Here is a 103,328-nt window from a genome sequence, read left to right as displayed (position 1 = left end):
TCATATAATAAGAAAATTCATATATTATCATCCACACTTTTTATTGTGCGTGAATTTTTTCATATATATATATATATATGTATTTTACGTATCTATGTATGTTTAGATACTTACATATTGATACATTCGTATAGAAATTTATGTACCAATACATTCGTATCAAAATTTATGTGCAGATACATTAGTGCCGATACTTATGTACCGATACATTTGTGCCAATACTTATGTACCAATATATTCGTACCAAAACTTACGTATCTAAGAGTTTTTTTTTTTAATATAAATTGTTTTTATTTTGCTGTTGACTTTGAATTTTGAATAAATTTCAGATGATAAGTTTATAAATAATAAATGTGCTATAATTACTTAAATATGGTAAGTTTTAAAAATAGAAACTTAAATTAGATTTAGAAAACCATTTAGGGTAAAGTCTAAAAGGAATTTTATTTATGCCCTAAAATATAAAAGCCTCGTAAAATATAAAATGATAAAGTGCATAAAAAATACGTATGTGTTATTTGTAATTTTGGAGTTGTTTGATAATCATTTCGTTTTCATTTTTTATTTTTTAACTAAAAACTCGTTTGATACTACTTTCAAATTCTAGTTTTCATATTGAAAGCGAAATTTTGAAAACTCAAAAAAGTAGTTTTCACTTCTAGTAACCAAATAAGGGTTTCCAATTTTCAAAAAAAGTGAAAACTAATAGTAAAATGGTTATCAAGGCGCCTCTAGCATGAAACATATGTTTAAAAATTAGGTCATTATTTAAAATTTTAATATTGATTTATCTAAAATATTTACATATATGTGAACTTTATTTTTTTATAGGTTAAACTCTGTTTACTAGTTAGGAATTTGGGGTGAGGAATTCAACCTTCGATGAGGTGGTTATTCACTTGGCTATCGTGCCATTGCATAAGCCCCCAACCTCAATTTTATATGAATTATTTAAAAATGTGTAAGAAATATGTACAATATACGTGTATTGTAGAGACGGATCTATTAAGGGACCAAGTTGGTCCTAGGACCATCCATAAGTCCGAATAGTTGGATGTGAAGACCACTGAGGACCACCTAAATCTGAGCATTTGGTGGTAGCGGCTGCAGGGAAAGAAAACCAGAAAGTGCAGCCTGAGGAGGAAGAAGAAGAAAAACAACTTTTTTCAACTTTTAACGCTTGACAGTATGGCGTCGTTTCATCCCGTCATTTAATAAGTATGTGCTTTGTGGCCGTTTGTTCTTGGGCCAAGGTGTTTTCTAGCTATTAGAAAATTAAGCCACCTCACTTTATTTTACGTCTTTACTTCTTCTTTTTTTGGTTGAAATTATATCCTTTTGTTCTCTACCGCTTCCTCATTCTTCCTTTCTTTTATTGATCTATTTTGTAATTGCTATCAATTTCATCTTGTTTGTGTGTATGTTCTTCCCCTTGTTTTCTTCATTTTTTATTATTTTCATTTGTTTGCATGGTTTTCTAATTACAGAAGACAATTTTAATGCTTATTTTACAATAAAAGAAGAAAGAGAGTTTGAATCCGAGACGCAATGGTTGAATAGGAAAACTCTAATCACCAGGATAATGCATCACTTGCATTGTTTGCTTCGTTTTAAACCAGTCATAAAAACTGAAAATAAAAACATTTAGGTATAAAATGCTGAAACTGAAACCTTGTGGCTCATTTTGGAAATGATCACAAGCTGTAGTATGTAGCGTGTAAATGAAAAGTTAGGAGTTCATCATTTAATTTTTCAAGGTTTTTCGTCTAATTTTTTTTAGAGCTTCTAAATTGGGACCATCAGATATTAAAATCCTGAATCCGTCACTAAAAAATATGTATGTGAAATACGCAAATTTAACTTACAACGCCAATTTGTAATAACATATATTGAAGTCATTGGATGAACGACGTGACACTTGAAAAGCTTGCACGCAACACATACAGTGGAAATGGCAGTTACAGAAAAATGCTGGAGGCAAAGGAAGGTTAAAGTGTTGCGATGTGACTGTACTGGTGCTTGCCCTGCTTCCTGGTTTTAGCTTCATCAGCTGATGGGTAAGTAGACAGATCAGTAGAGAAGAAAACTTCCTCAACAATCATTTCGACTGGTTATGCCTAGAAAAATCAAAGGCAACATGACTGATATCTACAATGTATGTCAAACAGCATTGAAACGTACAAATCCATAACTTGAACAGTTCAATTTATAATCTTAAGAGCATCTTCAAATGAAATGTCAAAATGTATACATCAGCTATAATAGTAAAAAAAAAAAAAAAACCACACTAATATTCTTTAACCGAAGTACAAAATCCTATGTGGCGATGACATGAATTGGCAGCAAAAGAGGTTGCTGTCAAATTTGACAGTAGCTTCAAATGTTTTTTTATTAATTATTAAATGTATTTATTAATTTTTAATTAGTTTAATCATTTATTATAATTAATGTTGAGTTGACCGTTGTAATTATCCTACTTTTTTCTTCTTTTCAAGGAAGGTGAACAAATTACTGATTAAATTTTAAATGTTATTTATTAAATTTTAATTAGTTTAATAATTTATTTTATAACATAATAAAATAATAATTTAATTTGATATATCTTGGTTGGAGAATAAAACTTTAAAAGATCTCAAAGTGTCACATAAGCTGTCAAAATTTAAATTTTATGTTCAAAATTTGACATTTCTTTTGAAGATGATCTAAATTAGTCATATACCACATGTTTTACGTTTAGTTTAAACTTATTTCATAAATCAAATAAATATGACTGTTGATAGTTAAATTTTATTTTTAAATACTAATTAATTGGAGTGATTTACAAAATACACATGTGAAAGCAAGGTGCGTTTTGATGATATCTAATCTTTGCCTAATTAAGTTCTAGCCGAAAAAAGGGGTTTTAGCTGATTATTTAAGAGAGTTACTAGATCCATCCATAATTTTATTTTCACACCCGCTTATATTATCACCCCTCAACAAAGTTAAAAAAATAAAAATACTCTTTCTCCACCCTCCAATATTCCTAAAATGTCCTTCATATATTTTACTATTTCCCGGAAATTGAAAGAAATAAACTGAAAAAATACTCAAAAAAACTACCACCCAACCCCGTACGAACGCAACTCAACGGCAACCCCTTTCACCGTCCGTCGTGAACCCGCCCTCGAGCATCTTCTGCTTGATGTGGGCCTGACACCACGTCTGCGTGTGGCACACCTTTGCGAAGGCCTGCATCCCAGCAGTCGTCGGAGCCGTCGCCATTGTCGGCAACAACCTCAATCTCCGGCATGGCTCTTGAATTTTTCAGACTACGATATTTTTTCCCATTTCTTCCTCCTCACATTCGCTGTTGATACTTTCTCGTCGCGTACGCTGCTGATTCTAGTAAAGCATCATATCATTAGACAGCACGATGAAATTGAAAGACAAAATACAGGAACCTTGCATCATGATTAAGGGGCCACAATAGTACACATCAGATCAAACAGACCATTAAACACCACCCAGCCTACCATAAACACCATCCTCTGTTACAACAACCAGTAAAAACCTAAATCCAAAATTAACATATGGGGTGACCAACAAGCATGAAAAATTTTAAAGAAAAAACAAATCACATGGGGAAAAAAGAAAGGGAGGACACATTGCGAGGGAGAAGAGGATGGAAAGGAACCGAGAGAGCAAAGTAAGAACAAATCAAAGGTTGCAATTTGATAACTTCTAGGTCCTTATGCGTCATTTTGTCAAGAGGTAAATTTGTAAATAAATTTTTTGTTAAGACGTGGGTGAAAAAATAAGATACAAGTGGGGATATCAGCACTCTTATTTAATCTTAATGATCCATGGCCGTTAGACCAATTCCTAGAGTTTGCTTTCTAAAAGTGCTTGCTGAACATTTAAGCACGCACGATTAATCTCACGCGAAACCTCTTTATGTTTGTGGAGTAGGGTTCATAGTTGTCTGCACGATTAAATGCAATATTGGTCTCAGCTGCCATTTGTTTGTCGATAGTTAGCAAGTGAAACAGGCAAAGAGATTAGTAATTGATCACAGAGAAAATTACTGAATCATAACTCGATGCGCTGAATGGGAGTGATTTGAATTTTGTTGGGTACTGAGCTCTTTTATTTGTCCATTAAGAAGTCTATCCATCTGTGCAAATCAAGAACACATATTTATTAGAGGGAAATTAACCACTGCACATTGTAATTTCTGATTGGGTAATGCTAGGTAGATCAAATTTGGAACTAAATTTGCAAACTAAATTATGTGTCATCAATAAGAATAAGTAAGTTTATCAACGTGTAAGTAATAAACCAATTATCAACTTCTATGTTCTTTAGTTTTTAAAATTTTATCCACAAATTAAGTTTCTTTAGCATTATTATTTCTGATTTAACAAGAGATGTTATGAATATTATATATACAGAGGAAGGAGGGTTCTCTTCCCTCCTAATTTCTCTCTCATTTCTTTTTCTTCCATTTGAACGGTTACGGTTTAGCCACGTTAATATTTTATATTGATTTTTTTATAAAGACAATAAGAGAAAAAATAATATGTGAGAGGAAAGAAGAAAATGAAATGAGAATAGAAGAGAAGAAAATGATCCTCGGAGACTATATGTTATATTGGTTGACCTTGTACCTGCACTCTACACCTATGCGGCTATGCCTGTACTCGTTGATGAAGGGTTACATATGTCCGAAGCTAAAAAAAAAGAAATAAAAGTCCCATCAGAAAAATGATTGATATGCGACTTGGTTCGCTTCATTAAATATATGAAAGTGTGGGCATATGCCCAGTACATAAGTATATAATTAACTTATACAATGAAAGTAGCTAGCGTTTCCTCTCTGGAAACGTCTCACAAAAATATGGACATGGTTGATAACTATCTATTTAAATTATATTTTATAGGTATAATGTGGTTGGTGATGGTAGAAAAAGAATCTAACTATCAATTTATAAATTATGTATTTTATAAAATATAATCTAAAAACATAATCTTCTAACATTTTCTTTCGCTATTTGATAAGTATGTGCATATGTATATAGTTTTCAAAAGCCAGACACAGACAGATATACATTATATTGCAGCAAAGTTTCACAGGGTATTGGGGGAAGATGATCAAAGCATGCAGCAAGCATATCTATGTGTTATTGTGTGGACTATATCGTGGCCAACTCCCCATGCACATACACGGAGAGAGCGAGAGAGAGAGAGAGAGAGAGAGAGAGGTGTTAAGATTTTAGTCTAATTAGTGTCGGTTGGATTCCGACATGCAAAGCTCACTCCCAACTCATCAATTTTCTTCAAATAACATAATCCTTCTGTACCTCAAAAGCCCTAACAAAGCTTTGTGCTGGAACCCCGGGACGGTTGAAACTAACTTTGAAACGGTCGGGGAATTCTGCTGATTAAAACAAAGAAAATGTGTAATCCATACTTTGGTTCATATCTATGTTTCAAAAATCAAAATGTTTTCGAGTGAAAGTTGTAACACGTCGTGACGGTGAGACAGTCGTACAAAAAAAATTCATAAATACGAAATTTCTAATTAATTAATAATATTTCAGAGAATAGTTATATGATCAAGTTATATATGCCCCATTTTAACATACGTAATTTTAAAAGAAACATATCTTATGTTCTCTAAAGAAGCGGGGACCAGTACTAGTTTTTGATTTGGGACATGAGAAAACACATTGTTACGTAGTGGTATAAGGAAAACTTTGGCGTTTTGAGGTAAGGTGGTTTGTTAGAACAAATATTAGATACATTCAATTTTCGACCGGTTTATATTTTTTCGTTTTGTAATTATTTTTCAAGCTGATAAAAGTATTTAGATAAATCTTGGAGGTATTTAGATAATTATTGGAGGCTATACTTGAACTTGTCATATTATTATATCGAATAGACTTGTAGAGTTCTCATTAAGAATTCCGACATTACGTGTAAGACTGTGACATTGGATGGTTCTTTATCTTGTTACTTTTGTTGCATAGTTTTCGTCTTAATATATACATTCCAGTTAAATATACCAACAAGCTGAAAGGGATTAGGTATGAACCATGCGTGGGTGGATTTTAAGGGTGGAGGGTACATAAAGGTGAATTTCTGAAAGGGACCACACTTTAGTTTGTGATTAAAGGTTCAATTTTCACCCAACAAATAATTAGACCTATCATGGCGCTAGGATATTGCATATATATGCTAATCATCGGACCTGGAAGGGATTCCTATTTTTTGAAAAAAAGGAAAAGAGGATTAGTTGTGGGATTCACTCCACATCGAACTTCAATACTCCGACCCATCTATTTTGTAAGTCTCAATTCATACATCATCCATACAAAAATTCAATTCAATCCAATACTATTTGGCCATTTAATTGAAGCGATGAAATTTCATTGTTTCTTAGAATATAGTGTTCGTCAATTTCTTTGAACTCAATTAGATGCCTCAAATATTTCTGATTTGGTTAATATTTTGCAATGATAATTAGGGGGTGCAACTTGAAAAATAGATGATTATGATCGTTGAAGTTCGATGTGGTGCGAGTCCCATAATTAATCCTTTATTTTTTTAACTCAAGTACGATATTCATTGAATGAAGGGGAATACGTACAAATGGAGGATAAGGTGCTTATAGTGAGTCTTAATAAAAACCTTGCCGGGACTTTCAACCAAACAACATAACTAGTAATACTATCCTTAAACAAAAGATTTAAAAAAATACACCAAGAGGTTCCGCAAATAATGAAACTTGGTGTTCTAAAGTCAAGCTAAACCTTGCAAGACGATGTGTGACCTTGTTAGTCCCCATTTTTTAGAAAAGAGAAGATCCCTTCTCTTGCTATGTGCTAATCATAATACTTCACCGCTAATGCCTAAACCCTAATGTACATTGATAGGAGAATGTTCAAGATTCAAGTAACTTTCTTAAAAAACATATAAAATTGGATGCAAAAAACCATTAAATTAAAGGGAACTTTAACGAAAAGCTCTGGTACTGTTCACTTTAATGAAAAACCACATTTTTGCACTAAAAAGTCAATCCAGGTACTATTCACTTTACCCTTTATTTTTTCCTTATTGTTAAAACTCAAAGTTTTCAAGCCATTTTCATTAGTTTTCCTTAAATTGAAACCATTGACTGGCCAAAATTTAAAAATAAATGTCACATCCCGGCTCGGGCCCCCACCACATTCCAGAGCTAGAGCAATCCCAGGATGGGTGACCCACTGGGAAGTTCTCGTGTGAGTTCCCAAAAATAAAACTGTGAGGGCATGGTCAGGGCCCAAAGCGGACAATATCGTGTTATGGTGGTGGAGCGGGCCTGGGATGTGGTAGACCCCGGGCCGGGATGTGACACAATCCACCCTCCTTAGGGGCCCGACATCCTTGTCGGCACACTTCCGGCCAGGGATCAGCTCTGATACCAAATTGTCACATCCCAGCATGGGCCCTCACCACATCCCGGGCTCAACTCCAGTATAGCACGATATTGTCCGTTTGGGGCCCCGACCACGCCCTCACAGTTTTGTTTCTGGAACTCACACGAGAATTTCCCAGTGGGTCACCCATCCTGAGAATGCTCTCGCCCGAACTCGCTTAACTTCGGAGTTCCGATGGAATCCGAAGCCAGTGAGTTCCCAAAAGGCCTCATGCTAGGTAGAGACGAGAATATACATATAAGGCTTACAAGATTCACTCCCCTGGACGATGTGGGATGTCACAATAAAAATAGGTACAACTTGATCCATCCATGCCCAAGCCCATAACGTACGTATTTTGAGATAGAGTTTATAGATCTTGACCCAAAAAATGAGATAGGGTTTGTTGGTTGATCAAAACGGGACCACGCCCTCTAAGAGTGTGAGTGATTGTGACTGCATGCATATAAGTGTGTTTTGGGGAGACAGACAGAAAATGTATGCAGAAACTAGGAAAGAAGAAGGCATCACATATTTATAGCAACTGAAGTCGACGTGTGTGGTACTACCAGTTGAAACTTCATTAATACTAGTATGTAGAATGTAGCTTTTCGGCACTTTGGATTCCATACACTCATATATATATATATATATATATATATAGATATTTCACTCTCTGAAAGTCTGATGCAACCGTGAGAGGTCTGCAATCGTTAATTATTACGGTGAATCCTTCTCCTCTCTGCTTACCAATGCAATACCCCATCCCCTCGCTTTAACTTCAACTTGTGCTCTCCTCTCTGTGCGTACGTCTGTCTGTTGTATTTGTTGATTCAATTCCTATATTTGTGTCTGTTTCCCTTTTCAATCAGATTGCTTGTTTCTTCCCACCAATTTGTCTGGACCAAATTTGAAGCTATTGATCAACTAGATCGAGCTTAGCTATATCCCCTATATAGACAATTATCATCATGATGAATCCCTGATCAGCACTAGCCATAATTATCTGCATTCTCAAGTTTTTGGTTTAAAGAGTAATGTTTTCTACCACATTATTGATTGCCCATTGTGAGGCTTAGCTCACCCTCTTCCCCTTAGTGTAGATAATATCGTTTGTCAAAAAAAAGAAAAAAGAGTATTGTTCTCTTACCGGACTTATTTATTGTGAGACTATAAATTTAGGTCATATACACAATAAGCATGATGGGTTTAGATTCACAGTGTGAGATAAACACATCTTCCGTTGCCAAAGAAGTAAAGAACCCAGTAAAAAAACGATATTTCCCAGTTTAGTTTAAGTTGGTCAATTATCACTTATGCAACGTGACAAATTACATAGGAAAATCCAAAGCCATGAACCATCCACTAGAATCAGAAATCCAGTAGGAATTGAGAGAACCTCAGATTTATTGTCGGGATAAAATAACAAACCCTAGTACCACGAAATGATGCTTCTATAATGTATCTCAACACTAGACTTGCTAGGAAACCTAATAGTAAACAAAATTCGAAAAAGCAAAATACTTGAAATATTGTCAAATCTTAGAATTCTGTTTTGGGATAGTAAATGAAGGAATTCGGCTAAAAATGTCTATTATTTACATCATATGTCTTGATCACGATGTCATTCTTTTCAGAATGACGGATTATGGACTCAAATCGAACATGCAATGGTCGGACTATTTGCTACTAAATTTGCATTTGTCAAACTGTTTTTCGATTCATTCTGCCATCTTCTACAGACAATAAGACCATGTTAATTGTTTACCAATAACTCCGCCCTTCAGTTAGTCATTACCTTCAACCCCAACTGGAAGAAAGGCTCTGAGTAAGTTCGTCTAAATGTCGCACTTGCACATGATTACAATAAATGGGGTGTATTAGTCTAATATGCAACATGAAATGGGTATGTGTGTCTTAGCAAAAAATGCGCCAACAGCCTTTACTAAATGCTAACGTGCATGTAGTAAATACACAACATGATAAGCTTAAATGCTTCATCTTGGTGCACATGATTTTACCAATATATAAAGATCTATATACATGTGTACAATATTAAATCTGTTTCAAGTTTGAAGATTAAAACATGCTTAAAATATTTCTAATTGGCACGGAAAATTTGGAGTTGGAGAGTGAGAGATTGAAAATGTTTTTTTATTTCGAATGTTCCTGGAAAGTCTATTGGTATTAGACCTATTCTATAAGCAGGCACTAGATCTAAATACCTTCTTAAATATTCTGGGTTTTATTTCTCACCCAGATGATGCATTTTTCTTCTCAAGAGTTGGGATACTATACAAAATTAAACACAGTGATGTTCTATAATTCATACAACCGATCTCACTTGATGAAATAAAACTTAATTATTGTTGTAATTATGCACGTTTTGCAGCAGGACACTTGAGAGTTTTCTTGGAGTGTGTTTGATATGTCATTTTATTTATTTAACACTCTAATTTCTGATATAAACATTTCTATCTATATCCACTAAAATTCATCTTTCTTTCAAAGAAACGCGAGACACTCGGTGACCGACATAATCTTCTCACAAAAGATATAACATGATCTGATATCATATGAATTTGAAGCCAACTAGAAAAACTAAAAACCAGCTAGATAGGATTATCTATATGAAATCGGCTGAACATTTTCAATTTGAAGACCGATGAAGAGTCCAATTATTATTTTATAAATCAAGATGCATAATCTGCGAATCATGGATACATCCTCCTTGGGAATTGAGAAGCACCTGCCGAACTTGATTAGTTGCATGACCACTTATTAACTTTACACACACACACACACACAAAATTTTATAAATACCACCCAATTTTCTCTAAATTCTCCAAACATTTTTCCCTAAAAATTCTTACTTTGGCATCAGAGGTTCTTTGGCCAAAGCCCCCCCTTCATCGTGGGTGCTTGAAACTTTTGACTTTGACCTAAGATGTTAATTGTTTTTGCAAATGTATTTTCATCCAAAGACAAGAAGGAATAAATTTACATCCACAACATATGTATTACTTCATAGAAGAGGAAACATAATCCAAACTTGGGACGAGTCGTACTTTTTTATTGTAAAGAACTAATCTTTACGATTCCCACCACTTACACCAGTTTTATTTTCATAATAAATAAATAGGAACTATTATTGGTATTCTAAAAATTTCATTATATATTGTATTTTTGTTTTAAATATAGAAAATTTGAAGTGTATAATGATATTTTTCGAGTATAAATAAAAGTTTCCTAAACTATTGATCTTGAGAAAAGTTTAATATAAGATAATGCAAAAACAATCCTGCGTAATTAACAATTACATACACTAAAATTAAATATCGAAGTTCAGATTTTAAAATTTCCCAAAAAAAAATTACCATATCGATATTACTTATGGTTCCTTTACCAGTAAAATGAAATATTAAATTCTAACACCACTTTCTCACAAACAAACACAAACACGATTATAATGAAGGGAAGGTATATAAATTAATACCATTCTTGTATGAATGCTAGCTAAGAATGTCAATGCTGGTAAGTCGTATCTTAGTGGAAGAATCGGTGGCTTAATATTCATATATAGTTAGGGAATATACAGCTGCGGAAGACAAATGTTTTGGGATTACAAGCACTCTTATTATATATATCAAGTGATTGGAGAATATACGCACCCATGTGTCCCAAGGGGAGGCAAATAATGATCTTTAAAACGGTAATTGGGTTTTGCAATTTCTAATGTAAATTATATACTTATACATTAAGATTCTGAATCACGTACGTATGTGCATAAAATTCTCAATCACATACATATTTGACGTCATTATAATTTCGAATACCCTACTTACATGCGCGGTTGTCTTAGCATTTCCGTGTTTATTAACTCATTAACGATGAAATTACAGACACATGTTTTCTTATTTGTGTATTAACTACTCATGGTTAAAACTTAAAATAAGAAAATAAAATGAAAGAGAAAGTGAGAAACCAACAAGTCAGAAGCAAGCAAGTTAAGCAACGCCCTTTATGAAATATGATTGTTTAATTCTCGTTGACCATTGTTGCATTGATTTAAGTAAAAATTCTAAGTACTCTTCTTCCTTAAGCTAAGTGTGTTCAAATAAAAGGAGACCGACTTTATGGTTTCAGATTCATAATCTTTTTAACTTCGAAAATTTTATTTAGGGTCTAGGTTTAGTTGGAAACGAAATGTAATGATAGGAAGACTAAATTTCTAAATAAAATTGGGACGTGCTATCCACACACCTTATTTTACTTCTCACACACCTCTCGATAATTTATGTACGTTGATCTTCTTCAATTCATTTGATCTGACGGCCAAAAATTAAAAATGTGTGTGAGAAGTAAAATGGGATGTGTGGATATCACACCCCATAAAATTTTGTAAAATAAATAACATAGAAGTTGACGATTGAATTGTTGCTTAATCATTGATAAACGTACTCATTTCTTATTAGTGGCACATTATTTAGTTTGCAAATTTTATCTATAAATTTGTTCTTTCTAGCATTATCCTGGAAACTAATGACCATGTTTGTAACTTTGGTTTGAAGTTTGGTTTAGGATTAACCAAGCTAAAGCGGGCCAAGAAAGCCACCCTGCATTCCTTTGTACGCCAATCTCAGTCCAAGTACGGACATCCGGGATTCAGGGCCCGATGGTCCTGCACTGTTTCCAAACTAACGAATATATTCATTTAGAGATTTAATTTTTAATTTTGTTATTTTTAAAATTTTAAAATTAATTTTTGGATTCGAACTCCGTCGGTAACTAATTTAGCATCTAATTTAATAAAAATCTGTCGTTTGACAAGAAAATTTACTTTTGGATGTTAAACCCATAATTTTTAGGAAGTCTTAACAAAACACTCACGAGACTATTCACTTTTAACGTTAACGATATTTTTACTCTAAAAAGTCACTCCTGATATTATTCACTTACAGCACCTTTTTGTCCTTTTGGTTAAAACTCAAAATTTTCAAACATTTTTCCTTAGTTTTCCATAATTTTTAGAGTAAAAAACACATTAATGGTTTACAGCTATATATTTAAAATTTGAAATATGAAAATACCTTTTTTAAAACATAAATTTCAATTTTTTCAGATTATGTGATCAAATTTGATGGGATACTAGTTAAACCTAACAACCTACTATAAAGTTACAATGGAAGAGTTTATATACCCATTCCGATTGTCTTTTTTATGGTATGATAATATTACAACTATAGATAATGACCTCACATTCAAGTAAAACTCAATGTTAGACGCACCAGAACTTAATACAAAAGGGTGGGCGATTAATTGTTTTCACTCATTATAAGACTGTAAAAGTTCAATAGATAGCAAGGATAAATACCACCCGTTTATCACTGATTAATAAGTTATAAATATCACATGTTTATCGCTGATTAATAAGTTTTTAGGTTGATAAAACGAACGGCTATGATTAGCTAGATATATAAGGATTATGCGTAGGTAAGATTTTCAAACATAATTGACACACTCCGACCCGGAATATCTACTAGGACTCCGAATCGAGCTGTGCTCGCTGACCCCTGAAAGGTGATGAAGCCATAAAGTACAATGATGTGGACAATGTGAATAAATTTAAATCTAAAAGTGACTAAGGATCAAAGTGCATTGCGAGCGGGAACGAGCCCGTTTCACACGCAACGTCAGAGCATAAGTAAAGTACAGTAGTGTGGGTAAGGATCATACCCTCAGAGGTAGCAACCTATACTGAGATTCGCCACAAATCCTTGTCGATACGGACTTTCAGCATCTAAAACCTGGAGGGGCGCAAAAACAAGGGTGAGTGGGCCTGAAAATAAAGTTTTTTATAAAAACCTTTTTGAAAACATTATAACCCCTCGCCGTAAAACCCGTATAATATTTTAGAAAATAATAATACATACGTATATAGAAATCATGCTCAAGAGTAGTGAAAACCAAGTATATGCCATGTCAAGTATCTCAGCAATGAAATAAGTAAGTCAGGTGAAATAAATCAATGTAAAATGAAATGTCAGCCGGAGTCACCTAAGTGACTCGTACGGCCGAGCCTATAACTCATAACCAACTCCTGCACACGAGTCAGAACCACCTATTGTGGTCTGTACGACAAGCTGGGTGTAAATAGATACGCTCAAGTGCTACAATCACGTGAAGGTTGTGCGAAGTATCGCAAGTCACCTACGAGTCGGAACCACCTAATATGGTCTGTACGACAGGCTGACACCTGCCTTGGATCCAAGGTAAGTGTATGGTGCGGGAGGTGAACGATCATGTGAAGGCTGGCCCTGACCTCGGGCGGAGCACTAACATCAGGGTGCAGGATAATAAGTACCAAATGCGTTTAGGCATAACCATGTACATCACAACCATTAACATCATAATGTACTCACCTGTAGCTTACCTGGGCTCCACAGCATCATGCAACATTATACTAAGCTATACTAATGCATAAGCTAAAATGTAGAGTAACCATGACATGGCATTTTAAATGAAATTCCACTTAAAACCATTTTTGGGAAAAATGGGAAACATATATACGTATATATAGAAAACCGAAAAGCCCATTCACCTGGAGTCCACGCTACAACTCCTTAGCACAAATATCAAGACATCACGAACGATTGCCGCCTAGAACAATTATCAAATCATGTCTTAGAATTCTTTTCAATAGAACATATAACTTACATATCCTAATTGGGAAGATCCACACGTCGGATTCCTAATCCGTAAGTTTCCAATATCCTCAAACATTACGTATTGTAACGTATCAAAGTTTGGTGACGATCCAACGGTCGGATCGTCGATTGCTATAATAATCAAGTAATGCACCTTAATCAAAATAGATTCACAATACTCAAATCACATCACATGGATATCAAATCTGAGATCAGAATATCAATTTAGTGTAAAATAGCATCGGCAGCCCATTGGTCACGCGCCACCGCCGGTGGCGGTCAGTCGCCCCAACTCGCCGAAAGAATCAACTATTTCTAAAAATTCTCAAACTTCACAGATATGAAAATCTCAGTGAGTGGAGCAACTTTCATACCTGTGGCCAAGGCCAATTTGGCCGGAACACCTCAATTTCCCCTCGATCAGTCGGAAACCCTATAAAGGGTGAGCTTCGACTCGACTTTTTCGATACTTCGCCGTCCCCAAGGTTGGTTGGGCTTTGTTCCATGCCTCAAGGGAAGTCTAGAGATGGTGGTAATTGGAAGAAAATGTTTCAGAAATGGGAGGATCGTCTCAACAACCACCGCACCCACCGGTGCGATGTTTCTCGAATCCCATGCTAAAAATCTATGATTTCTGGGGTGTAATAAGAAGAGGGAATGATAGGGAATGTTTTCCCCGTGGTTAGGTGACTTGGTTCACCGGAGAAATCGACGAAATTTGCCTGAGAACACAAATGGAAGCCGGGTCGGGTCAGAAAAAAGGGGACGGGTCGAGGATCCCCCGCTTTCCCTTTCTCTCATTTCCCTCCTTCCTTTCTTTTCTGATTGGTCACCCTCTCATCTCTTATTTTCTGATTGGTCCGGTTCCTCCTTTCTCTCCTTTATAATTCATCACCACCGCCCATCTTTCTTTCTTTTAATCTAGGCCACACACGTGGCTCCATCAGATTTTGCTCCAAAAATCTGGAGTATCCCAGAAAATAACCAATTTAGTAAAATGCCCCCGGCTTTAAAGATTAATATCTCCTTCGTTATAATTCCAAATCACGATCCGTTTATGCCCACGCGTTCATGGTGACAAGTACTACGAGGATACGCCAAGAAAATGAACCTTACATGACATGACACAGCAATAAAAAAAAGTCAACACTTTGCCTCAAAGGGCATTTTCGTAAATTCACATTTAAAATTATAAAAATCATAATAATTGGGAACGGGTCGTTACATAATCCTATAGTAGATATGAAATTAAAGTGAACATAATTAAGTTATAATTAGTGGTGGATTTTTTTCACATAAAAACAAGGGGCTTTTAGATCTAGGTCCAAAAACATAGATGGTTTTTAGGAGTGAGTCCAATTATCTAATTACATGTTTTTATTTCTTTTATACTTATTTTATATTTTTTAAAAATATTAAAAATCAATTAAAAATCTTCTAATATTATGCATTTTTCAACTCCAAAAAATCTACTTAATATCTTACAACAACAAAAACTAATATACTAACATAAACTATCTACAAAACATTCTACCTTAACTCAAGTAACAAATCTATGAATATATATTATACCTGTAAGCGAGATATGAAACCTAACTAAAAGGTAGGAAAAAACATAATATACCTACAAGTAAGACACATTAATTTGTGACACGTTGATTATAAAAAAGAATTTGTCATATAGATACATAAAAATAATTAACCTGTGATATAGGTGGATTATAAAAATTAAAAATAAAATCTATAAATGGGGTTTAAAGAAGGAGGAAGAACAGGAAATAATAAAAAAATAAAAATAAAAGGAAATAATCAAAGAGATAATTAGGAAGAAATTTGATTTTTATAATAAATCTTATCATTGAATAGATAATTATTGATAATAAAATAATTAAATTTAAAGAATTGGACTTATTTTAATAAATTGGACTATTCCTACTATTGGCTAAAAAAATTGGATTTATATCAAGTTTCCTCTAAAAACAATTAGGGGAGATTTTTTGGTACATATAGATTTTGGCTTGAAAACATGTGAAAATCTTGCCCTAATTTTACCACTGCCTTATTGACTCATTCTTTTACTCCTCCAGCGTCTTTAGCTTTTCTCTTGTCTTGAACCGAAAAAAATAAAATAACATAAAGATAAACCTTATTGTATAACCTAGTAAAATATATAATAGAAGAATTCATATACCCATTTTCTTCAATATTGGTATGTATATCTGTTTGGGCCCAAAATATTATGATTGGGCCGAGCAGCAAGACGTGCTCGGCCCAAGGTAATGACATGCTATGGGCCAAATAATGAAACCCGGACCAGCTGGCAGGGTCGGCCATATCCTATCTTAAAAGTAGTCCAGATAAGTGAGGAAAGGTCGAGGAAATCCTGGTGCAACCAGGATTCTCGACCAGCAAGGGATAAAGCCTCAAAAGGAGGAGAATTCAGAATCCCAGTAGGACTAGGGTTGTTCGAGTTAAAGGTGAAATGGGATAAGGACTCCCAATCCAAATCAGAATGGGATTCAAGGAGCGAGGTGCTATAAATACAAGAAATTACGCAATGGAAAAGCCCCCTTGAATTCAGCATACAATTGCCCTGCGCAAATTCTCTCAAACACCTTGAGATTTTTCCTTTTCTTTTCCCGCCGACACACCTTCAGTTTGGATAAACAGCACTGTGGAAGCAACCGGTGAGCACCTTCAGTTTGGATAAACAGCACTGCTGCCGCAGAATCAGCCGACCGAGACACACCTTCAGTTTGGATAAACAGCACTGCGTCGAGGTCGATCGATTATCTATCTAAGTCTCGGCCGAGGAAGGTTTTCGAACCTTTGTTGGTAGAGGTCATCTTACTAAGCCGTTTCGGCATAGTTGGGTGTTACGAGTTGCCTTGCTCGGCGCATTGGAGGCCGAGTGAGTTTATGATTGGATACTCACAAGTAAGTTTCAGGGTTCGGCATTCCGACGGCCGAACTACGTTTACCATCAAGACATACATCACATTCGAGTACCTGTGCCCGTATAGTTTGGTCTCAATTCGGCGTGCTTATACTCTTACGAATATAATCACAGTGGCCGAATCAGGCTTCGACGAGTTGTGAACTCCGCAGAATTAGTAGCCTTGTCTTCAGGCTATAGAATCCAGAGACCGAGAGCGTTCCTTCCTCGGTCGCAATCGCAAGATACAGAAGTCAACAGCGCGCTCAACGCGACCGCATCAAATTGTACTCCTCGGCCGAGCTCGGCCGACGAGTTGGCACGCCCTGCATTCAACCGAAGGACAGTAGTTAGCTCATTAGTTATTCGGCCTGCGCGCCACGTAGGTTCTGTAATTTTTAGAGTCAACATTTTGGCACGCCCAGTGGGACCATTGTGCTAAACCTTCGGAGTTCATGACCGTAGAGACACGGTCTACCAAGAAGAAAACAAACATGGGAAAGTCAACAGCTGACTTACCAGTGCAAGGCCTTGGGCAGGATTCGCACCCAGCAAAAAATCCGGTCATTGCTTTGCCACCCGAGGCTACAAGTGTGACCCGCCGAGAGAATGAGATCTGTCTCGGTGGGCAACCTCACAACGCGGCGATCCCGAATCAAACGACGCCCATATTTGTGGAGGGGATAGTGGAAGACTGCGACGACGATGGTGAAGGCTCTGATCCACCAACTAGGTCGTTTCTTCGGAGACGACTTGATGAGCAGTATCGTCAGGTCGAGCAGTCGATTGGTCAAAAGATGAATGATTTGCTAGAAGCAATACGAAGTAACAACGATACACATACCAGAATGCTTGAAATATTAGTTAGTAAAGCCTTCGAAGATGGCCAGGTCGGCCAACCTCGGCAGCTCTCGACAAACGTGCCCATACCAGCCGATAGAGCGTCCGCTCGACCGCAACCAGTCACCTTAGAAAGAGGACCAGGAAATAGATCCGAGGGACCAAGCCAGGGAGAAGAAGCCGCCTCCGTGAACATGACCGAAGTCCAGAGAATGATTGATTCGGCCTTGAAGAAAGGGCCGAAGTTTCCAAAATTCATTCATCCATACCCGGCTTACGTAGAAAGGTTTGAATACCCACGGGGATTTAAGATACCTGATTTCAGCCTCTTCGCCGGGGAATCGTCTTTGTCCTCATTAGAACATGTGGCTCGGTTCACGGCGCAGTGTGGAGACGTTAATAGCGACTTCTACAAACTACGTCTGTTTAATTTTTCATTGACAGGCTCCGCTTTCGCTTGGTACATTAATCTTCCACCCAATTCTGTGCAGAGTTGGGAGGAGTTGGTCGAAAAGTTCCATGAACAATTCTATCGGCCAGGGATGGAGATGTCAGTATCATCCTTGGCCAGGATGGCTCAAGCATCTGACGAATCTCCAATGGAGTACTTGACAAGGTTCAAGTCGGCCAGGAATTGGTGCCGAGTACCACTCCCCGAAGTGGAATTCGTCAGGATTGCTCTCAACGGATTAGACGTGGAGTACAAAAAGAAGTTCCTGGGGGCAAACATTCGCGATATGTACGAACTTGCTCAACATGTCGAACAGTATGATTACCTGCTCCGAGAAGAGAAGGTCTCAAAATCACCATCCCGGGGAACGTTGTATAAAAACCCCACGGTCAGCTATGCATCGGCCGAAAGCGGGGACCCTCAGTACGTCAGTGTGGATGCGGCTGAGATAGTAATAGATAAACCATACGTCTGCAAGGCTCTGGCTCAAGTACACGGCAAAGACACCAAAGCCCATTCAGCCGCCGAGGACATAAGTAAATCTTCAAAAGTATACACTTTCGACATCACCAAGGCCGATGCAATTTTCGATCAATTATTGGCGGCAAAGATCATCAAGCTTCGGCCGGGACATATTATCCCTAAGGCCGATGAATTGAAAGGAAAGATATACTGCAAGTACCATAATTCTAATAAGCATGCAACAAATAATTGTGTCGTGTTCCGGGATACAATCCAAAGTTGGATCGAGAAAGGAAAATTGAAATTTCCGGAAAAGCAGATGGCGGTCGACGTCAATCCCTTCCCTTCAACAACAATTGGTATGGTGGATGCTCATCTTCCTAAAAACAAAGGGAAGGCCGAATACGTTCCGGTGCAGCATATCCGTAAACAGAATGGTCGAACAAGGCTAAAGCTTGATATATTTTTGAATGCACCACCCACGGAACAATCGAGGCCCCTCGCCGATAAGCCTATGGCGGGGTTGAGTTCAGACGAAACTCATGAATCAAAGGTTTTATGTGACCATTGTAAAACACCGGTTGAACCTGGGAAGAAGACATTTTCAACACCACCCACGGTCCCAACCATATCACCAAAGGAAGTTGGTCCGCGACGTCAAGTGTTCGATCGACTCGGCCCACAAAACCAGGCCTCAGTCAGGCGGCGTCTTGACTTCGACGCGCCTTTCTATAATGAGGATTACTACTCGCACAATACCAAGAGTCCCAGCTCGTCAGTCGATCGCAAAACTTTCAAACCACCTAGAGCATCGGATCAACGCTGGTACAGTTACAATTCCCCGACTGGTTTATATACAGCGCTGTCTAAGTCCCAAAAACGTCGCCGTCAACGGATTGATTGCATGGCTCGGCGACGAGAAGCGCAAGCCAGCACTGCCAACCAGTGGCAACCAAAGAAGGCCGCGGAAAGGATAAGTGAACGGCCAACCCCGACTATCATGACCGAATTGGCCGAAGGGAAGCAAGTAGCCGCTGCCGGTTTTGAAACCACCATTGAGGATGCCGAGAAACGTATCAAAATCCTTCTCCGGCCTGGGGAAACGAGAGCTCGTCTAGAACACTTCACACAAGAGGCCGAAAGGAAACTTTCCCCGTTACCACCACGCGAACCGTTTATCAAAGTACGGCGCAACCTACATCCCCCATTCCTCGGTGAATCCTTGGAATACATGCGAGAGTTTCATAGAAATACTCCGCCAATGACTTGTACGGACTACCCAAAGCGTGTCAGGAAGCCCTCGACCTCGCTCTCACTTGCCCTGATGCCGAGCAGATCATTCAGAAAACTTCTGATCCAGCAATTAAAGCAAGATTCCAACATATACGGGAGGCTCGGGTACTTGGTTTTGAAGTCGATCCCTATACAGATATCGACACCTCCGAATTACCTTTTTCGCTCGATGACCTTCAGCATTTGCGCTATCATTTCGAAGTTTTTTCGGCTGTATCACTCTTCGGCCTCACGGCCGACGAGGAAAAACGGATAGCACGTTTGGATGCATATCTGGACACGAGGAACGCCCGTATTGCCTATGAAGAACGAGCCCGTATAACGAAGGACCAACCTAAGTCTTCAACAGTCCACATGGTCGAGGAAAATAGCCCACCCACACTCGACTTGGTTAATACGTCTCGGATACCGGCTCTTACCGAGGAACTCAAAAGTCTGATCGAGGATGTTCCGCCGACCGATGTTATGGTTAATTCCGCAGAAGACGACGACCACGATCCAATGGGTCCCTCGATCCTCAAAGAAATGGAGATCAGTATGGTTCACGTCTTACCAGCCGAATTCCAACCAAGTGCCCCCCAGTCGAATTTCTTGGATGGGGATGTGGTCGCCGAGGAGTCAACACAAGTCGACTTCGTCGCAAACGACGACGACCGAGAAACCCGAAGCACGGACAACCTTAAGGCAGCTTTGGCCGAGCTATTTCCTCGCTCCCCTTCGGTTAATCTCCAACACCTGAAGCCGTTGTACGTCACGGCTCACATCGAAGGATTCCCTATTTCCAAAGTGTTTGTCGACTGTGGAGCTACAGTCAACATTATGCCAATATCTGTCATGAAGGCTTTACGGCGTTCTGATAATGAACTCATTCCTTCAGGGATCACTATGAGCAGCTTCGTTGGCGACAAGTCGCAGACCAAAGGAGTGCTACCATTGGAAGTTAGCATTGCCGGTCGGCAACACATGACGGCATTTTTCATAATTGATTCAAAGACCGACTATAATGCATTACTCGGCCGAGACTGGATACACCAAACCAGTTGCATTCCTTCATCACTATACCAAGTTCTCATCTTTTGGGACGGCAAATCGGTCACCGTCCATCCAGCCGATAATCAACCATTTGAGACCAACATGATTCAGGCTCGCTATTATGACGATCACGTCGGCTACATCACCCTCCAAGGCCTTAACGAGGATGGGCGGCCGACGCGAATTTCAGTGCAGAAAGTGATTGAGGTCGGCGCCGAGACTGTCCAACAGGATTCGACGAGACTTGGTTTGGCAGATTTAGTCACCAATGCCGATGATTGAGCACACCAAGCAAGAACAGCGTCAGGCCGCGGTTTCATCAACGATGGAACGTCTGCTGGCCCATTGGTATGCCATTACCAAGCAACCGCATTCTGGCATTAATTTAATTGAATTTTTGGCCGAAGCAGATGACGGCCCTGTTTTGTCTCTCGAGAAAGTTCGGGCTGCACCGGCCGAACTCGAGGACCATCGGCCTCAAGTCAAGGACCCATTAGAGGAAGTTAACGTAGGCACGGCCGATGATCCTCGCATATTGTTTATAAGCGCGTTACTCCCACCGGCCACGAAGGCCGAACTCCGTAAGTTACTCCAGGAATTTAGAGATTGCTTTGCGTGGAGTTACCATGAAATGCCAGACCTCGATCGAAACTTGGTCGAACATGAGCTACGCATCAGAGACGGTTGTAAGCCTTTTCGACAACCCCATCGCCGATTCTCGACCGAGTTACAACTCGGCATTAAGGAAGAATTGGTTCGGCTTCTCAAGGCCGGATTTATTAGGACCGCTCGGTACGTCGAATGGTTGGCCAATATCGTCCCAGTGTTGAAGAAAAACGGTGCCCTCCGCATTTGCACCGATTTCCGTAACCTGAATCTGGCGACTCCCAAGGACGAATATACAATGCCAATTTCAGATTTGCTCATTGATGCCGCAGCTAATCATGAACTACTATCTTTTATGGACGGTCATGCGGGATACAACCAGATTTTCATCGCCGAAGCCGACGTCCACAAAACGGCTTTCCGTTGCCCAGGGGCACTAGGCACGTACGAATGGGTAGTCATGCCATTCGGCCTCAAGAATGCCGGCGCCACATACCAACGAGCCATGAATACGATCTTCCACGACTTAATTGGGACCATCGTCGAAGTTTATATTGACGATGTGGTGGTAAAGTCGAAACGTCGCCAAACACACCTGGATGACCTACGACAAGCGTTCCTTCGCATGCGCAAGAATAGCCTCAAGATGAACCCAGCCAAGTGTGCTTTCGGTGTTTCGGCCGGCAATTTCCTAGGGTTTTTGGTGCACCATCGCAGCATCGAAGTCGACGCCAATAAAGCCCGCGCAATCATTAGCGCCCCACCTCCCACAACAAAGAAACAGTTGCAGTCGTTACTCGGGCAGATCAACTTCCTCCGCCGTTTCATCGCCAATTCGGCCGGTAAAATGAAGGCATTCTCTACTCTCCTCAAACTTAAGGATACCGATAAATTTGTTTGGCGCGAAGAACATCAGAGTGCATTCACGCAGATCAAGGTGGCCCTTTCGACCCCACCCGTGCTGGTTCCACCTTGTCGCACCAAACCCCTCAAATTATACATTTCGGCAGCCGCCGACTCCATTGGTTGTCTCCTCGCGCAAGACAATAACGTCGGTCGTGAGCAAGCTGTCTTTTATCTTAGCCGAAATCTGAATGCACCAGAGCTCAATTACTCACCGGTCGAAAAACTTTGCTTAGCTTTGTTTTTTGCCGCGTCCAAGCTTCGGCATTACATGCTCCCATCAGTTACGCAGGTCATCGCTCAGACAGACGTAATTCGTTACATGCTCACTCGGCCTATCGTTAAAGGCCGAATCGGGAAATGGACACTCGCCTTATCCGAATTTAGCCTGCAGTACGTTCCCCAAAAAGCGGTCAAGGGGCAGGCTCTCGCCGATTTCTTGGCCCAGCACCCTTCCCCATATGGTTTTGAAGGGGGCGATGTCGACATCGGTCTAGTCACCACACGCGATAACCATTGGACTATGCATTTTGATGGATCCAGTACTTCGACCTCGGCAGGTGTCGGCATCGCAATTCAGTCGCCCGACCACTGCCGATGGTACTTCTCTCTCAAGTTGGATTTCAGCTGCACAAACAATCAGGCCGAATATGAAGCCCTCATTATCGGTCTCCACGTTTTACACGATCTACGGGCCTCCCGTGTTCTTGTCCTCGGTGATTCCGAACTTGTGATTAACCAATTGAACGGCATTTTTCGTTGTATGAGTTGTACTTTGGCGCCATATCACATGGTCGCCACATACCTGGCCGAGTCCTTCGAACGGATCACGTTTGAACATATTTCACGAATCCACAACACCGATGCCGATGAACTCGCCCAGATCGCCTCCGGAGCACAACTCATGGGGGCAAACTTGGCCGCATCACAGTCACAGGCCTGCAATCGTACCCGGCCTTGATCGATCGGCAAACCCTCCAGCGCACACACGTAATACGAACAAGGGTAATGTCGCTCCCATCCCTACTAGAACGAGGAGACCCCGTAGAAATATGTGCCGTCGAGGTAGAACCAGATGATTGGAGAAAAACGATGTTACGGTACCTCGATAATCCCAACGGGAAACACGACCGGAGAACGAAGGTCCTCGCCACGAATTACGTGTCGTATCAAAATGAATTATATCGCAAGGACGAGGATGGGTTACTGCTATTGTGCCTCGGCCCAGACGAGGCTGCCCAAGCAATGGCCGAGGTACATGAAGGAATTTGCGGAGCACACCAGTCTGGACGAAAGATGCGGTGGTTGCTCCGACGACACGGTTACTTTTGGCCCAGTATATTAAAGGATTGCATCGAATACGCACGGAGATGCGTACCATGCCAAATTCATGGACACGTACAGAGAGCCCCGGCCGAATTGCTACATTCGGTCACCAAACCATGGCCGTTCAGAGGTTGGGCAATGGACGTGATTGGCAAAATCACGCCATCATCGGGGGCAGCGAAACACGCGTGGATAATGGTAGCAACTGACTATTTCACTAAGTGGGTCGAGGCCAGGTCATACGCCGAATTAACGGCCAAGGAGGTATGCAATTTCGTAGAGGAAAATATTGTGACCAGATTCGGCGTGCCGGAAACGATCATAACTGATAATGGCACTATATTCACGGCCGATAGGTTTAGGGAGTACGCGACAAGTTTGAACATCCGACTCGAACAATCTACGCCGTACTACCCACAGGCAAACGGGCAGGCCGAGGCAAGCAATAAAGTGTTGATCGGCATCCTTGAAAAAATGGTAAAAGAGAAACCTGGGTTGTGGCATTTGAAACTAAATGAAGCGTTATGGGCATACCGAACTTCACCCCGGTCGGCTACTGCAACCACTCCGTACGCGTTAACTTATGGACACGACGCCATGTTACCGGTCGAGTTGAGTATAAGCTCGTTGCGAGTAATCGAGCAGAGTGATTTGTGCAGTGTTGAATATAGTCAAGCGATGCGACAAGAGTTAGAAGATTTAGAAGAAAGTCGAATCGACGCGAGTAACTTATTGATAGCACAAAAGAAGATTGCCGAGCGAGCATACAACCAGCGTGTAAGACAAAAAACGTTCGGCGAAGGAGAGTTGGTCTGGCAAACTGTGTTGCCCGTTGGGATTAAAGACCCCAGATTTGGTAAGTGGTCGCCGAATTGGGAAGGGCCTTTCGTCGTTCACAAAGTCCTCGGCAATGGGGCATATCATTTAAAAGATCGGACGGGTTCAGTTCACAAATTGCCGATTAATGGAAAGTTTTTAAAGAAGTATTATCCAATTACATGGGAAATGCAAGAATAAGACCATTGTAGCAAGACGACCATCGGATTAATAGTAAAACGACCATTGTATTGATATCGAAAGAATCATTACAAGAAGAAAATACAATACAATGACAGATTTCTAAGGGGACGGGGGGAGATAAGTCTCAAGGGCAGCTTTTAGCTCCAGCCACTTCGCTTTGCCCAGAATGATCTCGGCCTGCCTGGTTTTCTTGTTACACTGCAACTGCTGGACGTGCCGTGCACCGGCAGCGAAGGCCGTCAGCCGAGCCTTGCTAGCCTCGAAGTCCTTCTTGAGCTCGGCAGCGGCAACTGACCTTTGTCGTTGAAGGTCAGAAATTTGACGTTGGAGTTCAAATATCTGGCGATCAAACTCAGTCAGCGTCGCCTTCTTAGCTTTGATTGCCTCCATCTCAGCTCGGCCGGCCTCTTGCGCGACCTTGGCAGCCTTCAAGTCATCCTCGGCTTGAAGGGCTCGCTCGAGGACGTAGAAGTGTTGCCGAGTCCGCTCCAAGAGGTCGGTAAGGAAAGAGATACCTTCCGGGCTCAGATAACCACCGCTGGCGAGGTCGTTGAGACACTCTCCAACAGAGTCGAGGCCTTTGCACCGGAGAGCTTGGGAGGCAGTCAGAGACAAGACTTCGTGCAGCTTCACAAAGACTTCGGCGGGCGTGGCTTCCGCCGATTCGGCCGGAGCAGCAAAAGAACCGGCTGCACCAGTCGTGCTCTGCAGAAGGGCATCGAGCTCCACTTCCCACGACGGCTGCACGTAAGAGAACTTTGTGAAGAAAAGTAAAACGTCGTCATATGGTGCATAAAGGAAAAAGGGGATTGTTTTAGACCTGCCGAGAGGAGACTTCGGCCATGCCCTCTGGGTCATTGCTCGAACCCAGGGAACTTAATGGCCGAGCCCAGTGCCTTAGACCGCTACGCAATTCACACGGCCGATGGAGGTTATCTACATTTGATGGCCACGACGGCGGCCAGGAAATATAGACAACACCCCTCGGCGCATAAAATTGCCGGTGAAATGAATGTTCGGGCACCTGACATTTAATGGTCTTTTTCAAATAAAACATGTGTCACGAAAAAATCAATACAAAAGAAGCGAGACTTACAAAGGCCGAAGAGACTTCCTGGGGAGGAATGGGAGGATCTTCGTCCTGCGGATGGATCGGCGTTTCGGCCGTGGCCTCAGGATCGGCCATGGGCCTCTTACCACGATCTGCCGCGGAAGGACGTGGTCTAGCGGCCGCCTCGACAACCGGAGAAGGATGGACGGGAGGAGAGTGAACTGGTCGACGGTGGCGTTCCAGCGGAACTTCGTTACTCTCGCTCTCGTTATCCTGAACATAAAGAGAACATTTAGCATTACGACCCGAAACCTAAGGAAACAAGTGGAAGTAGAATTTTACCTCCAAAACGACCGTGGGAGTCGAGGGTGCATCGACGGGCGCAGCCGGTTTGCCCATTGCAGGCGCCACGACCGGCTCCGAAGCTGGAGCTGGTGCGACGATTGGATCGGCCGTGGCGCCAGGAAGGGGAACGGCTGGAGGGATCGGGAGTGGAGATGCCGGGGTAGCCGGCACAGGAGAGCCGTCAGAAGCAGGCGTCCCAGTAGCATCACTGGGGACGACATGGATCTCCCGGTCGCCCTTCTTCGCCAATTTCTTGACGCGTTTAGAAGGGCGAAGGACATCAACCTCCGGCTCGGCCTCTCGGTGGGGGCGTTTGGAGGGGGCTGTCCGCTCAGTGGCGACGGTTTTCTTGGGTACCACCTTCTTCACTCTCGCCGCCGCGGCAACCACTTCAGCCTTCTTCGACCCGCGACCCCCTGAAATAGCAACGTAATTGTTAAACAAGGGCAAGTTTTGAAATGGCGAAGTAGTTTGTCAGTAATATACCTTGAGCCGACTCCTTAGGTTGGGTCGAGGGTGCTAGTCCCGGCCGGTCGCCAAAGACTTTGCTCACCACGTCTTCGATTGAGGCGCCGAAGAAGTCGCAGATGTACGCATCCCACCAATCCCCAAAGGTATCGGTGCCCAAGGATTCCGGAACGGTTGGGCGAAGACGGAACTTCTTGCACCGATCCTGGAATTCTTGCTCCATCGACCGGCATTCCCTCTCGGAAGAACCAGAAAGACGCCCCCGGCTCAAGAGGGAACGGGAGGCGAGCAGGGGAACGGGGCAACCTTGGAGGTAGCCGAGTTGCCGGGCGACAAAGTGAGGATGGTAGACCTCCCAGCTGGCTCGGCGGGCATCGCAACCAAGGGGAAGGTCGCGAGCCAGTACGATTGACCCCCAAGACTGACGGAGGCCCGCGTCCTCGATCTCGGCCCAGGCTGCCGTCGGGAGCCTGATCGAGGCAGGGTATTCCTGGTGCCGGCACACCAAGAACTCGTCATCCGAAAGGACGTCGAGGCCAAAAAAATGCCTGAGAACCTCGTCGGCCCGGTGAGGAGGGGCCGGTCGAGAGGCCAGTTGGGGGCCAAGGGCGGCCGAGCGCTGGAAGGCAGGGACTTCAGGCCGAAGAGTGGAGAAGTAGACCTGCAGCCAGAGTTGAAAGACCCAGAGGGGCCCATTCTGGTGCGGATCAATCTTGTTGATGGTCGTCTCGGCCAAGCAACGAAAAAGGTTGGCAAGAATAGCCGGGCTGAGCGCCAGAGGGTGACCACTAGCCAGAGCCTGGGCCACTGGCATATTCTCGACCAAACATTTGTTCGATCGGGTACAACAAATAAACTTGTTGTACCAGTAGAAGAGGAAGGCTTCATGTTCCCCCTTCCTGAGACTCTCCTCGCCCCGGCTGGCGAAATGGAGGATGAGAGTATTATAATTAAAGAAGTTTTTGTGGAGCTTGTGAACTTCTTCCCTCGAAGGCTCCCGGCCACCCCGACTGAGCGTTTCGACGGCCCGCTCGTCGAAAAGCGCCTTCAGGTCGAGGAGGGAGGGGCATCCTGAAAGAGCGGCATCGATTGGGAGGCCGGATGGAGAAGTCCCAAGGATTGCCGAAATATCGAGGACCGTTGGGCCGAGGGGGCCGAATGGAAGGATCATAGTGTTGGTGGCCGAACACCAAAGAGTCAAGGCCGCCATAAGCAGCTCCTTGTCCATGGTAATCTCCATGGTCGAGAGCAGGATGGCATCATAGATACCAAGGGCTTTCCACTCCTCGCCAAAGAATGACCTCATTCGGTCCACCCAGGCGGCCCAAGCAGTAGTGGTCGAGGGCCAAGCTCCTTGAGGCCGCGCCAGGGTCCACTTCGACCAATCGAACCCCTGCAGCAGGGGTGTTAGGCATTGCTCCTTGAGCAGGTCAGTGATAGGCGACGGCACTGCGTCTCTGAAGAGGGGACCCAGAATCTGGTGGGTGGTGGCCATGTCCTCTTCAAATCGCAGCGTCTTGATAGCGCTCCGATCGATGAAATCCTTGCACTTGTTGATCTCCTCGGAAAGTTTTGCGATGAAGGAAGCCATTAGTGTAATTTGGAAGAACTGGAAAATTGCAGAAAGGAAAGCTAGAGGGTTTGGTCTGAACAAGCAAGAATGATTAAAATGTGCGAGTTTGGGAATTTCTGAAAGCGTAAGATATGATTAGGTGAAGTGTGGGTATTTATAGGTTTTTCAGATGGAAGATCAAACGTCTGAATTTCAAAAGACACTGGAATTCAAAAGGCGTGGGTTCAAATTGGGGGGAAATGTAACCGGGAAAGTCTGCAATCATTTCGGATTTTTTTTGGGAACCTGCGAAAATGGAGTCGAGGAGTCGAAAATCCAGGACGCACGATTGCGTGCGGCGACAGGTTCAATGTATTAATAAAGATAGGGCGATTCAATTTGTGCAGGGTTTCGAGGCCCATGATTGAAGCTTTTAAGAACGGCGTAAAATTGACGCGTGGCCACGCGTTGGGGGCAACGAGGGAGGCGCAATCATGTCTCATAAATATGCAGGAATAATGGTCATTAATGAAGTAAGGTCCAAAAAGCAATAAATGTTTTCGCTTCTTCAAGGCCGAGAACCGACCAAGAGTGACAGTCGGCGACCTCAGAAGCGAGGGGGCAATGTTTGGGCCCAAAATATTATGATTGGGCCGAGCAGCAAGACGTGCTCGGCCCAAGGTAATGACATGCTATGGGCCAAATAATGAAACCCGGACCAGCTGGCAGGGTCGGCCAGATCCTATCTTAAAAGTAGTCCAGATAAGTGAGGAAAGGTCGAGGAAATCCTGGTGCAACCAGGATTCTCGACCAGCAAGGGATAAAGCCTCAAAAGGAGGAGAATTCAGAATCCCAGTAGGACTAGGGTTGTTCGAGTTAAAGGTGAAATGGGATAAGGACTCCCAATCCAAATCAGAATGGGATTCAAGGAGCGAGGTGCTATAAATACAAGAAATTACGCAATGGAAAAGCCCCCTTGAATTCAGCATACAATTGCCCTGCGCAAATTCTCTCAAACACCTTGAGATTTTTCCTTTTCTTTTCCCGCCGACACACCTTCAGTTTGGATAAACAGCACTGTGGAAGCAACCGGTGAGCACCTTCAGTTTGGATAAACAGCACTGCTGCCGCAGAATCAGCCGACCGAGACACACCTTCAGTTTGGATAAACAGCACTGCGTCGAGGTCGATCGATTATCTATCTAAGTCTCGGCCGAGGAAGGTTTTCGAACCTTTGTTGGTAGAGGTCATCTTACTAAGCCGTTTCGGCATAGTTGGGTGTTACGAGTTGCCTTGCTCGGCGCATTGGAGGCCGAGTGAGTTTATGATTGGATACTCACAAGTAAGTTTCAGGGTTCGGCATTCCGACGGCCGAACTACGTTTACCATCAAGACATACATCACATTCGAGTACCTGTGCCCGTATAGTTTGGTCTCAATTCGGCGTGCTTATACTCTTACGAATATAATCACAGTGGCCGAATCAGGCTTCGACGAGTTGTGAACTCCGCAGAATTAGTAGCCTTGTCTTCAGGCTATAGAATCCAGAGACCGAGAGCGTTCCTTCCTCGGTCGCAATCGCAAGATACAGAAGTCAACAGCGCGCTCAACGCGACCGCATCAAATTGTACTCCTCGGCCGAGCTCGGCCGACGAGTTGGCACGCCCTGCATTCAACCGAAGGACAGTAGTTAGCTCATTAGTTATTCGGCCTGCGCGCCACGTAGGTTCTGTAATTTTTAGAGTCAACAATATCATAACATTATGACTGTAGATTATAACCATCCATACAGATAAAATCATATGTTACACTGAACACTTACTCTAATACTAAAGAATAGGCGATTGATTGGTTCCGCTCTTTATCTGATGGGAAATCTCATTAAATTGCAAGGATGAATATCACCCGTTGATCGAAATTTTTTTTGGCCAACAACATAAATGGGTATGGTTAACTTGATAAGGAATGTGCGTAGGTGAGATTCGAGAAAATCTTATGATAGATACGTAATAGGATGTAAATAAATAAATTATAATAGCGGTAGATTTTTTTCGAAATAAAACAATAGGGGTAGATTTTTTGGTACATATAGTTTTTGGCTTCAAGTCTACATATAAAAAAATCCTAACCTAATTTCACCACTGCCTTCTTGATTCATTCTTTCACTACAACACCCTCTTCTCTGTCTTCTTCCTCCCCTATATACGGCTTTCACCCTGCTGGTCTTTCTCTCTCGTACGTGCTTCTTTTTTCTTTTCTTTTTCTTCTGTAACATATATATAGCAAAAATTTTACATACTTGAAGCCAATATCTGTGCAGGTTTATCATACAAGTATGTCAATGGGTAGCAGTAGTTCTTCAGGGGAACTAATTGCAGGCCGCCATGCATGTGCGGCGTGCCGGCACCAAAGAAAGAGGTGCGAAGACGATTGCGTTATGGCTCCTTACTTCACAAACAAGGATGAAGATTTTAAAGCAGTGCACAAAATTTTTGGCGTTAGCAACATGACAAAGTTGCTTAAGCAACTAGATGACCAAAATCATAGGGGCACAGCCGTACAATCTTTCATGTGGGAAGCCTATATGTGGAAGCAAGACCCTGTGAACGGACCCCTAGGGATGTACAGAAAATTGGAGATAGAGAATGAACTGCTTAGGAACGCATTGAATGAAGAACAAAAGGCTCTGAATTATGGTTATGCTAATCAAAGTTTAGCAATTGATGGGTCTTCTAATGGCACTTATACTAAATTATTACAAGGGCAAGAGGCCACTGAAATTTCACGGGAGCAACAAGTATTAGGGCAAGGGAGAGGCTTCCATCATGGAGCTGCTTTGGCCAAGCAACAAGCACGAGACCAACAAGGAGTCGTTGGCCTCGATTCTTCTGCAGGACAGTTTGGGATGGTCGGCTTGATGTCCACCCAAAGGTTTCAGTCCCAAAGGCCTATGCAATTTGAAGGACGCCCAAATATAGGACCTCATATGTATGGGCTAGGAAGAGGTCAACTGATTTTTGACCCTTCTGTTGGGCAAGGACAGCAAAGAGCATTAGGCTCAGCCGGGGCAGCTCAAATTGGCCCACATTATGGTGATTTTTCTTTACTGGGCCACACGAGATCAGCTATTACTCAAAGCCTTTATTCACCTTATCACCACCAACAACCGCATCATCCTGTGCACGCGCAGAGACAGCTGATGAACCAAGGGCAAAATCACCCTAACTTTCAACAGTACAGATCGTTGAACAATTGCCACAATTACGACAACGTTCAAGGTACATATCATACAATAATTGCATTCTCTTTCCATTTTCTTGTTCAAAGATTGATTTTGTATGATAATTATGAGCATGTGTACATAGCAAATTAAGTTGTATCATGGTCAAGCAAGTAATTAACAGAACTACTTGGTGTCTGTTTGATGTGAACATGTATCATATCATTGTATTTCTACATTGTGTTTTTCGTATTCATTGTTTATCATGTCAAATTGTCAATCTTAATATGTGATGGATTGAGGATGAACATTTTGTAGTTGTTGAAAGAAGTGAGGCAGACATAAATATATTATTATAAGGCAATCTTATTGTAGAATTATGTAAACTGGATTTTAAGTATACAAATACAATTAGGACAAGTAAATCAAGCCTAACTGTAGGAGGAAAGAGAATCCTAAGTGGATTCACCCTCATTAACATATTCCTATTTAGAAATTATATTTTGAAAAACACTTAGTACTGACTTTTTGTTTTGGTCCAATATTGATATTTTAACACAATATTTTATTGTTTTAAAAAATAAGACGTTATTTAATTTGGTTGTTTGTCAGCTCCTGATGTGTTGCTCTATCTTTTATATGATTGTAGATGGAGAGCAGTTCAATCAAGGGAAAAGTGAAAGGCCATGAAAGATCCAAAGTGGAAGGAATGCAAACTACTCCTTTACTTCTAGCATCTATAGGTTTTTTTAGGGGTCAAAGTTGATCAAACTCCCAAGTCCCATGTTCGTCCCCATTACTTTTGAGGGTATATATAGTGGGCAGATCAACAACAAATTCTTTTTCTTGAAAATTAGTTAAGGTAATGCCTCCGTCATAAACTATTTTATTGTCTTGTTATTTTGTTTTTAATTAATGAACGAAGATAAATTCGAACTCAGAAACTCTTAATTTGGAATAGTAGTTCTACTACAGAACTTTTCTCTTTTCTTATTAAGCTTTCATTAACACAATCAGTTTACTTTTTCGACTTGATCCCATGTTAACAAGAGATATTCCATGGCTTATGAAGTGTAATTATTCGATTGATTGCTGCACAAATCGAATTAAATAGAACTATCCAATGAAGCTATATAAAATTGTGTTTGAAACTTTTTTGTTCGTGTTATGAACTTATTCACTTGCCCTGTGCCTTCTTGGATCCTCTCCCTTTGGTAATTCCTGAGGGATCGATCACTATTCTAAATATAGTAAGGTGGAGAATTATTGTTCATTAGAGCGCCGGGGTATGGGGCTTGTTCCCATTATTGAAGTCTATCTTCTTCAATCTTCTTCCATGTGATATTTGTATCACGGCATTTTAGTTAAAATGGTTTTTAAATTGAAATTTAAAATCAATATAAGTGGTCTTTAAAATTGTTCATCAATCATTTTGTCATTCTAGTGAAAAATTTCTGTTAAATTAAGGGTATTTTTATCAATTTAACCCCTCCACTTGAACTGGGTGGTTTCTTCAATTTAATGAAGATTTTTTTACAAAATGACAAAAGTGATTGATAGTGGACAATCTCAGGGACCACTTGTATCAATTTTAAATCTTAAGAACCAAAGTGAGGAGTTATAACAATCTCATAGACCATTTTGGCTATAAAACCTTTATGTTGCTCAATCTTGCATGGAGTCACCAAATGTGCAAAAACTATTAATGGTGCAAAACCATAGTTTGGCCAACTCCAATCATAGAAAGTTAGGCATAGCTTAGGCTACGTTTAAGCTCTTTAAATATATATGTGCTCGTTTGGATGTACTTTTAAAATGACTGAAAGTGCTTTTAGAGAAAATATTTTTGGATTTCAAAAGTATTTTAAGTGCTTTCTACGAGAAGCACCAATTATGTGTTTCTTCCCAGAAACACTTTAAGCGTTTTTCCAGGATTTACTAGTATTTTTATTAAGAATTATTTTCAAAAATATTTTCACTAAAAGCGCTTTCAGTCATTTTAAAAACACATCTACTGATTTTGGCTTTGCCTTTAGCTTGCCTCCTCATCGATTGCGTCATCTCCACCACGACTGCTTCGCAATCTCAGTAAATCGATTTTTGTTATGGGTTTTTGAGTTCTTTTTCTTCTGGTTTATGGGTTTTTTTTTTTTTTTTTTTTTTTTTTTTTTTCTGCGATTTGCAGGTTTAATTGGTTAATGGAAGGCTTGCCTTTCTTTTTGGAATCTCTGAAGGCTTGGCAAATGGTTAACCAACAGATTCTCTTAATTAAACAAGATTGATGCATAATTTGATAGAGAGAAAATGATGGAGAAGAGAAACGAGGAAGGGTAAAGGAAGGAAGGGGAAATAAAATTTGCTTGGGTCCATTCATTTCAAGACCTCACTACCCTTTAATTATTAATTTTTAAGACAAAAGTGAATTAAAAATGGCAAAAAAAATATAGTCTGTGACTTAATCCGACATTACACCAAACGCTTCACTAAGCTAGTCCAGCTTAGTCTAGTCCAAGCCAGTCCAGCTTAGTCCCTGAAGCTAGTCCAGTCCGAGACAGTTCGGTGCAACAAACGCACCCGTAATGGTGCAAAACCGTAGTTTGGCCAACTCCAATCATAGAAAGTTAGGCATAGCTTAGGCTACGTTTAAGCTCTTCAAATATATATGTACTCGTTTGGATGTACTTTTAAAATGACTGAAAGCGTTTTAGAGAAAATATTTTTGGATTCAAAAAGTACTTTAAGTGCTTTCTACAAGAAGCACCAATTATGTGTTTCTTCCCAGGAAGCACTTTAAATGTTTTTCTAAGATTTACTAGCATTTTTATTAAGAATTATTTTCAAAAATATTTTCACTAAAAGCGTTTTCAGTCATTTTAAAAGCATATCTAAATAAGCTCTATATTTTTAACGTATAGTCTAGGCTATATTTTTTCTTAATCGTTTGGTTATAATTCATCTTTGGTGAGAATTTAATATAAGATCTTTCAAAAAATCACTCTCATTGCAACCAAAATTTTCGGTACATTGTAAAAATTTGATTTCTATACTATTGACATCACACTTAATTTTTTCCAACCATCATAAAAGATCTTACAAATACATTCATTGTAAGTAAACATACCTTTAACCAATCAAGCTACAATCTTCATGCATTAGAACTGTTGTTAATAAACGTAAGTGATAGAATAAATTATTCCCCTACCACAAAACATGGTCTTCCCAGAATTATTAAATTTCAACACACGTGAGTTAATTGTAAATCTTTAATTAGGACCTTCCACCTTAATATTCACAAAAATTTTAGGACTTTTTGCGGTTGCTTTTTTATTTTGAAGTCTTTGATAATTCTTAAAGAGTAATGCTAGTTAAATTAAATTTACAAATTAAACGATGTGCCACTAATAAAAAAATAAGTATGTTAGTTAACACTTAATAATTTAATCATCATCTTTCACATTATTTAATTTACAAAATTTAGTTTACACATTTATCTTCTCTATCATTACCCATTCTTAAATCATAGTCTTAAAAAATTGTTGAAAAGTCAAGGTAGGGACCATATTGGGTTAATAACGTGACCCACAACCTAAGAAAGTTCATATTACGAACGCCACGACGTCATATACCCAAGAAAAGTTGGAGTTGTGATGTATATGAGCCCAAAATCAAATTGCTCGTCCAAATTCCAGCAAGAAACGTCTTCATGCGCTCTTTTGCGGATGCAATCACCTTTGTTGACTTTACCAACCTACCCATATCAACAAGCCAAAGTATATGTTGCAACTGAATTGTTAAATTAGCTAATTTGACTACAATAATTACATATATTTAAATAATCATCATCCCGACAATTAGATATAATCATCCTTCTCGTGCCAAAGAAAATTCTGACCCCACGTTTGCCTCCCTTTTAATCCAAAGTTAAATACAAGTCTTGAGCTACATACCACAATCTTCACTATCCTTTTTTTTTGGCCAATTCATAAAGCTTAGGAGGAAGAACTAGCTAGGAAGCTATGGCTTTACACTTCTCACAGCAAAATGAACTCCCATTGAATGAGAATGATTCACAAGACATCGTCATATACCAAGTCCTAAATGAACCCATGTCTCTCATCCCCTCATTGTTGCCGCAAAGATACCCAATCAATCGTCAACCAAATTGCCTCGAACCCACAAAGAACATCGGAAAAAAGCACTATAGAGGCGTGAGGAGGCGTCCGTGGGGCAAGTACGCAGCTGAAATCCGTGACTCCACACGACAAGGCGCGCGTATGTGGCTAGGAACATTTAACACGGCTGAAGAAGCTGCCTTGGCATATGACCGAGCAGCTTTTCGAATGCGTGGTAGTAAGGCCATGCTTAATTTCCCAGCTGAAATTGGGGCTGCATCTTCTTCACCAACATCATCAGTTCATAAAGTCGGGCCAAGTTTTGGTGTAACTTGCAGCTTAAATAGTAAAAACAGTACTACTACTTCAGACTCAAGTGGAAGTTGTAGTATGCTCTCGGTTGGGACACCAAGATCGGAATCTGAGACTGAATTAAGTGCTGTGGAGGTACCAAATATGCAGGGTCAGATCATCTAGAAATGTTCTTTTTAGTTATAAACTTCTGGTTACTAAGCATTAGAAAAGTGTGTAATTTTTCTTTCATTGGCTAGTTATTCTCTTTTGCTATGCCAACACATATGTACTGCAAGTCTGCCATAAGTGAGTTTTATTGGTTTTGTAATATGATTGAATGAGTTGGAGCTTATTTTGTACAGACACATTCTTAATTTTTGGTTTTCTTTCTTTGAGCTTCACAATATTGATAAGAAAAAGAAATCATTTGGATAAGCTGATCAGGTATATAGAATGACTTGACTTCGAATCCGGAAGAGAGATTAGTAAGTAATAAGAAGATTTAAGTTCGGTTATGCAGTGGGTCTATATCCTTTTCCAGCCTTTTCTTTTTATCTCCCTTTCCATTTGAAGCCAGCTTAGAGAGGTCCTTTTGATGGTAACCAATCTCTCAGATTGAGAATAGTAAACTAAAATTAAGCATGTCAAAGAACATAAAATTATTCGGAAACCTGACAACATAAATTACAACGATTAATGAGCGGTTATAACATTGAAGCCTTCTGTTTTGTATAAAATCCTAACACTTGCTGATATGTCGATGGGGTTAATTAAGTTGGGGAGCCACTAAACGCTTCTCTGAAATCTTAACAAAGCACACTATAATTGTTGATTGATGATGTTGCATATTACATAAGAAATTGTGTATGTATATCGTGTTCTGCTATCTCTTCTTCTAAGGCTAGTTTCAAAGAAACTTACACAGCATGTTCTTGACTACAACTACAAATAATTCCGGACTGCTAAATTTCTATTTGGGCAGCAAAGAATGTTTTACGGACTCACTCATGTAGAAGATAAATATACATCAGAAGCATAGTTTCCTTTCTTATTTTGAGTTTTGTCAAAAAGAAGACAGCAAACTGTCCAAGCAGTCACTTCCCAGGTCTTGGAACTCAAATACATCAAATTCATCATGATCACCCAACATCTTTTGCATGCTCGCCTTCCTCTTCACTGCAGGTTTTCTTTCCTCAACATTTTCTTCCCAATCTCTCAACCCTCTCTTCCAAGTATTTGAACCGATATTTGTGGATGAACAAATGCTGAAGCAATCCAATCCCATAGCCCTTGCAACTGTGTCAAGGGGGAAGTTAAGATGTGCTTTTGAGCCTCTAATTCTCAGAGCTGCCTTGTCGTAAGCCAAAGCGGCATCCTCAGCAGTCTCAAAAGTCCCAAGCCAAACCCTAGCTCCTTTTCTTGTTGAGTCCCTAATCTCGGCTGCATACTTGCCCCACGGCCTCCTCCTAACTCCGCGGTAGTGCTTCATAAATTCCACTTTCTTTGCTCTCTCAACCTTTGCTTCGCATTCCGAATTTGCAGCTCCATTGCCTTCTAACCTGTCATTGCAAGACTGCTCCGTATTTTGTGCAGGAGCAACACCACTGTCCAGAAGTTTCTCCCAGGCCTCAGTTCCCATTGATATCCACCTACCTAGACTTGGTAGCCTTTGTAGAACTTCCATTGACCCTTCTCTCCCATCAAGAGGAGGCATATCTTCCCAGGATTGAGACTCTGTTGCGCTTTTCGCTTCCCTTTTCACTCCATTCACACCGATAAAGCTCGCCCACACATCCTCTAGTTGTATAGCTTCAGATGCTGGCTTTTCTGCAGGAATATCACTATGTACAGTCATATTCACACAAAATATTAAGTTGATATGAGGAGAGAGGGAGAGAGGAGATTGAGAGAATGGGGAAATATAAAGGTATAAAGAGAAACGCGTGAATAGTTGAGATTACTTGTGGCTCAATCCAGCTGCTAACTTCATGGAGGATTTCAGGATTTTAAGTGCTTATTAATAAAATAAGATGTGGGATTCATATTTTAAGTCTCCCACGTCGACTTGTGTGGTGTTCTAATCATTTACGCGGCTTTATCCATACAGATTCTATGCACTTAGTGTTTTATATTGTTAAAACCTTCCCCAAATTCATGAAGATCACATAAAAAATAAAGAAGGCGACGAATTGAAAGCTGGATATAGAGTATAAGATCATTTTTTAATTGTCACTGCGATCCTACATATAAAATCATTTTTTCCTTAAAGTACCCTCTTAAAAATAATTGAAGAAAAGTGATGTCTGCAGAATTTAGAATTATATTTTAGAACTCAGCTGAGACAATATAATATCATAGATAGATGGCAGAGTAAGGTGGAAAAGGATTTGGATCATTTTAGTAGATTAATTAGCAGAAATATCCAATTTGAACATATATAATTAATTCTTGCAGATCAGATCCCTTTGACTTGTAATTGAAACCACTGTATTCACAAGTAAAATCCTTGTGTACTCATGAAAAAAAATGAAATATTGAAACCCCTTTAGGCTTTTGAAATATTACATGGCAAATAGAATTGTTTAAATAATTGTAAAACTACACCCGATTCAACCTTTGTGATATTCATTTTTTGGACTAGTCCAGTCCAGTCCAAGAAACCCAGAAATTGCAGTGAACACACGGTATCCAATAAGCTGGCATATCTTAGAGCCCAAGAAATGCCAGCTTGATTAACAAGTAGATGCATAAATACAAGCTATCAATGTCATGAACTAGCCGGACGCTTCACCTTAGAATAATAAAAATAATAAGGGCTGATGACAAAAGGGGAGGTTTGATTGTTGCAGATCAAAGCAAGGGATGTTGTTATGAATATGCGGCGCATGAACAGGATTTGGAGTGGAATAGTTATCGAAGTCAGTGGGTGCATTTGAATTAGGCGTTTTAGAAATGCATTCAGAGCCAAAGGGTTTGACTTTGATCACTTCTCTTTGCTTCTGTTGATGGCAAAGGGAGAACGTTTTCTTGCAAACCTTAAGTTGTTTGGTAACTCTCGATTTTTGTCACTTGTGCTAGGATGTCATGCACTCCCTCAAGCTTCAACTTGATGTCGGTTTTTCTAGACCTAAACAATTGCATTCGAGTTCGATTATACCTTCTTCATAGAGCATAATAGAGCTAACTACATTTTATAATCTCCATGATTTAGGTGACATAACTACTCCTCACTTTAATCTTTGACAATGAAAATCGATAGAAATGGTCCCTGAATTTGTTTATCGTGAATCATTTTGATCTTTTCGTAAAAAATATATATTAATATCTTATGTCACATGAACAACCACGTAACCTACTTTTTAAGAGTATTTTTATCATCGATCATAAAGATTTGGGTTACTTCTACCTAACTTGGAGGATTTCAAGGTGGCTTAGTGCAAAATACAATGCATTAATACGTGCTTAAATCAATCATAAACTTAATTAAGGCATAACTTCTTTTTGGTTTTTTGATAGCGTGAGAGGAGAAAATGAGAGATAAAAAAGGTGTGGAAAATTTATAATAAGATTGGTGAAGAAAAAGTGTATATGAAAACTAAAAACCAAAAACAATTGAAAGAATGTTTAGGGCATGTTTGGTACTTTACTTGAATCAAACTTTTTAAACTCAAAAACAATTTTTAAGTTTTAGGCCTTAAAAACTTGTTTGGTAGGATTATTTTCAAAAACTGAACTCAAGACTAACTAAAAAATATAGTATATTATCTAAAAACATAAAAGGTGAGTTTTTAGAGTTTTTAAACGTAAACTCACTCATTTCTTTTTTCTTCCTTCTCCCCTCTCACTCCAAATCTATCTCTCTATCTTTTCTTCTTTCTCTCCTCTTTTTTTTTATCTTTTTTGTCTCTCATCCAATCCACTCTCTTCATTTTCTCAGTTCTTTATCTCACTCATTTTCCTTTCTATCTCGTCTGATCCTCTCTCTTCTTTCTCTTTCCTTCAATCATCTCTTACGTTATTTCCTTCTCTCTCCTCTTTCTCCCTCACTTGCGACCCTCTATTTTTAGATCTCTTTGTCTAGTTTAAGTTGTAAGATTTAAAATTTTTAAATCGCAAACCAATCAAGTTTTTGAGTTTTAAAGAAAATTGTTTTCAAGAAATGATAAAAATTTTAAATCAGATACCAAACAGGCCCCTTAAGTTTTTTTCACTTTCAACTCTACATTCTCCCTCACTTCTTCTATCTTCTCCTCCCTGTATTGTTCCACCCTTTTTATTTCTACATTTAAAATCAATCACTTAACTGAAATAACAACGTATCCGTTGTAGTCTAGTTGGTCAGGATATTCGGCTCTCACCCGAAAGACCCGGGTTCAAGTCCCGGCAACGGAATTCTTTTTGTTACCAATTTTCTAATTTCATGTTCTAAACAAACGGCGTCAGTCCGTGGGTATTTGGCGGGAGCACAAACCCACAAACGCCGTCAGTCCTTCTCCGGTATTTGGCGGGAACACAAACCCAATTTCTTTTCTTTTTATACGAATTAGGGTTTCGAAATTCCGGCATAGGAAAAAGATGGAGAAGCCCGGCACTACAAGAAACGTGGGAGGAATCGAAGAGAACATATTAGCGATCCTCGATTCTTCCGAGGCTAAAGACAATCAGGACGCCTACGAGGATAGTAAGTCTTAATTCTGTTGTTCCCTTTTTGTTGATAATTTTCTGTTTGGTTCCCGAGAAAATTTGCCAAGAAAATGAACATGGGGAACTAAAATCAATTCCGCTATCAGTTGTTTTGATGCCTGGAAAACGAAAGTTATAACCCCGTTCTGTGGGAATTTTACCGGTTTATTTCTATTTTTTTTTTTCTTCCAACATTTTTGTCATGGATCAAAACAGTGGTTGCTTATTTATTTGGAAATTGATGAACAGGAATCACTTTTCTTGAAGCCGTTCGCGCTGCTTCCATTGTACCGAAAGACGGAACTCCACCTACCTAGTCTCTATCTCTATCTCTGTGTATTTAAATTCAAAAGGAAGGAAAAAGATCCGATCTTTAGAGTAAATTACCTTGTTAATAGGCATAAGTTTTAAAAAAGATGGAAGCTTTTGTACATTGTAATCGATGTTTACGATATATATCTTTGCCCAAATAAGAATAACCAACTTCTGTTCGTGTGAATTTTGTTTGACAGTGCCATGTTTGAGGCAATCTTCTCCATCTTGAGGATTGGGAAGTCTCTAGAATTGACCATGGAAAGTTTTCAGCTTTTGAATGAGTTAGATAAGGTACTCCAACACTACTTTGAATCTTCAATTTATGTTTTTATACAATCAAATGGTGCAGTATTTTCTTACAAATTCCTTTTCCCTTATGTTTTAGCGTTTCCCTCGGGTATATTCTTCTGATGTAGATAATTCAACATCATCCAGTAGTGTGCCTGAATTAATCGTGGTTGAAGAGGTACTATGTTTTTATTTTCTTTCCATTTGTTGACATATATTTTATGTTGTAACTAACTAATATTGTATCATAATGCAATTTATGGGTGCTTGTTAGGCTTGGTATCCATTCGCTTCCTTTGAAAATGCTAGTAATGAGAGGGGAGCTACTAGTAACTCTGGGGGACCAGTTGACTCCTCTGTGAGTTTGCATTATCTCGATGTTCATATTCATTAGTAAATTGTAATAAGTTTGTTTAGTTTAACTTTTCTATTTCTTTTGGAGGAGTCACGATGCATAGACAAAGGGTAATAGATGCACCGTAGACACTTGAGTTTAGTGTGAAAGCTTCTTCCCTTTGTTATGTTTAAGATCCTATGGAATCCTATTTTCTTAGCTCATTTCTTAAATTTCACCTTGGTTGAAGTGTTCTCGTGCCAATGGTAGGGTTTCCAACTTTTGATACAAGACCTTGCTGATGCAACTGATGAAGCAAACTTCCAAGCATCAGAAACAAAGGTTAGTTTACTTGCACTAAGAGAATAGAAAAGTATAAGACAACATTGTGAATTAGCGTCTATCTATGGATATGACTTGGGGACATGTGCAATTGGTTTGTTTATGACTGTTTATGACTTGGGGACATGTGCAAAAAGCAATTTCATCTTGCTCTTAAACCAGTGCATACATGTGATATGTACTCTAGAAACTAAGATAATCTTGGAATGCAAAAATGTGAGGATGATCACGGTGACAACTAACATAGTGTCCATCCATGTGCATAGTGATTCCAGCGCAAATATGAGTCAATTAGGTTCAATATGCCTCCACTTGATATGTAGTTCTGTGTTCACCAAATGTAGGAATTCTTCTTATATTCTGAACATTAATTCCATGGTTTAGATACTGATACACTCTCGTTATTTTCTTTAAAGAGGAAACTGAAGAGGTAGAAGGTGTTAGATTCAGAGAGCATCTTATGACTGGATTGTACATAAGCATTCAACCTGTGGTTATGAGTTTTGACTGAGATTTATGTTTCTGGTAGTTTAATGCTATAGAATTACTTAACCTCTATTCTTGTTTCCCTGGATAAGCGAATATTACCACCCTTTTTTGGTCTTATATGATATTTTTTTGCAGACTTTAGCAAACATGCTATTGTTTCAATACCTGATTAATGTTTTGGAATGGGACTTTCTACCACGTAACCGTATCTATAAAGGTAAGTTGATATCTGATTATCTGTAGTGTTATGTACCACTAGCTTTCTGGAAGTTTTAAGTTGCTCGTTATTGTGTGCAGAAACCATGAACTGGGTAGTTCTGAGAGAGTCGTTAGTCAACATGCTTCTGGTATACCTTTCTCTTTCAAGCCATGAATACCAAGGAGCCTTTTTGATTTTATTTTTTATTGTGGAATACATTAAGTGATTCTTATACCACAACTCTTACCCTCAAAAGTATCTTTTGAAGGTGTCAAGGAAAGTAAATCAGAAAAGCTTGACGAAGGATTGCTTGACCATTATGTGTAAATTGTATCAAACCCATGCTGGATTCACCGATGATCTGATATGTTCAAAGAAATCTGTGGCACAACCCGCTGAAAATTTTGATGCTGCTACTGCAATTGCTTTACTCGAGATAGGAAAGAATACCTGCATAGCCATGCAGAAGTTTCTAGTAATTGTAAGTTGCTTAGAAATGTTTGAATGGAGGTTTGTATAATGATTTCAGCAGTGGCACTGATTTTGGACTTTTTCAGATTATGGAGCTTGATGTATCCAAGCAGAGTGCAGATATCCAAGGTTCTACTACCCGAGCTGATGGTATCAGGTACGAGTTTCGTTTTCTTGAAAGAATGATGGTTGCTTCCTCTCTCTTATTATTATGTATCATCTTTTATTTTGATCGTCTTGATACAAAAATACTTTTGGCATTTGGTGCAGAACTCCTCTGTTGGAGATAATTCTGGACGAACTAACGTACAATAAAGATATTCTTGACCCATTTCTCCAGGTTCATATTTCTTTAATTGCTATCCTCACCCTCTCCCATTTGCGGGTTTATATCTTTCTGTTTCCCTGTATAATCTGTGGCAGAGGTACCAGGCAGGCAGTACTGTTTTCTTCTGCCAGTATATTTTATGAGGGTGCATTTGCAGGTTTTCGATGAACCTAAATGGAAGCTTGAGATGGTTGTTAAGTACTTGTGGAAATATATTGCTAAAGTAAGTTTTCAAAATGCCTATATATTGTCCTAACATTACTTTTATTATTTATGTTCCCTGTTAATGTCTTCCTGAAGGCATTTTGATATTGTTATGATGGAAGTTGAGGAACAGTTTTCCCTCATTGATAATGTCCTCCCTTAACTTCATCATGTTCTACATTTTGTAGCCTTCTATTCGCACTCGTAGGTCAAATGGTCCTCCAGATGATGATGCATCTTTCAACGGAGCGTTGAAGTGCCTTTCAAATATCACCAGCGCAAAAAGTACCATAAAGAAGATTAGGACAGAAGTAGTACAGTTGCTTTTAGCACATGGATTTCAGGTGATTATTCTCATTATTCATTCTAGCACGATGTTTTGGTTGATTCTTCAAAGGATGTGATGTTATCTTTTTCATAACATTCATATTGTGTGTGCGCCTGTTTGCATGGATGCAAAAATGTTCATTTGTGGACTGTTTGTAGCACATAAATATAGCTTGGCTTTTCTTGTGGGACTACCAAACATTGTCAATTACTGTGTGCTGTTGATTTTGAGGTGGTAATGCAGTCAATGACGTTTAGAGGGCATTGTGCAAGCAAAATGCCTGAAAATTGTGTGCAAAGACCTTAGATGAGGTCTTGTTTCCCAATTTCATGGCACTTGGACAACTGGGATGAATCGAGATACATCCATATCTGATTTGATGGCTAAGAAAACATACTACGTGTATGTGTGCATGATCTCGCACCTGTATTCTATGATAAATAACACTCCAAATGGCTTTTATCTTATGCTATAAGGTTTACGATGTTAAGTCTATCAGAGTAGCATGTCTTACGCCTCAACCACAAGTTTCTTTGACTGTCGAAGTTCTTTTCAGGCTCATTTGTCGCTGCCATGTGAAAACCATCTTGTTGGAGATGCATCTGCTTCCGATGAAGAAAAAAGTAGCAGCTCGCTTGTTGAAATATGTGAGAATATAATATCAGCATTCAAAAATATGAAGGACAGCAGACAAGTAAGCTCGAATTAGAATCAGTTTTTACTTGTTTGTTTCTTTATTTCCTTTGCACATGTTTGTTATGCACAGTAAATTTAAGCACGTAGGCTTTTTCTTCTTAACCTCGTATTATAACCAAACATGGTTTAGGCGCATGGAGGTCTTGTCACTTGGAAAGGAAGCACTATTTACAGCAGCTACGATTGTATCAGCAAAGTCATAGTATGTTACAGGTAACCTGGATCAAAGCTCTAGTATCCTTACGTGTATTGGCTGAATTCGAATCTTGATTGCATCGGTTGATCAGGGAAAGATTCTGATCCTAGTCTACAACTGTATTTTTCGTCTGAAGAAACAATGACTGAGCTTTGCTCGTTTCCTCTTTTTTCAGGTCAGCTGCACATAGCTATTGGTGAAAGCTTAACGAGAACTGAGGAACGTGCGCGAGAGTTGTTTTTTTCATCAGTCCTAAACCGTCATGCCCGTCTACTTTTGTTTTAGGATTAATCTGCATTAGGTTGTACAATCGTAGTGATATAGTTTAGTCAGGATAGAATTCAAGTATTCGAACGGGTTGTCCTGGACTGCCTCATGAAATGGCTAGTATTAAACAGAAAAACCCAGGAGAATGTATAAACATTGACGAATGCCATCTTTCAATGTACCATGTATTCTACCTGAAGATTCACATGATCAATCAAGAAATACAAATATTACACCGCACAAGTTTCAAATTCCAGTCCATTCCACTGCTAAATGATTCTTCACTCGATCCAACCGATTAAATCATGATCGGTGTTCGATCACATCATTCGAGTTCCTGATATGATTGCGGACACAATTAAGTTCAGTCGAACGCAGACGGAATGCACTGCAAACACAAGGGGAGTACTATTTTGTGATTATTTGAGATATGTATATATGCAAATTTAATGCATAAGAAGAAAAATCCGTCGATAAAAGCATCAAATGTTGGCGGCATTCCATAGTAATATTACAAAGGTCGTTGAACGTGTAGCTAGGCTAGCAATATACAACAAACCAAGACGACGAAAAAGAGAAGAAAAAGGCCGAACCAAGGGTAACCCAAGAAAACAGAGTTACCCAAGATTCAATTGAGTCTTTCCCGGCTCTGAAAAAGGTGGATCACGATGGCATGCCACTAGTTGTCTCTCTTTAAAAATAAAAAAAAATAAAAAAATAAAAATAAAGATTCAATTGAGTAATTCAAAACAAATAAAAATATATCATAACATATGCAGGCTACAATCCTTCCTTTTCTCCCCATGCTTTCTTCCTCTTTTCACACCTATTGAACCCATTTTCTCCATGGCCGCCGCAAAAGCTTGAAAGAATTTTTGTTTATCTTGTGCCAGAGCCTGGACAATTGGCTTGGTTCTTGGGTCCAAAGATAGAGCTTGGTCTGAAGCTAGCAATCCCAGTTTAGCCTCTAAATTCCCGTAATAAGCATGATCAAACACAAACGGCGTAGTCACATCAAATGGTGCAACAACGTCGGCATTTCCACCATAATGTGGGCATGACATTCTTAGGGCCCTCAGGAGTCTCGGGTCGATAACTGGGTCGGGCTGCTTCGAGCCCCGGTAGTCATACAGCCTGCTTACAAAGTTCTGGCAATGAGCAAAGCCGAATGTATGTGCACCAGAAAGAACAACCAAGTCTTCAAGTGTTAGCCCTTTTGAATTGAAGAGTCTGAGTAGCTGATCCACTGTGAAATTTGCTTGGGGAATATTAGAGGGCACTCTCGAAGCCATTGATATTTTTCCATCCCACCTCCCTTTCTTAACTTGATAGTATGGACCCCCTGCCTGTCCCAGTTAAATTAGAATTAGAAAAATGTCAATATATATGTACGTGCATAAAATTAAAAAGGTAGCGATTTCGAAACTCCTACATACGAGGTGTGTAAAATTATTGAGTACTCAATTTCGACTGCCAAAAGCTTAATTGAAAGTGCTGAAATCACTACGTTATGTCTTATCACACGTAAGAGTGGACAACAACCACAGATCCACACTCCACATTGCAACTTAGTAGAAATTTGAGGGCAAAAAATTGATCTAGGACTTACCAAGTGGACATAATCTCTGGCTGCAATTGCAAGTATGTCTGCACAAGACACGACACCAGGACATCTGCTCTCCACCACAGCTTTGGCTTTCATCACGCTTTCAAAACCTTCCTGTCTCAGGTCCTTGTTATCAGCTGCATCCTTCTCGGCCAACATTTTGTTGCCCGGCTCTGAGTTTATGATTATCGATGCGTCGCAGCCCTTCGAAAAATAGTGTGCCAAAAAAATTAATAAGGTGAATATGCATTAAAAGTACATTAAAACTTACATGCATGCACATTATTAAACCAAACAGATGTGCATTATTGTTGCGTGGAGTTGTGATTACTTCGACAAAGCAGTCGTGGAAGAAAAGGCGAATGGTTGCCGGGCCGGACACAGGCGATGCTTTGAACTGTTGGGATGTGATGGATCCGACAAGTTGTTCAAGTTGAGGACATGATCTGGCATAGTAATTAACCGAGAGTTGGCGGCTTTGATGAGTCACATTGGCGGCGGTTTTGGATGAGGAAATTGCAGTACTATTGTGCAGAATAAGCAGCAAGAAAATGGTCAAACAAGTGAATGCAAACGAAGAAGAAACAGAAGAAGAGGAAGTAAGGACAGGCATGATTTTTGGAACTTTGGACTGTGATGTAGCTTAAGACAAAGAGTGGAGCAAGTGGAAGTTCGTTGGGGACAAATTGCCCTTGTTGGACATATAAAGAGAATCAGGACCCGTGAAGTGAAGTGGAAACACATGAAGGTCTAATCTATAAAAAGCCAAAATGAAGCAGCCGCATTGAGGCTTGCAGAGATATAAAATTACACGAGTGGACTGGCTTATATATTTAGAAAAGTGATTTACCATCGTTTTATCTGGCATTCATTTTTGTTTCTTTGTTTTCGCACTGAATAAATTAAAGAATAATCAAGAGACAGAACGATAAGAGAAAAAAAAAAAAAAACGAGAGTGTGAAAATCTATCATTTGTATATATCAATTGAGAATAAAATATCTAATGAGGTCTAGATGCTTAATCTTACTTTTATAGAGAATCACTCACGTGTATGAACACCAAATTAGCTATTGGCTAACCACCTGGTTTTCTCTATTGATTCTGTTTAGCCACATAAATATGCATATTTTCTTATGTAACTGAATAAGTCTATAACAACGTAGACATGTTTTTAAGCTGGAGCGTTTGTCTCTTTGCACTTAAATTCAAACTCCTTTTACGTAGAATAGAATATATATTGGTGTAAAAAACGAAAAAAAGTTCTGAACTATAGCTAACTAGTTTCTAATGGCGATGTAAGGTTTGGGAAATGTGTGAGAAGATTAAGGGCAAATGCTCAGGGCCATGGAATGGAACAGTGACTACAAATTTAGCAGTGATTCAGAGGCTGATCAGCAGCTGATGCTTGCTGGGTGCATGCTTGGGGTAAGATGGACCCCAAACCCACTGACCACCCAAACCTGATGAATTCTTTTATTGCAGAGAGCATGTGCAAGGAGGGACCTTATATATCAGATCATAAATTCCTTTGTACAAATTTGTTTTGATTTGGAAGAATAGCTTATTCACTTGCCCATTTTTGTCTGTCTGAATAAATGCAAGCTTTTTGTTGTGAGTGCAGTGAAAGCTGTGGACCATCTGATTTATGGCTGAAAAAGAGAAGGGAATGCAGCCAATGGCTGAAACGTCAAAATTTAAGTGGGAGTCCAGGCCCCAGAAGATTAGTGATGGTAAATTGGTGATGTAGACAAAAATAAAAGGACTTTGTATCGAACCTTTACATACTGTCGTGTAAAAAAATTAAAATACATATCAGTGTGTGATAATTTTTTTAAGGGAAGTGTTATTGGCACTTCAAAAATCTCATTCTACACTTCTCACAAGTGTATTAGTTAGTGTATTTTTCATTCCAAATATTGAAAGTTTGGAGTGTAAAATGAGATTTTTGGAGTGCCAATAACAATTTCATTTTTTCAATACTATTATCTTGGTATTTCAATTGTAGAAAGAGAAAACTTTGTATTGAACTGTTTAGTAATGCCCACATTGCACTGATAATACTTCTAGCTTATCGCCTAAGTTCATATAATTAAGGTAAGGTAAGGACTCTAGAGTTTGACACTTCTAATCAGAAAATTTTATATATCTTAAAAGATCTCGATACAATTAAAAAAAAACCTTAATATATATACCTCTCGATGTGCGACAATTGTATTTGATCCACTCTTTCAAACACCATGCTAGCCTAATTGAGATGCTGTTACATCTTGGAATAATTAAATTGGTGCACACTTAATCATATGTTCACATGCACCATAAAATAAACATAACATGATGCTTACTGTGTTATTAGATTAAATAATTGTAATTATTGGCGCAGGAGCCCACAACCTAATGCTTATTAAGCTTTCATATTTTTATTCCCCATCAAGTAGGTCCTCTCCTTCCAGATTTGTTTCAGCTTTTTAACAGAAAAATGATTTGTTTAAAACCTGCAGGCTTCTCTTTTGAGGCCAAATATATACAAAAAGACCTGCAGACTTTGAACATCGAAGTCAAACTTGACCATGCTTGGGTTTTGAAGTCAGGAGCTTAAAATATGGATCATGTTTGTGGTGGCTAGCGGCTGCCTGAGACTCTGAATTTCCCATCAAAGTTACAGATTATCTAGGATTTTGTTTTCTCTTGGGCTTGCTGGAGCCCACCCTGGCACCCCAGCCAAGGGTTGGAATAACCGAGGTTGTAGAGAAACCTTAGCTGGGGTGATATACTGTAATTGTAAACCTGGATGAATCAATGTTAAAATGCAATATGAGATTTTGATCATTTAAGCTTATATAGACGCACAACCTCCAACTCTGGGAAACTTATGTAAAGTTGATCTGAAACAAAGAAGAAAAAAAAAAAGAGAAACCTAATTCAGTTCGAAAAGAAGAAGATCGAGAAAACCAAACCACTAAGAATTGTTACGAAAGCACTAAAAAAAAGTAAGTCATGCTCAAGTGGGTAACAAATGTTCTCCTGATCGATTGGGTCTTCCTTGACCAACTGGTCTATATCTGCAAAAAGGATGAGAGTTGCAAAAACGGTACAAATGCAACGCAATTGGAGGGTGCCGATTGCTCGATTCATCATCGTGAAACACCACAAGGTTGCGCACTTTCCTTGTGTGATTAGGCAGCACAGTCCCTAGTTAGCTTTGTTTCTCATAATATCATCATTCACCAATAAAACACAAGAAGACTTTCTTGTTTCGTGTTTTCCTGATCATATGGGGATTTTGCAGTTCCTGTTTGGGGGTGTTATGCCGTCCGTTTCAATTAGGATTCTTGTTTCAATTGCGGTTATCCTGTTTCGTGGTGGCTAGCGGCTGCCTAATAAGACTCTGAATTTCACATCAAAGTATAATTTATCTAGGATTTGTTTGAGGAGTATTTATGCAACTTTCAATTGCGTACTCTTAAACTCTCGTTCTTGTAGCTCGATCAATCGCATTTGCTCTCTCTCTCTCTCTCTCTCTCGTTAAGGATGGCTGATCATCAAGAATTCATGCAGCAGTTCCACACCGTCAAGCTCAAACTGACTTTTGAGTACTGTGCATGTAAAGGCTGTGAAGGGAAAGTAAAGAAGCAGAGGAAGAAAGTTGATGGTATCTATGAAAATAGTCTAACTATAGATAAAGAGCTAGCAATGAGTAGGGACGTTGGTTGTGAGTGGCAGGCTTGACGCAGGCAAACTCATCATGAAGCTTATGCGGTCAAAGAAATTACGGGAGGTAGAGAAATGTTTGTTGAGAATGAAACTCACATTATTGGTAAAAGTAGCAAACGTAATGAGAAAAGTATTGGAAAGCACAAAAAAGTTGTCAAGTCTAACTCGTCCAATGAGGGGGGGAATTTGATGCAAGTGATGACGAAGACCAAGCCGGAGGAGTTGAACCGTCCGATGATGATATCGTGGCCGTGGGCGACCTGGGGCCTAGAGGAATGAAAGTAGAGGGACCGAACGAAAAACAAGGTGGCAAAAAGGAAAAAGAAGGCAAATAAGACAAGGGAGGAGAACATACATCTAATGCCAAAACAATAGGGGTGCCCATGGGTGGCTATCCAATGCACCCAACAGGCCAGGAGCGATGGGGTTCGGGAATCCATATAACCAACAGCAGCCGTACGTGCCGGCGATGATGATGGGTGAACGTGTAGCATATTGGAATTGTATTTACCTGCCACTGTCACCGTCACCGTCACAACCACATTACATGTATCATGCATGCTAGACCGTCTCCGTCCATGAATATATAACACGCAGTGATCATTACCAGCACCAATCGGTTAACTTAATTTAGTGTTATTTTAAGTAAGGTTTTTTTTTTTTTTTATTTTATTTTTTTTTATGGTCGAAAAAACTGAGTTTTTGTTTGTCTTCTAGGGTTTAGGTTCTTGTGTCCGCATGTTCTTGTTTGAGTTATAGGATTTTTATTTTTTATTTTTTCAGCTCCAATGTTAACGGATTTTTGCTAATTAATTGTGTTATTAATTTGGTGGTTAATGGTAATTTTGAATTATCTTACTTCTCTTTATCTTGTCACCCCTCAAATGTACGATTGTGATGCAGCAGAACTGTTGCGTTATTTTGACATCTCTTCTATATTAGCCGGTTTTATGTACTCCTTTCACACCCAGAAGACTAGTAGCAACGTTGTTAAATTCTAAATACTTCCAAAAGCTAATGGGGTCATACTCAGAAAGATATATATGTATAAATTAATAAATATGAATAGGTTAGCTTTGTCTACATGGAAAGGATCTACGAAATTTAAAGAAAAAATGTGAGATGGGTTAGTTAATTAGGTCGGTGTGTGTCCCTCTACACCCTAGCTCAAATCTCCTTCCGTAAGTTAGAGTAGTTTAAAATCAATACCAAAAAATTGAGAGGCTATATGCATCATGAGAGGTCTACATCCAAGTGAAATGTTCCATTACGGAAAGACTATTCCCACATCCAAGTGTTGTAATGTTTGACAAATTATATCCAAACAAAGATGCCATTTTTGTGAATAGTTATGTTGATTCATTCTGAAAGACTTGTTTCCCCATGTCTCAGTAGTCTTCTTTTCTAGCAGACCAATTCCGGAAACTCTTACTCTTACCCCGTTTGAGGAGATAACTCGTCCAGAGCCGGAAGCTTCCTCTACAGATTGAGGCTGAGGTCTCTTGTCAAAAGCCTAGTCTTTGTGCAGTAAAACCCTCCGGCCGAAGACACACCTTCGTCAATATGAATAAGCATAGGAGAATGACCTGAAAGCTCAACACTCGAGTGGCATAATTCAGCTCATAGTCATAGAGATTTCGACAAAAATTAAAAAATTACAAGTTTGAAACGTACAAAATAGTTCTGTTGAATCATTCTAAAGGACTTTGTTCCCCCATATCTCAATAGTCTTCTTTTCTAGCAGACCAATTCAAATATACAAATCCACACGCACATTTTCCGGGAAAATACCGCGTTTTCTCTTACACACATTCGGAATTTTACCTAGCACAAAAAAAAAAAAAAAATCTTGTGCAACAGTCCAAGACAGTAATCGTTTATAAACAAAACATGTGGGGAAGGTTAGATCAGAACAAAATGTCTTTTCCTTTCCCTAAACTTGGACCCTTCGCTCCTGTGCTCATCATCTACTTGCTAATTGTCATCTCCCATGGAGTTGGAGCTAACAATAGTAGAAATGTCACCAACATTGGAGCAATCATTAATGCTAACGGCCGTATCGGGAAAGAACAGAAAACTGCCATGGAAATTGCAGCTGAAAACTTCAATAACCGTTCGAAGACTCATAAGCTAATCCTTCATTTTCGAGACTCTGGCAGAGACCCCTTTCGTGCTGCTTATGCCGGTTAGTATATGCATGGGTCATTATAATATTCATCGTTATGCAATTAATTTGTACATATAAGTACTTAACTCTATATATATACACATATATATATATATATATATTTTTTTATGGTTGCAGCTAAAGAATTAATAAAGGAGCAGGTAGAAGTGATAGTTGGCATGGAGACATGGCAGGAAGCAGCTCAAGTAGCCGATCATGGAAACCAATCGAATGTTACGGTGATTTCATTCGCATCGCCAACTATCACCCCGCCCCTAATCCAGCGCCGCTGGCCATATCTAATACGAATGGCAACAGACGGTTCTGCTCAATTGAAAGGCATAGCGGATATAGTTTCTGCGTACAATTGGAAAAGGGTGGTTGTAGTATACGAAGATGATGGTTACGGTGGAGCTGTTGGGATGCTAGCTGTTTTATCTGAGGCTCTTCGAGATGTTGGTTCGGCGATTGAGCACCGTTTGATTCTCCCGCGAGTTTCTTCGATACATAATCCAAACGGGGATGGGTTTGAAGAGATGCTGAACCTTACCACCATAAAATCCCGTGTGTTTATTGTTATTCAGTCATCTTTGCCTACAGTGACTCGTCTGTTTCAGGTAGCGAAGGAGACGGGACTTGTAGGAAAAGACTCAGCTTGGATAATCACAGAGGCTGTCATTAGTAATTTGCCTGACTCTCTTGACAACTCTGATATGGAAGGCACTCTCGGAATGAAGACCGACTATGATAAAAATAATGGTTCTTATATGAAGTTCCTAAAGGAGTTCGAAAAAAAGTTTTCAGATGAAGATAACATTGTGCCAATGCCAGGAATTTATGCACTTCGAGCCTATGATATGATGACAATCATTACACAAGCCATAGGAAGAATGACTAGTAACAACAGTTCTACTACTACTGGTAGTAGTCTTCAGGTATTGTTAAACACATTGTTGAACAATTATACCGGTCTAAGTGGGGAAATGTACTTCAAAGGAGGTGAGGTACTTTTTCGTTCTCCAACGTTCAGGATCATAAATGTTGTTGATAGGAAGAGACAAAGAGATGTAGGGTCTTTAGAAAGAATTGTCAGCCAAGCAGACACACACGGAAGTAATGATGTTGGTATAATTTGGCCCGGGAAAAACACTAGTGCCCCGAAAGGTTGGGCTATGCCTACTAAAGATAGCCCAATGAAAATTTTGGTTCCTGGTATAACACCCTTCAACACATTTGTAAAGGTTAATTGGTCGCGGAACAATTCAGACGAGAAGAAATTCGATGGTTTCTGCATTGAACTTTTCAGAATGATAATACCAAATTTGACTTATATTCTGCATCATGAAATCGAAGCCTTAAATTTCACTTATGATTCTCTGATAGAACTGGTCCAAAACAAGGTAACAACTTAAATTTCTATTTCTTTTGCCATATATCTTTCTGCTGCATTTGATTTGTATCTGACAGAGAGAACGTATGCTTTTCATGTTCATCAAAACATTGATAAAATGGAAGACATATGATGCTGTGATCGGTGATATGACTGTGCTAGCTGATCGGTTGGACAAGGTGGACTTCACTCAGCCATATATCGAGTCTGGTTTGTCGATGATTGTTCCTGAAAAAGATGAGGAGTCGACATGGCTATTTTTGAAGCCTTTCACTTGGCAAATGTGGGCGGTGTCTGGTGGCATTTTACTCTACACAACGCTAATAGTCTGGTTCCTCGAAGGCCCGTCAAATCCAGAATTTGGTGATGGGTTGAAGAATCAAATCAGGACAGCAACTTGGTTCACTTTCTCCTCTTTGTTCTTTGCTCAGAGTAAGTAAAAAAAATTCAAATAGGGAAGTGATTTCCGTACAACAATTTTATCCTTTGCAAACCCTTGTTTTTTTATGACATTTATGTTCAGTATATCAAAGGAGAATCGAGGGGGATATAAATAAACAAGGCGTTTAGAAGGAGAAAAGGAGTTTGCAGAAATCATTTTTCTTTCAGATATTAGTACAAGACTAACTATGAAAAGGGTCAGTCCAAAATTGTTAAACAACTAAGATAAATGCATGAATTTTCATCTTGCAGGAGAGAAAATCTATAGCAACTTTACTCGAGTAGTTGTTATAGAGTGGCTGTTTGTTGTATTGATCCTAAGCTCAAGCTACACTGCTAATCTTTCTTCAATGCTTACCATCAAACGGCTGCAACCAAACGTAGCAGACATTGAAATGCTGAAGAGAACCGAAGCAAAAGTTGGTTCGGATAAAGATACATTTGTCAGGAACTACATGCAGCGTGTTATTGGATTCAATGACTCGAACGTCATGGAAATAGGCCCCCTTTACAACGTGGACGAGTTCAAGAGCAAACAGTATATCTGCTGCTTTTCTTGAACTCCCATATGCAAAATTATTCATGAATAAGAACTGTAAAGGATATACTCAAACCGCGCCAACCTACAGATTCGGAGGATTCAGCTTTGTGAGTAGCAACTACATTAAATACAGCACACCATCTAACGATTCAACATAAGGGCACCAGTTTGTGCACACCGTTGGTTGTTTGTTCCTATTGATTCTCTTTTGATTTATTCAATCCAAAGGACAAAAAACAAACAAATAAGGGTGTGCGGAAATCACTTCCCTCAACTTAAGTAGTTTTTCGAAACTAACAGAATTGATTTCTTATTCACCATGCAGGCATTCCAGAAAGGTTCTCCAATAGCGAGGGATTTCACTAGGGTCATTCTAGAGCTATTGGAACATGGAAAACTGAAGGAGCTAGAAAATAAGTGGTTGACTACAAATGAAGAGTGTTCAAGAAATGCGACTTCAGATACCCCGAAGAGCTTGAGCCTCAAGAATTTCACCGGCCTCTATATAATAACCGGCGTTACTTCTACATTTTGTTTTCTAATCTCTCTTGTTATCTTGCTGAGGAAGTTGTATTGGCGTGACTCATAGTTGTAGTTGGAATAAGAATGTTTGTATTTCCTAGTTTGATTATAATTCTTTGTAATATTCCTTGTATCACAAGGTATAGATGTGTGTGTGTGTGTATATCCTCCTAAAGGAGAAGAATAATAGAGAAACAGATTGAAATCTAAAGATAATTTTAACTTGGTATTTCGCCTGTCTCTAAACCTAACCCCGTTCACTGCCGACTTGAGTGCTTCTCTGTTGGCTGCCTAACAACCGTTTGAAATCCCAAACCCAGGTCTTGAAACAAGAGACCAGACATCTGTTAAAACCCAAACCCAGAAAAATTAAAAAAACTTAAAACACAACCTGCTGCTACTATGGCAGAGGACAGACGTACGGCACAAGCAAAGGTAGCTGAGGCAACATCTGGGGTAGCGGCCCTAACTACCAACGCAGAAAGACTTGGGCCTGCCAAGTTTGGAGACCACAATCCACGCGAGAAAGGTGATGATGCTGGTGCTGAGAGCAAGACTGTCACGGACTCAGTCGGTCCACCAGCTGAAAGAAAACAGGAACGGAGCCCAAGCCTGGAGCCCACGATCTGAATGTGCAGTAAGCAAGTAACGGCAGCAACTTGGGCATGGGCCCCCTAAGCCGACTAGCAGGCATCCATCATAATTTGGGCAGTACAAGTGATCCGGACCCAAACAGTTTGGGCCAACGACTTTCATTATTAAATTTCCTTGCTTCCCAAGAACAATCTGATAATTCAAGTAACACGAACAATGCCTTAATTGCATCCGTTAATTCTGATACAGTTTAGATTATCGACTCCAAAGCCACTAGTCATATGACTTTTGACCATAGTCTTTTGAACAACACCCCCACAGGATAGTATTATCATTGCAAATGGAGTTGTTGCCCCAATCACAGCGGCGGGTTCAATCACACTCACTTCTACTCTCTCATTATACAATTGCTTACTTGTTCCCACACTCTCTAGTCATTTATTATATGTGGGACAAGTCACCGAGCAACTAAATTGTGCACTGCTAATGTTTCTGTCTTTCTGTTTACTTCAGGATATCGGACAAAAGTGATCATTGGGCATGGTACTAAGAGGAGGGGGTTGTACTATGTTGATGATGTTGCACAAGGTCATGCTCGTCAAGTTCAAGGTTGTCATAATGGCAAGTTGAAGACTGTTTAGTCGTGGCATCGTCAACTAGGTCATGTTGCCTTTGGTTTGGAAAATTACTTTTGTTTTTATTTAGTATTGTCTCAGATTCTTCGTTAAAGTGTAAAGTTTGCACTTTAGCTAAAATTTATCAAGCTTCTTATTCTCCAAGTTTGAATAAAAGAGCAGTTTTTTTTTTAGTTAATCCACTCTGATGTGTAGGGCCATATCTAGTTACTATTAAGCATGAGGTGGGTTGATTTGTAACATTTGTTGATGACTGCACTAAAATGACTTGGTTGTGTAGTACCTCATGAAAAGTAAAAGCGATGTGGGTGGAATCTTCAAAGTGTTTTATCACATGGTCTATACTCAATATTCACTCCCTATTAAAGTGCTTCGGTCCGACAACGGCTGTGAGTATCTTAAATTAAGATATTTTCTCAGTTTTTCACAGAAAAAGACAGTCTCCATGAAACAACGTGCCCTCAGTCACCACAGGAAAATGGACCCGAATGAAAAAATAACTACATACTTGAGATTAACCGTGCCCTTTTTATTGGTAGTTGTGCACCCAAGACATACTGGGATGATGCCGTGACCTATGCTATATATCTTATGAACTAATTGCCATCGCATGTTCTATCTTTTAGAACACCTTAGTTGTGCTAGTCGATCATGTTTCTCTCCCCTCTACTCTTCATTTAAACCACGAGTTTTTTGTTGTGTGGCATACGTTCCATCTTCACAGAAATCAACGAAGCAAATTGGATCTATGTGCGTTGTGGTGTGTGTTCGTTGGCTTTAGTTCACAACAAAAAAGTTATCGATGTTATCATCCATCCTTGCCGTACTCCTTAGGGGTAGATAACCTTAATTGACGATTATTGCGGCTTCAGTATAGATGAAGTTGAACTTCCTTTTGCTAGCCAAAGTAGGCACGTTGATCATACTGCAACACCGAGAGACAAAGCCCAAATGGGCAGAGCCCAAGAAGGCAACCCTCCTGCACTGAGAAATGGCATTCTTGGAACGACGTTTGAAAATCCTGACCACGGGCCATGTGAGTGCCCAAACCTTGACAGCCCAAGTGGGTTGTGTAACTGTCCAGCTGTTAATAACTCAAGTGGGCATAACCAATGAGCCACTGCTAGTGCACCGAAACCCAAGTGTCCGAAATTAATGTTGACCCAAGTGGTCCTGATTTAATAATGGCAGCTGCAGGCCCAAGTGATTGGCATCCATAAACTTGTCGATAGATGAGCAGCAACTCTAGTGAAAAAGAACACGTCAATCCCCTTCATACTCCTCTAGTACGCGACCATGATTCAATGGGTATCCCTGAGGTAAGTTTTCACTCAGATATTATCAAACCATCTTATGTGTTGCCTTATCGACAAAATTGAGGAAAACCACCAGACATGTACTCTTCAGAAGGAAAGGTGCAGTATCCCATTGCTAACTATGTATTCGATCATCGACTCTTACCGAAATACTGTGCACTTGTTCAACAAATGAAGACTATCAAAATACCTATCAGTGGAATAAGCTTTGAATGATCCGAAATGGACAGAGGCAATGCAAATTGAGATTGAGGCATTACAGAAGACCAAAACATGGAGTGTGGTTACATTACTCAAGGGAAAGAAATTCTTGGGATGCAAGTGGGTATTTACCATTAAACATAAAGCGGACGGGACGATTGATAGATATAAAGCGAGATTGGTAGCCAAAAAGTATATACAAACCCTTGGTGTTAACTATCAATAAACATTTGCTCCGGTTGCAAAATGAATACAATTAGAGTTCTATTATCTCTTGTTGCTAACCTTGATTGGCCATTGAGACAATTTGATGTGAAAAATGCATTTTCACATGGGATTTAGAGGAAGAGTTATATATAGATTTTCCACCAGGATATGGCATTGAGAATTCTAGTGGAAAAGTATGCAGACTTTGAAAGACATTGTATGGGCTGAAACAGTTGCCCTAGAGCTTGGTTTGGGTGATTCAATCAGGCTATGAACAAGCATGGATACCGACAAGGGAACTCAGATCATACATTGTTCATCAAGCGTAGGGATGGTAAAATGACCTTACTCATTATATATGTGGATGATATGATTGTCACGGGTGATGATACATTTGAGATTGAACAGTTGCATGGATACTTGTCTTCCGAGTTTTAGATGAAAGATCTTGGGGGACTTAAATACTTCCTAGGGATTGAAGTTGTATTGTGATAATCAAGCAGCATGAGAGATAGCAAACAATCCGGTGCAGTATAATATGACTAAACATGTTGAGGTGGATAGACACTTCATAAAAGAGAAACTGGATGTTAAGTTGGTTGACATTCCATTTGTAAATACAGTTGAACAATTGGCAGATATTTTGACCTATGCAATCTCGGCTAGATGGTTTGATTATAATTATCTTTAATATTCCTTGTATCACTAGGTATATATATATATTTCCTCCTCAAGGAGAAGAAATAGAGAAACATATTGAAATCCTAAATATAATTTTAAGTGTTTGAACGCCAAAAACTGATCCGGGCAATGCAAGTCCAAGTCCGAGTGATGAGAGTACTTGGAAGAGAACAGTTAAGAGTAGCAGGATTCCTTAATCAAAGTCTTGTTATTCCAAAGGAAGCTCCATCTTTTGCCAATAGAGAAGAATGTAGTTCTTCGTTAAGGTGGAACTACACGATTGCTTCCAACACTCCCGATGATCATCCACATGCCTTGATGCCACCACTGGAAATTGAATTCGTGACGCCGCAAGAAGCTGAATGCATTTAAGAACTTATAGAACAAAGGCAACGGTAGATGTTAGTGAAAGTTATAGATTCTTTAATTTTACTTTTTGATAAGGCCTTTCGGCCAGATTTTGGATATGTCCATAGCATGGCTATTGTATCGTCCCGTTTCTTGTTTCTCAAGAAATGGGGAGTTTCTAAGTGCTTCTTTTTTATTGTAATATGCACATTAGTTCAATGAAAAAAAAAAAAGAGTTATTTATAAAATTAAACGTGATTAGTGAATAACTAGCCTAGCCTCCTCGACGAGTGAGTGAAAAATGACTTAAGATGCGTTTATCTAGTTACTTAGTGGAGAAAATTTTAGATAAAACATCTAATCACATAGCATGTTTGACCGTTTAATATGACAAAGCATATCAGCAAATTATCGGCTATTCACATATTGTTTCTATTATAATACTATTAGTACTTTAAATAGATAATCGTCAAAATACTCAAGAAAAATTAAACTAAAAATAAATAACAATGCGACAACATTTTATTAAACAGTCTGACAAAACACATAAAATGCAATTGCTTGAGCTTTAGTTGGGCTTACGCACCGAAACCCATCCATTGCCACTTCGTTCAGGTTTAGCCCTCCAAACTCTTTGGGGCTCTCAAAATCTCTCTATTTTCGGTACAGACTAAAAGAGAGATTTTTGTATGTAACCGAAATACGAATGGTATATTATTTGTGTTCTCACAAATATAGAAATTTTTATGTTAGGTGTTTTGATAAAATTCCTGAATGCGTCCAGCTCTCCAGCACTCCAAACACTTCAAAAATCTTCTAAAATGCGAAGAGCCTCCAGAATCATTAAGCTTCCACCATCGATCCTCATCGGCCATTCTTCTTCTGCTGGTGCTGTGCACAAGCACTCCTACACAACTCTGATCCTGCTACAAAATCGCCACAACTCGCAACAACAATCGTTCCCGGGAGATTTTCCTGAAATGGGGTTCGCTGGGTTTCTTCAGGGCTTCGAGCTTCGCTACTGGGTTCAATCCCTTGAAGGCTAAGCCGTTGGATTCAATCATTGATGTTGAGAGGGTGAAAGATCGCTCGGCCGAGGACATCGCTTCGGCTTGGGACGATGTAAGCCTCGGTTTTCTTACTTTTCCTCTCCTCCAATTGCACATTTCACTGTAGCATTTTATTTATCTGTGATTTTTTGAATTGGGTTTGCTTTGTTTTGCTTAATTTGATTGATTTGCTGCTTTTCTTTCGATTAATTTGATTGTTTCAGAAGCTTGTCTTATTTGCTATAGTATTCTATGATTTGATCGAATTGGTAACAAAAATATCGACTTTAAGCTGCTCAGTACGTGTTGCTGTAAAAGTTCTAGCTTTGTCATAGCTTTAAAGCTTCGTTCTTGAAAATTTGAAGCTCACATTTTGTGCTGGTTGAGCCACTGTTTTTAATTTTTTCGGACAATGTGATATTTATTCTAAACTACTCTAACTTACGGAAGGGGATCCGAACACGGGTGCAAAGGAATTCTTGCCACTGCATTTTGTCTATCTTTTCCGGTAATACGAATTCGCAATGTGTCAAATCTAAGCTGTCTGCTGCTTGAGGCCACTGTGTAGAGTCTTTTTCTAACCTGATTTTCATGATATCCTCATGAACTAAAATTTGTGTTTACCATGCATCATGCGAATGTATGAGCCTTGTTAACTCCTCAGGCTAAAGTTTGAAAAGCAGAATCAGCCAAAAATTTCTTTACAGCAGATGGAATAAGTCCATATGAAGACATTCTTTCCTCTGCCGGTCTCTATGGTCCCCTTGAATATCTTTGGCCTGAACTGTCATCTAATCTGAAATTTGTATCTGAAGCGTTTTTTCATGTGGATTGATCTTGCGTATCATTTCATTAGTGTCTCACTAAATGAGGCTTCCGTTGCAAGATTGTTTTCTAATATCATTAATGTTTGGATGGGTTATCTTATATCAGTTTCACTTGGGAAGAGGTCATATTGGTGCATCCATGAAGGCAAAACTATATAACCTGTTGGAGCGTAGAGCGGTAGATTGGTAATCAATTTACCTAATGCTTGTCTTCCTTTATATTCTTTCCTCTTCTCGTTGTTTTAACCATCAACTTGTCTATCCTGGCAGCCGGTATTTTGTCATTCCCTTGTGGAGAGGAAATGGTTATACCACAATGCTTGCTCAAGGTTTGACCTCTAGTCACTGTATTTACGACTCTTTTTAGTGATCACTTTAGCACATCTTACCAATACTGAACAGTGTAATTGTTGTGTAGAAGCGATAATTCGCAAATATAGGACCCCAAATGTGGGGGCAAACAATACTTAAACTTTGCTTTTGTTAGTTTATATCAAGAGTTATCTATGTCCTTCTTTGATGTTATTTTGCAATGTTGAGTGGCAGCATCAAAGAACTTGCTCATTAGATGGGACCTCTCGAGACGAGTGACATTTTGTAATGTTGTAAATCAGTAGAGAACTTGCTCATTAGAGTATAAAATGAAAGAGTTTCAACAAACTTTTTTCTGGTTATAATAACTAAACAGTTGGATAATGCCTTGTCGTATCAAGTTTTTGATTTACAACTCTCTTGCAGTACAGATGCTACACATGATTTTCACCGGTCTTGAAGATTACAAGGCGAGGGGAACTCAAGCTTCTCCCTACTTCGCTGTAACTTACTACAACGAATTTGCAGAAAGCAAGGACATGGTGCTTATCCGAGGGGATGTTGTACTCCCAAGCAAACTCACTGACTCGGAGGCAAAGTGGCTCGTGGAGACCACCCAATCATTTTATTTGAACGACATGAGGTATAAGCTGGTCGAACGGTTCAACAAACAAACACACGATTTTGAGTTCAAGGATGTCCTGCAAGCATTAGAAATGCCGAATCTGTGATTTCTCCAGCGGAAATGAAGCTGTCTTACTAGGAGTAATAGAAGGAGATTGCAAAATGGGTGTTTTATTTGTGAGAAAGCCCCGCACGGGGATACAATGTTTCATTCTGATTGGTCAAAAGAGTGATTTCCGCACACAAATTTTCTTCCGTTGTACACCCATGTTTATTTGTATCATAGTTATCTTACGAGTTATTCAATTTAAAAGTCAAAAATAGGTATAAGAGTGCAAAAAGAGAAGAAAAAAAATGTGCGGAAATTATTTTTCTAGTCAATACTATGAGTTCGTTTAGAAGTGCTTTTAAAATGATTGAAACTATTTTAAGCATTTTGGATTCCAAAAATACTTAAATGCTTCCTGCAAGCAGCACATAACTGGTGTTTCTTGCGAAAAACATAATAAGTGTTGTTTTTAGGATTCACTTATATTTTTACTAAGTATTAGTTCCAAAAACATTTTTACCAGAAGCACTTTCAGTATTTAATAAACACTTCCAAACAAGTTTTATCTCTTTTGCATGTTGTATGAAACAAAATTGCAATGAATCATGCAATTAGCAAAGTTCAATAACCATGTCGATTGGATAAAGAAAATAAACTTCAAATTTAAGCAGACTCAATTTCTAAAAAACATATATAAATTTTCAACTCGGGTGCAAGAAAATGAACGCACCGCCCCAATGCCCAAGAGCGTCTTTAGATATTCAAACATTAAGGGTAAGACGGTGCGTTTCTGCGCCAGTAGAAACGTTTTATTTTATTTTATTTCTTTTGCGGTGAGAAAAATGCCCAAAGGCCCGGCGGGACGACGTCGTATAAGATAAAGTAAAGCAAAGAGAAGAAGCTTGGCTCCGGCTTTTTCCCTTCCCCATCAAACCCTCGTCTTCGTCTTCGTCTTCGTCTTCCTTGGTCACTCTCTCTCTCTCTCTCTCTCTCTCTACTTTCTCTCTCTACACTCCAGAGCTAATAACCAGTAAGCCCTCTTTCGAATTCCAGAATAATAACTATGAAGTTTTTTCGAAAACCTTTGCGTTATAATAATAATTCAATTTTTTGTTCCAAATTTCGCCTCAGCTTCCTCAGAGGGCCTAGAAGAAGAAGAGCTCCAATGGCCGACCCCTCCGACGAGGCTAAGCATATCGAGAAGCTTTACGAGTTTGGCGAACGCCTCAACGAGTCCAAGGACAAGTCCCAGGTACCCCTCGCCCCGCCAATTTTCTCTTGCACCCTTTTGGTGTTTTCTATTTTTTTAAATTTGATTTCTAGGGTTTTAATTTTTTGGGAATTTTTTTGTTTGTTTGTGAATTCAGAATGTCAGGGACTACCAGGGGATTATCAATGCTGCCAAGACGAGTGTCAAGGCCAAGCAGCTGGCTGCCCAGCTTATTCCGAGGTTCTTCAAGTTCTTCCCCGAACTTTCGCAGCCCGCCATCGATACCCACCTCGATTTGATTGAAGAAGAAGAGCTTGGGGTCAGTTCATATCTATACCCCACTCATAATTACTTGCACTCATTTCATTTTTTATGCCCTGGCTATATTTGGTAACTGGAAAGTTGTGGGATTTTTTCTATGGTGAAGAGTTGGTGTTTTAAATTTGTTGGTTGTGACATAGTTGAAGCAATTGACAGCATGTCTTATATCTTATCTTATTCGGGGTCTTGTTGGTTTTAAAATTTAGTTCAAATATTTAGTTTCGATCATCAATGAAATGTGCAGGTACGAGTACAAGCTATTCGGGGCCTTCCCCTTTTTTGCAAGGATACGCCTGAACACATTGCGAAAATTGTAGACATTCTTGTGCAACTCCTTGCATCTGGTACTTATTTTCCATTCTTTGTTGGGAATTGTGATTCTGTGAGTATGGTGGGTATGTTATATGAGTCTGATGTTGGGCTTTGTTGATGCTTTTAGAGGAATTTGTGGAGCGTGATGCTGTGCATAAAGCACTTATGGCCCTTTTGAGGCAAGATGTTAAAGGTATATTTGTGATCTTCAAATTAACTGATAGTGCATGATTACAGATTATATGTTTATTACAAATGAACTGATGTATCATTACATCAGATTTTAAGTTGGCATTTTTATTTATAAGTAAATTGTATATGTGTACAAATGTATACATATTTTATGTACATTTATGTATTTTTCTTACTAGCCTTAAGTTCAACACCTGATACATCATGGATCATTGAAATCTCTCTCTTTCATAATGTGCCTCATCTTCTTGTATGTACAGCTTCTTTGACAGCATTATTCAAGCACATTGGGAGTGTTGATGAACCAAGCACAGATGAGTTCATTCGCGAGAAGGTTTTAAGCTTCATTAGAGATAAGGTGAGAAGACCACTTTTTTCAAATGTCCAATATGATTGATATCATGTATCTCTTTAAGATAACTGGATGTTAAATGATCAAAATTGTAGGTATTTCCTATTAAAGCTGAACTTTTGAAGCCTCAGGAGGAAATGGAAAGGCATATTACTGATTTAATAAAAAAGGTATGTACGTGAATGCTGTGTCGATTGTCTTCATGCGCATGTTAAGATTTAGAGTCTTGGAACTGTCTACTTAAATTCCTATGAAAGTATTAGTTTGAAGTGTGGCATGATCACCTCTAATTAGTAAATTTATATGTTGTTCTCTTCCCCTCATGTTGCCTTTAGTTAAAAGAAAAACTGTGGACATTTATAATTATGATCTCTTCAATTTTATTGTACTTTTCTGTTGCAAGGTTGTATTTGACTAATATGATTGAGTTCAATTGTAGAGTTTGGAAGATGTGACTGGTGCAGAGTTTAGAATGTTTATGGACTTCTTAAAAAGTTTGAGCATATTTGGGGAGAAAGCGCCTGCTGAACGCATGAAAGAACTTATTGGAATTATTGAAGGACAAGCTGATTTGGATGCCCAATTCAATGTAAGCACTTGTTTTATTGTGTTGATTTAAGGATAAAGAATGGCACTTCCTGACCAAGCCCAATATGCCAAATGTACTCACAATGAGTAATGCTGAAATAAGCCTTTTTGATATTACTCTGTCATTCCATAAGATGGCTTGCATTTATTTTGATATTCTTAGATGTGATGCATTGACTTTGTATTTTGATTACTATTTGCATGTATGGTTGCATGACTCTGGCATGGGCTTAGGGTTTAGGGTTAATGATAATCATACCTGGACCAATATCAGTCGTGGTGATTATGTTAATCCTTGTATGTAGTTCTTATTCATGATACTTATACCAACTTTCTCATCACAATATTGACTGCATGCTGTAGATTTGTTAAGCGATAAATTTGTTTACTTTTCCGTTTTCTGTTGGGATGATCAACAAATCTGTCAATGGTTTACAGGTGAAGCTCCACTTAGTTATTTACTAGTCCCAGGATCCCAATTAGACCTGTAATCAAACCAGTATATGAGTGGGTTGTTTTTGGTGCTGGGGTAGTCTAATTGGATTGTTTTTCAAGATATGTAGATTCATTGGAAGCTTGATATTCATCAATTTCTTAAAAGTATCCGGGCATCTATAACTATGCATGTCTGTAGGGTTGAAAGTTTGATTTAGAAAATTATTTCAAATTATAACGACCACCAGTGTCTTGTTAATGTCATTTAATATAAGCCACCCTTACATATGATATTGTCTTTTTGGGCTAGAAGGAAACAAAAGTGATCGTATTGGAAAAGATGCTTCTACAGTGTATATTCTGCTTCTTTTTTTTAAGATCGTAGTATCAATGTATTCTTTTTAATCACTTTGGTTCTTTCGATAGCTTAACGCCAAAATGGTTGGGATGCAGGTTTCAGATGCTGATCATATTGACAGGTTGATATCCTGCCTATTCATGGCTCTGCCATTTGTTGTGGTATAGCCTCGAATATCGTAGATTTTTCCTTGTGCTTTTGATGTGTATATTTCTGGGAATCAAGGACCAACCCTGTTAATTCATATTTAATACAGAGGGGTGCATCAAGCAGCAAGTTCCTAAACTATCTGGACAAACACATCCTTCCTGTTTCGGATAAGGTAACATCATCACTTCCGCTGACTTGGTATATCATTCTATATATGTGCGTCAAGTTTCTTGGTAATCTGAAGAGTTTTATTTCTATATTCTTCCATCAGTGTTGGCCCAAAAAAAATGAAAATGTTCACATTTTTTAGCAAACAAGCTGATATATAATTAAACACTGGGATGTAATTTTTTCTATATTTGTTTGCTTTATTTGTTTTTGTTTGAAATGTTCCATCAGAATTTGGGATGATATATCCTTTCTGCTATTGGTCTTCTAATCTTGCTTTATTTCTTTTCTTGAATCAACTACTCCAATACTAAAGCAGTGTTTAGATCAAATAGTTGATTCCTTTATTTCCATATGAATCCAGAAGTTTTTATTGGCTGTAAGTAGTCATACTGTTTCGTACTTGTCTACATTGTTAAGAGGACTCTTGAGAAATGATCATTAGGTTCTGAAATGAAAACAGGACGATATGGAATATAGGATTAAGTAAATAGCTTGGGGATTGCAGTACTTGCAAACCTTTAGTGATGATAAATAAAATTTTAATTCCATTTCAATTTATCAGTATCTTTTTATGACTATTTGACAATTTTATCCTCTGATGTGCCGTCTTTATAGCGTTTTGGTGTAATGGGAAAGCTCGTCAATAATTTTTATTTAAACAATTTTTTCTTTGTCAGCTTCCTGATGAAAGAAGGCTAGATTTGCTCAAAGCCCTTGCAGAAGTTTCACCTTTCACAGCACCACAAGATTCTCGTCAGATTCTTCCTTCTGTTGTTCAGCTGTTGAAGGTACAATATTTTTAATCGGTAATGCCATCAGTTTATATATTCAAAATTATTAGATGTTTGGACTATGTGCGTGAAGATCCAACCTGTAAATACTCTCCACTATTAGAATCAGTGTTTGTAAATGTAAATGCAAATGCATAATGCGAGGCATTTTAATTCTGGCAAGACAATGACAAAGCCTTTTTCAGACTCAAGTTATTCAATTAAAAAGATTTAAATATATGTATTATTGTACTAATTATCATTCAACCGTAATGGCGCATTGCTATGAGGTGAACCTCAATTGTGCCTTTAAAAACTTATTAGAATTGATATATTCACATCCAGTCTTTGGACAGTATCGGCTTTTTTGTTTGCTCCATGGCTAGATAACAAACCATTTTTGGAGTCATTTTTTTGTTTATTCTAGTCGCAAACTAATTCTCATTTTTATTCTATTTTTTCCTTGCAGAAAAACATGCCTCGGAGAAAGACTGGAGAGGAGTTTAACTTCACTTACGTAGAATGCTTGTTGTACACTTTTCACCATCTTGCTCACAAGGTATTTTGAATTCCAATCAACCTCTTGTCAATACTACTGCGAATAAACATTTTTTTGTGCTGACTTGATTTCTTTATCATATAGGTTCCTAATGCTACTAACAGTCTATGCGGTTACAAGATAGTGACTGGGCAACCATCAGATAGGCTTGGCGAGGACTTTTCGGAGCAATATAAGGAGTTTACTGAGAGGTTGGTCTTTCTTTTTCCCTGTTTTACTCCTTGTATATATTATTACTTATTCTAGTCTATATTATCCTACTTTCTTGTCAATGTATATATTATTTCAATTAAAAGCCCAGCCTTTTGTTAAAAAAAAAAAAAAAAAAGCCCAGCTTTTAAGCCACAGGATAGCTAAAGTTATTATTAATTTTCGAAAGAGATATTCTTTCATGTTACTGATATCTCAGCAATTACTTTGAAAAGTGGATAATCAAGTGGCCACACCTCTATAAGACTATAACTGGAACTATTATGATTGATTGTGCAGGTTGAGCTATGTTGAGGAGCTAACTAGGGCCACCATGAAGAAATTAACGCAGGGAATGGCTGAAAAGAACAAAGCGATGGCAGCTGCAAAGTCTGAAGAAGCAAAGAATACCATTGTGAGTTAATTTTATGAACATTTCAGATTGTCTTGTGGACCTTTTCTAATAGCAATTAGCTTGAAAACAATAATTTGATGTGCAGAAAACTGAAAAGCAGAATACTACAACTGGGTTGCGAACCTGCAATAACATATTGACGATGACAAAGGTGAGGGCAACTATTTGATTATTCTGAATGGATGATCATTTATTCATGATCTGTAAGAACTAAGAACTTATGTTTAAATGATTTGAAACAATGCAGACTCTGCATTCAAAAACACCCTCATTCATTGGAGATAAGAGCATCAATCTGTCTTGGAAAGAAGCAACAAAACCTGCTATGCCCTCTAGCTCACCGACCGCAGGGTAAGAAGAATCCTCTTGATCCCCTATTTTTATTATATTCTCATTGGTTTGAAGAATAAATGTTGATTTATGTTACTTTTGGATTCGTTAGTTTTACACAAGTTGGGATAATACAGTTTCTTGAATTGCTTGTGCAAAGAATAAGGTTATTACAGTCCATTGGTTTCAGTTGTCTTGGCTTGGAGAAAAAAAATATCAAACGACTAATTTTCTATGTTTTATCGTATTCTTTTAGTCACAGTTGTGGGTTACTGATGGCACGAGAATCTCTTGGAGTTTCATTAAATGATGCATATTTTCTCGTAATTTTTCTTCTTTTCCTGATTTCATATTTTTCAATTTTTTTGCAATTACTGACCATTCATATTCTGTAGACGTTGACATTTAGTAGCTTAGTCTTTGTCCATACGAGATGCACTTTGAATCTTGAAGGGGGACATATAATATACTGTGAAAGCGACATTTTTATTTTTTTGAAATTATAGTTAAAAGATCTATTCTTATATGGTTTAAACCTACTGGTGCAGAGCAAAACGACCTGCTAATTTTTCCAATGAATCTGGAAATATGCCTTCAAAAAAGGGCCGTGGAGGTGGCGGTTTACAAAATCAGCTTGTTAATAGAGCATTTGAAGGTCTATCTCAAGGTGGAAGAAGCGGGGGAAGGAGCGGTGGTGGAGGAAGGAGCAGAGGCAGAGGGTGGGGTGGACGTGGAAGGGGAAGGGGTTACAGATAGCTGCACCGTGAGACAATTTCAGATCATGATGGTAAGATATGGATGCACCCCAGGAATTTGCAGATGAGTACGCGATGTGTTGAATTCTTTCTTCTCTTAAAAACGAGTTAGAAGCAAGTTTTGTTTCATCGAGCAAGCTGATTATAATCTGGATTCATTGTTGATTAACACTACTTATTATGTTTTTCTGGAGCTTTGTCTAACAAGAACGGCGGCGAATGGATTAACGCTCTCGAGTATTTCCCTCCGTCGTCGAAAAAATACGCAGCATCCCGAAACAGCTCCAGGGATCTATCGGTGCGGTAGTGAATGTATGACTGTTATTATGTTCGAATATTATGACTTCTTTTGCCATTTTCTAGCTTTGCTAATTACCTCTTTACTTTTTACTTTGTCATTAAAGTTTGTACAACTATGCCGTAAATTGTGGATACAAAGTGTGACAAATGTGATGGATCCAAAGGTTGAAGCTTGAAAGGGTTTTTGCAAACTTGGGCCTATCCAAGCTGGCTAGGAACAATGTGCTCCGATCTTTGCACTATGTGGGTGGAACTTTGGATGTGTGGTCAGGAACGAATGTCCACTTATGTCAATGTATTACTAGAGAAACCTTAAAATATCATTTTTTTTCTTTTTAATTTTTAGGGATAGAATTTAAAACTACTATAATAATTTAAAAGAGGAAGAAATGCATGTATAGAAATCAAATACGCTATTCATTAGGATTGGATCATATATTCCTAAAATCATTTGAACAAAAATAAATATGCCAGGAGTACCCGCCACCATATTCTTAATCTTTTTAACTTATATGTATAGGGGCTATTGTCCCTTTGCCTCTCTAAATAACAAAGAATTATTCTCCTACAAAAATAAAGCAAAGAGCTTGTAACTCAATCGATAGAGAATATTTATTTTTGGACCTGAACAAAAATCGACCATTAATATACAATATTAGGCAAAAATCGAATATTTATTTTCCTATATTAATAGAAATTATATAAAAAGAAAATAATAGACGATTCTTTTTGCCACATTCAGGACTCTTAATTTGTTTTTGGTAAAAAAAAAATATATATATGAAATTTTGTATTTTTGGTAAATATCCAAAAATAATTTTCTTTTGTCTTTCCTATTTAAAGGAAAAGAAAATATAGTTGGATAGTCCCGCGCGTGTCAGCTCCGTTGTATTTAACCGTTGACGAAACTCCATTTCATTGTCTTAGTAAGTGTGTTCTTCCTTACCACGATACAAAAAGCTCACCAAATATTCCGATCAAATCATCCCCAAAACCCAATCTTTCAATTCAATCCCCCACTCTCAAACCCTAAAGTTCACTTCTTCAAGATTAAAAGGAAAACCCCGATTCAATTAGTTTCAAAATTTCAGTAAAATTCAAACCGAAAGACGATGTTGAACTCAAATCACTACCAACTCCCGTCTCCCTCCGACGCTTCGTCGCCGCTTTTAGGCCAATCGATGTCCGAAAACCTCGTCCGCAGCCGGCTGCTCGTCCGTCAGCCGCCACGCCCGCTTCGAGGCGCGGCTCGCTTCCTGCGTCGCGCCAGCAGCAGACGCATGATGCTGCGCGAGCCGTCGGTCCGGGTACGGGAGGCGGCGGCGGAGCAGCTGGAGGAGCGCCAGAGCGACTGGGCCTACTCTCGGCCGATTATCGTGTTGGACCTCTTGTGGAACGCCGGGCTCCTTGGGATTGCCGTCGGGGTGCTGTCGATGAGCTGGAAAGAGGCACCTTCGGTGCCTTTGAGGACTTGGATTGGCGGGTACGCGTTTCAGTGCCTGGTCCATATGGTCTGCGTGGGGGTGGAGTGCAAGCGGCGGAGGCGCGGAGGTCAAGCGGCCGCGGAAGCGGGTTCCGGGTGGGAAAATTCATCTGGGTCTGGGAGTGATGATGGTGAGGACTATGGAGTTGAGCAGAGCGCCGACTACACTGCCACCAGGTTTTTCATTTTTTTTAAATGATCAACTTTTTTTTGTGGGGTTATTGAGAATTTGAACTGGGGTTTTGAGTATTAATTTTTACTATTTGTAGTAATGTAGCTGTTGCAACATCTATTTTTGGGTGGAAAATTGTTTCGTTGATTAAATTTGGGAATTTTGGACTGGATTTGAGCCTTTAGGAAAGTACCCATTTTCCATTTGAAGAATTTGTTTTGACGGAGATTGATTGATGTGGTGTGTATGTAGAAGAATATTCTGATGGTTTGATGTGGCAGTGTTGCAAAGCATTTGGAGTCTGCAAATACGGTGTTTTCGTTTATCTGGTGGCTTCTTGGGTTCTACTGGGTGACTGCTGGCGGTGAAAGTTTGATACGAGATTCCCCAGAGTTATACTGGTTTGTTTGAACTAACTGTCCCTTTTTGCTACCATTTTCGTTCAAGACATTTCTGTGCATGATGTGATCATCTTTGGCTTATAAAATGTGGGTTGTTTATGCAGGATTTGTATCACTTTTCTTGCTTTGGATGTTGTCTTCGTAGTCATCTGCGTTGCTGTCGTGTCTCTCATTGGTATTGCCGTTTGCTTCTGCCTCCCCTGCATCATTGCCATATTGTATGTTGTGACAGATCAGGTATGTGCTTGTGGGAAATGTTTGAGTTGATTCCATACGTTAAGAAGCTTGATATTCAGTGATATTATGATGCCACTCGAAAAAATATTTACTATTTGTCACTTTCTTATAGACACAAGCTCTAGTTTGATTGGTGAACGTTAGTATCGCACAACATAAAGCCTCTGATCTTCTCAAGCTTTGAAGCTATATATGAGGCAAACTAATAATATATTGTAATGTTCCCATTGTGTAGTACAATTGAATGTAGATAGTCCAATAGCCACTAGGATTCTGAGCTAAGATCTAAACGTGACATGTGAAGACATTGTCTAGAGTTCATTTCCGCTCCTGGAGATTTATAGTGACTTTGTTTTTATTTGTCAAATTTGACTATCATATGTTGCATGGTTTCTAACTATCTGTGTATGCGCCGTTTACTTTAGGAGAATTTTTGAATTTCATCAGAACCTGTGTGAGTTTTATACCTTCCTTTCATTTATATGCTGTTAAATACTGTCCCTAATTTCCTGGTCATTTTTGGTTTCTGAACAGGAAGGAGCAACAAAGGAAGAGATCGATCATTTGCCAAAGTACAAGTTCCACAAGATACCTGATTTTGACAAAGTTAATGGTGAGATCCAAGAATCTTCTGGAGGAGTAATGACGGAATGCGACACTGCTACACCTACTGAACATGTTCTTTCTGCAGAGGATGCTGTAAGTTCCATGATACATTCTTGATTTCTTTTTACTAGGAAGTTTCATAACAAAGTTTTTTATTTATTTTTTAAATGGAATGCTGAAATCGGTTTTTGTATTACCAACCGGAAATCATACCATGTACTTGTTCAGCAATTGAGCCTACACTACATGACTAGTGTGCTTATTACCTGAGTTGTTGTGTTAAATCTCAGGAATGTTGCATCTGCCTTTGTGCCTACGAGGATGGAACTGAACTGCGTGAACTTCCATGCTGTCACCACTTTCACTGCACCTGCATAGACAAATGGTTACAGATCAATGCCACCTGCCCACTCTGCAAGTTCAACATTTTGAAGTCTGTTAGCCAAAGCGGCGGTGAAGAAGTATAAAAAGCAAGTTCTGTATAACTGTTATGAGGAGATTGTATGCCGTGCTCCTATGTATATATAGTAGACCAAGAAACATGCCACCATCTGCCGACAACCATTCTGCCGGAATCCAGATGCAACTTCAAGGTCGGGTTTGTTGCGAGAACATCTTTTCCTCCTAGAATGTTAGTTTGTATATTGAGTTTTTTCTACGAGTCATTTATGTGATGTCTAATAAACAAAATGTTTAACTACATATGAGTTCCTTACGAAGTATTGGCTTACAAAATAGCTTGGGTTCGATATTGGCTTTCAAAGTATAACTACATACGAGTTCCTTACACCTGCACGCCACCGTGGTGCCCCAAACCAATGGTACAGTCCTATGTCGGAAGTTAAAACACATAGCTTGCATCATTTGGTATGGGACGCTATACTGGCATCTCAGGGACGGATGTAGGCAAGTCTTTCGTCATGTACACGAGTCACGAGCCTATGGTATAATTGTTTTATTTGTATTTTTCGGGACGAATGCCCTATGCTAATGTATGTGTGATTACACAATAGATTGGGTGCCAACCAGAGGAAGTAGATACGCAAAAACAGAGGGTGAATAATATAATGTGACAAAAAACCAAAACTGCACCAGCCGGGAATCGAACCCGGGTCTGTACCGTGGCAGGGTACTATTCTACCACTAGACCACTGGTGCTTGATTGACTTTTAATTTCAATTTTATGTTATTGTTCAACTAGATTGATTTGCATCCTTGAGGAATTTGTCTTTCTTTGAAAACTTTTATGTCTAGTTTGCATGCAAGAATGGTTGTCCCCTTTAATCGCATAATTTTCCAAAGGGAAACGGGAAAGGAATAAACAAAGTGATTTTTAATTTGAAAGAATGTTGGGCGTTCAAAAATCAACAAACAAAAAATGAATGGAGATGAGAGAAAAGCGAAGGTAGAGTAGAAGTGGTTGCACGAGAAATGATATAATTAAGAGTGATGATATCGGATGTAAAGTAGGAGTGGCCGCAATTGAGATAAGATTAGAGGAAATCGGGTAAGGTGTGAACCGAAGACCTACAGATGCTCTGGTTAGAAGACGCAACTATGAGACGAATGCTAACGTCAAAAGGGGTAGAGGAAGACTTGGAAAGAGATCACTTTAAGAAAAGGTATGGAGTACATAGAGCTAACATAACACATGGTGCAAAATCGAGTGTAATGGCGTTCTAAAATTCATACAGCTCACTTAATGAGATAAGACTTGGCTGCTGTTGTTGGAACCATTATCTGTAAATGACCACGACATGCTTCAATGTTCACACTACTTTCTGGTAAAAATAAGACTATACAGTATTCATCTCTTAATGAGGTATTCTATACAAAGTACATGAATTAATCAAATGTATAAAGAAACAGAAAGCAAAGACAACTGCCTAAACATTAGTCTAAAACTATATGCGCAATTTATCAGCATATACAATCTGGAAGTATATAAAAAAATGTACCAAAATGATGATCTATGGATCAAAGGAATTGAACCAGTTGGGTTGATTTCGGTTTAGGCGGATTGATTGGATTGGATTAGATTAGATTGCATTGGATTGGATTGGAATGCATTCAATTTCTGGTGGATTGTAGGTGTGATGAGGATGCTGAGGAGTAGTGGAAGTGGTGGAGTACTCCCACATTGGAGAACTCCATTCTTCTGCGAAAAAAGTAAAAAATGGAGATCTGGTTGGAACGTCAATCTCTCTAGTGTAAATTTTTTTTGCCATTCTAACTGCCTTGTTGAAAAGCGTTTCTCCGGTCGGGCTCGGACTTGCACTGCCTTGTTCTGCTGCCTCTTGATGCTGAAACCTCCTCAGCCTGATGGTAAAAGAGAGCAGAAAGCATAAGGTGGAAGTAGCAGCTGATATTACATAGAGGCCTGTAAAACTGTTGAGGGTCAAGCTTTCTGGTTCGTTCGAAGTTGCATTTCTTGGACACTCCTTGTTGGGAGTCAACCATTCATTTTGTAGCTGCTTCACTTCCCCATTCTCCAACAGCTCTAGAATCACCTTCGAGAAATCACGCACTATCGGAGAACCTCTCTGGAATATCTGCAAGGTGAACACGAAAACAATTTTATTAGTTTCGCTATGTTGGTCAGAAATATGGTAACTTCTACTGAGATATTTTAGACCAAAAGTTAGTAACGAGTTCTATTTTTGCATATTTTCGTATTTTGTAAGCGCAGAAAGAAATAGAATGTGGACAATTTAGTCATTACTCACAAAGCTCAAGCCTCCAAATCTATAGGTGGGTGCAGTGGCAGTATATCCTTCGCAGTATTCATTCATGAAGACTTCTGCATATGGGAGTTCAAGAAAGGCGGCCTCTATAGTTTTGTTTTTGAATTCATTCGGGTAGTCGTATTCGCTTTTCACTTTGATGATGTTTTTGAATCCAAGGACATTCTGCAGGTACTCAATGACAAATGAGTCCCCGTCGCAACCAACTTTCGAGTCGGTGTCGATGTATGTTGCATTCAGTTTCAGTCGTTGGACGGTGAGCATTGAAGAGAGATTAGCAGTGTAGCTTGAAGTCAGGCTCAATACAACAAAGAGCCAGACTACGACCACCACTCGCGTTAAGTTGCTGTAGATTTTCTCTTCTGTGAAATAAAAACGTAAGTTTACAATGAGGATAAGATTAATTCTCAAATAATTTTGGACCCGACTATTTTCATAGTTAGGCTTGTCCTGAAAATTTTAGATTGTCATTGGTTATCATACATTACGAAGAAGAAAAGAGCGGTAGGGGTGTTTAGAATGGTCGCTACAAAGCCAAATAGGGGCGTATGTCAGGGGACATACGACCCTTGCCTCTAACAGAAGCACTTCTAATACTCGCTTTTTTGGTAGTGAAATGTACAAAATTGGTACTTACTGTGAGCAAAGAACAAAGTGGAGAAGGTGAACCAAGTTGCTGTGCCAATCTGATTCTTCAAGGGGCCACCGAATGCTGGATTCGACAGGCGCTCCAGGAACCATATGATGAACACTGTGTAGATGAAGATGGAACCAGTCACCACCCACATTTGCCATGTGAAAGGTTTCATAAACATCCATGTTGATTTTTCGGGTTTTGCCGGAACTATCATGGACAAACCAGACTCCATATATGGCTGAGTGAATTCCACCTTGTCCAGCCGATCAGCTAGCACGGTTATGTCACCAACCACAGCATCATAAACCTGCAAGCATACAGTCGAATCAAAACCAATGAAAGAGCGAAACAGTATTCGAATTCATCTTCATGAAAAAATAGAGAAATAAATGATGGTTTTACCTTTTTATGGACTTGTTCCACAAGATCATCGTACAAGCCATCAAAAACTTCAAATTGATACGGCAGAGAATAGTTCAAACGATTTATGACCATATCAAAAATTGCAATGCAGAAACCGACATACTTCTTCTTATCTGAGTCTTGCCTGGACCGATCAACCTTCACGAATTTGCTGAAGGAAGTATTACCCGGCACCCCAATTCTCATTGGCTTCTCAACAGTAGGCATTGCCCAGCCTTTCGGGGCACTAGCTAGGTTCCCGGGCCAGATTACTTCACCAACATCACTGAATCTGTGTTTCCCTGCTTCATCCGTTGAGAACCCAACTTCCGGTTTCCAATAGTTCAATTCTTGAAATCTATTCTCATCCAAAATATTTACAATCCTGAAAACTGGAGAGTACAGTACCTCACCGCCATTTAACCGCATGTTCGCACTCAAACCTGTATAACCGCTCAATACGGTTTTCAACACCTCAAGGCTAATTGTGTTGTCAGCCATTTTTCCTATGGCCTGTGTAATGATTCCAATAGCATCATATGCTCGAAGAGCGTAAATTTCTGGCTGCACGCTATTTCCTTCTGAATACTTCGTTTGGACTTTCTTCCGGAAATTTGTATAAGAACTAGTATTATTGGCATAGTAGGTCTTGATTCCCAGAGTGCCTTTCATGTCAGAGGTGTGTTGAGGGTCAAGCAAACTTGCAATACTCTCGGTGATGATCCAAGCTGACTCTTTTCCAACAAGTCCCATCTTTCCAGCCAATCGAAATAGATTAGTTACCGTAGGCAACGATGACTGGAGAATGATAAACACTCGAGACTGCATGGTGGGAAGCCTCAACATCTCTTCTAGCTCAACCCAGTTTGGATTAGACAGCGAAGAAATCTGCGGAAGAACCAAACGGTGCTCAATCTTTGAACCGACATCTTGGAGCGCCTCGGTCAAAAGAGCTAGCATCCCAACATCGCCGCCATAACCATCATCTTCGTATACCACAACCACCGTTTTCCAATGGTAAGCTGAAACTATATCCGCAATGCATTTCATCTGAGCATAACCATCTGTTGCTATTCGTATCAAAAATGGCCATCGGCGTTGCATTAGTGGCAGGGTTATAGAGGGCGATGCAAATGAAATCACCGGAATTTGAGTTTGGTTTCCGACAAGATCAGCTACTTGAGCTGCTTCCTCCCATGTCTCCATGCCAACTATTACTTCTACTTTCTTCTCCTTTATCAATTCTTCAGCTGCAACAAAAATTGAAACGAAACATACATAAACTCCATCAGTTCTAATACATGTCCAAACTAGTTAACTATTATAAATACCGTCATGTCATGTGCTTACTGCTTTACTCACCAGCAGAAGCAGCAAGAAAGGGGTCTCTGCGGGAGTCACGAAAATGAAGGATGAGCTTATGAGTCTTTGAACGGTTGTTGAAGCTCTCAGCTGCGGTCTCCATGGCCGTTTTCTGCTCTTTCCCAATACGAGAACTAAAGTTAATGATTGCACCGACGTTGGTGACATTGGTGCTACTGTCAGCTTCAAGTCCATAGGAAAGACTGATGAGAAGGCAGATGATGACCATGGGAAACAGAAGCCAGAGTCTTTGGACACGATTCGCGCTGGTTTCAGAGACAGACATTTTGGTATTGATTTTGAAGCAAGAAATAATGACAGAACATTTTCCATATAACTTGTTTATATGATGACATTATACGTATGTGATACGGAAAATATAAGGTTGTGTGTAAGAAAATACACGGTATTAATATTTCCTGGAAATTTTGTCCGTGACTTGGTCTGGAATATTGAGAAATGGCGTATCGACATATGTGACTTGGTCTTCTGTGAAACAGAAATTTAATCTCTAAGTTTTCTCTTCAAGTTTAGGAATTAGGATTTAGGTTTAGAGGCGATCGCCAAGGCTCCCAGCAACATGCACACGTCTCTTTTTATCTTTTAGCTAATCACAAAAAATGCGGCCACTTAGTACTACGATCTATTGATATCTCTTTTCATTTCTAAGTGAGAGGTCTTAAGTTCGATTCTCACCAAAGACGAAATTGAACCACATTATTGCTAGTTCATTGTGAGGCTAATATCATTATTAAAAAAAAAAATTACGAAAAGTGCTATTTGGGTTGGGTCAAACCGAATCCGTTTGTATCTAACTTGACATATTTTATTGAATGTACGTGTCCCTATTTCTGCCTCATTAATTTTCCGAATGCAAACATTAGACTTGGATCTCAACCTCACTTATTGTCTTGTCTAGCCCCCATTGCAGACCTTTCTTTTCAAACCCTAGAAAAAAACTGCATTAGCGTTGATGAATTTCATAATTTTTGTTACAATTTAGTAAATTTGAGATTGAAACTTAAAATCGAAGCGATTAACCAATTCAAAATTAGAGAAATTGCTGATATTGAATAGTCAAAAAATCACTTTAAAATCATCAATAATGAGATTTATAAAAGGGTAATGTTAGGGAGACTAAATGTGTAGATTGAATTTTGTAAACTAAATGACATGAAAGTTGATGATTGAATTATTAATTAATTGTTGATTAACGTGTTTATTTTTTATTGATATCGCATCATTTAGTTTGTAAATTTAGTCTACAAATTTAATATTCCTAATATTACTCTTAATAAAAAAAATATTTATCCACATGTCCATGGACAGACGTCTCGAGAGAATAATTAAAAATTATAATAATGTAAACCATACTTTTGCTTCTGGGTACGAAAGGAATCATTCCTCATTTTTCATTGAAACTTGTTTGTTTACAAAGTCAATTGTCATGGATGAAAGAATGATATGTCTAGAACGTTTAATTTGAAAAATTTACCCATTAAAAGTAATAAGCAAAACTCCAATAACACTAACTAAAAAGTATAATAAAATCTCGCAACTCAGACAAAAATATGAATACAACCACCAGGGGGTGTTCTGTGGTTGAAGATGTATTCTAGACTTGTTTTTCACATGAAATGTCCTGATTCAATTTTTGATATTGGTGAATCATACGATGGTGGTTAGAGAAGACTGAAATACCTTTGTGAATCTTTCTAACCCCTAGAAGAATGGACTAGCATGGCGAATCCACCAGCTAGTCATTTTTTAAAGAAACAAAAATACAAATCCTAGAGGACATAACAATCCAATGAGATAAATTTAATCGACCCAAAAAATACACAAAAATCTAGCAAGTTTACAAAATAACGCAACCATGAACATTGTCATCACTGAATAAAGTGAAAGTGACACGCTTCGATCCCAATATTCCCCGAATATCTGGATAGGCATGCGCTGGCCGACACCTAAGAGTGACGAAATCCATTTATTGAGTGCAAATGCTGAAAACAAGGAGAAGATAAGACTTATAAATATAAAAGAATAATGAATATGAATTTAAGGAACGTGTTCAGAGCATACAACTAACTAGAACACTAAAAGAAATAATATAAAATTGAATGAATAAAAGAATGGGTCCTACGCCGAGAGGACTCGAAGATACCGATACGAAAGTGCCTGGATGCCGGGATTGTATGCCTCAATTCTAAGTCCTGAAGAGGGCGCAAAAAAAACATGAGTAGACCAAGTTTATATATATATATATAAAATAAAACAGTTATCAACGTACTAACCCTCAGGTTTTATGAAAACACATATATCATAATAAACATAGGTTTTCCGAAACCTAGCATGCCGTGCAATGTCTCAAATCATAACTTGTATATATAATAATCACTAGTGAATGTCCGATAACCCCCATGCCCCATGCCAGCTCCCCATTTTTGAGCAGACAGTTGGAGGAAAGTACATTCCAGGCCGCCATGTCGGCTCCCCATCCCTATGCTAATAGCTAGAGGAAACACACTCTAAGCCTTATGCCAACACCAAACCGTCGCCCAGGATGGATCAGAATCTATCCCTACGTCCTGTAGCGGACGAAGGACCACTAGGTAAGTACAAAACCATTGAACATACATATATTGAAAATCAACTTCATAGTATAAAGTCATCCATCATCTATACTATAAAGAGTTGTTCTAAACATGTTCTAAATATCATATTGTCATCCATCAGATATTCTATAAGAACACGGGTTATAGAAAAAATAGTAATAATTCAAATTAGTCTCAGTAAGCATGTTATCTCATAAAACGTTTCATAAAACATAGTCATCAAATCATGCTTTTCATGTATGCATCAAAACATGCATTTTTAGAAAGGGTCCACTCACAGTACTTAGCTGCCGAAGAGCCATACAACTAGCGAAGACAGAAACACCACAATTAATTGCCCCTAAGCACATAAATGGTACATTTAGTCAAACTCTACTCAAATGATTGAATTTGGAAAACCGGACTTCAGAAACAAGTCCAGGACGTCGGAATTAGCCTAGGAGAGGTCCCAGACAAAAACTCAAAAAGTCAACATGAAGTCAACGGTCAACGGTCAACGTTGACTGGGTCAACAGTCAAACCGGGTCAAAGTCAATGGGTCATGGTCCGGGTCGGACCGGGTCAAACGGGTCTAGGCTTAGGGTTTAGGATCTAATGGGTTTTAGGGTTTAAATAAATGGGTTTAGGGTTAACGTGCCGATGACCCTAAAGGAAACGGCCCAAAGGCCTTTAATTTAAATAATTAAAAAGGGTTTCGGGTTTAATGGGTAACGGGCCTAAAGCCCGACTTCACTACGGCCCAAGGCCTTTAGAATTACATAGGAATAAAAATAAAACAAAACTAAAAAGAAATGGGCTTGGGCTTAGTGATCCGGCCCAAAGGCCTGGGTTTGGATTTTAGACTTGGGCTTGGGAAATTGGGTTAGACCATGGGTTAATGGGTCAGGTTGACCCATTTTCAGGCCAAAGGTTTTGGCTTTTTTGGGCAAACTTCAAACGCACATAACTTTTTCGATACTCAACGAAATTGGGTCAAAAAAAGAAAGAAGGAAAGCTGTAGTACTCAGCGAGACGAAGAGATTGGTACCTTGCATGTCGGCCAAATGGCCGTGTTTTGGCTGGAAATTGCCTCGAAATGGGTGGTGCTAACCGGAAAATTTGGAAAAGCTACTACGAGCTATTTTCTGCGATTCAAACGTATACACAACTTAAAACAAGCTTCGATCTAACCCCAAAACACAACCCAAGGGTTTCTGGAAGCTCACCAACATCGGAAAAACACGAAACACGTCGGAGAAGATGATGAACAGTGACGCCGTCACTGTTGGGGTTCCATGAAGGTTTGCTTGAGTTTTCCCAAGGTTCCTACGTCCAGTGGTGTTGGTTTGGGGTTGTTGCTTATGTGAGTGACAAACTTGAGAAAGAGGGAGAGATCACAGCAGGAGAGAGAGGTTCGGGAGTCACACGAGAGAAAGAAAGAGAGAAGAAGAAGAGAGAGAGAAAGATGAGGTTATAGGAAGAGAAGAGAGGAGAGAGAGATAGAGTTATAAAAATCAGAAAAAGAAAGAAAAGGGGAAAGGAACCGGGGGACAAATCAGAGGTGTCCCCCCTTGGGCACATCATTTAAGATCCAAAAAACCATTTTTCAAAGGAAAATATCCTAAATTTAGTGAATATACAAAATTATTTTTTTGTTCTGTAAATTCCAAGGACGGGTTGTTACATAAATGATCAATTGCTATGTTTTCATCCATCATCAGCATGCCCAACGTATCCTGCTGTTGCAGCGGTTGGTTATTGGGAGAAATTCTAAGGTCCGTCCACACCCACACACAGAGGAAGTATTCTGTATTCTCTCCCCACCACCCCAAGGGCAGGAGGACAGAAGATACTCTAGGTTATCAGGATTGCTTACTTTGCCTCCTTTGGCGCCGTCTTTCCCTCTTTGCTATGATTCAAAGCATCAGTGTCATGTTCCGTGTTATTCATCAGTTGCTTATTTTCATGTTTATTGCCATAATGTTTGACTGCATTCCCAAATAAAGACTTACGTAAATCGATGACGGTTAAGTGGTCATGTCCTAAATCAATCACCCGAAGGCATGTGGGAAATTTAAAACACGCAGCGACGTGTGATAAGCGTCCCCAACAAATCCTCCGACACCATGTGAAGAAGTCAAAACATGTAACAACACACGATAGGTTTGGACACCACCACCTGGACAATATTCTTGCATATCATGCAAATCCTTGAACTAGTAGCACCATTGTGTCGTCGCCACCTTGACATCCCTGTTTCATGCAATCCAGTCTTTTACTTATATTTGTCCCAACCCATCTCACCAAACCACCATCACCCAGCACCTCTTCATCAGACAAGTCGAGGTCGACAAATTTTTTGCCTTTGCCACCACCTTTGCTACTTTCACCAATGACCATGTCCTTGAACTGGTTTTCGAGTTGAATTCGCAGGTTTTCGAACCCTTTTGACTCCTCCAGAGCTTCGCATGTTTAATCGCCGTGATGATTTGCTTTTTGCCAAGGGTTCCTGTCACAACCAACTTCCCTTGCTCCACATCAATAATCTTACTATATAGTACACCATCAATTTCAGATACAAATTTGGTTAATTTATCTCCACACCATTCCCATGGACACTTGAAAGCCACTTTCAGAAAATACGTACGAATCCACGTCAGCTTAAGGAAAGAGAGAGTGCGCGCGCACGAATGCAATTGCTCGAGGTACAAGAAACACAGTGTGACCGCATGTAACTGAAAATTTGACAAACTGACCTCAAACAATTGTCTATATAGTAAAGCCAATTAATAACTCTAATTGAAACAAGAATCCTAATTGAAACATAAAACCTAACTTAATGATCGGGAAAACTTAAAAATACGGAATTAGAAAGTCTTCGATTGTGTTTGACGTTGGTGAGTCGGGTGTCTTTGCCCATTTTTTATATGTTTTCTTACAATTTATTAGCTGTTCCCTTTCCATAAATTTCCTCCCTTCGACCTTATTTAATTGTAATGTAATATGAATGATAGAACGATACGTCAAAGTAACATTTAGTTTGCTCTTCAAGTAACACATGACCAGATCCAAGGGCTGACCGTACGTAGGGCTCCATGCTTCATGGCCTTGATATTATTAGGTTTGTTGTAATTAATATTTATTATATAGTTGTTTACTTATAGGTCAATATGTAATATTTGAATAGTTTCACACTTTTTTCATGTAAACTCTAAAACCTGTAAATAGACTATCTAATGACCTATAAACAGGCTATCTAATGACCTATAAACAGGCTATCTAATGAGATAATAGATACTCTGATTTTTCTTCCCAATCTTCCTCAATTCTCTCTTTCTCTTTATATGTTACTTCCAACAAGGTTAATTATTATCCCATTAAATGATGTCAGCTAAATGAATTATAAAACGTCACTGTATTTTGGTTTTGCGTCAAGTCTTTTGTTAGCTCCAAGTACTCTCTGTCTTTTCTTAAAATCTTTCCGAGTCTTTCTAGACCTTCCTCTATCCCTTTTATCCTTAGCTTCTATCTCATAATCTCATTTTCTGACTGGAGCATATACAGGTCTTCGTTTCACATTTCCAAATCAAATTAGCCGATTTTCTCTCATCTTATCTTCAATTGCGGCCACTCCTACTTTATTTCTGATATTCTCGTTCTTAATCTCGCCTTTTGTTGTGTGCCCATACATCCAAGAATCATTCTCATTTCTAGACACATTTTTTGCACGTGTTGATGTTTGACTGCTTACTAGGCCCACCTATAGTAATTAATAAATTAATAATTAAACACCTTATTATTGGTTTTAGTTAGATATAGCCTTTATGAAGAAAAAAAAAAGAAGAAGTATAAAGATCATTATGAAAAAATATATGAGGGCTCAACTCGACCTGGCCCGCCCATACAAGCCTGAGAAACCGATCCCTAATGGGCGGGCCGATCCAACTCGAATTGAAAAATCAATTTAAAATGTTTTTATTTGTCATTTGTTGTTTGCCATGTCAGCATAAATGAGGATCCCATATTTGTCACGACATCATTTAATGGTTAATTTAACAAATTTTCTAACAGATGTATGAAATTGAAATGAAACAATAGGAAATGTAGGAGATTGAAATATTTTAAAGATATGTAATTGCACCTAAACATGAGGAGATAAAATAAAATTTACCCAATATATATTTTTTATTTTTTTTATCTGGCTAACAAAAAGTCTATTAAATGAATGAAATTGTTATTAGTACTCCAAAAATCTTATTTGGCACTCTAAACTATTAGAAAGAAAAATACACTTGTGAGGAGTGTAGAATAACAATTCCCTAAATGAAACTCTTTTTACCACTTACACATAGACTAGTTTTTATTGTATGTGAGTGGGCTTAAGGTTAAGACCCGACTCTTCTATCTATGTTTTGAGTGGACTTAGGGATTAGGCAAATGAACCAAACGGGCGCTTGAAAGTCTAAACTTTAGGGAAAATATATTTTTAAATCACTTTTTTTGTTTTTGTCAGGGATGCAATGAAAGATGATATAAGGCGGTGATGGAGTTGTATAGCTATTTTGCTGCATATATAGGGATGAGCAATCAGAGATGTGAGATTACATACTTTTGTACTACTCGGATCAATATCTGAAAAGTTGATCGGTCAACCAATCTGTTCTATAAAGGTTGCTAGAGTATTTTGAATAATAAGCATTTCATAATGTAGATGGGGAAAATATGGATGATATTTGAACCTAGCTAGCTACTTTACCGGTTGCAGCATACCAGGAACCCTGTCCCTTTTGTTCAAATGGTACGTGTGCCCAAATGCATTTATGATTTTCTGTATTTACTCAAGACATTTTATATTTTGTGATCTCTAAATACACTTTGAATGATTTTTAGATTTTGATATAGATATAAATAGATTTTAATATATTTCACACGTTTAACACAGTTTTACAACCCGCAGCATGATCACGCCGGCATTTTAGCTAGTAATGATCTATGAGTCAAAGGAATTGAACCGGTTGTGTTGATTTTGGTTTAGGCGTGTTGGATTGGATTGGATTGTAAGGCATTCAATTTCTGGTGGATTTTTGGTCTGATGAGGATGCTCGGGAGTAGTGTAACTTGAAGTGGTGGTCCTGGTGGAGTGCTCCCACCTTGGAGAACTCCATTCTTCTGCGTAATGTGCTAAAGTTGGAGCTCTGGTTGGAATATTAATCTCTCTATTGTAAAAAAGTTTTGCCATTCTGACTGCCTTGTTCCAAAGCGATTTCTCCGCTCGCGCTCGGACTTGCACTGCCTTGTTCTGCAGCCTCTTGGTGCTGAAACCTCCTCAGCCAGATAGTAAAAGAGAGCAGAAAACATAAGGTGGAAGTTGCAGCTGATATTACATAGAGGCCTGTAAAACTGTTGAGGGTCAAGCTTTCTGGTTCGTTTGAAGTTGTATTTCGTGGACACTCCTTCTTGGGAGTCAACCATTCATTTTGTAGCTTCTTCACTTCTCCATTCTCCAGCAGCTCTAGAATCACCTTTGTGAAATCACGCGCTATTGGAGAACCTCTCTGGAATATCTGCAAGGTGAACACGAGAACAATTTTATTAGTTTCGCTATGTTGGTCAGAAATATGGTAACTTCTACTGAGATATTTTAGACCAAAAGTTAGTAACCAGTTCTATTTTTGCATATTTTCGTATTTTGTAAGCGCAGAAAGAAATAGAATGTGGACAATTTAGTCATTACTCACAAAGCTCAAGCCTCCAAATCTATAGGTGGGTGCAGTGGCAGTATATCCTTCGCAGTATTCATTCATGAAGACTTCTGCATATGGGAGTTCAAGAAAGGCGGCCTCTATAGTTTTGTTTTTGAATTCATTCGGGTAGTCGTATTCGCTTTTCACTTTGATGATGTTTTTGAATCCAAGGACATTCTGCAGGTACTCAATGACAAATGAGTCCCCGTCGCAACCAACTTTGAGTCGGTGTCGATGTATGTTGCATTCGGTTTCAGTCGCTGGACGGTGAGCATTGAAGTGAGATTAGCGGTGTAGCTTGAGGTCAGGATCAGTACAACAAAGAGCCAAACTACGACCACCACTCGCGTTAAGTTGCTGTAGATTTTCTCTTCTGTGAAATAAAAACATAAGTTTACAATGAGGATAAGATTAATTCTCAAATAATTTTGGATCCGACTATTTTCATAGTTAGGCTTGTCCTGAAAATTTTAGATTGTCATTGGTTATCATACATTACGAAGAAGAAAAGAGCGGTAGGGGCGTTTAGAATGGTCGCTACAAAGCCAAATAGGGGCGTATGTACAAAATTCTAATACTCACCTTTTTGGTAGTGAAATGTACAAAATTGGTACTTACTGTGAGCAAAGAACAAAGAGGAGAAGGTGAACCAAGTTGCTGTGCCAATCTGATTCTTCAAGGGGCCACCAAATTCTGGATTTGACTGGGCGCTCCAGGAACCATACGATGAACACTGTGTAGATTAAGATGGAACCAGTCACCACCCACATTTGCCATGTGAAAGGTTTCATAAACATCCATGTTGATTTTTTGGGTTCTGCCGGAACTATCATTGACAAACCAGACTCCATATATGGCTGAGTGAATTCAACCTTGTCCAGCCGGTCAGCTAGCACGGTTATGTCACCAACCACAGCATCATAAACCTACAAGCATACAGTCAAATCAAAACCAATGAAAGAGCGAAACAGTATTCGAATTCATCTTCATGAAAAAATAGAAAAATAAATGATGGTTTTACCTTTTTATGGACTTGTTCCACAAGATCATCGTACAAGCCATCAAAAACTTCGAATTGATACGGCAGAGAATAGTTCAAACGATTTATGACCATATCAAAAATTGCAATGCAGAAACCGACATACTTCTTCTTATCTGAGTCTTGCCTGGACCGATCAACCTTCACAAATTTGCTGAAGGAAGTTTTACCCGGCACCCCAATTCTCATTGGCTTCTCAACAGTAGGCATTGCCCAGCCTTTCGGGGCACTAGTTAGGTTCCCGGGCCAGATTACTCCACCAACATCACTGAATCTGTGTTTCCCTGCTTCATCCGTTGAGAACCCAACTTCCGGTTTCCAATAGTTCAATTCTTGGAATCTATTCTCATCCAAAATATTTACAATCCTGAATACTGGAGAGTACAGTACCTCACCGCCGTTTAACCGCATGTTCGCACTCAAACCTGTATAACTGCTCAATACGGTTTTCAACACCTCAAGGCTAGTTGTGTTATCAGTCATTCTTCCTATGGCCTTGTGAAATGATTCCAATAGCATCATATGCTCGAAGAGCGTAAATTCCTGGCTGGGCGCTATTTCCTTCTGAATACTTCATTTGGAATTTCTTCCGGAAATTTGTATAAGAACTAGTATTATTGGCATAGTAGGTCTTGATTCCCAGAGTGCCCTTCATGTCAGAGGTGTGTTGAGGGTCAAGCAAACTTGCAATACTCTCGGTGATGATCCAAGCTGACTCTTTTCCAACAAGTCCCATCTTCCCAGCCAATCGAAATAGATTAATCACCGTAGGCAACGATGACTGGAGAATGATAAACACCCGAGACTGCATGGTGGGAAGCCTCAACATCTCTTCTAGCTCAACCCAGTTTGGATTAGACAGCGAAGAAATCTGCGGAAGAACCAAACGGTGCTCAATCTTTGAACCGACATCTTGAAGGGCCTCGGTCAAAAGAGCTAGCATCCCAACATCGCCGCCATAGCCATCATCTTCGTATACCACAACCACCCTTTTCCAATGGTAGGCTGAAACTATATCCGCAATGCATTTCATCTGAACAGAACCATATGTTGCCATTCGTATCAAAGATGGCCATCGGCGTTGGATTAGTGGTGGGGTTATAGAGGGTGCTGCAAATGAAATCACCGGAATTTGAGCCTTGTTTCCGACAAGATCAGCTACTTGAGCTGCTTCCTGCCATGTCTCCATGCCAACTATTACTTCTACATTCTTTTCCTTTATCAACTCTTCAGCTACAACAGAAATTAAAACGAAAAATCAAAAATCTTCATCAACGCTTATACATGTCCAAACTAATTAACTATTATAAATTCCGTCATGTCATGTGTTAACTGCTTTACTCACCAGCAGAAGCAGCAAGAAAGGGGTCTCTGCAGGAGTCGCGAAAATGAAGGATAAGCTTATGAGTCTTTGAATGGTTGTTGAAGCTCTCAGCTGCGACCTCCATGGCGGTTTTCTGCTCTTTTCCAATACGAGAACTAACGTTAATGACTGCGCCAACATTGGTGACATTGGTGCTACTGCCAGCTTCAACTCCATAGGAGAGAATGGTGAGAAAGTAGATGATGAGCCTGGGAAACAGAAACCATAGCCTTTGGACTCGATTTGCGCTGGTGAGACCGACAGACATTTCGGTTTGCATTTTCAAGCAACAAATAATGACAGAACATGCTCCATGTAACTTGTTTATATGATGACATTTTACGTATGTCCTACGGCATAGATAAGGTTGTGTGTTAGAAAAAACGCGTTAGTAAATTTTCCAGGAAAATTTGTCCTTGACTTCGTCTGGCATAGTGAGAACTTGGCATACCAATACATGTGACTTGATCTTCTACGAACAGAAATTTAATTTCTAACTTTACCCTTCAAGTTTAGGAATTAGGGTTTAGGTTTAGAGGCAATCGCCAAGGCTCCAAGCAACATGCGTCTCTTTTTATTTTTTAGCTAATTACAATAGGTGTTATTTGGGTTGGGTTAAACCGAACCTGCTCAGAGTTCAACTTGACTTTCAATTCGATTGGTAAGGTTAGAATTAGGAAAAAAATCTGAATTCCTAATTAACTTGTTTGCATTGCACACACAAATACACTCGTGAGGATTGAGTTCGTTTCTCACTTATTGTCCAAGCTCCATTAGGAGAATTTTTTAATTGTGAGAAGAACATGAGTGGTACATCACGTGTTTTGATGTAAATGGTGGGAAATTGTACTTTTTAAGTTATTAACATTTTAACACACATATCCCACTATTTATATACTGATACGTGGTGTACCACTTCATGTGCATATCACACTGAAAAATTTCTTCTCCACTAGCTGCTTACGCATCGAAAGTGAGGAGATCTCTTCTAAAAAGCAAGTGGACCGACTCTCAAACCAATTATGTTCTCATGATTTTGATTTAGAATACCAGAGTGACTTGAATTGTTAAACTTCAGACACTGAACGTGGTTATGTAAAAATTACAAGTGTTGGTACTGTTTTTTGAAGTTGCTCCAAACTTCATGGTTACTTTTTTTTTTTTTTTTCCTTTCTTTCTGAATTGTCATTGATATGACTTTCCATACCGAATTATCAGTGCCGACATATCTCTGCCTCATCAATTATGCAAACATTAGACTTGGATCTCAACCTCACGTATAGTCTCGTGTAGCCACCGTTGCAGACCATTCTTTAAACCCTTGAAAGGACTGCATTAGCCTAGATGAATATCTCAAATTCTGGTCACAATTTAGTATATCTGAGATGAAACTTAAGATCGAAACGATTAACCAATCCAAAATTAGAATTCCAAATTGCTAGAAATGAATAGTAAAAAAACCACTTTAAAACAATCAACAATGCGATTAATCAAAAGAAGGGTTTTTATCACAAATAATTTCTGAAATTTATCATCACCATCAAGATGGTCTCTGAAATTGAAAATCAATCAATGTAGTCCTTGAAAATAGGTGTCGCTAATCAATGTGGTTATTCCGTCACAATTATGTTCAAAAAGTGCTGATGTGGCACATAAATGGGCACTACAAGATTTACGAGTTTTTATCACAAATGATCCCTGAAATTGACTCACACCATCAAGATGGTCCTTAAAATGGAAAATCGATGAATTTAGTTCTTGAAAATAAGTGCCACAAATCAATATGATTATTCCGTCACAATTTTGTTAATTTTTTGTTATGTGCTAATGTAGGTTTAATAAATAATTAATTAAAAATTTGTCTAAATACCTTTTTGCACAATAGAATTTTTTTCTTATAGTATGACCTATTCCGAAGAGAGATCCCTTTCATAAATTCTCAAGGGCACAAGGCTTAACCAAGGCCTAAGAGGGGGTTTGGAAACAATTTTCAACCAACAATAAATGCACCTTGGTTATAACCTCATTATCTCGAGGTAGACCTCTCCTAACATGCCAAACCCTGATATTCTCCCAAACACCAACAAAAGTCAACGTTTACTGTTGACCAATCAAAGTCAACGGGTTCGGAATCCCTCTTGGGCTAATTTCGACGTCCTGGATCTGTTTTTTTATGTACGTTTTTCAAATTTAATCGTTTTAATAGAGTTTTATTAATTGGACACTTTATGTGTTAGGTGCAATTATTAACGGCAATTCCGTTCTTCCTAGCTATTTCGCATGGCTCTTCGACGATGAAGTATCTGTCAGTGGACCCCTTCTAAAATGCATGTTTTACATGTTCTTAGCATATGCATTCATTAAATGGCTTTCGTCACCCTCGGGTGTCGGCCAACATGTGGCCATCCCAATGTCCCTCGGACATCGGGATCGGGGCGTGTCATTTCCATTCTTTGAGTCACCAGACCAGCAGAAAAGTGCCTAACAAGCTCTCCAAGATTAAGGTTGTGAAGATGTTGATCGCCTAAATGCTAATGGTGATGTCCCATAAGTTGTTGCCAATCAGCCAAGTGGTCACTAAAGGTGATCTCGATCCAGGTTTAATTTGGTGAAGGGTGTCGAAGTGTGTAAAGGTGGCTGTATTGAGATTTTTTTTTTTTTTTAAAGAATAAATAACGAAGGAGGTAAAGGAATGTGGACTAGGATTAGAAGTGATTGCAGGACTGAGCTTTTGGGTTCATTACTTTTTATTAACTATTAAATTGTTAAACCTATTTTTAATTTTTTTAATTTAATTATACTTGTGTGATTCATTTTTGTGTTACATCAGCACATAACAGAATATTTGACATAATTGTGACGGAATGACTACATTGATTTGGGATACTTACTTGCAGGACTACATTGATCCATTTTTAATTTGAAGGGTCATTTTGATGTCGCGGGTAAATTTCAAGGACCATTTGTGAGAGAAAATGACTTATGGGACCCATTTATATGCCACATCAGCACTTAACGAAATTTTTAACAGAATTGTGACGAAAGGACCACATTGATTTGCGACACCTATTTTTAGGGAATACATTGATTGATTTTCAATTTCATGGACCATCTTGATAGTGATGATCAATTTCAGGGACCAATTGTGATAAAAACCCTAAAAAGAATGTTTTCTCCACACCTCTGTGAAAAGACATCTTGAGAGAATAATTAAAAATTATAATGAAGCAAACCATAATTTTACTTACGAGTATAGAAAGATTTTTCAATGTGATTCGAATACAACGTCGTGTATTATTATATAATAACAGATGACATGTTATCCTGTATTTCAGATACACTAAAAAATCTCTTGTATGAAAACGTATCATTCCTTAGTTTTCATTGAAACTTGTTTGTTGTCTTACAAAGTCCATTGTCATGGTGAGAGAAAGAGAAGTCAAAGAAAGTTTAATTTGAAAAATTTACCCATTAAAAAGTAGCATAATAAGCAAAAGTCAAATAACACTGTAACTGAAAAGTAAAATAAAATCTTATAACTCAAACAAAAATATGAATCCTAGAGGACACAACAATCCGAGGAAATAAATTGAATCGCCCAAAAAAATAGAGAAAAAATGTTGCAATTTTACAAAATAACGCAACTATGAACATTTTCACCACTGAATAAAGTGGAAGGATCAATTGCTATATTTTCATCCATCATCGTCGCCGCCATCGTATCCTGCTGTTGCGGCAGTTGGTTATCGGGAGAAATTTTAAGGTCCGGCTGATATGCCGTCCACATGGTCCGAACACACCCACACACAGAGGAGGTTTCCTGTATTCTCTCCCCACCACCCCAAGGGGAGGAGGACAGAAGATCCTGTAAGTTATCAGGATTGCTTCCTTTGACTTCTTTGGCGCCGTCGTTCCCTACTTTGCTATGATTCGAAGCATCAATTAATGTCACGTTCCGTGTTCTTCATTAGTTGCTTATTTTCATGTTTATTCCCATAATGTTTGACTGCATTCTTAAATAAAGACTTACATAAACCGATGACAGTTTTAAAGGGGCCATGTTTACAACCAATCACCCAACGCCATGTGGAAAATTTAAAATTCGTAGCAATGCATGAGAGGTGTCCCAACCAAATCCTCTGAAACCATGTGGGAAAGTCAAAACACGTAACAACACATGATAGGTTTGGAACACCATCACCTTTACATTCTTGATTCTTGCTTCTTGCAAATCCTTGAACTTTAGCACTATTGTATTCGTCACCATCTTGACATTCCTGTTTCATGCAGTTCAGTCTTTTACTTATATTTCTGCCAACCCATCTCCCCAAACCATCATCATCCAGCACCTCTTCATCAGACAAATCGAGGTCGACAATTTTTTTTCCTTTGCCACCACCTTTGCTATTTTCACCAGTAACCATGTCCTTGAACTGGTTTTCGAGTTGAATTCGCCAGTTTTTGGAACCCTTTGACTTCCCCAAAGCTTCACACCCACTAAAAATTCTGAATGTTTAATCGCCGTGATGAGTTGCTTTTTACCAAGGGTTCCTGTCACAACCAACTTCCCTTGCTCCACATCAACAATCTTACTATATAGTACACCATCAATTTCAGATACAAATTCGATTAATTTATCTCCACACCATCCACATGGACACTTGAAAGTCACTTCCAGAAATATGTATGAATCCGCATGAGCTCTTAAGGAAAGAGAGTGTTGTGCGCGCACGAATGCAATTGCTTGAGGTACAAGAAACACAATGTGTACGTAACTGAAATTCGACAAACTCACCTAAAACAATTGTTTATGTATATAGTAAACTTAATTAATAACTCTAATTGAAACAAGAATCCTAATCGAAACACAAAAGATAACACCCTAAAACAAGAAACATAAAACCCAACTTAATCGGGAAATCAAACTTAAAAATACGGAATTAGAATGTCTTTGTTGTGTTTGATGTTGGTGAGTCGATCGGGTGTCTTTCCCTTTTTTTTATTTTTGTGTTTTCCCTTAGCTGTCCCCTTTCCATAACTTTCCTCCTTAACTTCGACCTTAATTAGTTGTAAATTGTAATGTACTATGAATGATAGAAAGATACGTCAAAGTAAGATTTAGTTTGCTCATTAAGTAACACATGACCAGATCCAAGGGTTGACCGTACGCAGGGCTCCATGCTTCATGGCCTTGATATTATTATTATGTTCGTTGGAAATAATATTTGTAATATGATCGTTCATTTTTTTGTCAATATCTAATATTTTGATAGTTTAACGCCTTTTTATGTAAACTCTAAGGCCTATAAATAAGCTATCTAATGTGAATAATATATACTCTTATATCTTCCCATTCTCTCTGTATTTTTTTTTCTTTTTATATTTTATCTCCAACAAGGATTTGTTTATTGGTAAATTATTTCCATGGAAATCTTTGGAATGGATTACATCATTAATGGGGCTTCAACTATGCCCACCTATACAACAACAATAAAGTCTTATCCTATTAAGTGAGGTAGACTATATGAATCCTAGAACGTTACTGTCTTCGGTTTTGTGCTAAGTCTTCCGTTAGCTTCAAGTACTCCATGTTTTTTCTTGAAGCCTCTGAGTCTTCCTAAGTATTTCTCTATCCTTTTTGTCTTGAGTTTCTATCTCATAATCTCTTTTTTTTTTTTTTTTTTTTTTTTACCAAAGCATCTGTTGGTCTTCGTTAAATTTCCAACCACCTTAACCGATTTTCTCTCATCTTATCTTCAATTGTGGCCACTCTTACTTTACTTTGATATTCTTATTTTTAATGTCACCCTTTCTCGTGTGCCCACATATCCAACGAATCATTTGCATTATTAAAAAGGAAAACTATTGAAAATGACTTGAAAACTTTGAGTTTTAACGATAAGGACAAAATAAAGGGTAAAGTGAATAGTATCATGATTGATTTTTTAGTGTAAAAATGTGGTTTTTCATTAAAGTGAACAGTACCGAGAGATTTTCGTTAAAGTTCCCTTATTAAAAATGTATGAGGGCACAACTCGACCTGGCCCGCCAAGCTCGAGCAACCAATCCCTAATGGACTGGCCAATCCAACTCGATTCAGAAAATCAAATAGAAAGCAACAAAAAAATCCATTAAACGAAACTGTCTTCAGCACTTGCAGAGAGGCTAGTTTTTGTTGTATGTGAGTGGGCTTCAGGTTAAGACCCAACTCTTCTATTTATCTATATGCTTGTTTCGAGTGGGTTGGGGATTAGGCAAACGAACCAAACGGTGGGCTTGAAAGTCCAAACACGACGGGTCCAGGTGTTGGAGCCCAACACGACGGGTTAGGGACTGCCCTGCGCGCCGTGTTCGAGCGAGCAGCTACCTGTTAAGCTCTAAAACCCCAACGGAGGAAATCGCCGAGGAAAAAAGCAAGAGCCACAACAATGTCGCAGTTCTGGAAACCAGGGACCGAGAAGCCCCGCCTCGTCGACGACGAAGAGGGCGGTGTCCTTTTCTTCAATTCCCCTTCTGGGTACGCGAACATTGAGCGGCAGAGGCAAAGGCTGCCCGTGTTCCGGTACCGCACCGCCATTCTTTACCTGGTAGAGACTCACGCCACTACCATCGTAGTCGGCGAAACGGGCAGCGGCAAAACCACCCAAATTCCTCAGGTTTGCTTCTTTTTTCTGAAACCCAAGACTTTTTTTTCATACCTTTCAATAACCCGAGTGGAGCTTTGGTGTTATTTGTTAGTTTCGAATTCAGAATTTCTATTGAGTTGATGAATTGAAGTGAGTTCAAAGTGTTTATGATATGTCTACTGGAATTGCAGTACCTCAAAGAAGCCGGTTGGGCTGACGGAGGGCGGGTTATAGCGTGCACCCAGCCAAGGAGGCTGGCTGTCCAGGTGATTCATTGGTTTTAGCTATTCCCAGTTTATTAAGCATAGCATTGCTTGCATAATTTGTTTCATTAATTTCATCAGGTAGCTATTCCCAGGTTTACTAAAGTGTTCCAAGTCATCTGAAAGTTGTGGTATTCAGCTATTCCCAGTTTTACTATAGTGTTCTAAGTCATCTGAAAGTTGTGGTATTTGCGTGAATGTTCAAACCGTGCTTGAAAATCTTCACATTGAAGATTTCTTATTGCCTGAATTTCAATGTTGAATTAAATGCATCATCGAACCCTCTTTATCTTTCTTGTTATGCAGCTTTTAGTTTGTAAATACTTTTATAGAGATGTCTCGGTAGAAAGTAACTGGTTCTCCTCTCCTAAGGAAAAAGTCAAACTTTTGGCCGCTTTATTTATTTAAACTTACATCCGAACCCGGTAGACATTAAAGATAAAAACTTTATGAATATACACAACTGACAGTAAATGTTATGGACTAATATTGATGGTCTTAACTAAAGCTGATTCTTAAGGTTTCCTTTGATGCAGGCAGTTGCTGCAAGGGTCGCGGAAGAAATGGGGGTCAAGCTTGGGGAGGAAGTTGGCTACACTATAAGATTTGAAGATGTTACAAGTACAATGAGACCCATTATTAATCATTTTAAGCTCTGACTTTCTCTTGATGGATTGTCTTTTCACATACCATAGTATCTTTTCACATACCATATCTCTTGTTGGATTGTCTGCAATGCCATTTATCATGTTTGTAGTTCCATGTCGTGAATGACGGTTTTACTGTTCTGGCAGCACAGGGTGTAACTATGATAAAGTTTTTGACTGATGGTGTGCTACTCAGGGAAATGATGGATGATCCTCTTTTGACTAAATATAGGTACTAGCTATCATTTTTGTATAGTATTTACTGCCTTCCTAGAACTGATACAAAAGTGTCTTTAATAATGAGATATGACATACTTGCTGCCCATTCCTTATGGAGTGCAAAGTGAAATTCCATGTCTTTTTACATTGATAGGTTGTGGCTTGTAGAAAATTAACTAGGACTTCTTTCTTTTTTCTTTTGTTTTGTATTTGTTTTTGGTGAAGGCGGAGTTATTTGCATGAAAAAGTTGGTTATTAATATTATTACTATCTTTCTATCAACTTTCATTTTCCTCACAATCTCTTCTGATTTGGTTGTCAGCGTCATAATGGTTGATGAGGCTCATGAAAGGTCTATCGCAACTGACATTTTATTGGGTCTCCTGAAAAAGGTATCAGCTAAAAAATCATATCCCGTTGCCTCACAAATCAACAAAAGATTTTGGGTTTTTAGTGTTTTCTTTTGGCGCTTTTATGATATGTCTGTTGAATCCTGAAATTCTAGATCCAACGACGCCGACCTGAGCTGCGTCTGATTATCTCATCTGCCACAATTCAAGCAAAGTCGATGTCTGAATTCTTTCAGCCCAGGTTTGTTTTTAGCATTTGATCACATGAATTTGTTCTTTCGTTCTTTGGGTTACTAGTATGCTATTGCCTGCTTTGTGATTACTTAGTTTTCTGTGGATTGTAATCACTGCCCTGAAAAGTGAAAAGTTGGCAAATTTATATTCGCACTGTTCTTTACAGGAATATATGATTTGTTGATTTATTGTCAGGGGTAAAATACACCTAGAAATTCTGCCATTACATTTGTCTGTGTATATCATGAGCATATGTGTATAATGAACTTGAAATGTTAGTGTTGATATCTTGTTTTATGGTAAACCAGAAAAAGTCGTCGCAGACCAGACGGAGAGGATCTTGGACCAAATACGGAGCCTGCAGTCCTATCAGTTGAGGTAAGTTCCCGTAAGATAATGGTTCTCTCTGTCTCTGTCTCTGTCTCTCTGTCTCTCTCTCTGTATCTGTCTCTCTCTCTCTCTCTCTCTCTCTCTCTCTCTCTCTCTCTCTCATTCACTCATCGCAGAAGAAACTTTATATGGTGGTGCAAAAAGTTTCGAGCTTACTCTACTGTCAGTTATATAAAAACTGAGACATCAACAAATCCTTTTTGTTTTCAGGGTAGAGGGTTTAATGTACAAATTCATTATGTGGAGGAGCCTGTATCTGACTATCTTCGGGCTACTGTGTCAACTGTATTATTGATCCATGACCAGGTAGCTGATATTTGGATGACACTAAAATTTTTCTTTGTATAATGAAATGACAGGTTTTCAGTTTGTTACATTCATGAACATCCTGCATGTGTACATGCATATATTTTCAGTTCTACTACAAAACCTTACTGATTTTATTGTATAGGAACCAATGGGAGATATTCTGGTTTTTCTTACTGGTCAAGATGATATTGATGCTGCTGTACAGCTGATTACTGAAGAAGCTCAAAACCGTGGAAAGAACTCATCAGGTGCAGAATCTTTGCAGATATATTATTACTAATAGTAAATATTTGTTTTAAAAATCCAAGTTCCAAATAGTGTAATTTGGAATAGTAGGGTTTACCGGTTTAGGGTTTAAAAATCTAAAGTTTAAGATTCTGCTACATGCATCAATTTTTATAAGGATTATGTCTTCATGTTTCAGGATTGATGCTTGTGCCGCTCTACTCAGGACTTCCACGTGCTGAGCAGGTTTGCTACACTTTGTGTACTTAGATGAAGTAGACTATTCTTGCTGGCTTGCGAATTTCTTTCAAATTCTGATCTTGGCCTCTATTTTTGTGCTTTTTAGGAGCTGGTGTTCACTCCTACTCCCAGAGGGAAGAGGAAAGTAGTGATATCAACCAATATAGCAGAGACGTCAATAACTTTGGAGGTAACACATATGCTAAATAGGGTGATAGCTGTAAAGTTTTCACTTTGAAGCAATTAGGCACTGCATCATCATCTGGCCATATTCCTTTAATTGGTACAGGGCGTTGTCTATGTTGTTGACAGTGGGTTCTCGAAGCAGCGTTTCTACAACCCGGTATATTCATCATCATCTCTCTCTCTCTCTCTCTCTCTCTCTCACACACACACACACAGAGGCACACATTTAGTAAAGCGAGTATGTTCATTGCCTGTATATACTGACTGCAGGACTTGCCTTCCTGCCACTTACGTATAAGATTTGCTATGTTGAAGATTATGTACTTTGGTTTAATAGGAATCTTTGAACTTGTGATTCTTGCTGATACTGGAACATTGATATCCAAGGCCTATCTGACTGTTCTTATTTTTTACTCTATATCTACTTTTCATAGATAACAGATATTGAAAATCTGGTAGTGGCACCAATATCCAAGGCATCTGCTAGACAAAGAACTGGTAGGGCTGGAAGAGTTCGGCCTGGGAAATGTTACAGGTCTGCACCCTTTATGGTTATTTTACTTCACTTTGTTGTTCCACTAACTTGTGCCATATTGTGAAAAGACCTATATTATGAAAAGACCTTATGTAATGTGTTAGTTTTGTGGATGCAATTAATTCTAAGATACTCCTCAAAATTTTCGAGAACAGGTATATTATTGTTAAAAGATAAAAAGAAAATCACTTGAGAGTTTAAGTTTATAGACAAGTTATCAATCTTATGCGCCTACAAGATTATTATATAAGCTGACAGAGATATACTTCCCATAAGAAGTAATATGCAACAGATACAGAATAAGTCCTGATATGACTATTTTGATGGATGCTTTATAAACTAATAACCATTTCTCTTTAAGCTAATTCTGAGTCCTAACAAAGTTGCTTTTCCCCTTTATGTTTCCATGGCTACAACAGGCTATATACGGAAGAGTATTTTGCAAAGGAAATGTCTGATGAGGGGATTCCAGAGATACAGAGGTCAAATCTTGTGTCCTGTGTGATTCAGGTATTCTCTTATGGTGCAAGGCCATGCTTTTCATTGCCAGTAGGCCTCCATCTGGAGCACCCTGTATATGTCTCAAATATGTGATACGGCTATCCCATAGTTCTAGGACATACAATAGTCTATGAACTTAATGTTAGAATATTCGTTTCAAATTAATCAAATTTTCCATGAGTCTCATGCCTGCAGACTTAGTGATTCTTTTGTGTGCAATACTTTGATGTTTAATAATTGACTATGAGCTGAGAGCTTTCTTCTGGAAAGTAGATGCTAATAGTGTCTTCTTGCCTTCCAGTTAAAAGCCTTGGGAATAGATAATATCCTGGGTTTTGATTGGCCAGCATCTCCTTCTTCCGAAGCAATGGTTCGAGCGCTTGAAGTGCTTTATTCACTTGGAGTCCTAGATGATGATGCAAAACTTACTTCGCCAACTGGATTTCAAATTGCTGAGTTTCCATTGGTACGTTGCAAATGAAATGTGTGATCCTTCTGCTTCTGCATAATAATTCCAGTTTGTTGTCATATTGGATTTGTATGCCACAATTAATGGAATGCAGTATGACAGTTGCATTTCGTTTTTTATATCTCCCACTAATATCTTTTCTTGAGCTAACCACCTTCTCAAATGCATTTAGTGAAGCAGTTGTGAAAATACTGGTTTCATATGTCGTTTTTGTCGTCTGAAATTCTTCATATTTTTTTTTAATGTTCACACTTCTGTACGGGTTGCTGTAAATAAGAATTTGACTAGTTTGTTTAAATTAAATGTTTTGTAGGAACCAATGATTGCAAAAATGATATTATCTTCAGGTGAACTGGGGTGTTCAGAAGAGATAATTACCATTGCTGCCGTTCTCTCCATTCAAGTAAGTCCCATTAATTCTCTTAACACTACTGAAGGTTTTGTACATTTTTCTTCTCTCCAACTCACCATTAGAATCAAATTTTTGAAGAACAACCTAAATATGCATATATATTTAGGTTGCACATTCGTTACAATAAACCACATTCAGTTTTACAGAAAATATCTCAATTTGTACTTTGTATATGAATGCTACTTGAAAAGAAATCTTCCATTCAGTACTTCAGAATTAAAATATTCGTCCTGCAGACTATCTGGGTTTCGGGTAGGGGATCGCAGAAGGAACTGGATGAAGCCAAGTTGAATTTTGCGGCTGCTGAGGTACTAAATTTCAAAATTTTTAATGGAATATATTTTCAACTTGTTTAATCTTTCTATGCTTAGTGCTATCCTGTTTGATATTCTTGATTCCATGCAGGGCGACCACGTGAGTTTCCTAAATGTCTACAAAGGATTTCTTCAGTCTGGTAAATCGCCGCAGTGGTGCCATAAGAACTTTGTAAACTACCAAGCCATGGTTTGTATCAGTATTTGGATTGATCAATTTCCCAGACAGTGGTCGATGCACCTTTTTTAAGTGACATGTTTCTTTTGTGCAGAAAAAGGTTATTGAAATTAGAGGACAACTCAGAAGAACGGCTCAGAGATTAGGCGTTGTCTTGAAATCTTGTGAAAGAGACACAGTGGTAAGTTTTTTCCATTCAGTATAAAAACAACAATTCAATTGGCATCAAGCATCCAAAGTTCCCGACCCAAGTAGGACTGATTCATTTTCTTATGGTCCTCATTTGAGAGCATATTTTTCTAGAAACCTGGAAGTTTTATCTTTTTCAATATTTTTTGGGGTGGTAAAGGGGTTTCTTTTTTCTGGTTTCTGAATGTTTCTACTGTTTACATCTTGCAGGTAGTGAGGAAGGCCATTACTAGTGGGTTTTTCGCTAATGCATGTCGATTAGATGTGAGTAATTTTCTTTGTTACTTTTGCACTAATGCTTTATTTCTTTTGGTTTTATGAGTTTCAACCATTTTCTTTCCAGTAAAAACTTTTTTTAGGTTCACCTTGTTCTGTTTTATTAGATTATTATTTTTTTTATTATACCATGATGGCTTGTACAAAATTTTCTTACTGTTTGATAACTGTTCCGTTGTCTGAACTCTGAAGGCATCAAGTCACGACGGGAAGTACAAGACTATTAGAGGTTCTCAAGAAGTTTATATTCACCCATCATCCGTGTTATTCAGGTAAGTAAAGAATTATTTACTCAGGGACTGCTTACTATTGATTTGAATCCCCCCCCTCCCATTCGTCGCCCCTTTCTTGACTTTAATCGCATATACGTTTCTTAAATTATGCTTCGCCGGACCTAAGCAGCGATGTTCCAACTGTTATTCCTTTCGCCTTTCAGTCACTATCTTTCTATTAGAGCTTAGTTAGACGATCTTAAGCTGTGTTAATTCATTTTGCTTGCAGAGTTAATCCCAAGTGGGTTCTGTACCATTCTCTTGTCTCAACCGACAAGCAGTACATGCGGAATGTGATTTCGATAGATCCTTCTTGGCTCACAGAGGCAGCTCCACATTTTTACCAGCACCAGCGACTCAACTCGATGGTTCACTAATCCTGCCGTCGGTGTCGGTTTTGCTCATTATAACCTATTGACCTCGATATAACTTGGTGTTCTGGAGTTTGGTTGTAAATAAAACGTGCTTATGTTCTTATTAGTAAAATTTACCCAAAAGGATCAACACCATTTCAAATTTGTCTGTAAATTGTTTCTTTTACAAGTTTCATTCTTTCTTCCAACCAAATGGACCAACTGTTTCAAACATAACCATTCACTAATGGATTAGGTTGAATTGGAGTGTTATTACCTCGCCACTTGCATGCTCATTTTCAGTTCTTTTATTTATTTAATATTTAATTTTTATAATGACTCGTTTGAAAGTGTTTTTAAATTGAATGAAAGCGTTTTTTATGAAATTATTTTTGGGTTCAAAAGCACTTTTAAGTGTTTTCTACAAGAAGCACCAGTTATGTGTTTCTTGTAAAAAATATTTCAAGTGTTTTTTTTTTAATTCATTTGCATTTTAACTATTGATTGATTCAAAAAACACTTTTGATGAAAGTACTTTTAATCACTTATAAAAATACTTTCAAACGAGTAAAAAATTTTGTTTTTATTTTTAGAAAGAATCTCATCTTGCTCTTATCACAACATCACAATATTAAAAATAATCGAGAGTTGAGCGCTAAATTGTTGAGATAGTTAGTACTAGAAACAAAAAGGATTTATACCTTTTATCAAAGATCTACAGCCTTGGTACCTCCGCCCTTGCTTGTCTTCTCCTGTCTGGGTTTTACATTCTTGGTAATCTCTTCCTTTCCTGGTAGTTTTTTGTCCTGCAAAGAGAAAAAAAATTAGGATTAAACTCTAAACGCAAGGTTCCTTGATTCTTCTGCTTCCGAAATTTGCTGTCGCATAGCCAAAAATTAGAGAAAATAAGCTTTGGTTCAAAACTTACTCAGTCTCTGCAGACATGGGCTCCTCCTCAATTTTTGTCATCCTCCTCTTTCTGCGATCTCTCTCTGTCTCTCCTTATCTCTGTGCAATCGTTCCCTCCCTTTCTCTCTCTCTCTCTCTCTCTCTCTCTCTCTCTCTCTCTCTCTCTCTCTCTTTTTCTACGTTCTTCCCTCTGTGCAAGCCCATACTCGCCAACTCCCTCAATCAACTATCTCCATTCTCTGTCAGTGAAGCATCAATAATCTGAAAACCAAGTTCGATTTTTCATTGCTCGAACGGAGAAAATTGAGGAATGAAAGAACAAATTAGGGTTAGCACTAAAGTTGAGAGAGATGGACAATCGGGAGAAAGGAAGTGTCTAAAAGAGAGAGAAAGAGAAAGGATTAGAGAGAGGTTGAGTGTGACAGAGATAAGGGGAAAACACAGGATAGGATTACCAATCCCTGAAATCACTTTCCCTACCCCCAAATCCCTTAAATCTCATCTGAATGTGCAACAGAGCATGGTCCCATCCATCCCATTCCGGTTCAGAAACACAGGAAATGAAAGTTCCCCTCTAACCAATGCTCGTTCAATCACCGACACCAACAATTGATTTGAGGAT

The 103,328-nt window shown here is 38.9% G+C and overlaps 10 protein-coding genes, 2 non-coding genes and 2 pseudogenes across 15 annotated transcripts; 9 read left to right on the top strand and 5 right to left on the bottom strand.

The window, feature by feature from the left end:
• The first annotated feature begins 30,771 nt into the window (after positions 1-30,771).
• LOC125476458 (LOB domain-containing protein 2-like) lies at positions 30,772-31,486 on the top strand. The gene is made up of 2 exons (XM_048582634.1): positions 30,772-31,361; positions 31,474-31,486. Exons 1-2 carry the CDS (start codon positions 30,772-30,774, stop codon positions 31,484-31,486), a joined length of 603 nt encoding a protein of 200 aa, XP_048438591.1.
• Positions 31,487-35,651: 4,165 nt separating this feature from the next.
• On the top strand, positions 35,652-36,417 carry LOC103937839 (pathogenesis-related genes transcriptional activator PTI5-like). The gene has a single exon (XM_009347841.3). It carries the CDS (start codon positions 35,667-35,669, stop codon positions 36,237-36,239), a length of 573 nt encoding a protein of 190 aa, XP_009346116.2. The 5' UTR covers positions 35,652-35,666; the 3' UTR covers positions 36,240-36,417.
• Positions 36,418-36,862: 445 nt separating this feature from the next.
• On the bottom strand, positions 36,863-37,977 carry LOC103937928 (ethylene-responsive transcription factor ERF091-like). Its single transcript, XM_009347946.2, has one exon. It carries the CDS (start codon positions 37,909-37,911, stop codon positions 37,120-37,122), a length of 792 nt encoding a protein of 263 aa, XP_009346221.2. The 5' UTR covers positions 37,912-37,977; the 3' UTR covers positions 36,863-37,119.
• A 2,398-nt stretch (positions 37,978-40,375) lies between these two features.
• TRNAE-CUC lies at positions 40,376-40,448 on the top strand. The gene has a single exon. It is a non-coding gene; the product is annotated as a tRNA-Glu (tRNA).
• Positions 40,449-40,540: 92 nt separating this feature from the next.
• On the top strand, positions 40,541-45,439 carry LOC103938017 (negative regulator of systemic acquired resistance SNI1). The gene is made up of 16 exons (XM_018645202.2): positions 40,541-40,737; positions 40,989-41,055; positions 41,252-41,345; positions 41,440-41,520; positions 41,617-41,700; positions 41,947-42,018; positions 42,643-42,724; positions 42,805-42,854; positions 42,975-43,187; positions 43,264-43,334; positions 43,448-43,517; positions 43,663-43,728; positions 43,898-44,053; positions 44,594-44,731; positions 44,864-44,946; positions 45,105-45,439. The coding sequence occupies exons 1-16, from the start codon at positions 40,632-40,634 to the stop codon at positions 45,127-45,129; spliced, it is 1,458 nt and encodes a 485-aa protein (XP_018500718.2). The 5' UTR covers positions 40,541-40,631; the 3' UTR covers positions 45,130-45,439.
• Positions 45,440-45,666: 227 nt separating this feature from the next.
• LOC103938167 (peroxidase 19) lies at positions 45,667-47,712 on the bottom strand. Its single transcript, XM_009348192.3, has 3 exons — positions 47,134-47,712; positions 46,806-47,006; positions 45,667-46,542 (listed from the first exon to the last, which is right to left on the bottom strand). Exons 1-3 carry the CDS (start codon positions 47,413-47,415, stop codon positions 45,961-45,963), a joined length of 1,065 nt encoding a protein of 354 aa, XP_009346467.2. The 5' UTR covers positions 47,416-47,712; the 3' UTR covers positions 45,667-45,960.
• Positions 47,713-52,229: 4,517 nt separating this feature from the next.
• Positions 52,230-55,804, top strand: LOC103938350 (annotated as a pseudogene).
• Positions 55,805-60,171: 4,367 nt separating this feature from the next.
• On the top strand, positions 60,172-62,803 carry LOC103938256 (ATP synthase mitochondrial F1 complex assembly factor 1). The gene is given in 5 exon segments (XM_009348290.3): positions 60,172-60,528; positions 60,530-60,679; positions 61,540-61,619; positions 61,704-61,762; positions 62,172-62,803. Coding segments are annotated over 5 exon segments (819 nt in total). The 5' UTR covers positions 60,172-60,303; the 3' UTR covers positions 62,477-62,803.
• A 494-nt stretch (positions 62,804-63,297) lies between these two features.
• Positions 63,298-70,003, top strand: LOC103938445 (apoptosis inhibitor 5-like protein API5). 2 transcript variants are annotated; one of them, XR_007257627.1, is made up of 18 exons: positions 63,298-63,448; positions 63,550-63,670; positions 63,786-63,947; positions 64,194-64,293; positions 64,389-64,454; positions 64,714-64,811; positions 64,901-64,975; positions 65,245-65,394; positions 66,282-66,347; positions 66,443-66,508; positions 67,185-67,295; positions 67,747-67,836; positions 67,921-68,027; positions 68,326-68,440; positions 68,526-68,591; positions 68,688-68,791; positions 69,319-69,837; positions 69,930-70,003. XR_007257627.1 is itself a non-coding variant. In XM_009348481.3 (17 exons), the coding sequence occupies exons 2-17, from the start codon at positions 63,584-63,586 to the stop codon at positions 69,524-69,526; spliced, it is 1,671 nt and encodes a 556-aa protein (XP_009346756.2). In that variant the 5' UTR covers positions 63,298-63,448; positions 63,550-63,583; the 3' UTR covers positions 69,527-70,003. The 2 variants fall into 2 exon arrangements, 1 of the variants encoding a protein (XP_009346756.2); XM_009348481.3 differs by having other exon boundaries at positions 69,319-70,003.
• A 712-nt stretch (positions 70,004-70,715) lies between these two features.
• LOC103938539 (E3 ubiquitin-protein ligase At1g63170) lies at positions 70,716-73,473 on the top strand. Its single transcript, XM_009348590.3, has 5 exons — positions 70,716-71,485; positions 71,762-71,881; positions 71,986-72,118; positions 72,653-72,817; positions 73,015-73,473. The coding sequence occupies exons 1-5, from the start codon at positions 70,938-70,940 to the stop codon at positions 73,189-73,191; spliced, it is 1,143 nt and encodes a 380-aa protein (XP_009346865.2). The 5' UTR covers positions 70,716-70,937; the 3' UTR covers positions 73,192-73,473.
• A 338-nt stretch (positions 73,474-73,811) lies between these two features.
• Positions 73,812-73,882, bottom strand: TRNAG-GCC. Its single transcript has one exon. It is a non-coding gene; the product is annotated as a tRNA-Gly (tRNA).
• A 600-nt stretch (positions 73,883-74,482) lies between these two features.
• On the bottom strand, positions 74,483-78,189 carry LOC103938632 (glutamate receptor 2.7). The gene is made up of 5 exons (XM_009348693.3): positions 77,870-78,189; positions 76,508-77,757; positions 76,106-76,412; positions 75,451-75,830; positions 74,483-75,276 (listed from the first exon to the last, which is right to left on the bottom strand). The coding sequence occupies exons 1-5, from the start codon at positions 78,153-78,155 to the stop codon at positions 74,764-74,766; spliced, it is 2,736 nt and encodes a 911-aa protein (XP_009346968.2). The 5' UTR covers positions 78,156-78,189; the 3' UTR covers positions 74,483-74,763.
• A 7,255-nt stretch (positions 78,190-85,444) lies between these two features.
• LOC125476478 lies at positions 85,445-88,945 on the bottom strand (annotated as a pseudogene).
• Positions 88,946-94,959: 6,014 nt separating this feature from the next.
• Positions 94,960-102,070, top strand: LOC103938727 (probable pre-mRNA-splicing factor ATP-dependent RNA helicase DEAH9). Of its 3 annotated transcripts, none has more exons than XM_009348800.3 (22): positions 94,960-95,265; positions 95,427-95,501; positions 96,035-96,119; positions 96,293-96,377; positions 96,687-96,756; positions 96,870-96,955; positions 97,257-97,326; positions 97,549-97,644; positions 97,790-97,895; positions 98,072-98,118; positions 98,219-98,302; positions 98,402-98,455; positions 98,733-98,833; positions 99,253-99,343; positions 99,636-99,800; positions 100,117-100,206; positions 100,452-100,523; positions 100,621-100,719; positions 100,802-100,888; positions 101,107-101,160; positions 101,365-101,444; positions 101,674-102,070. In XM_009348800.3, the coding sequence occupies exons 1-22, from the start codon at positions 95,038-95,040 to the stop codon at positions 101,819-101,821; spliced, it is 2,073 nt and encodes a 690-aa protein (XP_009347075.2). In that variant the 5' UTR covers positions 94,960-95,037; the 3' UTR covers positions 101,822-102,070. The 3 variants fall into 3 exon arrangements, with proteins under 3 accessions (XP_009347075.2, XP_048438262.1, XP_009347140.2); XM_048582305.1 differs by lacking the exon at positions 94,960-95,265 and adding an exon at positions 95,580-95,629 and having other exon boundaries at positions 95,433-95,501; XM_009348865.2 differs by lacking the exon at positions 94,960-95,265 and having other exon boundaries at positions 95,452-95,501; positions 96,298-96,377.
• Positions 102,071-103,328: the final 1,258 nt, after the last annotated feature.

The sequence above is a fragment of a genome, unplaced genomic scaffold, assembly GCF_019419815.1.
Source record: "Pyrus x bretschneideri cultivar Hongxiangsu unplaced genomic scaffold, Pyrus_bretschneideri_v1 Contig19, whole genome shotgun sequence".
Taxonomy (NCBI): Eukaryota; Viridiplantae; Streptophyta; class Magnoliopsida; order Rosales; family Rosaceae; genus Pyrus; species Pyrus x bretschneideri.
The sequence above is the reverse complement of the archived record's forward strand: the minus strand, read 5'-3'. Positions and strand labels throughout refer to the sequence as shown.

Excerpts from the sequence above, each read along its gene's own strand:
- LOC125476458 (XM_048582634.1), top strand. The coding sequence starts at position 30,772 with ATGGGTAGCAGTAGTTCTTCAGGGGAACTAATTGCAGGCCGCCATGCA.
- LOC103937928 (XM_009347946.2), bottom strand. The coding sequence starts at position 37,911 with ATGACTGTACATAGTGATATTCCTGCAGAAAAGCCAGCATCTGAAGCT.
- LOC103937839 (XM_009347841.3), top strand. The coding sequence starts at position 35,667 with ATGGCTTTACACTTCTCACAGCAAAATGAACTCCCATTGAATGAGAAT.
- LOC103938539 (XM_009348590.3), top strand. The coding sequence starts at position 70,938 with ATGTTGAACTCAAATCACTACCAACTCCCGTCTCCCTCCGACGCTTCG. Across the intron at positions 71,486-71,761 it reads GCCGACTACACTGCCACCAG|TGTTGCAAAGCATTTGGAGT; the intron begins GTTTTTCATTTT and ends TTGATGTGGCAG. Across the intron at positions 71,882-71,985 it reads GATTCCCCAGAGTTATACTG|GATTTGTATCACTTTTCTTG; the intron begins GTTTGTTTGAAC and ends TTGTTTATGCAG.
- LOC103938167 (XM_009348192.3), bottom strand. The coding sequence starts at position 47,415 with ATGCCTGTCCTTACTTCCTCTTCTTCTGTTTCTTCTTCGTTTGCATTC. Across the intron at positions 47,007-47,133 it reads TCCACGACTGCTTTGTCGAA|GGCTGCGACGCATCGATAAT; the intron begins GTAATCACAACT and ends TATTTTTCGAAG. Across the intron at positions 46,543-46,805 it reads CCAGAGATTATGTCCACTTG|GCAGGGGGTCCATACTATCA; the intron begins GTAAGTCCTAGA and ends TAACTGGGACAG.
- LOC103938017 (XM_018645202.2), top strand. The coding sequence starts at position 40,632 with ATGGAGAAGCCCGGCACTACAAGAAACGTGGGAGGAATCGAAGAGAAC. Across the intron at positions 42,725-42,804 it reads ACGTAACCGTATCTATAAAG|AAACCATGAACTGGGTAGTT; the intron begins GTAAGTTGATAT and ends TATTGTGTGCAG. Across the intron at positions 44,732-44,863 it reads ATATGAAGGACAGCAGACAA|GCGCATGGAGGTCTTGTCAC; the intron begins GTAAGCTCGAAT and ends AACATGGTTTAG.
- LOC103938632 (XM_009348693.3), bottom strand. The coding sequence starts at position 78,155 with ATGTCTGTCTCTGAAACCAGCGCGAATCGTGTCCAAAGACTCTGGCTT. Across the intron at positions 76,413-76,507 it reads TGGAACAAGTCCATAAAAAG|GTTTATGATGCTGTGGTTGG; the intron begins GTAAAACCATCA and ends GTATGCTTGCAG. Across the intron at positions 75,277-75,450 it reads GATTTGGAGGCTTGAGCTTT|ATATTCCAGAGAGGTTCTCC; the intron begins GTGAGTAATGAC and ends TTCACCTTGCAG.
- LOC103938727 (XM_009348800.3), top strand. The coding sequence starts at position 95,038 with ATGTCGCAGTTCTGGAAACCAGGGACCGAGAAGCCCCGCCTCGTCGAC. Across the intron at positions 96,956-97,256 it reads TCTGAATTCTTTCAGCCCAG|AAAAAGTCGTCGCAGACCAG; the intron begins GTTTGTTTTTAG and ends ATGGTAAACCAG. Across the intron at positions 99,801-100,116 it reads AAATTGCTGAGTTTCCATTG|GAACCAATGATTGCAAAAAT; the intron begins GTACGTTGCAAA and ends AATGTTTTGTAG.
- LOC103938445 (XM_009348481.3), top strand. The coding sequence starts at position 63,584 with ATGGCCGACCCCTCCGACGAGGCTAAGCATATCGAGAAGCTTTACGAG. Across the intron at positions 64,812-64,900 it reads TAAGCTTCATTAGAGATAAG|GTATTTCCTATTAAAGCTGA; the intron begins GTGAGAAGACCA and ends TCAAAATTGTAG. Across the intron at positions 65,395-66,281 it reads ATTTGGATGCCCAATTCAAT|GTTTCAGATGCTGATCATAT; the intron begins GTAAGCACTTGT and ends GTTGGGATGCAG.